A 144,179-nucleotide genomic window follows, 5' to 3' on the forward strand; every position below is an offset into this window, starting at 1 on the left:
GAAATTATGAAATGGTAACATGGCTAGTTACACCACCAATCTGTACCAAAATGGCTACAGGTGTATAATATTGGCTTTGACTTGATGGAATACTACAGAGGTTATTACAGAGTTTATTTGCAGGGGCAGATCCAGGAACTGGCAAGGGGAGAGGCACAAACAGGCTAAGCTGTATTTGGTTGGGAAGAATAGATTATCTTGTTAGTTGCTGTATATTTGAAGCAGCAAATAATCACCTCTTAGTAGTGTTTCACTGTTCATTTTAGCAATTTTAGCCCAAGTTTGCAGATGGTTGTGAACTCTTAAAAGCTGTTTAAAAGTCTATTTTAAGTTATAACGGTAACATACTGTACCTAATGGCTTTCTATTATTAAGACCTATGTATTCGTGCCAATTGTCATTATCATAATCATCATAATAAGTGCTATGGTAATAAAACTTGTGACAGCAAGCTGCAAATTGTAGTTTAGCACTAAAGGTGCAGGATTTGCTTTGTAAAAGTTGACTTACCACGTTTTGTATGAAAAATTGAGATACTCTAATAGAACAGTCACTGTGCAAATAAATACAGGCACTACATATTAATTACAACTTTATATAGCCATGAACAAGCAAGCAAAAAAATTATATCTGTACAAATTAGCTTTAGTATTGGATCGGTAGGTATTTTTCTGTATTGGTAGAGCACTTGTTTGTCATTGATCTTCATTGCATCTGTAGATAAGAAGAATAATTATTGTGTAAGAACAAACCTCAAAGCCAGTTTATAGTTGGCTTCGGGTATTACACATGTATATTTAAAGAGGTGAAATCCACACAACAGAAAACAGCCAAGCTGTCTGTATAAAAAGGGTGTGACCTTCTGGGTGAAAAAGTTGTGTAATCAAAGGTGGCAGCCATGAAATGGTTGCAGTGATGTGGATGATAATAAATTTTAATAATGCATGGATAATATTGACAAATTTTATTTGGTGGTTTGGTGACAAATAAGTCAATTGGTCAAATTTAAAAATTTTATTGTTATACAGTATTTATTTAATTTTCTGTTGTAGATCTCAACAGTGCTCCTCAGTTAAAAGACTTGTGTGCAATAATAACACCTAATTATGCAGCTGACTGGAAAGCAATTGGAGTTTTACTTGTGATACCAGAAGGACGTCTTGCTGCAATAGGGTCAAATTTCCCCAGTGATTCAGTTAAATGTTGTAATGAAATGCTGGCATTCTGGTTAAAGAATAATACCAGTGTCACATGGAAGGACATCATTGCAGTACTGGATTCATCTCTCATATCATCTAGAGTAGTGAAAGATTCACTTGCCACATCAGAACTGATTGCTGGTATGTAGATCTATATACTTGTATGAGGTAATAGTAGTCATCTGGTTCCAGACGAATACATTGCGGCATCATCTGGTTCCACTACACTTACTTTTATGCCTTATAAATGTGAGTCAAGAAGAATCAGTGTAATAGTGCCTTGGCAGTATTGGTTAAGTATAACCCAAAAGTGCCTTTATTATGATGACCTGAAACACTTCCAAAAAGAGTCTATGAAATTTAGTGGAATTTTCTACTGCCCGACTGACTGACTGACTGACTGAATGAATGACTGACTGAATGACTGACTGACTGACTGACTGACTGACTGACTGACTGACTGACTGTGACTGACTGACTGACAGACAGACTGATTTACTGGCTAATACCTTCAGACAAGAATGCCTCAATATCGGCTAAGGATAGCTATGGGATTGATTTTTGTACTGTTTGACATCACTTCATGTCTTTTGGCATACCACAGTACATCATGAAGGTATTGTGAGGCTGGTTTTAGGGTGATATTTTTGGCCAGAAAAGGCCAAACCTTAATATACGTATGAAAGCTGCCTACCGTATCAAATTAGAACCTTCTCTTAAAAAATTCTGATATACAGGTGTATGTAGTAATATACAGATCTGAAGAGAGAATATCATACAGTATGATAGTACTATATAGTAGGGACCACAAGGGTACGGGAATGGCCATGAAAAACATCACCCAAAACCCAGCCTCATTTTTCCCTGATGAGGATGAAGCAGTATTGGATAGGTAAAACCTAACCCAAATAAACCTTCAGATTGACTCAAAATGCTTTCAACAAGTTGCTATGATTTTTTTATTATTAAACTGAATTTTTTTTTATTGACTGACCAACCGACTGACTGACTGATACCTTCAGATAAGTGTAACTCGAAAACAGCTAAGTCTATGGGCTTGACTTTTTCACTGTTCAACATTGCTTCGACCCGAGAGGTGTCTTTTGGCATACCGCAGTACGTACAGTACAATGAATTCTTCGTGGACTTACAAGTGTCCTCCTTTGTGTCCCATTCATCTTTGTTGATTTGGCAGCAGCACGTGATGGCTTCCCGGAAATCATCTGTAGTTTTCATAGTGGCTATTTTGATTTGCAGAGGTGTTTTTTTGGATAGTTATTGATTCGTACTGCTGTGTAACAGGTTGAACATAACTGATAATGAAGCATAGTTGATACTTCATTTTTCAGCAATAATTGATAGCTGGGGTAAGCGGCACCATTTCTTTCTTTTGATGTGGTATGTGTAGTTTCACGTTAACAAACAAGTACACAAAAAATTTAGAATTTTCAACTAGAGTAGGGACCATAGCACATCAATAAAATAATTTAGTATTGTGCACTACTCCAGTTTGTTTCAGTAGTTTTTATCGATGTGCTATATGGTCCCTACTCTAGTTGAAAATTCCAAAAAAATTTGTGTACTTGATGTTATTATTACTAACAGTTATAGTTACTATTCAATCAAGCATAGAAATGTGCATACCATTGAGAAAGGTGCCTACAGAAGAGAACTTCTAAAACTTGCCAGCTAACACATAAATCATTAGCACTGGGTTCTTTGGGGTTTGATGGCTGGTATTGTAAGCAGATGTCACGCTTAGAAACAAATTCCTCAAGGGCATTCCTGGCCAGAAAAAAATGTCCTTGACCCTCTGTTTTTTTTTAACTGTTTCAAGGTGGCTATGTGAATCTTTGTGAGCAGTCTTTTCTTGAAACAATGAGCATTACTATCTTTTCCCCCTTGAGAATAATTCCATTGGCTTCACTCAGCTCCTCTCGAAAATTGGACAAGTTGGCAGGCCATCCAAATCTAAACCAAAACAGCCAAGCTGTAAAAAAAATGTGTGGCCCCCAAAAAGACCATGGTGAAAAAGTTGTGAAATCAAAAGTGGTGGCCAAAAATGGCTGTGATGGTAGGTTAAGGGTGCTCTGTAGAGTCCATGTACGGCTCCCATGAAATTACCATAACTCACAAATGGTTTGGGCAAATATACTGTACTTTCTTACTGGATATAAGCTAACACTAGAGCACACTGTAGTCCAAGCCCAACTGCTAATTTACTGTAGAATGTGAGTTATAAATTTTCCCTTTAAACTAGAGCTAGTCTTACAGTTTACACACTAGAGCCTTGATACTTTCATGATACACTATACAAAACTGTGCAAACAATTGTGCACTTTTATTTTTGTCTTTTAACTTCTCAATCATCAGATACTCAACTTCCGGTTTGACACTGCCACCAATCTTTCTTTTCACTTCCATGCTATTAGTCACCCGAAGTTGCTATCAAAAAACCACAAGCGCTCTTTTTAGCAAAATAACTCATCAAAAATTTTCATGCCTTTTGGGTGAAAATGACAGACTAGTTCTATTGTAAACATAAGGGTGTAGAATAGCAAGGGGCGTGCCTGTTTCCTAATGCACAGGTGCTAAAAATTCAGTAATAAGCCAAAGACTAATTAACGACCATAATTTTCCACCAATGTAAAAGATAACCTGTTTTGCCATGTGACTTGGGAAGCCTCACACAAACTGTACAGAGCACCCTTAATGGTAAAAAATTTAATTATGACAATTTAGGTGAATTTGTCCAAGTTTCACTAGGATTCAGCACAAATTCACCTGAAATGTCATTATTGCCATTCAGTGTTGGGAGTAATGCATTACTTATGTAACATGTTACGTAATATTATTACTTTTGTGGTAATTAAGTAATATAACGAAATACACTATAAAAACAGGTAATATAACTCAAGTTATTCTACTTACAAATGTAACGTGTTATCTAAGTGATATAGTTACTGTAACGAATCTAATATTACGTAATATTATTACTACAAGTAACGAAGTTACTAATCTCGTTAGTAATCCACTGAGTAACGTCTAGCCACAACGAAGTAATGAAGCCTACTGAATGAAGCTTATTCACCAGCTTCTTACTTATAACCAAGATTTGTTGTCCAACAACACAATCATGTCACGTGATAAGGTGGTAGTTTCACACGTGACAACTTAAGGCTGTGGACACAAAGTAATATAATATGTAATATTATTATAGTTAATTTATTTTATGGGTAATATGTAACTGTAACTAAATAGTTCAGTTGCACGTAATATGTAATATGTAACTAGTTACTTTTAAAAAGTAACTTGCCCAACACTGTTGCCATTAACCTAACATGACAGCCATTTCTCGGCTGCCACTTTTGATTTCACGACTTTTTTTCACCCTGGCCTTTTTGGGGGCCATATACTTTTTTTTACAGCTTTGCTGTTTTGGTTTAGATACAGTATCACTTCTTTTTGTATTGCAAGCCACAATTATGGCTGGCTTTGGTGCTTCTGTTAACCCCTTTTTTTTCTTTACCACAGGAAATGTTGAATAAGAGAAGCAATTATAATACTGTGTGCATGGGTATTTGTTTTATTAGATATTTGTATATTTAACACTGGATAAAATGAATGATAATCACATAAGTACATGTAATTTTTTACATACGTACATGTAACTGTACTGTAGCTGAACTCTCATTGTTTATAGTTGAACTGTTTACAAGGTAACATAACTCTCTACAGGGTGACATAACTCTCTACAGGGTGACTTGAAATGTAGTTGAGGGTGAGTGTGGTTGAACTCTTGCTTCTAGCTGATCTCTCGAGAGCGTGACTTGTTTCCTGCTGGTCTCTCTACAGAGCGACTTGTTTCTAGCTGAACTCTCTACGGGGTGACTTAAAATGTACCATATTTACTCGATATGTGCCCCAGTTGTACTATTATTATTTTTTCCCAAAAATAAGGATAAAACCCATTGAATAGTGCTACACTGCAGTATTATTTGAGGGTACGCTACTAATATTTTAAACCTGTTACTACTATAGCTATTTCACATTATAATTTTATAAAACAATCGCAACACGTTGCTACTTACTTCTTCTATACAGGACCTTTACTTCACTCAAGTCCTTGTAGCACAACCATGTTACGCCTCGTGCTACATGGTCAATTTAATAATTAATATCTGGAGTATTGATTATATGACAGCTGTTCAAGTTTTACCAGGATAATGCTTCCCTTAAATAAAGATAGTAAAGGTATGAGAGCACTAGTAAAGAGTTACAAAAGTATATAGTACAGTACTATTCGAAGGTGTGGTATAATTAAAATTAATTTTAGAAACAAGGATAAAGCCCTTCGAATAGTACCACATTCGAAAGTGCAGCACAAATTGAGTAAATATGGTAGTTGAAATCTACAACAATGTGACTTGATAATGCTGATCTCTCTACAGTTTCCAGCTGATCTCTCTACACAGTGACTTGATCAAGCTGATCTCTCTACAGGGTGATTTGTTTGTAATTGATCTCTATGGTTCTAGCGGATATCTCTTCAGGGTGACTGGGTATCTTGATCTCTCACTTGCTACATATGCTGTAACCTGTGGCTTTAAATTTGATTCTTCTCAACTATTGAAGGTCTTTCTAAGGTGATTAATCCATCTGTACACTAAGTCATTCCACTAAGCGGTTTGTCTGGCAAGTATTCATTTACTGTATGTTATTACAGTAGCTAATCGTGGTTGCTTAATTGTTACACACTATTGGTTTTTTTGTTGTATTTTCATGGTTTTAGCTCGTTTGAGGTTAACCTATCCACATACCAGTTTTCAGCTTCTTCCCATAAGTGGTTTACCCTGTAGGTATGACAATATATTGGTGTTATTTTTCATGAATAATTGCTAATAACTCCTTGACTGCTTATTGTATTCCAGCTAAAGTTGGTACCAAGATGCACCTTTATAACCCCCCTCTTCTGTGTGCCAAATTTCAAGGTAATCGGATATTGCATTGACGGTTTATGGCAGTTTTTGTAAGTGTGCATAAAGACAAAGAAAAGTACAGACACGATCTTCACTGAGATCATCTGAACTGGTTCGTTTTCAAGGTAGGCATGTGATAAAGTGTCAGCCAGTATCATCTCTTTGTCTGGCTTGTAGATTAGTATGAAGGTGCATTTCTGCAACCGTAGTAATATTCTCTGCAGTCTTGGTGGTTAGTATTGCTTCATGCGAATGCCTTTTGGCTGGGATCAAGTCTGCCAAAGAAGTCTTCCAAAAGAGATTGAGTGGTGAGAGAATGAGAATGAGAGAATGAATGCTTGGTGATGTGCAAACAAATATTGATGACATTCTGGAGTGGGAGACCAGCCAAGAGGAGCATGATACCAGTACTGAAGAGATGTGAAGAGGTCAATCTTATTTTGTAGGGATAAGTGTTTTTGGAATTCCAGAAGTGTCATACATTGGGCACACTCTCAGGAGTTCAACCTAACCGAAGGTGAGGGCAATCACAAACATGCCCCCACCATATGACAGAAAAGGTGTTGAAAGATTGCTTACATAACTATTTGGTAAACTTCAACCCCAAAATGTCAACTATCACAAAACCAATCCACAAATTGCTGAAGCCAGATGTCATTTAAGCATTTCACATGGTAAAAGATGTTTTGAGAAATAGCCTGTCCTATGCCTTCGCTGTGTCAGCTCTTCTGAGAATTTTCTAGCAATTTTAATAGGGGTATTATACAGTGTAACAATCGTTTTACTTCTGTCTCAATCCAAAAACTTCAACACTACTCTCAGCAATATAATTTTATTAGGAGCTCTTTTTTGATTCTGCATCATTCTGCCCGACAAATAGATATTGCTGTAACATGTAGTAGGCATTGTCTCATAATCTTCCGAGCACATGCCACAAACTGTTCTTTCTCTAATTACACCTGTACTTACCTGTACGTAGCTGAACCCTTAATTCTTTGCAATTCCACAACATGCTGGTCAATAATCTCCTCCATACTTTGTGCTCGCGTATTAAAACGGTATCGTTCTATTGTGGTATTCTGTTTGGGCTTACAGTATACATCAAATTTGAGGAATAGAATGTTGATCTAATCTGTCTCCTCCTTCATCAGGTACATGGTGTTGTACATGTCTTATCCAGCCTGGCTAATTGTGACTGCATGGATCTGCAAAAACCCAACACAATCGCAAAAGTCTAAGTTTACTGTATATAACAATTGGTGGAACACTTACATATTATTGAAAAAATCTGTGAAATTGAATGCTTTGTTTTTTTCTGTGAAGAAAAGGCCTAACAGTAAAAACCTGGATTTCACCTTAATTCGCCTACTCAAGAGAAGCTTGAAACTCTTTGTTTTGTTGCAGCAGACTTAATGATATGAAAGTTATGGGTGTTTGTTTATGTCTCGTCGAAATGATAGTATGCAATTGATCTTTCTTCACTAATTCCATCTTAAAGTTTGTGTGTAGTGAAGAAAGATGATAGGAAAAACTTATCTAGTAATTGATTCTCCTATTCATGGTGAGCATGATGGTGCAAATTTCAACTCTGTGTGTCATTCTACTCATAAGTTACAATCGTTTTAGTAACCACCTGTAATTTATTTTCCCTATATTTGCTGTACAAATCGATTTTTCTGTTTGTATTTCTGTAATTCCTAAAGTTATTAGCATATGAGGCTGAAACTTTGCCAGAACATGTACTTTGCTAAGTGGATTATAAATATTCAAAACAATACCCAGTTTAAATGCATCGTTTGCTTCCACTGCCACCACCTTTCCACAATAGCCATGGGCCCATTGGTACAAAGGTCCAGTTCTCCTAGTGGTATCTATGATTGAAATTGGTGTTTTATCCCTCAACTGATACCATGTGGTATTTTTGTATCATTAAGATACAAATTGACAACATGCTCTTACAATCACTAGATTTACAGCAACTAGTGCGTATGTATGCAAATTGTGCAGTGCAAAATCTAATATAGTACACTGTCCAACTCACTGAAAAATGGCAGTGTCACAAGGCAAATTTACTTCATTACATTTGCAATTATACATAGTAAACTACTGAGAACATACAGTACCTCTGACTTGCAGAAACTTGGGCTTGCAACCTAGTAAAACCATAGATAATAGAGTACATAAAAGGGATAGGAAATGCAATAACGTGACATCACAAAATATGTACATTTCTATTGGAATTCCGTGTATTACGTCACAAACATGCTCGTTACGCTTGCTGCGCTTGTATCAAAGAGAAACAAATTGTTGTAATGACAGAATTTTGTAACCAACGACTGTGAAACTTCGCTACAATGAACTCAAGTAAGTAATCGAGGGAACTAGGATGGTACCAACCCTCAAGGAAGTTATACGCAAAATTAAAGGAGATTGAAAGTGAAAAAAACGGCCCAAAAATTACTTTAAACTGCTTAACTTTCTTCGTAATATATATTCTATCTTTTTAACTGTGATAAACCTATTCCTTACCATTTAACAGAGAGAACCAGAGGAAATATCAGAGCAAAACAGTAACTGTTGCTTGGAGAAACGACTAAGTATCTTCCATTTTTTACCAAAAGTTTAAACCACCTTGCAGTACAACACAAGGGTAAAAGACTGCGTTGGTGACACACCTAGTTTACCACAAGATTTGAAAGTGGAACCGGCTATACAAGAAGTGGTATGGACGAGGCATGAAGGTACTATGAGCGAAAGTATGATGGCGTGTAACAATCACGGTTAATGCAATACCCTGTACGTTTTGTTACTAAATCTACGGTCTGAATTCTCTTGCCAAAATCTCTCACAAAGGCCTAAACACTTGCTGTAGTCTGTTGGATTACTATTTACGCTGCTTAGAACACTAATTCCCATGCTTGAGCACAAAACTGTCTTGTCCTTTTAAGTCACGCGTAACGGAAATCGATTGCGTTTCCTATCCCTTTTACTCTATTATCTATAGTAAAACTGACTCTCAAACTTACTTCAGAACGAATAGTTTACTACACTTTTAAATAGCACACATAAACCATAAATTCCTTGTTTCTAGTCCCTACCATATTTAGAAATTTTAATACACCTGTACGTATATAACTAATAGCTCTTGATTTTTGCTTATGCTTAGTATTATGGCTATTGTATAACTTTATTAAATGTAGCACAAATCATATCGAAACTTTCTGATCATGTTAAAAAGAACTACATAAGCACAAGGTATATTACAAAGGAAGGAATATGGAAGTACCTGTATCCTAAACATTTTGTTAATGTGCTACTAATACATCACATGGAACAAAACAAAGAAAAGGAAATTGTTAATATAGCAAGCTTAATGAGAGATGGTTTGACAAGTGACTGTCATTTACTACACTTTAGTAAAACAAAATGTGATTCAGAAAATTCTGTAACTACACACAGCATTTCAGATATATTCAAGCCATTTAAAAAATGTGATGGTGATATCATAATACCACAAGTAATAATAATTGATGGTGCTCCAGGAATGGGAAAAACAACACTTAGTAAAGAAATTGCCTACCAATGGGCAAAATCGCAATTGCTCAGTGATATTAAACTGGTATTCTTTGTGTACTTGAGAGATCCTGAAATAAAGAAAATCTGTGATATGCAAAGTTTTATTCATTACTTCTATAATTTTGATAAGTCTGCTAATAAAACCGCAGAAAAATGTGCAGATATTCTCATCAACAGAAGCAATGATGATGATGTAACAATTATATTGGATGGGTATGATGAGTATTGTGATGCCTCAGATTATTTATTCATATCCAAGATAATAAACCGTGAAGCATTTCCTCAAAGTAAATTGATAGTCACATCTCGACCTACTGCTACTGATAGACTACAACATATTGGAGATATCAGAGTAGAAGTGATGGGGTTTACTGATGATGGTAAGAAAGAATACATTGAGCAAGAATTGAAAAATTACCCTGATAAAATAGAAAAGCTGTGTTCTTACTTTGATAATAACACAAGAATCAATAGTATTTGCTACATACCTGTGATAATGACAATTCTGGTATATACCTTTAAAGCAATTGAAGAATTACCATCTGATCAAGCTGAACTGTATAAAAGGTTTATTACTTTTGTAATTTCTCGTTATGTAGAAAAACTTGATTTTCCAAAACCTAAAATATTACGCTTAGAGAATTTACCAGAATTATATAAAGATTACATGATAGAATTGTCAAAATTTGCTTTTGAAACTCTGAAAAGGAATATGATAGTTTTTACTCAAGAAGACATAGAAAATTGGTGTCCTAAATTGTCATCAATGAACAATGACTTCCAAGGTTTAGGTTTACTAAAGTCCACGCAATATTTCAGTATGAAGAAGATCGATGATTGTGTTTCATACAATTTTCTTCATTTGTCTATTCAAGAGTTTTTAGCAGCATATTATATCAACTCTTTAAACCCTTGTCAGCAATTTGTATTACTTAAGAGTACCTTGTTTGCAAAGAATTATGTGAACACTTGGGTTATGTTTGCAGGCTTAAGCAAATGTGCAATGTTTAAGGTTTATGATTACTTTATTTACATGGAACTGTTAGATGTCAAATTTAAAAACAAGCTAGATTCTATTGATAACAAGCATGATCCAGTAAGCATCTTTTCTTTGTTGATAGATCATTATACTGTTAACCATTTTACTGACAGGTTGCAGGTATTTTGTTTTGGAGACGGTGAAGTTATAGTTGATGACAAAAACTTACCAAGTGATATGGATGACTTTAATAAACTTACATTTAATAGATTGTACTTGTCAATGCATCATGTGTGTAAAACCCCTGATGAGTTAATGGAAATGTTTGTAGTTGATAAAAACACTCAAGAAGTTCTATATGATAAAGTTGAATCAGTGTTAAAGACAAATAATCAACTGTCAGTAGCTATTGTATCTGTGTCCTCATTCACTGGATATAGAGCAACAAAACAACAGATATGTGATGGGTTTAAAATGAATAATAGAGTGACTGATTCTCTACTGCTTACAAACAGTTCGATAGATAATGAAACAGCACAAGTGATTTCACGTTGTATTAAAAATAGTACCATGACACTTGTATTGTTTGATGGCTGCATCATTAGCTGTGCTGGTGCTAAACTAATACTTGATGCAATGAGCTCTGTTACTAGTTTACAAGTAGTCATATTTATTAATATGCCCTTTAATGAATTAATAGCTGGAGAAATGGAATCTGTTATTGCCAGTACCACCAAATTACAAGTCTTGAAGTTATATAATTGTGACTTTCACACAATAGCAACAAGGATCATTACTGCTCTTACAAACATTTCTAGTCTTACAATGTTAGATCTGGCTAATAACTATTTACCATGTGATGTACATGATGGTCTAAAAACTGTTATTCGTGTCAACAATAAATTGCAAAAGTTATGGCTGGCAAAAACTAACTTGCAACATCATGGAATTTTAGTAACATCTGCCTTATCTGAGATCACAACACTTACAGAGTTGGATTTAACTAATAACTCCATGCCTGGAGAAGTAGCCATTCCTTTAGCAGCTGCAATTAATAGTAACCGTTCCTTGGAAGTACTATTAATATCTAACAATAACCTACAGAGTTATGGAATAATTACCATCGCACATCCACTTAGTAAGCTGTTGACACTGAAAGTGCTCCATATAGGTAACAATAAACTTACTTGTGAAGCTGCAGGTGCGATAGCATCTGTAATACTGAGCAATATCCAGTTGGAAAAGCTTCATCTCCATGACAACTTTCTTGGAACAGGTGTCAGAGAAATAGCAAATGCACTTAAGAATATTTCTGAACTGAAGGAGCTAAATCTTAATAATAACCAAATACCAGAAAGTGTTTCTGATGATTTAGCTGGTGCTATCTTAAGTAATGATTTTTTGCAGATGTTTACTGTTGGTAACAACTATTTAAAGACAAATGGAGTTAAAACAATTGCACAAGCATTGAGCAGAAAGAAAATGTTGAGAACACTCAATCTTCACAATAATCAAGTCACTGAAGAAGCTTCTGATGTCATTGGGCTTGCAATATCAAGTAATTCTGGATTAAAGCAACTATACCTTGGTTGTAACAAACTTGGAACTGGAGTAGTGAAGATACTGGTAGCTTTGAGTAACATATCAACACTTGAAATATTGGATCTTAGTTATAATAACATGTCAGCAGAAATGGCTGCAAAATTAGCCACTGTTCTTTCATGTAATTTCACTCTAAAAGATTTGAGATTAAATGGAAACAGACTAGCAACAAGTGGTATTACAACAGTGGCAAAATCTTTAAGTAACATTGCAACACTTAAGAAACTTAATGTTGCTGATAACTTAATCACTGAGGAGGCGGTAGATGCTATAACATCATTATTAACTAGTAATAAAGGATTAGAAGAATTATATATTGGTTGCAATGAGTTTAAGCTGGGTCTAATGAAGTTGATATTAAATTTAAAAGGTAACACATCACTAAAAACATTGATGCTGAATAATAATAATGATGATGCATCAGGTGTACTACATGTAGTTGAGCATGTATCAGAAATTGCTACTGACAACAGCTATAGTTTAGAAAAACTATCTTTAGCAAACAATAATTTGAGAATATGCGCATTGACGATTCTGAGTTCATTTTGTATGGTCACGACACTATTAAAGTTGGATTTATCTGGCAATTATATGCCAGAAGAAGTAGCAGTTGCTTTATCAGTAGTTATTAGTAATAACTGTTCTTTAGAAGTTCTGAATTTATCGAACAATAATCTACAGACAAGTGGAGCAATCACGATTTCAGAGTCACTAATTAAGCTGTCAACATTAAAAGTACTAACTATTGGTAATAATAAAATTACCCACAAGGCTGCAGACAGTATAGCATCTGTAATACTAAACAATGTCCAGTTGGAAAAACTGTACCTCCAGAACAATTATATTGGAACAGGTGTCAAAGTAATAGCAAATGCACTTAGGAGAATTTCAACCCTCAGAGAGTTAAATATTGATAATAACTGTATACCAGAAAGTGTTGCTGATGATTTAGCGGGAGCAATATTAAGTAACAACTCATTGTGTGTCATTAATTTAATGAGCAATGCTCTTAAAACTAATGGAATTATAAAACTTTCATAGGCACTTTGCAATAGTAAAGCTTTAAAATTGTTAAATTTTGCTGCGAATCAAATCACTGAAGAAGCTGCTAATGCTGTTTCACTTGCAATATCAAGTAATTCAGAATTAGAAGAACTGCACCTTGGTAATAACAATCTAGGAGTTGGAACATTGAAGGTATTAACAGCTTTGAAAAGCCTATCAACTTTAAAAGTGTTAAATCTCAATAACAATGACATGTCAGTAGAGGTGACCACTGAGTTGGCATCAGTTATTGCAAATAATTCCTCCCTAGAAGATCTGCGGTTAAGTGGTAACAGGTTAACATCAAGTGGTGTTATAACAATTGCAAATTCTTTAAGCAACATTTGTACATTGAAAAGGCTCAATATTCAGAATAACTTAATAACTGAAGAAGCTGCAGATGCTATAGCATCACTGCTTACAAATAACACTGGATTGCGAGAGTTATATTTAGGTCATAACAGTCTTAAACTTGGTCTAATAAATAAATTGAAGTTTAGCTCATCTCTTGTAGTCTTAGACATTGACAGTAACAACATATCGGGTACAATAAGAGGTGAACTAATGGCAGTCATTGGTTGCAATAATTTGCAAAAACTGTGGTTAGCAAATAATGATTTGAGATCATGTGGCATTCACATGGTAAATGCTATCAGTTGTACTACGAAACTCACAGAATTGAATTTAACTGGTAATTTTTTGCAAATTGAAGCAGCCATTTCTGTAGCGGCTGTTATTGAGGATAATTGTTCCTTAAGTGTGTTGTACTTATCTAACAACAATCTAAAGACAAGTGGAGTAGTCACAATTGCACAGTCACTGAGTAAACTATCAACACTGAAAGTACTCCATATTGGTGGTAACAAAATAACTGCCAAAGCGGCAGATGCTATAGCATCTGTGATACTAAACAATGTCAAATTAGAACAGTTGTATCTCCATGACAATGTACTTGAAACAGGTGTTAAACAAATAGCAAATGCACTGAAGTATACACCTAACCTAAGAGGCCTAAATCTTAATAATAATCAAATACCAGAAAGTGTTACTGATAATTTAGCAGGTACCATATCAAACTTCAACTCATTACAAATTATTATGTTGAGCAATAACAATTTCAACAGTAGTGGAATTATAAAAATGTCGCATGCATTATCCAGTATCAAAACATTAAAAATCTTAGAGTTTCAAGGCAATGGATGTACAGAAGAAACTGCCGATGCTATTGGATTTGCAATATCAAGTAACTCAGGAATAGAACAACTGTTCCTTGGTAATAACAAACTTAGAACAGGAGTATTAAAGATAGCAGCAGCTTTAAAAAATGTATCAACACTCATAAAACTGGATCTCAGTAATAACGACATGCCAGTAGAAGTGGCTACTGAATTAGCATGTGCTATTTCAATGAATTCCTATTTAATAGATCTGAGGTTAAACGGAAATAGACTTACAACAAGTGGTATCGTGGCAATCACAAAATCTGTGAGTAACATTTCAACACTTAAGAAACTTAATATTAGTGATAACTTGATAACTGAGGAAGCAGCAGATGCTCTAGCATCATTGTTAATAGATAATTGTGAATTAGAAGAGCTATATCTTGGGTACAATGGTCTTAAGCAAGGCTTAATAAAAATATTGGTATCTTTAAAGGGTAATAGATCTCTTAAAACATTGAATGTTAATAGTAATGATGCATTGGGTTCAGCATCAGTGTTTATCAATAGTAGTAGTAATTTACAAACACTTTGGTTAGCAAACAATTATTTGGGGTTATGTGGAAGTTCAATTTTACATTCTTTAAGTAAGATTACAACACTTAAAGAGTTAGATTTATCTATTAACAATATTCCAGAAGAAGCTGCTGATATTTTAGCTACTGTTATTAGTAATAACTGTTCTTTGGAAGTCCTTAATTTACATAGCAATAACCTACAGACAATTGGAGCAATCACAATTTCACAATCACTAAGTAATCTATCATCGTTGAAAGTGCTAAACATTGGTAGTAATAAAATTACCTTGAAAGCTGCTGATGCTATAGCATCTGTAATACTGAACAATATACAGGTGGAAGAGTTGAATCTTAGCAATAACTTTCTTGGAAGTGGTGTCAAAGAAATAGCAATTGCACTTAAGCACACTTCAAAGCTCCGACTATTAAATCTTAGTAACAATGAGATACCTGAAAGTGTTGCAGAAGATTTAGCAGGTGCTGTACTATGTAATAACTCACTACAGTTTATCAGATTAATGAATAATGTTCTTAAAACGAAAGGATCTATAAAAATATTTCAGGCAATAAGCAGGTTAAAAGCAGTGAAAGTACTCAATTTTTATAACAACCAAATCAGTAAAGAAGCTGCTGATGCAATCGCAAAAGCAGTGTCAAGCAATTTGGAACTAGAAGAATATTTCTTGGGAAGAATAGACTTGGAAAAGTAGCATTGAAAATAGTATCAGCTTTGAAAAATATATCAACACTCACAAATTTGGATCTTAGTGACAATGACATGTCAGCAGTGGTGGCTAGTGAATTAGCATGTGCTATTTCAATTAATTCTTACTTGGAAGATCTGAGGTTAAGTGGCAACAGCTTAACAACAGGTGGTGTTGTAACAATTGCTAAATCGTTGTGTAATGTGTCCACACTGAAAGCTCTTGATATCCAGAACAATCTCATAACTAATGAAGCTGCAGATGCGATATCATCAGTAATACTCAACAACGTTCAATTGCAAGTTTTGTACCTAAATGATAACTTTCTTGAAGAAGGTGTCAGAAATATAGCTATTGCACTTAAGAGCATTTCTAATCTAAGAGACTTGAATCTTAACAATAACCAGATTCCAGAAAGTGTTGCTAAGGATTTAGCTGATGCTATATTAAGCAATAAGTCATTACAGTCCTTTAGTTTAAGTGACAACATTTTAAAAACAAATGGATATGTAACAATTTTACAAACTTTAGCAAAAATTAAGTCATTGAAATTCCTTAACTTACAAAACAATGGTATCACTGAAGAAGTGAGTGATTCTATTGGTCTTGCAATATCAAGGAATTGCGGGTTAAAGGAACTATACCTTGGCAGTAATAATCTTGGACCTGGTGTAGTGAAGATAGCAACAGCTTTGAAAAACATATCTACACTGAAGACTTTGGATCTTCATGGCAATGACATGCCAGAGCTGGCAGCTACTGAATTAGCATCTGCTATTACAAGTAATTCCCATCTAGAAGTACTGGGACTAAGTGACAATGGACTAACAGCAAGTGATATGGTAACAATTTCAAAATCGTTAAAGAATGCAAAATTAACAGCTCTTTATCTCGACAATAACATTATAACTGAAGATGCTTCAGATGCAATATCATCAATAGTACTCAACAATGTCCAATTGGAAATTTTTTACCTATGCAATAACTTTCTTGGAACAGGCGTCAAACAAATAGCAGATGCATTAAAGAATATTTCTACTCTAAGACATTTTTTTCTTGATAATAACCAGATACCAGAGAGTGCTGCTGAAGATATAGCATGTGCTATATTGAATAATAAGCCATTGGAAGCTATTGGATTAAGTGGAAATGTTTTTAAAACAAATGGTACTATTAAAATCTTTCAGGCTTTAAGCAAAATTAAAACGGTGACATTCCTTAACTTTCAAAGCAATGATGTTGCTACAGAAGCTGCCGATTCCATTGCACTTGCAATATCAAGCAATTGTAGATTAGAGCAACTATATCTTGGTAATAATAGACTTGGACAAGGAGCATTGATGATAGCAACAGCTTTGAAGAAAACTTCAACACTCAAAGTATTGGATCTTAGTGATAACGACATGTTAGATTTAGTGGCTTCTGAATTAGCATATGCTATTACAAGTAATTGCTCCCTAGAATATTTAAGGTTAAGTGACAACTGTTTAACAACTACTGGTATTGTGACGATTGCAAAATCACTGAGTGGCATTTCAACACTTAAAGTTCTTGACATTTACAAAATTTCATAACTGAAGACGTGACCAATGTATTAACATCAGTAATTTCAAGTAATCCTGATATTGAAATATTTTGAAGAATTGCTGTTGGTTGATACTTTAATTATTGTGAATTTAGATTATTAGTTATGTACATGTGTGCATGTAGATCATATTATACCTTGATAATTTGATTTGTTTAGTTTATTACAAAAGCACAATGATCACACATATACATAGTGTACACTGTTTAGAAATGCTTAGTTGCTTCAGTTGAACCTGTACGTGTAGAAACAGTTGCATAAAATTAACTTTTGTATTGTTTGCAAGCTGGACAAACCACAAATTCTTCATTCATGATGGTTAAATAGAAATAATATATATTTTGCAAACTACTTAGTTCCCTGATAATGAAACATAATATAAGAGCATCACTAGCATCATAATTTTCATATCAAAATTTAAAGAGTATTTTCCTATTTCACAAAGGAAACAAGTACTTAGGCTTTGACATTGTATCATTCATTGATAATGACATATCAAGACACACGGTAGTGTGTCGTACGGCCCAAGAAGCCAGCGCGCCACACCGTGAGTATATTTACTGGAAGAAAGTAAACGCGATTTTCACACCTTTGTAGCTCCGTGATTCCTTATCCGATTGAAACCAAAGTTGCTACAGAAGTGCCGGCTAGGTAGAGAAGTCCACCTTCCAAATTTGAAGAAAATCGCTCTATCCATTTCCGAGATACGATCGGCCAAAGTTAGAGTTTTTTTTCTTCGTTTTTTTCTTCTACTTCTTTTCGTACACTTTGCAAAATCCGCCATAAAACACGAATTCGTGCTCCAATCGGGCTACAATTTGGCACACTTAAAGGGCTCATTAAGGTGAATCTCAGTACCAAGTTTGGTATGAATCCGATGAACATTCACCGAGTTATGACCGATTATTTGCGTAAAATAAGGTCGAAGGTCTGTCACGCCCACAGGGTAAACCACTTGAAGAAATGAGCTGAAAATTGCTATGTAGATGGAGTAACTATCGTAGGAGTGCCTTTTTTTGGTTTGAAAGGAATCCAGTTAAAGGCCATCGAGATATGACACAAAACCCGACCTGTATTACAATTACGCGATCGATTTTTATGAATAAAAAAACTATTAGTTTTCACGCCTACTAGGCAAACCGCTTAGAGCAGTGAGCTGAAAATCGGTGTGTAGCTGGAATAATCACCATAGAAAGTCCTTGCACTAGTACAGAAGAATCGGATTACAAACCACTGAGTTATGATTCCAAAGCCAACTACGTGTAACATATGCGAGATCGAGATACTCTAATAGAACAGTCACCCTAATAGAGCATTCAGCTAATTTATTTCCTCCATTATAGAATTCTATTACATTGCAAGTTATTCTGTAGGGAGTTCAGCTGCAAACAGTTAATCTTATAGACAGTTCAGCAAGAAGCAAGTCATCCTATAGAGAGTTCAGCTACAGATATATCGCTGTAGTGATTCAGAAGAATCAGAACATTACAAGTCACACTGAAGAGAGTTCAGCTATAAACAAGTCACTGTGGAAAGAGTTCAGCTACAAAGAAACTACCCTGTAGAGAGTTCATCTATACAAACAAGTTAACCTATAGAGACCAGCTGCAAACAAGTAGATTTCAGCTACAGACAAGTCACTTTATAGTTTATACAATGTTCAGCTACAAGTAAGTCACTCTGTAGAGAATTCAACTACATACAAGTCACTCTGTAGAGAATTTTGCTACAAACAAGTCACAGTGTAGAGAGTTCAGCAACCAAAAAACCACCTGTAAAGAGTTCAGCTATACAAACAAGTTACTCTGTAGAGAGAACAGCTAGAAACAAGAGAGAGCTCAGTTAGAAGAAGTTGCCCTGTAGAGATCTCAGCTGCAAAGAAACCCTGTAGAGAGTTCAACTACAAACAAATTACCTGCAGAGTGTTCAGCTATAAACAAATTACCCTGTAGAAAGTTCAGGTACATACAAATCACCCTATATAGAGTTCAGCTACAAAAAAAAATCACTCTGTAGAGAGTTCAGCTACAAAGAAACCATCCTGTAGAGAGTTCAGCTACAAACAAGTTACCCTACAGTGAAATCAGTTTGAAATAAGAGATTTCAGCTACAAACAAATCAACCTGTAGAGAGTTCAGCTATGAACAGATCACCCTGTAGAGAGTTCAGCTATACAAGTGACCCTGTAGAAAGATCAGCTAGAAGAAGTCACCGTCTACAGAGATCAGCTAGAAGCAAGTCACCTTGTAGAGAGTTCAGTGACAAAGAAACAATCCTGTAGAGAGTTCAGCTACAAACCAATCACCCTGTAGAGAGTTCAGCTACAAATAAATCAACCTGTAGAGAGATCAGCTAGAAACTAGACACGATATAGGGAATTTGGTTACAAGCAAATCACCCTGTAAAGAGATCAGCTACAAACAAATCACCTTGCAGTGAGTTCAGCTACAAACAAATCACCCACTGTAGAGAGATCAGCTACAACCAAATCACCCTGTAGAGAGATCAGCTACAACCAAATCACCCTGTAGAGAGATCAGCTACAAACAAATCACCCTGTAGAGAGATCAGCTACAAACAAATCACCCTATAGAGAGTTCAGCTACAAACAAATCACCCTGTAGAGACTTCAGCTACAAACAAATCAACCTGTAGAGATTTCAGTTACAAACAAATCACCCACTGTAGAGAGATCAGCTACAACCAAATCACCCTGTAGAGAGATCAATCACCCTGTAGAGAGATCAGCTACAATCCAATCACCCTGTAGAGAGTTCAGCTACAAACAATTCACCCTCTGGAGAGTTCAGCTACAACCAAATCACCCTGTAGAGAGTTCAGCTACAAACAAATCACCTTGTAGAGAGTTAAGCTACAAACACATCACCCTGTAGAGAGATCAGCTACAAACAAATCACCCTGTAGAGAGTTCAGTTACAAACAAATCACCTTGTAGAGAGTTCAGCTACAAACAAATTACCCTGTAGAGAGATCAGCTACAAACAAAACACCGTGTAGAGACTTCAGTTACAAACAAATCAACCTGTAGAGATTTCAGTTACAAACAAATCACCCACTGTAGAGAGATCAGCTACAACCAAATCACCCTGTAGAGAGATCAGCTACAAACAATCACCCTGTAGAGAGATCAGCTATAAACAAATCACGCTGTAGAGAGTTCGGCTTCAAACAAATCACCCTGTAGAGAGTTCAGCTGCAAACAAATCACCCTGTAGAGAGTTCAGCTACAAAAAAATCAATCTGTAGAGAGATCAGTTATATAGGCACTAGACACAATATAGGGAATTCAGTTACAAGCAAATCACCCTGTAGAGACTTCAGTTACAAACACATCACCCTGTAGAGAGATCAGCTACAAACAAATCACCTTGCAGTGAGTTCAGCTACAAACAAACTACCCTGTAGAGAGATCAACTACAAACAAAATACCTTGCAGTGAGCTCAGCTGCAAACAAATCAACCTGTAGAGATTTCAGTTACAAACAAATCACCCACTGTAGAGAGATCAGCTACAAACAAATCACCCTGTAGAGAGTTCAGCTACAAACAAATCAACCTGTAGAGAGATCAGCTATATAGACACTAGACACAATATAGGGAATTCGGTTACAAGCAAATCACCCTGTAGAGAGTTCAGCTACAAACACATCACCCTGTACAGAGATCCACAGCAGGGAACATTTTTCTTTTCATGTATTTAAATAGCACATAAAATACTATATACTCCATCAGTGCCTAGCTGGTGGTTGAAGGAGGCTGCTTGGGAAATCCTGTGGATGATGCTGGAATTGTGGGCTCAATCCCTGGACCAGGAGCAGCCAGCTTCCTCCAATATCCTAACAGTTTTCTTTTGGTAGCTTATGTCACTAAAAAAGCCAATGACCAAGTCTGCGTGTAGGCCATGTGGTGCCCCACCGGCTGTCTTCTGCATCTATGACCAAGCCTGTGTGTAGTTAGGGGGTAATCAGGATTGAAAGTGTAATGGCACCCATTAGTTACATTTTTTTATTTAGCAGGACCTTTAGGTACCAACCTTTTTTTGCCCCAAAAACTTAAACAGCATTTGATAGATTTGCGTGTACCAAATTTGGTAGTGTTGTGGATAAATGTTATTTTATAAAATTGAGTTTGTAATGCTCAAGAGGTTATGATCATGCTATCTTGAGTGAATATGGGTAAGACATCTGATTCTTTCCTTCCTCACTATTTTTACCATGCTGATAGTCCACACCAATAATTATAATTGTTCAGGAAGTATTTAAAATAGTTAAATAATTTCTATCCATGTAGTACCATGCAGAATATTCACCATCATCAGAAAACATTTGTTTTGGTACTTCCTGTGGAACTCACATCCGGATAAGTGTCGTGATATCGTTCTTAATATCCTGCCATGCTTTTTCTGTTTGTTATAACTTCTTATGCTGTTTCATCTGCCTCTTGATGTAAAAATTTATCCATAGTAATTCTTTGGTGGCTCTACACATTGTCTGTGATATATTTTCAAGTGATTGTATCCTATACAGTACTATCATACTGTATGATTTTAAAATTTTCCTTTGTTTGGATTTTGCAATAAGACAATTAAAAAATGTAAATTTATTGATGGTGAACTATTGCATACTGTATACTATGATTAAAGTACCTGGTAAAGGCAGAGCCTGTATACCAGAAGGCCTTATAAAGGCCTAAGATGTTTATATTAACTGCACTAAGTATGTTTGAAAAGTAGGAGAAAGAAGAAAAAATCCATGATTGGACCTGGGCAGCCTCATATACAAGGTAAAATGAAAGAATGGCACCACCATGTCACAAAGTTAACTTCCATGAATGAATACATGCCTCGATGATCATCAATTAATGCTGGAATGCAAAGTGGCTATTCCAGTTTGTTTTCAGCTACATTCCACCCATTCATTATACAGCCTTACAGAACAGTACAAAAAGAGCCTCTGCAATCAATGCAGTCCACTAAATGTACAGAAATTGAAAGCTCTAACTCCGTGCACGTTGCATTACCAATAATCAACACCTACATGATACTAGAGAAAGAAAAAGAGACACAAATGAGGACAAGAGTAAGTCCATCATGTGTGCATTATGGCAGCTGCAGTTTGTGAAAAGACATTTCATGGTGTTAAACAGTGAAAAAATCAAGCCCATTGTTTTCCTTATTATTGAGTTATATTTGGCTGAAGGAATCGGTTTTTTTATTATTAAGACTTTACAGCACAAGTGCTGAAGGTCTGTAGGACTCCTGGTTCTACAGCCTGTTTAAGTTGTTACAGAAAGTATGTTTGAAAAGGTGGAGAAAGGAGAAAAAAATCCATGACTGGACCTGGGCAGCCTCAAACAGTTAGTTAGTTATAAGAAATGCACCATGGTTTGCAGGTGATAAAAAGCCAAAGCAGGCAATTAAGAGCACCATCAGTACTGTAGTGAACAAGTGCAGTCCAGTACCAACTGATATTGATAATAACATGATATGTGAAGGTGGACGAAACACATCATCACATAACTCCTTCCAATGAAATTTGCTATAACTCTAGAATGCAAAGACATAATAATCATGGTAGTATCATGTACATTTTCACTTACATCATTGCTATATTGGCTGTAGATTGTGGTTACATTAACGTTTCGATACAATGAGCATTGCAATATAAAGAAGACAACAGATAAGACCAATGTCAAGAAACCTGCCACATAACCAAGGATAGAAGAAGTATATGGTATATTATTCAATAAGTAGTCCCAACGATGTGTCCATGCTACACCTTCTAGTTCCTGCATGACATGCAATTCCTAGTCAATAATGTAATTATTCAAAAGTACTTACAACAAACTCCACAGAATAAGAATATGTAATGGAGAGGTTTTGTGAGAAAAGGTTCAATCCTTTGCTACTCCTACTGCAAGGATAGACTTCACAACTATTGATACAAAATACTTTTGAATTGTTGTAATACAGTGAGCAAACCTTGCCACCTGTATCTGAACTCTTGTCACGACATCCCTTTCTTCATCTTCTCTGTAATAAGCTATCATAATTTTAACATAGTTGAACAAATATGTAGCACTCCTCTCAGATAATTGCGCCTAAATAGAGTATCTAAATTATATCGCACACACACATGTACACAAACACTTATAAAACAGGCATCATGTGGTTTCCCTTCTTGGGAAACATAACAGCCAATAGGAGATCTTTTACTGCAAAATGGTTGGTCCGAATTGGTTACTGTGTAACATGGCATATCATCCATAAACCTATTGTAATGACACAGTTAACAACAACGGACTTTATGTACATGTATACTTGCACATACAAACACAAACATGCCTTGTATGCTAACAAGGTGTAAATAGGGACTGACGCCAGCTTTTCAGTAGTCATACTCATTATATGTGACCAAGTCTAGGAAAACTGGACTTATAATAATCTATTTAAAAGTATCAAGAAATGCCAGTTTTAAGAATTTGGTATATTGTAGTTTGCAAATGGTTGAAGCAAATTATCACACATTTTACACAAATTCCTTACTTTCCACCGTACAAGAAGCCAACGGCTAAGTTTCCTACCACTTACTGTAAGATAGATTTTAACCAACATTGACTGTATCAAGTGATCTCCAATAGGGATGGGAGGGCAAGAGATTGTTAGCAAAACGAAAAAGGAATAAATTAGGTCAATTTTGGGCCATCCAGGTCTCAAAACCGGCTAAGGAAATTTATAGCACTTTCTTCAACACCACAAAGGCTGTACAGCCACATACAACAGCCACATATAGCCATTCCCAGACTGACCAGAGCTCCAGTAATGCCCCAGACTGCTTATACGGATCGCCACTATAGCCAGCAAAAGTAGACCACTCAAATTTGGATTGCAAAATTGATAGTTTATTCATGTAGCTTTGTGTTCATGGTAGAAAATCAAATCTTCTGGCATGGGAGTTAAGACTGGTTTTTCCAGATTCGATTCAGTCACATATTGTCTTCTCAAGATCTTTATACACAACATGCATTAGAAAATTTACACATAATTCCTTTGATGCCTGGAGAGCCTAATGGGATAGAAACCTGTGGTGAGGTTTATAGAATCTTGTTGGCACATTCTAGTTGTAACTTAGATAAAAAACACAATACATTGGTAAATTACCATTGACGCATGTATCCTTGATGAATAGAATTCTTTAAAAAATGTAACTTTGGATCGTTAGGATCAACATAGTTCTTTTTACATAACATCACATCTGTTACATTTTTCTTATACACAATCTAAATAGAAAAAAATGTAAATAATACAAGTATTTTGTTCCAGACTAGCTACCTTATGGGGCAACAGTGATAGACGATCTCCAGCTAATACTTGCCCAAAATTCTCTGCTAGATGCTGGTAGCCATCCTTAGGTTGACAGAAATCAAAGCTACAAGGGCAGGAATTCTGTTATGAACATTCTACCAACACACATCATAAAACCACCTTGATCGTTCATAGGATTGTAAAGTAAATGGCGATTCCAATTTGTTAGCATAAATGTCCAGATGTGTCTACAAAGGATATCCAATCATTTATCTGCATGCAGTGCATCCTCACTAATTGGTCCTTGAATGTCAAATGACCATTTAGAACCCATTCATATAAAAACACATGAAACTATAACAGTGGCAGATCCAGGGGGTCCAAGGACACCATGGAACCTTGCTTTTGGTGTAAAGATTTTCCAGCAACATTTGGTAGAAACATTTATTCAACCTAAACTGTATTTCACCCAAAACAGCTTCATGTCCTGTATAAAGTGCCTCTAAAAATAATTACAGTTATTTTAACTTTGTTTCTCTTTAACATTCCCAAATATGTAATACAGGGGCGGAGAACAGTACTCAAAAGTGGGGGGGGGGGGGGAAGTCATGTGGGTTGGCTGTAAGTTTACAAAGTGTTTTAAAAATCATTAACTGCATGTACCTTAATTACTGTGCTTTGCATGCAAAGCACACCAATACTAGGGGGGTCTGGGGGCATGCCCCCACAGGAAAATTTTGAGATTTGGATGCTTTGAGATTGAATCTGAGAGCATTTTCAGTGGAACATGTGTACTCAAATAGGATACTCCTATGCAATGACTATCATTGAGGCACTGTACAATTAGATACATCAGTAAATGAAGCATGCTATTGATTATATACAGATATAAGTGTTAGTGAAGACATATTGAATTAATTGCATATAGCAGGGTAAACTTATAATGATCCGCTGAATGTTCTATTAGAGCAGTTAGGTGACTGCTCTATTAGAGTATATTGATCATGTGCACTCCCAGCACTGATTCATGCGGTGTTCCATGCTTGCAGTAAATAGAGGCAAAGTAAGTTGGCTGATGACTAAAATAGTTGCTTTACTTTGGCAACTGGGCATTGGAAAAAGTGAGGGGTGGGGGGCATTAAATTTTGTTGCTTGATCAAGCATTGAGCAAATTGGATATGCTTAATTATCAGTAAGCTCATTGTGATTCATTATTATACATGTGTCATTTATCATCCCCCCCCCCCCCCCCCCCCCCCCCCTATTTCTCCGCCCCTAACGTAATAGGTTAAATAGTATTACAGAGGTGCTTCTTGATCAGTGTCCAGTTTTATCTCTGTCACCGAACACTTGTCAGGTAGCTAACTAGCTAGCATTGCACACAGTATTACAGCCCAAAATGCCTCCAAACAGCATATCAAAATGTGAAATTTTCCTCAGGGAGTATGCCCTCAGACCCAGCTGCCTAAACTAAGTCTTACCATTTCGTCTTTTACTCTGATGGCCCTGAGGGAGAACTTATTGTATAAAATACATGTAAGTCAAGATCAAGACACACACTCCAGCCATGCAATGAGAGGAACCATTTTTCATGCAAGTGATGGCTATGTGAATACAAAGTTATTTGCAAAGAAAACTTCCTTGGGGTGGGACATCTTCTATACCACTGACATCATTGCAGCCATTTCATGGCCATCACCTTTGATTTCACAACTTTTTTCACCCAGGTTTTTGAAGGCTGCACTCTTTTTTACAGCTTGGCTGGTTTTGAGTGAATTCGACTTCTTTTGTATTTTCAAACCAAGGTTTTGAGGCTTACTATTTCTTCTTATCTACAGATCATAGCTAACTGCTACAGGAACAATGATGATCATACAAATGATACAGAAAATTACCTACTCATCCCGGACAGCTACCAACAAAGAGAGAAAACCATCAGTATAATTGATGATAAAAAAACAAACAATTTAGACAAGGGTGTCCTCAGACACATGCTACCACTAACATAATTTGTCATGCATGATGGCCATAATATAAGGTCTACAGTATATGTATTTCTTTCTACTATAGTGATTTATATGAAAGTGAATAGGTATGTTATGATCGTGGAATATTATATTTTTCAGTGACTGTTCTATAAGAGTATCTTGATTTTTCATGCAAATGTGAAAAAATGCAGTTGCTCAACTTTAAACAAATGCACCTTTTTTACTGGGATATGATTTCCAGCCTATTGTATCACAAGTTTTGCTAGCATAGCACTTATTATGATGATGATGATTGGCGTGAGTTGGTCATACAGTACTAGTCTGCTTGCAGACCACCTGGGGGCGAGACTGAGTTAATACTACCAATATACCACTGATCGATACAAAAGTGGTACTAGACTGAACCTCAAAGTGTTAGAACAATCTAGATTTTCTATTGGTACATCAGTTTTACTTATTGAGTACTAGAATTTTCATTTAGCTATAAGGTAGAAATTAAGTGAAGTGATCAGCCAATATAGCAGTGGTGGATGCAGGCGTGAGGTATGGAGGTCCTTGGTTTGAACTCTGGTCAGTTTTTCTCTCTCTTGACATTTTTTATGCATCTTTTTTACCCTACAGTGACTGCTCTATTAAAGTATCTCAATCCTGTGATTTTACACTTGTTTGGTTTTTGCTTTATAACTTTGTCACTGTAACTCTATTGCTATTTAAACTATCAAAAGGCACTGCTACGATGATCAGCCTATAGTATGTACACACAATTTTTCAAGATATTCCTCAACCTGTAGCCATGACAAAAGTTTTTTTTTTTTTTTTTTACGTGAATAAACAAGGTTCATAATCATAACTCCTTGGATATTTATCAGATTCATAGCAAACTTGGTATGTGAATTCACCTTTATATGCTCTTCATTTGTGCTAAATATTGATGCAATTGAGTTACACGTTTGTGTTTTATAGCAATTTTTTGCAAAGCGTGCAAAAAGAAATTGAAGCCCCCGTAGCCCCCTACGGCTTAAGAAAAAAAAGAAGAAAATTAAAACAAAACTTTGAACGCCCGTATCTCACAAATGGTTCTTGCGAATTTAATCAAATTTGCTGTGTGGCCTACCCTACCTGGGGGACAGCTATAACGCAAAAATGGTGTGCTTTGGAGAAGGGGCCATGGAGCTACACACACGTGAAAAAGCTGTTTTCTTCTTCCTGTCAACATACGGTATGGTGCTCTGGCTTACTTGGCTGCACGACACACTACTGTGTATTTTGATATGATTAGTGACCAAACTACTCAACTCTAATTGCCAACATTCTACATAATGGCTTTGACTATGGCCGAATATCATTTTTTTTGTACATACAGAGCAAACTCCATTTCTTAATAACACAGAGCTGCTCAGAGTAAACACACTACCAACAGAATGCTACAGTGTATATAGTGGCATTATTGTCTATGAGAAAAAGTTCAATCCGGTAGGGTAAAAAGTGTGTTTGTGTGTGTGTGAGTTATGTGCGTGTGCATATGGGTGATATATCACTGCTTGACTGTAAGAACCTCTCACATTGTGAAAGAAAAAAAAAACACTGACTTCAATGTATTTTATAAACAGATCCCCTACTTACATACCCAGCTTAATTGGTATGGTCAAGAGTTCATAACATAGAAAGGGAGGCTATATTATGAACTCTTGGTATGAAGTAATTAACCTAAATTGAATCAGTCAAGGTTCAATATAAGCCAAACACAAAAATAACAGTCATAACTTTCTTTGTAACCCTAGTCTCAGGCAGAGTTCCATAAAACCAGAACCTCTCTATTACGGACATTTTGGGACCCAACCATTTTTTTGTTGTAATATAGAGGTTTGAGGCAAGGGGGTGTCACACATATACTCACTGTAGGTTGATCTGCGACCGCAGTCAAAGTCTTGACCTGCACTTTGACTTGTGACTAAGAGCCTTTCCAATCTTTGACCAGTGACTTAGTGACAATATTTGAGTACTTTTTGATTGTGGGTTGGAAATTTTCACCCTTGATTGGCATGAATTTGGTGGCCTTGACCTTTGACTTAGACGTGGTCGCAGATCTGCGCCTATGTGTCACCCCCTTGAGAGGTAAAAAATGTATTAACCAGACCCGTTTGGACCAATATTTTTGGCCTTATTGATGGAGGTTTTTTCTATTGTGTCCTTAATTCGGGAGTTTGTTAAGGGAGGTTCGATCCACTGTAAACCATTTTGCTACGGCGGTTATAGATATGGTACAGCTGTACAGGTACAATACCTGACACTCTCCACCCCAGCCTTTCTTTTCCTCCTCTGTGCAGTATTTTGTCTTCGATGACAATGACACATAAAATCCACTGGCACAAATTATCAAAGCACTCATATAAATCACTTCAGCACTCAATTTTACCATTATTACAGAAGGCGGATATTGAGTTAAACAAACTACACGTTATTGATCAGAGCGGTTTTAAGTTTCCTCATTCATTTTCTCTCACTCCTGAATATTTCTTATTTCTCGAATATTGCTAAATAATTTCTCGAATAGCATAGTGCTAGATAATTTCTCGCTTCCTAGTCTTCGCCTAAAGCCCAAGTTTTTGGCCTGGCAAATTGGGTGGGGTCTATTCTACGGAACGGAACGATGGACTAAACGACGGAACGGAATGCTTTCTCCAATTGAAGCTTACAGCTTACCATTGCTGTACAAGTTATCGGTGACACCTCCAGCAGGTAAGGCCACTCCAAATAAATTCTCTGTTTCCCGTCCTGGACTCAGGCATATTTGCATGCAAGCGGGCGGTCCATTTCCATTATTTCATTATAAGCTTTTCAAGCCATTATTTGCCTGGCACAGCCAAAAAGGCTGCATAAAAACATGCTTAAGAATTGAATTGAATTGAATTTGGTTTTAAACTCCTATATTCGGCATAGCCGTTCTTCCATATAGGAGGAGTATACACAGTACATACATACATATACATAATATACATACGCAGCACTTACGTACATACATACATACATACATACATACATGCATGCATACATACATACATACATACATGCATGCATACATACATACATGTATAGTATAATATGTTACATAATATTTATTACAAAAAAAGAAAGAAAGAAAAAAAAAAAGATGCAAACTTAAGTTATAAAATCAGTAAGTAAATGGTGATGTAAAGTGGAAGTAAATTCTTGATAGTTATTGATATATAAATAGTTAGGTAATTGATTCCACCATTTAATTGTTTGTATTCTAAAATATCTTTGTGTACTTGATAAATGACATCTTTCAGTGTTTGCATAAGTTGTGGGGTGCCGTGTGTTGTGATTATGAAGTGAACCAAATAAAATAGGAGGATCTAGAGGAATAACATTGTCCTGAGAATAGTGATAATGGTGCATAGCACAGAGACAACGATAACGAATATGATTTTTAATTGGTAGCCATGATAAGTTGTTACGATACTTAGATACATGATCATACTTACGTAAAGAATAAACTATATGTATGCCCCAGTTCTGCAGACGTTGTAATCTATCTACTAGGTTCTGTGTGAGTGGTGGTCCCCACACTGGGAGTGCATAATCTAGATGTGATATTACAAGCAAGTTAATAAGCATTTTAATGATGGTAGTTGAAAGTGATTTTCTATTAGAGTTAATCCAGAATAGGTAATAAGACATTTTTTTTTGCATACTTGAGATATCTGATCTCTCCAATTAAGCTTGCTATCAAACACAATTCCTAGATATTTCTGATTGCTAACTTCTTTTAAAACATCATCGTAAATAGAAAACACTGGAGGTGATTCATCATCACTAACAGATTTTGGCTTGAACCACATTACATTACATTTCTTCACATTTAACTTCATCTTGCTTTCTGAAATAAAACATGATATTAACTGCAAATTCTCACACATTTGCCTTTGAACATCTGAATAATTGATACCAGAACAAATTACAGCTGTATCATCAGCAAATTGCAGGAAAATACCATGTTTAACATATAAGGACATTTCATTCATATACACTAAAAACAAAAGAGGCCCTAAGGCACTTCCTTGAGGTATACCACCTTTAACTAAACCCCGATCTTAAGCTCGTTCCTTCCTTTGTAGTTGCAAAAATAACACAAACGTGAAGTTTGTGCTGACTTGATAGCACTGCTGACACTGTTTCAAGATAGCTTTTACTGAATCCATCAGTATGCAATAACTGGAAAATAATGGAAGAATACGGAATAATGGAACATTTAGAAGTATGGTGACAAGCTGAATCAACTCAGTCTAAGCAGAACTTTCTAAAGGAATTTTGTGCAGTGTGTGACACTCAGAAAGCACAACTGAAGGAGGCTATATTGTGTTAATATCAATGATTTATTAACAGTTGACTAATGCCAGATATCTCAGTAGTGGGTTGAATCCAGGATGGGAATGCTTTCTGAATCAGAACTTGCAGCTTGGCTATCATCGCTGGAATTACATTTTATCTGTGGAACCTCCAGGAAAATGGAATTGGATAGTAATAAATATTAATAGCTGTTTCATGCTGTGATTATTCTCCAACCTGATAAATCAAGCAGGTCTCTTCAATTCATTTATTGCATGACCAAGGCAAGTTTTGTTACTACAATACAGAAGCTGATTGGGTATCAATTGTTTCTGCTAATCTTGACAAGATAGAAGACCACTCAATTTCTTCAGTTTCAGAGCCGGCACAAATTAAATAGAAAGTTATGGTGGCATGACTTTACTCAGTCTAATAAACAGAATAATATGGTTGATTGAGGAGGTATCACTTTTGGAATGTTCAGACAACCTGAGATGAAATGCATGGATTCATTGAATTTTGGTTGTAGTTGGAGACATTAAATATCCAAAAGCAAACTAACTATATATCAATTCACTTTCTTTATATATATTTTTTCAATTTTGAGCCTGTATACAAATCATTAAATTTTTCTCAGTCAACTGATAAATCCTAGAATAAGATGGGAGAGAAAATTTATTCTATACTGTACAACTTCAAAGGAAAATGAAGAAAACTTAGAGACAAATCAATAAAATTAGTACAAATACAATAAGGTGAATTAATTTAAATACAGTACTTGATATGAATTAAAGCCTTGATAAATTATTCCAAAGCAAAATCATAGATGGAAAAACAAAGACTGGTGAGGTCTTGATTGATGACAGTGGTTGGAGGGTGGTAATTTCTTGTTCTTGAATATGTTGCAAAGTGGAGGTACAAATCATTATCAAAATGGGATATCAATTTCATTGTGAATAATTTGTATAGTAAATAATCTAGTGTCCCCCACTTAAATATGCTACAACAGTGTTGGTACATTGGCAGTACCAAAACTATTATATACTCTCAGGGGTGGATCCAAGAAACTATTATATACTCTCAGGGGTGGATCCAAGGTTTGGCAAGGGGGGTGCACCAAGGTAGTAGGCATATAGAGCTGGGAGGTGCAGCCCCCTCAGAAGCTAAGATCAAGACTTATATAGGGATAAGTGACAGACATGAGTAGTTGAACTAGCTATAGCTAATAGTTATGGACCTAAAGAATGGCATACACAAGACCAAGTGCATTTCATTTGCAAAATGTACTTAGCTGGCTAAGTGTGCCCATGAATGGAATAGTGCTACAGATGCTAGTTTTTTTTCATATTAAACTCAGCAACTATGAAAGTAGCATTGTGTGGTGACCGTTCTATTAGAGTGTTTGACTGAATACTCTATTAGAGTATCTTGATCTTGTATAATGGTTTCCTTCGATCTTGTATAATGGTTTCCTGGGGGGGGGGGGGGCACACATGCCCCCCCCCTGGATCCGCCACTGACTCTGTATGTAGGTGGTAAACAGTTTACCATTTTGTTGACACTATTGCCACTGCATTTATTTTATTTATTCATACAGTACATCAATTACATTACATCAAGAGTTCATAATTTTTATATTATGAACTCTTGATTACATGCAGTGCTAATAAAATGCATTTCAAATGACAGTCTGTACAATCCAGCCACAAGTTTGCAGTGTTCTGATTATCAGAGGACACACAAAATTGTGATCGTAGCTCTCTTATTGGTAATGTGAACTTGTATAAGATATAGGTGGCAACATTGACGCACTGTGGAGAAAAACACATAGCAGGTAATCAAACATTACTGGTGTGTTTTGTGCTAACAACACATGTGATGGCATTTGACAACAAAGTTGCACATAATATACCACCTAATTTTTCTAATTTTTACCCATAAATATTAGTCTTACCAGGGCATTGTTGCTTTAAACCTACAATGTCATACAATTTAATTACAAAGCCATTGATGGCAAAAGATTGACTGATACCATAAAATGCAGGGCTCGAAATAACGTTCGACAATCAACCAATTTCCGGTCAATATTGTGCAATGACTGGTTAATTTTATTGTTGTCCGGACATTGTGGCTGGACAGAATGGTACACTACTGCTGGAGAGCAGCCTTACAAAGGCAGCAATATTTAATTAAGCTATTTGTTTATGGTTTGTGGCCACAAGCTCTACATGTACCTCAAGCCAAAACAGGGATGTTTGAACACCAGCCTACCTGTACTTGTCAGCTATATATGAATGTGCAAAATGTATTTAAAACCATGTTATCCAGTGTTACCTTTGAGTTGTGGGATGCATAAAGTGCTAAAAGACTGTTGTACTGGACTAGAAACAGTGTGTTACATTAATTTATGACATGGCTATATTACTTTTGGCAAGACTACATCTTTAGTACTGAAAGCTTAACACTGAGTACCAGTACATTTTTATGTTTTGACAGGACAAAATCTGTGTTGTACTGGCAGTTTGACAGTACACTCAAAAAATTACCGGGAGCCCTGAAAATGGGTTATTTTCAGAGTTTCAATTTTTAATTTAAAGAGCAGTGGTTTTAACTCTTCGAAAAAATTGCTAATTGTGCACAATCAATTGTAAACTGGAACTTGCTCGTGCTACAGAAGTGTGTGTAATTGTTGAAACTAACTAGGCTGGAATGTGTCATAGCTTTGCATTGTTATTTCAAGTAGTGGTGTACAATATCAGGATTTTGATGATATCGATCAACAATCAGTAAAATATTGCGATATTGATTCGATTTTGATAATTAAATTGTGTGAACAAATTAATTGCATGGGCAGTCGATATTTAAAAATACGCTTTATGTGTTCTCCTGCACTAGCCATCTTGTGAACGTGTCGGGTGTAGCAGGTATGTCGGGATATAGCTTGACAAGTAAATCAATAAAATTAATAACTTTCTGCACACACTTATATATACAAATAGATTCATTAAAACCATTACATAACACTTAGATTAGAGGTGCAGCGATATGACTTTTAGCCGATATTCTGATAACCGATATAAAATATTAACAAGCCGATATGGTAGCATAGCCTAACAATTAGCACTCTAAATTTAGTTACAGTGTGACAGAATGGGACTGTATTTAACAGCTGACATCACATAAACAGGCATTGCTAGGATATTACTAGAGCACAAGTGCCCATTAATTAGATGTTTATGTATATCTGTATCTGCTGCTTGTTTACACATGTTACTGATCTGATACTGATATGCAAAAACAAGGCCAATAGCTGATCTGATTATCGGTGCACCTCTAATTAGGAAACTGGTAGATAAGCTTTTAAAATGGCTAAATTACACAAAACTGACCATTTCTAGCATGATTACAAAATCACGGTTGATATATTGATAATTATATATTAATTAATGTCTAACACAATATTGAAATCAGCATTTGCAATATAGAAATTTGATATCAAAAAATGATCGCAATATTGATATCTTTCCGATATATCACACATCAACACCACTAATTTCAAGCCAATAGCTATGTAAACAACTGAACCCTAGAAATTTCCCTCCGCATGTGGACTCCATGCTCTTGTCATTTGAGTCTCATCTGCAAAACAAAAATTCCTCTAGCATATTGGTACACATTAATTCTTTGTAGACATAATATCCCTTATCATTTGTACTGCTACACTAGTCTCACATGGCCAAACAACACTTCTTGGCATGGCGCTTATCGATTACAATTACAGTGGTATAAGCACCATTCAAGTACAGGTAGGTGCTTATAATTGTAATTGAAAAGCATCATGCCAAGAAAGAGTGGTCTGGCCACACAAAACTACAGTACATGTGGTCACCATCTCAATAACAATTTACTCTATTAAATGTGCACTACCAAAACTAGTTATCGTTGGTGCTATAGGCATGGCATTTGAGCATAACCATCAAAATTTTACCATCATCCTTGATTTAGTACTGTACATCTGTCATTCTCCACTAATCTGAATATCCACACTAGCTCCAAAGCACCCCAAGCCAGGATCATCTTCAGTGATCACCTAGCATTTTCTTGAGCTAAAAACTGTTTGATGTCTTTAAACTTTTCTCTGACATGAATGTGTATAGTAGTTGGGTGGCAGCAAACAGTGATGCTCTTTTAGCAGCATGTCCATCAAATGATTACATAGAATGGAATTTTCCTTCCACGCACAGTCCTAAAATTGGAAACACAAAAACAGTTTATAAACAACAAGCTGCATATACTGACTTATAAGTTGCTAATAGTGAGCAATGCTACCCAGAAGAAATGACTTGCAAGACTTGCACACACACTGTATTGCAGTTACTTTCTACACTGTATTATGGCAAGTCATGTAGCTCCAATTACATACGTACAAGTAAAAAAATTTAATTAGGAATTTCAAGTTCATTAGGGGATCAAAGAAATAAAAAGTAGTGAAACAAATGCAAGGAATACCTGAACAGTACGGTAGTAGTTTAGTAGAGATCTCCCCGATAAAGAACGGCACCTGCCAAAATGCTACAGTGTACCTTTAACAGGGGCTTCTCTAAATAGTCAGGGATTAATCTAGGAGGGGGGGGGGGGGGGGGTAGCTATTGCCCTTTCTACGTTTATACCTAAACCTTGAGAAATGGAAAGGTTTAATAATCCCAAAGTTTTATAATGGAATGGTCAATATTCAATGGCATCACAGAAAAATTTCACCAAAATTGAGTATATTTACACTTAAATTTTTTGGGGGAGCATGCCCCCAGACCTCTCTAGAATCCGAAGTGGCTTACTTTGCCCCCCCCCCCCCCCAAGCTTAATACTCTGGATTGAGCCCTGAGAGCGGTAGAATGGTGTAACACTACTCTACTTTGCTTTATTTTAATGTGGTAAAAAGAATGTATATAATTAACAAACTGAGGTTGCAAATTCACAGTATTACTGCTCTACTTTATATTGCTGGGGAAAGCTCTATTCTAGAAAAGCTGCAAAAATACAGTTAGAGGAATACTAAAAAAAAATTAAAAACCCACACGGAACAATTCATGGTGTGGACAGAATGTTCAAATGGAACTGAAATCATCAGCATATATTTGTCTGTTTTGTTTTGTAAAGTTATTGTTTGTTTCGTAATGCTGTCTCCATTTAACGTTACTGATGTATGCTTATGTGTGGGGATTACAGGCTTGCCCAATTATACAACCAACAAAATTGATGATAATAATACTAATACTGTAGGAAACTGAACTATATACTATATATAGAATACTTGCACTCGCACATACTTGTAACAGTAGGTATAATTAATAGCACTGCACGAATGTATTAGTGTACCACGTATGATCACGTGACTATTAGTTGTCGCCTTGTGCTGTTCCTGCAAATACGTACCAGGGATTGTGTACCGTTCTCATTGTACTTCAATATTCGGTAATCCATTAGTTATCATGAACATTTACTGTGCAATTGGCTGCTTCCTTACAGGTAAATGTTTAGTAGGCAGAAAAAGAATACTCCAGAACACCTTTCAATAGACTGAATTACCAAGGAATACCTTGGGAAATACAGCATGTAGGTTGTGAAAGTTTATGATCTAACAGAAATACAGCCATCGCTAAGGTAAGTAAGGGAGTTTCCAGACAGCTGGGTATTCTGGACACTTCGTTTTTAATCCGTTACTAAAGGATGGAATATAGTAAACCAATCAGGCTGATTTAAGTACAGTACCTAAGTACCCTACTTGTGTACTATACTAGATGAATTAAAAATTGGAAATTTTAAAATGGGAATAGGGATCGCCACAAAACAAGAAGGGATCGCTGGAGTGGTAATGTAAACCACAAATCCCTATTTGACTCTGTCATAAATCTTTAGTTACATGCTCTGTCATTTTGAAGTGAGTAGGGATTTGTGGTTTACATACCACCGACAGAGAGTCAAAATAGGGATTTGTGGTTTATATTACCACTCCAGCGATCCCTTCTTGTTTTGTGGCTTTTTCAGCGATCCCTTCTTGTTTTGTGGCTTTTTCAGCGATCCCTATTCCCATTTTAAAATTTCCAATTTTTTATTCATCTAGTTTGTGTACTTTTTAATTAATCCAGTAATGGATTATGAGATTTCTTTTATTGATAATAAAGACTGTTGTGAATAGTGTAATTTTGCATTCTGCATAGTAACACTGTCAACATTTCAGTACACACATGAAACTGATCAAATTGCATACAGACTGAGAGTCTCCTAATATGAGCTACAATTTACATTACTGGTGCCTTTAATAGCTGTCAAATTCAGTGCAAGGATTGTAGCTATACACTTGACTGCATTATTAGAGTATTTAAGTGACTACTCTATTAGAGTATTTAATCTGGATAACCCGCCCACGTACAATAATCACGGAGTGAAAAAAACCACCTTGCAACAAAGTCATCAGCCCAGATTAAGCTTCCTGGCCTATACTGAGTTTAATAAAGACGGATTCTATTAGCCACAAGTAGCGCGCGCACCAAAAAACATAATTCTGAGCGTGATCTTGTATGGCTTCTCGAGCGTAACGGCGTTTTGAAAAGAAGAAATGGCCCGGTTTGGGCTGTTTCCATCCGAAAACGAAATCAAAAATAGGTCATGGACACGCACAATGATTCATTCAGCAAGCCTTACTACTTTTTATCCCAGGATTCTCCGTGTAAACTTCGCTATGCCTGTGAAAGAATAATAATAATATTATGAATAATATTATGAATAATAATAATATGAACAAACGGGCATATTTCAGTTTTGTCTGAAATACACATACTGTTTCCTTTTCACTTGATACTTACTAGTGGACCTATACTCATTGCAAAGAACCACCATAGGGTTGTTTTGAGTTGGAGGATACTTTCCAAGGTGGTTTTTAGGCGTGCATTCTATTAGAGTTTTTGCAAAAAACATGGGCGATCCCTATTATGAACCTACTATCGTGGTTCATGATTACAGTTTTGTTTCGATAGCTCCAAGAATTGCCAAGATCCATCAAAATTTGTTTGCGTGTGTAAAAATATTTTTGTGTAAAACAACTTTTGCTACGCATGTTAACAGAAGATTGAAGGCACCATTTGTAAAGTGAACAGATATGATTTACAGATGGTACAACTGAAATCCAAGTCCATTACCTGCGACATGTTAACTATCATGTGCAATCAACACAACCAACAGCCCAGAGAATCCCCCAGCAAGGATCCATGGGATCACACTAGATTTCCGATTCTTAAAAATTGCTGTCACCAACAAAGTAACCAGACAAACAGAATGCCATCATATATAATGTATGCGTTCTTACTGGATTGGAAACGCCTGTTAAATTATTTAGCTACGGTGCACCAATATGTTTGGTTGAAATGTACCAGCGGCTGTTTGGCTTTCTCTCGCTTGTTTGAAGGAGTGGACATTGCTTTTGTTTATTGCATTACAGGTGACAATGGCAGGTACACATTAGCTAATATTTCAGCAGCAGTACTATTAGCCAACTTCTCATCACTGCATTTACACAACCAAAGATATGTGCGAGATTATATGCCACAATACTGCTCAGCTTGAGCTAAACAATTGCACAAAGTAGTGCCTGTTCTCTGACGTTTATCGAAACAGTGGAAATATACAGCGAAGCAGTGAATATCTACATACTATACTCTACATGCTACAAGTGGTGTAAACAACAGCAAAGAAACAGTGCTGCACTTTCTGTTTCTTCAGGAAATTTACACAACCGTTTTGAAACACCATATAGAGCCTTTTCATCTCCTTGACAACCGTTTTCATCGACCATATTGTTCAACAACTTTGTACGCAGTGGGCCTATGGACAAGTTGAAATTAGCCAATCTGCGTAAACCTCTAACAACCAATAGTCCAAGCTGTGGTGGATGGGCTTGGTAATGGGTAAGAATTAACATAAAATGCACGCTAACCTGTAAAGCAGTTGGAAATATCTCCACAGAACACTCGATACTGATGTTCATAAATATGGCCAAAATACGGTGTAATAAATGAAAAATTATGGCACCAATTTTGGATTTTGGTCATCAAGGAGATGGAAAGCTCTATTTCACCTTCAAACCTGAATTTTCTTATGTCATTGTTGTTTTCTACTCACCAGTGTCCCTACCCAGTCCAACCTCCAAGTAGTGTAGGTGGTAACTAACCCAGCTGTAAACAACCAACACTAATTTGCTGGTTACAGGAATCCCCTTTCAGAATTTCACTTTTATACGTGATGCTGGCTAAGCCATTCTTCTGTTGTAAATAGCTCTTTATCATAACAGTGACATTTAATTTACAGGACGTCTTCTTTTTTTTATCTCTGAGGTCAATAGATCAATAATTTTTTTCAGGCGCTTGTTTCTGAGTGAGTTCAAAATGAGAAAACGAAAGAGAAGAGGCCCTGATGAGTATCTTTTTTGATAAAAGAGCAAGTAAGGCTGTCTAAATGGTAGCACAATAGTGTAGCTGCTACATAGCTATACTAATCTCATACTATTAGCTAGATGCACAATGGCTTTATGGAGAAATATAATACACCCTCTTTCAAAAATCCTAGATCCATAGGCTATTGGTGGCATAAAGTGTGGATGGTAAAGTATAGGGTGCTAGGAGAAAGAGCAAAAGCAAAAAGTCTATGTATTTCTGGACACCAGGCCAGTGGCAGTTCATTCGCTACAACTCGGCACCAAGCATTTTAGAATCCATTTTTCTCTCAAGGAGAAATGAACAAATTTCCAATGCGTGTGCAAACTTTGTCCAGAAACGCCCAACCCTACCTTATCCTGTTCACAGAATAAAGTAAGTAAGGGGGTTTCCGGACAGCTGGGTATTCCGGACACTTCGTTTTTAATCCGTTACTGAAGGATGGAATTGAAACCAATCAGGCTGTACTGTAGTTTAAGTACATACTGTAAGTACCCTACTTGTGTACTATAAAATAATAAAGTTTTGTTTCAATAGCTTTAAGGATTGTTGAGATACATCACAATTTGCTCACACGTGTAGAATATTTTTGTGTAAAAACTTTCACTACGCATGTTAACAGGGCACCGTTCATAATTATAAGTGACCATAGGCAGCACAAATTATCAGTTACACTTTTCGGTGAACAGATATATGATTTAGAGATAATACAACTGCAATCCAAGCCCATCACCAGCGATGTGTTAACTGGCACGTACAATCAACACAACCAGCAGCCTGGAGAAGCCCCAAGCAAGGATCCGTAGGGCCACACTACTTAACTATGCTGTTTCAGTGTTAAGGCAAGGATTGATACAGATTTCCAGGCAGTAGATCAAATGTTGCATCTTTGAAAGTGCTGCAAGACACTTGCATGGTCCGAGCAAGGCTGGCAGCAGTTCTGTGTCATAAAAGTTGCTGTCACCAACAAAGTAGCCACATAGACAGAATGCCACCAGTCTCTGCTGGGCCACACTCAATAGAGTGCAGCATTTTCCATAACAATGGCAGGTATGCCTTTTTTAAAGTGGTGTCCGGGAACCCTAGCAACATAAATTTTAGGCATTTTCTCAAACTGCAAATTTAAACTGCTCTTTCTCCTACCACCCTATACTTTACCATCCACAATTTATACTAGCGATAGCCTAGTTCATTAGCTACAATTCAGAGCTAAGTATTTTAGAATCCGTTTTTCTCTCAAGGAGAAATGCACAAATTTCTAATGCGTGTTCAAACTTTGTCCGGAAATGCCCGCCCCTACCTTATCTACTAACATGAACTATTTATTTTGTGGAAGAGTCATTTGGGAAAAGCAGAGGGACCCATATACTCCCACCATATTGGACTTTAAGTCATAAGACTTAGAGAGAACCATCATTATTAAATGAGGAAACATGTAAATACATTACAGTATGAGCCCTCGGTCTTGTGCGACCACAGCCAGACTCTTAAAAGAGATCTGTGTGGGCACGGTAAACAAACAAACAAAAAATCTAAACCTACATACAAAAATAGACTTATTACACATATATGCTGTCCACTCACTGCAATTCCTGGCCAAGAAAATTTTCTGTGAGCAGGATATGCACGCCTTAGCAGCATCGTCAAAAGTCTGTCTTTGACAAAAATTGATAATCTAATCTAATCTAATCTAATCTAATCTAATCTGTCAAATAGAAGACTTGGTGGTGGTGGATGAAATCATAGATTATAATCTATGATGAAATCAACAAAACTCTTGAAATTCTGAGTCACCATATTATACTAGACAACAGCCTATGTACCTTGCACAAGTATTTACTCCGTCTGTGAATATGTATTTTTCTACGACGAGTTGCGTGAGTCTTCTTTCCAAACTATCTATTACTCCAATAAGTGCCTACCACTACGGTTGACAACATTTTACATCAGTCAATGGAATATAAATTAAATGGCCGCTCCTTCGGGGAAGAAAGCGATTAGGTGGACTAGTGCAGGGGAAGACTATGAGAAGGCTTTAATCGGGAGTCAGGATATTAAAATGCAGACTAAAATGGTATTTATGTTTTAAATTGTAAAGTGTTACAATGGAACCCCTCTAAGACGGACACCACTGGGAAAATGAAATATGTCCTTTATATGGAGGTGTTCTTATTTAAGGGGTTTCCAAAAAATAATCAGTTTTAATGGATGGGACTAGACCAAGTGGTGGGCAAGATGGGTTATGGTGGTACCATGTGAACCAGATATGATCAGTTTAATAGCAACAGAAGTGATGTTATTGAGCATTATTATTAATGTTTTACAGTTACCAGCAATGATGGTCTGACAGCAACATGTGCTGAATTACCTAACCTAACAATGATTACAAGGGCTGAAACTTAAATGACTTATAGCTAATAAGGCGAAACAGAAAAGCATGGGTTACCTATGGTGTGTGGCCTCTACTACACTACGCAGACAGTTAGGTACCACAAAAATTTTATACATGCCCCCATAAAGACTTACCTGAATTACATTAGTTATCAAGATGGTTGGTTATACAGATTATGTAGTTTATCGTGTAGTGCAATTTATTCTTAAAGTGCACCAGCTACTATTTTCAAAAGACCTGGGTAAGAAAATTTATAATAGCAGTACTAGTATATGCATTCATATTCATATGGCTTCTCATGACTTCAGCACTTTGTCCAACATATTCTGTGTTAGCTAAATGATGTAGTTCGACTGGCAATGAACCTTTGTTACTTGTGTCCGTGATTAGCGAGGTGTTGTACTGTAGTGTTTGCCATGTCTGGGAATTGTGCAGTGTCCAGTTTACGGAATAGAGAGGTGTCAGCTATTGAGGGGGCATTAATACACACAGGTATTGGAAGTTGCATTCGGGACTTTATTAATTGTCCATTATAAAGAGGCTGTCTGCCATTCAGGGGTTTCCGTTAAGAGGGGTTTCACTGTATATAAACTACTTCTAGTCTCGCGTAACCAGACTGCTTTTTTTGCGTGTGTTTAGAGAAAGGTATTATAGGTCCAGGGGTGGATCTAGGATTTATAGAGGGGGGCTAACTCAAGGTACAGTACTAATCTCTTGGGTGGAGGTGTCACATGCTGGATCTACATGTAGGAGCATGCCCCAGGAAATTTTAAAATAGATGCTGAATTAGAAATACTACAATTTGGAGACATTTCCACATAAGATGCATATTTCTGCCTGTAGATATTTCATATACTGCCTTTAGATTATAGGTATGGCTCTCTGCAGCATTTGCTAATGGAAAGGTTTGAGTATAGGTTCAGACAACCAAGCACATGATGAACCCTCTCACAATTGCGTACATGATAGAATAATAATGTTGAAACTGGAGATTTGAATGATACGAGATTGAATCTGAGAGCATTTTCAATGGAAATTGTGTACCTGAATTAAGTATACCAGTACCGGTAACTACACAAGTAGATGAATCAAGCCTTTTAAATAGGCCAATGCACTTCATTGTATGTATACATTGTAGGTGCAGGCAGATTTGGACAAATTCCATAACAGAACCAACCTTTTTGCTTACACTGAAGGTTCTATTAGAGTAGTTAGATGACTGTTCTATTAGAGTATCTTGATCTTGTGCACCTGCAATACTGATCCGGATCCTTGTTGCATAACCTTTAGTGTAAATCCACTGATAATGCCTTGGAAAGATGTTTATACTGTAAGGTGGGTTTATGAATATTTGTATTATTAGTGATCATATAATTATGCTAAGACAAAATTTTGATTATAGTCCTCAGCATATTGATCAAGTGAAGCCTAAAAGTGAAGGGGGGTTCAACCCCCAAAGATCCCCCCTTGGATTCACTCCTGAGGTCTACCACTGAATGTCCCAAATCTTTAGCCTATTTTACATTGACTGTTCTATTAGAGTAGTTGAAACCTTCGGACCAACCCACCCGGAGAATTCATTAAAACCAGTGAGACTCACAGGAAAACCTTGAGAGTTGGTGGGCCTGCTATACGAGTTCATCTGTAGGACTGGAATTAAAGATATGAATTTGTCCAACAGTCTGGTATCCATATACGTACTGTACAGTGTTTGATGAATTCTTTATCTCTTGAACATTGATGAGGAAAATGTCCTGCACCAGAAATATTCTAATTAACTAGTCATGTGAACTTTGATGAGGAAAATTTTGATGAATGGCAAGCATTTTGTCAATTCTGTCAAAAGTTTCTCCCGTCAAATTGTTTCGCTTAAAGACTGTATGTAGTGTTTCTTACCAGTGAACAGCAGCTTCTTGAAGTGCAAGTTGTGGCATGAGCAACTCGAGCTTCTCAGAGTAATCATTAGCTAGTGCTTAATAAATTGGAATCAGAATGTGCGAGGACAAAAATGTGCAGGGCGAGGTATGGCCATGCCTGTAGCTGAGATATGTAACTATCACTCGATAGTGTTGTCAGAGGGTATCACATATATATGAGGATTTGGAACCCAATAATTAGAGATGTTCTGTTCTGTGAGCAAGAAAGTGGAAAAATGATAACAAATGATTTGCTGTAGCAGTTTGTTTGCTAGAGAGTTCAGACTCGCTGTTTATAGTGGACACATTCCCAGAAATCTTGAGAATTTGTTGATACATTTTAGAAGAAGGTGGAAGCATATTGTGTGAAATTGTGGGAGCCAGGCAATATTCAAGGGACTTAATACAAGGGGGGGGGGGGGGGGGGGGTTGGAAATTCCTTGCCTATCATTTTAGGCTCAACAGCAGGCATATAATACATACATGTAGATTGCGTGTTAGATTGTAACAATGCACATGAACACCATTAGCTTACAATACTTCGTCTTTGTTTAAACTGTACATATTTCTATAATAATAATATCTATTCTGTACACTGTTTGCACTATTTGTTTACACTTTACCATTGTTTACATTTTAGTGGTATTGTACTTATGTACAGTGTATGCTTCTGTATAAGATGGTTCTTCTGAATGACTGGCTGAAGAGTTTTCGTCAGAATGTGACTCATCTACGACAATATTGTTATTCTCTAGCTCATCATCATCTTCATCATAGTCAAGATCATCAAATGGATTACCATCATCTTCTTCGTTGACTTCTGTGAACTTCTTGGTCAGTTCTTTTCTCTTTTTGACTTACAGCTTCGGAAGCAATGCCTGTGTCCTTCAAAGTATGGATGCTTCCATCCTGTGACCCATCTGTGTTAACGGAAATCCCACATGCTTCAAATGGCTTTGTAATAAGTGCTGTAGATAAGCCATTCCAAGACTCCTTTACCCATTGAAGACACAAAATTTTCTCTGTGCATTCCTCTCTGAAGTGATAACGTTCCCCATACTTTTTGATCCATGTTTTTGTTGTTTGGTCATTCATGATTCATCGGGTACTTTAATAGCTTTGGATCTTGCCATATGCCTTTTAACACAACAAATGATTTCAGCTTGGTTCCATCAGCCATTGCTGCTAAACACACAGTAAATCATGCCTTCTAATGCCCAGTAGTTGAAATACTGTAGGCACTGACTTTACTCCAGTCCTAGTGATAGTAGAGGTGTACCGATAATTGGATCGGCTAAAATACAGGCCACCGATATGGCAATTTTTACCAATATCGGTATCGGTACAGTACAGTAGGAGGACTGATATTGCTACCTGTATATTTATAAAGTAGCAATAGTTAATATAGTTTGTACATAAACGGATTATACACTGTACTGTATATTGGTTTTCTACTATATTATCCATGTGGCTGTTTTGGCTTATTGTTCACTCTATAACAAGTGCTATGCTATGAAAATTCATATAAATATACACGATTCTAGTGTTTTTTGCTGGAAAGCTTATCATAGTCTATACAAATGAAGCAGTTATATGTAATAGTTGTATCATGGGTCCAAGTAATTTGCCTGATACAGGGGGTGTATGTACACTCAAGGCCCTCAAGCTTGGGTGTACATATCAGGCAAATCACGAGGGCATGTGATATAACTGATATGTACCATGCCAATGCAGGCTAAGAGCCTGCGGGTGATTAACTAACCAAGCCAATACGAGACCGACCACTGAATTCATATATATATAGACCAATTTGTGAAATTCAATTATGGAACAGCAGTAACTAATGTTGTGACTACATTTGTTATATGCTATAGCACTAGCTCTCACCTTAAACTGATGTTTCTTAACTCATGGGATGGCAAGGGTGTCAAATGGCTTCCGTCTGAGTGCTGTAGGATGCAAAATGGAATATATGGTTTTCATCACATGACGAATAATATAATAAAATTGGCAGTACTGCTCCCAAATCAAGGCCATGGTGCATGTAAATGTACCATAGCCAGCCATGGTATAATTTAAATGTACCATGGCCAGCCAGGGTTTGTAAAGTACCCTGAAATTTGCCTTTGAAGTTAGGTAGCTTCATGGTATATAGTACCTTTGTAATACAAAGATGAGCAGTGTTGGGCAAGTTACTTTGTAAAAGTAACTAGTTACATATTACATATTACTTGCAACTGAACTATTTAGTTACAGTTACATATTACCCATAAAATAAAGTAACTGTAATAATATTACATATTATATTACTTTGTGTCCACAGCCTTAAGCTGTCACGTGTGAAACTACCACCTTATCACGTGACATGATTGCGTTGTTAGGCAATATGCAAATTTTGGTTATAAATAAGAAGCTGGTGAATAAGCTTCATTCAGTAGGCTTCGTTACTTCGTTGTGGCTAGGCGTTACCATAGATAATATATACCTTTCGTAAGGTATATATTATCTATGGCATTACTCAGGGGATAACTAATGAGATTAGTAACTTCGTTACTTGTAGTATTAATATTACGTAATATTAGACTCGTTACAGTAACTATATTACTTAGGTAACGCGTTACATTTGTAAGTAAAGTAGCTTGCGTTATATTATCTGTTTTTATAGCGTATTTTGTTATATTACTTTGTTACCACAAAAGTAATAATATTACGTAACGCGTTACTCCCAACACTGAAGATGAGTCACTGGATAACCAAGGAAATATGCTGCACTGGCTTTCTCACAAGCCATTAAAATGCAGAGTAATGCAGAAATATCCATTTAAGGCTTAATGGGAGTATACATCAAAATGGTTGTGGGCGCCTAATTGTCTGGGTTACACAATAGAAAACCAAGCTACCGCCACAGGCAATGCACATGTTGTAGGTAAATTTACACTTTTGTAAATATTGGATCAACTATTGGTTATCGGCTACTTTTGGTGGCATCAGTATCATATTTCGGTACATGCCAAAAACCCATATCGGTACACATTTAATATGGCCACTTTAAATTCCACATTCAACCTGGGTTAACGTATTCATATGAGCCAGGTTGAACCTCGAAGTCATAAAATGTCATAAGCGAGTTCAACCTTACAAAGCAGTAGGGTTCAGCCTGAGTTTAGGCCTAGGTCTGCAAATTAAAAGCGAGTTGCAGTTTTTGGTGAATACATAAAAGTGCTCAGAAGACGATTATCACTCAATGAATACCATCATCTGATGATTGCTTATGAACAGAAACTGGTGGGTTGAAAGTGGGTTACTCAACCCGAGTTGAACTCACTTTTGAGTGTCCATGTGAACATGTAAAAATAGCGTAAGTAATAGTGGTATCTCCAGGTATATCCATCCATAGTGGTGTTTCATCCTTGTTGCCTATGCCACTGAGAGAATACTTTATTTTTGATACACTGTACATCGCTTTCAGGTGTTCGTAATAAATTGTACAATTTTATCAATGAGGTCAGCTTGTAGTCTTTGCCCCACTGTTTTTTGCCTACGAAATGACAGCTTCCATCTTTTCAGGAATTTGCGCAACCACCCTCTGCTTGCCAGAAAAGACTTGCTACTTCCAGGTCCGCTTGTTTCACTGGCAGTGTAGCTAGCATATAGCTCACAGGCCTTACCTTGCATGTCACTCTCAAATTTTGCACACGCACAGTATCAATAAATGCAACGAGATGTTCCTCAAGGTTACCGATCCTTGGCTTTTCACCTCCTCCAGGTAATCTCTTCTTTGGTTTCTTTATTGTTTTGTACAAATCCATTAGTTTCACCTTTTGTAATTTCCACTGCCGAACATACTTTCCATTGTCAATCTTAAATTTTCGTCCAACCTCTCTATTTGACAACTTCTTGGCATACTAAACTACTTCTAACTTGAATGCTGCTTCATTTTTCCTTTTATTGTAGCAGTTTTCATTGCCAATAGAGGCCAGCAGCTGGTAAAACATATAGTATCATTCGTTTGTCACACCTTTATTTTGTGACTCTTATTCAGTAAGTTCCTTCCGAGTTCCAGCTCCTTCTGCTGTCGTTTACCATGAGTTGTTGTAGTGACAGTACAAACATAAATAGCAGTTAAGGTTGGACATGATATAAGTGATTCTGAAATTTATTACTGTTAATTGCATATTCCTAATATGCGACAAGGAGTTGTGAGGAGTAAGTGATAGAAGAAATGTTTAGCAATATCCACACTTCGTACCTTGTGCTTCTTAATGTGAACGGCAAATTTTTATTGCAAGGCAAGTGTGCGAGTGTCTAATTCTTTGTTCGATTCTCTGTGAGGCCAAGCTAGTGGCGTCTGCTTTTCTTTTTCATATACCCTGGGAGGCTATGTTAGTATGCACATTGCTTTCTTTGACATTTATTGTGCTAAAATACATGTACATAAGGCGTCCCTATAGTATTACACATTGATCACCTTCAAAGGCTTACACACGTGATCCCTGTAGATTTCAAGAGTGATTTACGTGCCTGGAGTAGTGAGGTTGAATGGGGTAGACTGGCTGGATAGACTAAACTTGAAGTGCACTCTTGAATGGTATTTGTGAAAATTTTGGTGAGCGCTTAGTTAAACTTTCAATACAAAATGTATGCACTCACGTGTGCATGTCCAACCTGCTCTGCATAAATAGTATCTTAAATACTGTCAAGTTCAGATAATAGCCACGGGTCTTATCCAGGGGTGGCTCTTATAACAGTGATTGTATAATTCTGTATGGGTTCTATCCGGGGGTGGTTATTACAATAGCTGCGGCTATAAACCGGTCAAATACGGTATCACTGTACGTCAACACTTGTGTAAATAAGATTTCAGCACCAGTCAGTCCGATTTATCTGTAACGACTGCAGTAGAAGTAGTGCTAATGAACTGCTAAATACCAACCCTTGATATAACCGAATCATCGTGATGTCAATAAAATAGTGAGCATACCTGTAGAGCCACCCATATTTATGTTGATCATTATGGACAGAACCAAAGGTTCCTTCAGCTGCAAGTTAGGACTGCTCTATCTTTATCAGAAGTCATTTTTCCAGGTGCTATTAAACTATGGGACAATCTCCCAGTAGCTACTGTATGATAGTTTGTGCACCATAATCAGTAATATTCCATTAAGTTTTTTTGTGACATGGAAGTTTTACCAGTGTTTTGTGTCCATTGTGTGTGTGTGCACTTCTCTAATGGTATTGATAACAGCCATGAAAAAACATTATTGCGATCACAGCAAAATAGCTTTGAAACATCTGGTTAAATACCCTAACAACACCCAGTTCACACTACCCTCTAACCCAGGTAGAGCACAGCACGGCTCGAAACTAGTTGCAGTGTGAATCAGTCGAGTGTGCTGAACCGGGTCCAGCATGGCACGACAAGGAGAGGTGGGCTGGTACAGGTTGGCCCAGGATAGCATACAGTGTGAACACATTCTGAGCTGGCCAACTAAGGTTAACAATATAACTTGCTTCTGTTGGTCACACAGCGAGTATATTCTATGCTCTAAAGCCGTTCTTCAAAATGGCTACAATGTACCATAGTTCTGATAGATTTTGTGACAGTTACACTCTAACAAAGCGTTAGTATTCCTGGCAAAAGGAGTACCCAGTAGCTTAAGCATGGAATCTATAACATTGCATGGCAATTATTATCCCTACTATTGAGCTCATGTCAGATGCAGTAGTGTGTGAACAAGTACCAACCCGAGTTCCGTAACCTGAGCTGAAAACACTCTGGCTAGTATGAACAGGGTGTTATGTCTTGTGAGTTGTGCCTAACTTGTAGTTTTAAAACCCTTTACACCTGTAGTTTTGACCTATGGCCTATGGCACTGTTTTCCCAGTGTTTTGTGGCCTTAACTGTTGACTTGGTGTTTGACTGTGGTAGTAGATCATCCTACAGTAAGGACCTGTGTGATATTCTTATTTTATACTGTAGTGAAAATAAATGTACTTAATTGATCTTCAGAACCATAGATTTGACACAGGTACTATAGTGTACTGTAAGTATAACATTGTATTGACCCAAACTGTACTTACATGTATTGTATAGGCCACAGTCAGCCATATTACTATTGCTAAGAGCATAGATTATCGAAAGAGGGGATAGAAAACTAATTTTTACGGGTGCACTCCTCACCTACAGTTCCATTTACACCTTTTGTAAACTCTCTTATAAACGTTTGTAGAGAAAAGTTGTTTTCTTTGGGGTGTACAATAGCACAAAGTGACTTGGAAACTCGAAGCAGAGCTGCCTAATCTTTGTTATCAAGGAGTAAGCCGTGCCTCAAATTTGCACTTCAAAGGGCATGAATTGTTTTGAAGTTGAACACGTTTTGCCGCTTTCAGTCATAACAACCGAAGGACTTTATCATCAAAGTTTTAATACGTTTTGGGGTGTATGACATTCATCAGTGAAGGGTTACATCTGTCAAGAATTATCCAATTCCATTCCTGTCGCTGGTAAGGTGTGCCACAAGCTTGTGGGCTAGTGTAGGTGAGGAGTGCCCACGGGAATAAAACTCAACCAGGCAGTGGGTAATTGATGGGACGCCTAGATACACAAGTGAGCATTACCAGAGAGTAATGTACTATGAAACCATTTCGTGCCACTAGTTAGTGATAAAGAATCGCGTAAGTCTGATTGTTAGAACAAATTTTAATGAATCACGTGATAGTTTTCAATCCCCTCTCTCGATAATCTATGCTATGAGTATATAATGGGGAGGGAGAGTGTCAAACTGCACTATATGCTGTGAAAAATTATCCCATAAAGTCCTATGACATTGTCAAATGACTCGGTGATTTGTGTTGATTGGTGAGTGTGTTAGGTGCACATGCCTGAATAATGAATGAAAGCATAGTGTACTTGAGAAAAGTATGGCACATCGTTGGAGGAACTTGGTACAAAGAGAAACACACAGGCAGCTAACCTGGAAAGCAAACATTGCCAGGAACATTTACACTCAAATCCAGTTCCATTTCCCACGTGCACAAGTCTTCATGAATATCAACCTTGCACATGGTGTCGTTATTCAAGTTTCATCGAGGTTGCCATCCCCTGCCTCAACAGTTTTATTTGCTAGTGAAACTGACGCATCTAGATGGAGTTTTAACCATTTCAATTCCGTGCAAACTACCCACTTGAACTATTAATGGGTTAAATGTGGCAATCAACATCAGTTATGTTTATGAGTGTAAATGAAGGTATGTAGGTTACAGTCTATAGTGCAGTTTGACACTCTCCCCCCCCCCCCCCCCCCCATTATATACTGACAAGTTTAAGGAATAATTAGAAATTACAAGTTCGATTAGGGATCATATAGGGAAACAAGGGACCTGCAGATATACAGTGTACTAGTGAACATTTAATCCCTAATCTAGTCAATACCCCTTGCGTTAGAATCTGAATGTATCCTTTATCCAGCCAATTCCATGAGGCTCTCCATAATCACCCATGTGTCTAAACTTTTTCAACTACCGTTTTATTTTGGTTAATAATTGGTACTGTATGCTGGCTTTATTGCTTGATCGTGCGCTATTCACTGACCAAACAGTGTGTAGTGCATTGCTGTGCTAATGCAGAGCTTATAACTTTTCTTGTGTAGTCTCAGTGCCCTGGCAAACTGGTAATATGTCATACGTGTTTCTGTTGCTTTTAGTATAGCAGATGGTTGGCAATGGTATGTGTGTGGGGATGTAATGCACCAATAAGAGATTTTGCTGATTAGTTGATATTGAAATTCACAATTAGCCAATACCTGTAGCCATACCTGTATTTTGTACCAGACTACAGTATCAGTAGTTTTCAAGTAACAGTAATGATGCTCTTACAGGACCCATCTGTATTAAATGCCACAAATCACACTACACAGCCATGGTGTCATTTCTTGATGGCAAGTATAACATGAGCGCTTATATAAATAACAAATCACGTATTTGCAGCATTTATTATTTAATAGCACTTGGTACTTACCCTAGTGACTTGTATTCGATCTTTAACACTGATCAGAGAGTACTCAATACTAAAATCTATCAACACTAATATATGTACATGTAAGTACAAGGAAAAATGTAGGAATTTTAGGGATCATAGGCAAAGAAAGTAGAGAAACGAGGGAGGTTGCCTATCTGAATTAGCATATAATGTCCACTAGTACAGTATATATATCTGCAGGTGTGGGGCAACCTCCCTTGTTTCTCTACTTTTTATGACTGCATGTGTGAACCCTAATCGAACTTAAAATTCCTGATCTTCCTTGTACTTGTTTTGTTAACTGATTATGACTGGTGAACCGCTGCATACTAGAGCTGGGCGATATACTGGTATTGTTAGTAATCTGTGATATTTAAGTCATACCGGTTTTGATATTGCCTGTTTTTTTAAATACCGCCATACCGTCTTTGTACCTGAGGTTTGCTGAGCTACCATGGGTATTTGGTGCTTTTATGGCAGTTACTTTAATATCAATGGCTTTTACATTAATACCGTGATACTTTTTATGGAAGGTGTACCATTTGCTATTTTTCAATACCGCCCAGTACTACTGCATACCACATCAAATGAAAGTATGGTACCAGGTTTAATATGTTTGTTTGAACACATACTACAAATGTCAATTACTGTATGTGACAAACTTCATTTTCAGCTATGTTCAGCCCAATGTAGAGAAGCCATCATGTGCTACTGGGGTGTCAGCAAAGATAAATGGGACACAAAGGAGGACACTGGTAAGTCCATACTATGTGTATTTTATGCACTGTGTAGTGTTGGGGCAATTACTATTTAAAAGTAACTCATTATTATGTATTACTTGCAACTGAACTATTTAGTTACAGTTACATATTACCCATATCATACAGTACGATAGTAACTGTATAGTAGGGACCACAAAGGAGTAGGCGTGGCCCACGAAATAATATCACCCAAAAAAACAGCCTCAATTTTCCCTGATGACGATGAGGCAGTATTGGGTAGGTAAAACTAAGCCCAAACAAGCTTTCAGATCGACCCGAAACGCTTTCAACAAGTTGCTACGGAATTTTTAAAAAATCTTATTCAACCGGATTTTCTACTGACTGAGTTATTAGTAACTGACTGATTCCTTCAGACAAACGTAAATTGATAATGGCTAAGGCTACGGGCTTGATTTTTTCACTGTTCGACGTTGCTTCTGCCCGACAGGTGCCTTTTGGCATACCGCAGTATGCTGCAATCAAAATAGCTACTATGAAAAATACGGACGATTTCCGTTACGAAGGAAAACCATCACGTGCTACTGCCAAATTGACACCTTTTGCTGTCAGCAAAGATGAATGGGACACAAAGGAGGACACTGGTAAGTCCATGAAGAATGCATTGTGTGCTTTTCAAACAGTTCTTGATTCGTACTGCTGTGTAATGGGTTGAACATACATGTAGCCTACAGCGAAGCGTAATGGATACTTCACTTTTCAGACGATAATATAATTGGGGCGCACGGCACAATTTCTTTCTTTTGGTATGCATGGATTGCAGAGGTGCTTTTCGAGCAGTTCTTGATTCGAAATGCTGTGTAACGGGTTGAACATACTGTAGCTGACAATGAAACATAATGGTTACTTCACTTTTCAGACAATAATTGATATAGCTGGGGCGCACGGTGCCATTTCAGATGCGGTATGCATAGGTTTGCCAATCATAATAGAATTATTTACAAAAAAAAAATTAACAAACAACTACACGAAAAAATATGGAATTTTCAACTAGAGTAGGGACCATAGCATATCGATAAAAAGTACTGAAACAAGTTGGAGTAGTCCATGATATTAAATCACCGTAAACCGATAAAAAGTGTTATATTCCTACTGTGCATTTTGTTATGGTATCTTGAGCACAGTAGGGATATACACTTCTTATTGTTTTATGGTGATTTTATATCATAGACTACTCCAACTTGTTTCAGTACTTTTTATCGATGTACTATGGTCCCTACTGTAGTTGAAAATTCCAAACTTTTTTGGTGTACTTGTAATTAAGTAACTACAGTATAATAATAATATTACATCTTAGACTCTATTTAGGCTGTTTTGGGTGGGTAATAAATCTCATATACTCCACCTTGTTTTCTAATATACTCCACGCCTTTAAGCACAATATGACATATGCTCAAAATCGGATTTGTCCAATCGCTATGCGTTGTTCACGTGCAGTGATTTAACGAGCGCAATTATTTAGTCATGTGAGGATGCATAGTTGCCATGGCGCTAGTATTATTGTAAGAAAACCAGCCGTTTTTGCCGAGCCTACAGCAGAAACAGCCATGGATGAGGTAAGTGATCTGAGTGTAATGTGAAATAGAGTCTAAAGCAGTTATACGGGCACAATGTGGAGTCTATGAAATTTATAAACCCTCAGGCCCTTAGTAGCGCCCTCGCTTTGCTCGTGCGCTACAGCCCGGGCCTTCGGGTTTATAAATTTCATAGACTCCACATTGTCTATGAAATTTATAAACCCAAAGGCCCGGGCTGTAGCGCACGAGCAAAGCGAGGGCGCTACTAAGGGCCTGAGGGTTTATAAATTTCATAGACTCCACATTGTGCCCGTATAACTATTATTTATATTACTTTGTGTCCACAGCCTTAAGCTGTCACGTGTGAAACTACCACCTTATCACATGACATGATTGCATTGTTGGACAATGTGCAAATCTTGGTTATAAGTAAGAAGCTGGTGAATAAGCTAGGCTTCATTACTTCGTTGGGGCTAGGCATTACTCAGTAGATTACTAATGAGATTACTTCGTTACTTGTAGTAATAATATTATGTAATATTAGACCCGTTAAAGTAACTTCATTACTTACAGTGTAGGTAACCCACTACATTTGTAAGTAAAGTAACTTTAGTTATATTACCAGTTTTTACAGTGTATTTTGTTATACTTTGTTACCACTAATTATTACATAACGTGTTAAGTAACGTGTTATCCCCAATATTGATACTGTTGTATGCCAAAGACACATATTGGCTAAAGTGATGTCTAACAATGAAAAAATTCAAGCTCGTAGCCTTAGCTGTTATCGAGGCATGCTGATCTGAAGGCATCGATCAGTCTGTCAGTCAGCAGAACATTGGAAAAATAACAACCTGTTGGAAGCATTTAGGGTTGTACTGACTTCTAACCAATAGTACCAAGGCACCATGAAGATTTTGTGAGGCTGCTTTTTGGTCAATATATTTTGTAAGAAAATTAATTTGTACATGTGTATATTTGTATTTTTGCAAGCTTATTGTGCCACCAGACTTTCATTCTTCATTGTATTAGTTCAGATGTTAATTTACAGTTTACACTACAGTTGGCCTTGTTATGGTTCCACACCAATTTGCACATTAAGTGATCATTTCTCATAAGTAGTAAACTGCTTACATGGCATAAACAATACTTTTACTGTATTGTGTGTGCTTGTATTTGCTCTCTAAATTTAATTCCTATATTGGGTAGCCTTACTACAGTATATACTGTACCAGGAGCGCATTGAATCCTATGGACAAGGAAGCATGTAACTTCATAAAGAGCAAAATTCAAACATGGCTGGCGTGTATTACATGTATAATAAGTAACTTTTAAAATTTCCTAATTAGGATATTATGCAGAGGTGCATGTTCGAATACGTCACGTTTCCGCTATGACGAAGTGAAGCTATGGCAATGAAGTTCAATGGCACGACGGAGGAATAGTAGCACAGGCTTAGCAGGATAGTCTTTCTGCAGTCACTAATCACGTGAAATCATGCTAAATTACTCCACTCGACTATTCCAAGCTCTACCTTCAACTCGATGATCTTTCTATCGAAGCAGCTTTACATAAGATGATGGCGAAGCAGCCTATTCAGTGTATCCCTGTTGTGCATAAGAATGATGTAACCAATTATATACATAGTAACACAGGATTCCATGTTTGAATTCTGCCCATAGTATTGGTAGTGTATGGAGTTACACGCTCCATTGTCCATAGGATTTGATGAGCTCCTGTATATACACACATACATGTACATCTGTATACACTGACCTACTGTATTTATATGAAGTATATCTACAATAATTGTTTCTTGTTTAGATGAACATCAACTGATCAATACATCAAATCAAGGATGTTTTCATAGTTGTCACAAGAACATGGATATGCCTTTGTTGAGAGTTGATGGTACAATAACTACAAGTTAGTTAGTGACAGTTATGTTAGTAGGAATTTAGCTGTAATCACAGAGATTGTTACAGTATTGATTGATTCTCATGAAATTATTGGAAGTTGTCTAATATAGAATACAAGCTATCTGCATGGAGTCGTGATTCTTTTCTTGGAGTTATTTATTTGAATTGCTATTGGCCTAATGCCATGCTGATAGTAACACTATATCGCAATATTGTGTTACCTTTAATTCTTCATTGTGGCTGCTGTTATTAATATCTAAATATAAGACTTCAAGTTGACATGACAACAATTTTCTAACCCAATAACAATGTCTGGTGTACAGTATGTGTTAAAATTGACTTAACGTTCCAGACATTTGAAGTTGTGAAGTTTACGCTTATGTAAGATGTGTGTTGTATTATGAGTGCTTAACACGTTATATGCATTATTGTACATGTAAGTACCACATGATATAGCCATTACTGTGCATATTTCCATAGGTATTCTTTTTATAACAGAAGTGTAATTCAATAAGATTATATCAGATTGTGTCATATACACCCTGTAGTTATCAAGTTAGTAATCTTTAATAGTTTCTAATTGGTATAGGCGAGCGTATAGTTGTCAACATGTGACTTTGGAGACAGGTTGCTTTTAAATTCTGAGGCATGTCTGCTCCAAGCAGTTTTATATTCTGTTTGTTATATACAACTACACGTGTAAAATAATTTTATTACCACAAATACATGCCAAACCAAAATGACTTCCCCTACATTCTAAAGCTCCGCCAGTTAATAGTAGTATGACACTACAAGTTGGTGTTATCAATTTTTAAAAACTTTATAGCATAAGGTTCGGTCTTTCAGCCTGCTTAAAGATGTTATAATATTAAGTATGTTTGGAAACAGGAGAAAATTCTGAGAGTATATGCTGTATAATCCTGTGTACCAACCTATTGCCTAAGTGTTCCAAGAATTGTAACAGGATTGCAATAGTTTACTTCTAATGGACTACAGGTGTATATTAAAGTTATTATAGTGTGCGTGCGTGCGTGTGTGTGTGTGTGTTTGACACTTTAAGAGTAGTGGTAGGTACTAATTCTTATATGTTGTATTGTACTGTACATGATGTGTGGTAAATGTACATACAGTACCGCTCAAACACAATGTCATCTCGCGAGAGTGTGAGTAATTAAAATGCTTGCTAATTAAAAGGCGTGGCACCCATTTTGCTTGCCAGTATTCATCCCAAACAAAATGGGTTGCATACTCGCGTGCAAAACGAGTGCTACGCCCTTTAATTAGTGAGTTTAAATTGCTCACACTCTCACAAGATGACATTGTGTTTGAGCAGTGCCCTTTAACAGCATATGGACCTTATCCACATTGACGTCATAATTGACAAAATGGCTGTGTTAGTGTGGGGATTTCATCATGTTTTTTTTGTAGTAAATAAAATAAACCCTGTTTGTGGCTTTCACAGCATGGGGACATTGGATAATGAAGGTAAGAGGCTAGTTAATGTGATGTGGCAATGCAAAATAATCCCACCAGGCCTAAGTTTTGATATGGATATAAAACTGTGCACATTTGTCTTGTAAGAAAATATGTATGCCCGGCCCCTTATTGCTGTCAATTAACATTATCATAGCAAAATTCCACCTCTCCCATTACAACCATGTACAAAGTCCCCACACTATCACCGCTTTTTTATGTTGTGATGTCATTGCAGATAAGGTCCATTGTAGACCTTTGAACCCTTACACTGTACATCATATATTATGGTGATTACGTGATCTTTCCTTTCGCAGCTTTGTTGTACTTTGTGTACTTTGGATATGCTGTAATTATTATTTTTATATGTGAATGAAGTCAGTATTAATGGGTGTTACACAGGAGTGATTCCATGAAAGTCGATTTTTATAATAATGCTTCCACGTTGCACCTACATATAGTACACATTATAAAAACCTCCTTGCTCGGCATCTGCCTCAATAATAACATGCTTGATTATTATATGTTCATTGTACTGTACCCAATGACCTTACTATTATCTATCTCAGTATTATGGGGATGCTGTAATTTTTGCATGGTTCCATGTGAACGATTAATCCCATTTGCACACGACAAGCATGTTGAAATCAAAGCAATGATGCCAGGAATTATTTTGTATAAGAAATGTGTGTACATTGTCATGCCTGAGTCCTCTTTTAATATTGAAAGGTTTAAAGAATACAGAATAGTTTGGTTTGAATTAGATGCTTCACCTCGTGTGCAAATGAAGTTACGCACACTTACCTGATACTTAAGTACTGCCTCTGTGCTATAAAGCAGAAAACGGGGCCTGAATAGATACTATTCGTACTGCTAGTTATGATATTATTTATGGAAAGCAAATTCCAAGCTTTTGAATTAAGTACTTGTGTCTGTTATACTGTATGTGGCTAAGAAGTATGAGATATTGGTTTAGGCTATGATGTAGCTAGCACTAGTGCAAAGTGAAACTGTGTGATGATACTTTATGAGAAAGCCAAAGTTAATGTGTATACTACAGGATTGTCATACATGTTGATTTGGCTGTACAATAGCAAGCGTAAGTTGTTGATTGCTAAAAGTTATCATGATTCCATGCCTTGAACATGTTCTTTAGTGGTAGAATAAAATTCAGTGAATGTTTTGCATCTTATTCCCACCACTGAAGCCATTATAGCTTCCCTGTAGCAATCATAGGGAAACCATGCAAGGTCAATGCTTCTGAGATTTGACTAGTTGAAATGATCAACAGTTGCCTTGTTAATAGCTGTAACAGTTTACAGTTTAAGAGTGAGACTAATAACTTAACTAATAACAATTTTTGCTATGCATTGTGTGTTGTCAATAGAAACAACAGTAGGAGTTGTAGCTACTTTGTATAAATCATACAATTGGTATAGCTACTATTTCTATAACAGCAGCTACTTGAATATCACAAGAACATGTCTGTATGGAATAAAGTTGGTTGACTATAATTAAGATTGTGTGTTCAAAGCATTGGTATGTACTGTACATGCATGAGTAACGTATTACAGTGAAACCTGTCAAAAAGCCATTGATATTAGCTAAAATTCTTTATGGAAGTCATACAGTGTAAGTACCAGGTGTTTTTTTTAAAAGACTAAATCATAAATTTCGTTCCAGATATCTTTCACAAAGTAACTAATTGTAGCTTGTGCACATGAAGGTTTTTTTTTTTGTACCTCATCATATATACAGGTATTTCTCATTGCATTCACAGCCTTAATGAATATACTTCTTGTGACATATTTAGACATTAAAAACTATTTGATGTCTGGTTTCTCAAAGAATGGTACAGGTGTGCTATGAAAGGTAGTCACTTCTATACTGCATATTGAAACACTTGTTTTCTTACCACAGTTGTCAAACAAAACAAAATTCTAAAGAACACTTTATAAAGTACATGGCTGGAAATTCACAATATCCACAAGTATGCAATCAACAGCTGTGGTGATTCAAACATTGTGTATCCTAGCAACAAGCTTTTCTCATCAAACTGTTGCTTTTCAATTGTGCACGATATATTTTTTGTGGCACAGCTACAGGTAAATGCATCGCTATAGATTGTAAGCATACACCTGTATATCACAGGTGTACATCACATGTAGGTATTTATGTTGCTTTAGGGTATAAAGAATTGAAAAGTATATGCATGCATGCATTCATGTGTTTGTGTGTGTGTTGTGTTAAGTCTACAAGTATTTTCTTGACTCGATTTTAGACAAAAACTTCAGTTGTGCTGTTTTAACATCTTGTTTATACAGTGTATAGCATTTCCACACACCACCACACCATTCACGTCTGTATTAAGTAACAACCTGTATTCTGTGAATGCTATCCCACTAGGGACCTGTGAAATACAGGGAGTCAGAAACATGTAGCTGAAACATGAAGGACACAGACAAAAATCCCAGACCCAGTGGTGACTTGATCCCCCACAACATGCAGTCTAGGCACACGCCAGAGGATCCACAACAACCGGGACCTGAGATCTTCTCTGCATTCAACCTGTACTTAAACATCGACTTCTCACCAGCAAATGGTTTTATTCTGTTTTATATATCATAACAGTCAACAGGAGGTGCATGCATTGTCTTTCTTGGTTGTATATACAATTACTGGACTAGACTAGTGGACTGTCTTGTCATAAGTACAAACCATACATGTGTATGTAGTGTATGCATCCTAAATACAAGTTAGTCATCAAGTCAGGTGGTGACAGTTAACTGTCTTGCTATTCCATAGCTGCAGCTTGGAAATGTTGACAAGTCTGGCATGATCACACCTTCTTTTGTGTGTGTGTGTGTGTGTATGTGTGGGTTTCTTTATGTGCAAGGGAGTACTCTGTCTACTAGGGTACATGAGACTAGCATACTATTTTTTGCTATGCCAGTTACAATCACCTTTAGATGGTCATTTAACCAAAATTTCTGTAGTTTAAATTTACCCATTTGCATTAGACCATGCATAAGTGGGCAACCATAAACTAGTCTAAAGTCACTTTCTGTGCGTCTTTGTCTTCACTGCCTATCAAAGAAACAATATTTTGTTTCTTTAACAGGTAGTGAAGATGTTTCTTTAACAGGTAGTGAAGACAGAGATGCGGCACAGAAAGTGATTATGGTTGCCCGCTTAAGCATGGTCTGATGCAAATGACTGTTAGTTTTTGGCTGCTGTTGCAATGATAGTTTGATGGGATATTCTAACACTCACAAGTTTATTCAAGCATGTTCATACTAGTAATGATACCTGCCATATTTTGATTGATACTATTGTTTTGCTATAATGTGTTACAGTAATTAGCTTGTGAATTCTGGCTGCTAATGGATCAATCATCACCATCACACATGCTATATACATTGTTGGCAATATATGCACAAGCACTGAGATACATGTGAAACACATTTGGTGTGGAATGTGACAGCATACTATGTTGCCATGTACACCACACATTACCATTTTGTGCATGGCCGGTGATATCAGTAACATTCTTAATCCATGAGACCCAAGTTAGCACGCACAAATTTTTATAGAAACAGTATGTGCTTGGCATTATCTGCACTTTTAAATAAAAACCATTTGTGTGTGCCAGCATTGTATTAGCACTTGTAATGATACACCAACAACAAGGTTATATGCAGTGTTGGGACAGTTACTTTTTAAATGTGACTAGTTACATATTACATATTATTTACAACTGAACTATTTAGTTACAGTTACAATAATAAAGTAACTATAATAATATTACATATTATATTACTTTGTGTCCAGCCTTAAGCTGTCACGTGTGAAACTACCACTTTATCACGTGACATGATTGTCAGTGTTGTTGGGCAATGTGCAAATCTTTGTTATAAACAAGAAGCTGGTGAATAAGCTTCATTCAGTAGGCTTCATTACTTCTTAGTAGCTAGGTGTTACTCAGTGGATTACTAACAAGATTAGTATAACTTCGTTACTTAAAATAATAATATTACGTAATATTAGACTCTTACAATAACTTCATTACTTAGGTAACCAGATACATTTGCAGGTAAAGTAACTTGAGTTATATTACCTGTTTTTACAGCACATTTTGTTTCACAAAAGTAATAACTCTTATGTAACGTGTTACCCCCAATACTGGTTATATGTACTGTAATTAGATGACCTCAGCACCACCTTTTTATCAAAGCCAAAGTTTTTAGTTAAAAGTGCCATTTTCCCTTGCTGGTACAACTATTAAGGAATTTATGAAGTTATAGCGATAGTTAAAAAGTTATATTTGGTCATGTGAGCAGCCAGTGATCTGCCTGCTAAATTGGAGGATGAGAAACTTAGTAGGACTTTATGACGAGCAAAAAAGTATGTGCAGGCTGAACTAACTGTCCATTCCAGAGATACTCTTTCTGTAAATTGAAACTCGCCATGTTCTTACAAAGCTTCTAGCAGTGACTGAGAAGTCTAGTGTTGGCATTGTTTAATCACCTTGATGGAATGTGGCTGGAAGTGACCCGTCACACTGGTCTCAACAGTTGAGACTGTTGAGTAACAATGTAGAGTGTCGAAAATGATCCAGCTTGGTTCACGAGACTAGCTATCCGAACAAAAAAGTACTGAGTGGAAAGATTTGCCTATATGTTTGTGGTTATAGAAAAGTGAAGAGGTATGGAAAGTATGTAATAAAATGGATGGCTTCACGTCTTGTGATGTCATGATAAATTGTTGAAATTCGTATAATGAGCCAGCAGAGACGCATTTCGTAGTTATTCACCTTGTTCAATGGTGACAGTATCTGGTGTTATAGTTGAATGTGAATGTTGTATTGAATTGTAACAATGAACTTGATAGTGATTGCTAGCAGCTTGTTGCTTTTCGAATTTACTGCGGCTGTTCCGATTGATATGTTTTATAATTTTGGTCTCTTCCACGGTGATAAAGCACTGCCTAAAGGGTTTATGGAAAGATCTGAACGAATAAGGCTAAAGGGTGGATTCAATTTTCTGGGAGATCGAATCTACAACATATGGGTGAGTTCATCTTCACGTAATTCACTCAGCAGCTAGCTATCACGTACAGAGTTATTTATGGCTAACTATACGTTTGTGAATGGTGTAACTTTTTTTGTTGTTGCCAAATATTCAATCGCTTCCATAAAGATTAGCCCTGAGTTAGTACTGTATACGTATAGGTGATGCGCGTCTGCATGCCGGTAGCTAGCCGGCTCTGGCTTTTATACGGACTGAACTTGCTGTAGGTGTGCTTATGCTTTAAACAATAGACACACTATTGGGAATTATGTTGTACAATATGCAAACCGCGAACGATTGTTTGGGAGTGGCAGTTTACATAGTGCGGTGTGGTCAATTAACCATCGCACCGACTTTCTCATGGCAGTTTGCGTTGGTGAGTGCGCGCGCGCGCGCCTGAATTGATACTGCAGTGTGCTAATTCTCTGGCTCCGGGCTCCTGTAGCTGAGGGCTTGATTATGAACATGTAGATCTGGTGGGGATGCATGAAGTGAAGTGCAAGCTGCCACCAGTGATCACTAATATATTTGGTGGGGCTTTTAATCTAGCTATGATGATGCTGTAAAAAAAAAAAAATCACACCAATAATGTGCTAACTGCTGTTGTACGTTAGACAACCTTGTCAGCAGTGAAAATTGATATTGCAGCTGTAACTATTGGGAATTCACTGTCACTGCAGTATTGTTTAAGCAAGAGTTGGTCCATTAATTTGCAACAATTTACAAATTATTTTCAAGATGTCAAACATTGAATATTCAGCCCTGAATGACTTGCGAGGTTTAGTTGACACACTGTAGTTTTTGTACAGCAATATTCATACCTTATCTAATGATATTCAGCATGCGCAAACTTATTAGTCAACTAGAGACTGCTTAGTTTTTGCAGAAGGTTATTATAATAGTAATTGACTGGAATTCATTGCTAAATTATATTTATTGTTTGTGCTCCATGCATGTGTGACCTTAAGTCATTGATATTTGTCTCATTTGAAGTATATTAAGTTTAGTTTTTTTGTCTTATCTAAAACAAATTAGTCAAATAGTGCAGTAGTACTTCATAATAGAGACCAAGAAGGTTTGCATTTTTTGTGGAAGACATCTACTGATAACTATAGCTTTACCTATTCTTCACGGTGACTTGACAGGCTAAAATGTGTCTTCACAATGACAATAACACTACGGGCTTGATTTGCTTTACAGTGCTGCTGCATGTGTACAAAAGCATGTGTCTAACAGAAAGCAAGACATACAACACTGTAGTTATGGTCATTATACAGTAAACTGAAGGTCCATCAGTGATGACCTGTTATTTATTTAAAAATTAAGCCCTGCTGAATGTTGTTGGAAGGGTTTGGGATCACTCTGTAGACATTTCTGGGCTTGACTATACCTATCCAGCACTGCCAAGCTGTCATGAAGGAAAATGAGGCTGGCTTTAGCATGGTCAGAAAAGCCAAAACCTTCATAATCCCTACAATAGATGAATAAAAAATTGGAAATTTTAAAATAGGAATAGGGATCGCTGAAAAAAGCCACAAAACAAGAAGGGATCGTCAACAATGCACATACTTACACAGGTGCTCATGGTTGATTTCATTAATAGCTACTAGACAAATGTGATAATTGTTTTTAATAACTAAATTTTAGAAACCCTACTAATGTTGTAGAGCTAGAAGCTTTTAATGTTGTTTAATGATGTGTGAGCATTGCTATATGCAAGTAGCCAATGTGACTAGCATATCAGTAAACACTACCTTCACTGTCCATTGAGTAGCTGCTAGTATTACCAGTAATGTTTTTAAGGACTCAGCCATAGATGTGTATGCCCTTTAAAATAGTTTTGAGCCATATTTGTATAAGTAAGCCATCTTAATGTGTTTTTTGTCGTCGTCTCCCACTCTGTAGTCAAGAAGGTATGGCTATAGTCATTTGATATAAGTGTGTGCACATAGTTTTAGCATTCAATAATGGAAAGTAAAATGTAAGATGTATGGTTGAAGCACCACTATAGCATGAGGTTGATCCAAGTATTAGCATGTACTAGCTTAGTACAAAATTTTCATGATGATATACCTGACACTATTTGCTGCACCATTAATACTTTTTATGTGCATATTACCTTGTTAATTCAACACAATTTTAGCAAGTTGAAGTTTCACTAATTCCTTATTGGCCAAAGTATAGTGTGTGTGGCTCACCATAGATATGGCTTGGGAAGAGCAGTTTTGTAAAAGTAGACTATATAGCTGTGATGGGTTTTGACAGCGAAATTCCATAATTTATTATATTCATGTTGAGTCCTCTGTCATGGTCAATAAAATACCAGCTTTCCCAGCATGTGGTTTTCTACAGACTTTCTCCCTTTTGTAAGTTTGTGGTTATGGAGAATTTATTTTTATGGCTTTATGGTTGCTGTGTTTGCTGTTTGGTATCTTAGCATTTCCCCTTTTAAAAGTGCCTACCCTAAAGTGTTTTTATATGATTACACACATGTACAGTTGTGAAGAAAGTAATTCCTATTTATACCTTTGTCGTTTGAGTTTAGTACAGTGTAGGTTTATAACTTCTCTGAACAGTTGAAAAAGCACTTTATAGTTTTGCATGTCCATTGATTGATAGCATTGATTATTTTGCATGCCCGGCTTACTTTGTAACAGTTGGATGTTGTTTGGAGATTATATGACATACACAGTATAAGTGGATCTACACTTAGATAATTAAGTGATTAGGATCTATAAATTATGCTCACCTATGCGTGTTTACTTACCAATTAATAGTTGTAGCTCGTATAATTACCTTCTCATAATCTGAATTAAGTGTGTTCACTGCAAAAGTACAGTATGTTAGTCTCAGTAAACTACTGTGATTTGTGTAGTCCATAAAGCTTGAAGTTTGTGTACATTCTTAACTATATGGGTGACCCAAATCCTTGATGCTTGAAAGTATACTTTACAAACAATGCTACTGAGATATAAGTTACTTTTTTATCCTTTTGCATGTCGTACAAATGTTGCTATAAGTTGTCATAAAATACAATGTACAAATTATACCTAGTAAATGTTCATTGCCTGTGTTTTCAGTGAATTTTGCGGTGCTGTGTTTACAGGATTATTGAATACAATCAATTTCCAAGGAGTTTACCATTTCAATTGTATAATTAAATTCAGTTGTCAAGACATGGTGAAATCTTGCAAGCTTTATTGATTTTAAAACTGATGAAATCAATGTATTAATGTGAAATCAGTTAAATTTTTTTGAATAGTGATGGATTCCTTGGTAACTTTAGTCTATACTGTCACATTATTTGCATAGGTTACCACTGATGGTTACTTAGCATTGGATCACTTTACTGACCAGTTTGCATCAGAAATTAATCCATTTCCCTCTCCCACTGATGGATCATTAATTGCACCATTTCTAGCAGATGTCGACACTTCCGGAGTAGGAGACATCTACTACAGGCATATCACTGATGTTGATGATCCTACTTTAAAAGCTATTAATCAAGATGTTAGTATTGCAAACTTTGGGAAATTCAACAATGCACCCTTTAAGGCTAATATGGCTGTTATTGCTACATGGGATCAAGTTGGATATTTTCATGGCCATTCAGATAAGGTTATTATTGTTATGTGTGCAAGTGTGCATACTGTCATCTAAAATAAACTCCAGTACTGTATGTAGGTTGACTGTTAAAGGGTATATATATATATATTGGTAGTTGTACACTGTATTTGAATGGAAAGGATAGTACTGTGGAAGATTGAAAGTACTTCTAATAAAGCAATTGGTGATTGTAATGGATTAGCTACGTGTGTTTCACCTATTACTGTACAGCATGCCTAAGTATGAAGGCAATTTAAATGAAGAAATAATAATGATCTTGCTTATGCTTGCTGCACCGTAAACAAACACATGACACTTATACCATTGGGGCTACAGAAATTATATTCAAACTCTCCATGAGCAAGGGAATATAAGTTTAATTGATTCAAGACTTGCTTTTAATTCCCTGACTAATGGCTCAATTAAAAATTGCATTTATCGTGTGTAATTTCTTTTAATGTCATTTCTCCAAAAGGTCTGGTTTTTGCTGATACAGTCACATATATATTAAATAAATATTTTTTTTACAACAAAGACAAAACAGCAGTAAGAAATAAATTAGAACAAGTTGATGTTGTGCTACTTCTAAAAAACCAGGCGCCATGCAGCTAGCTAACTCATCTGGAATTAACTATAGACAGTATATGCTACTATGAATTAACCAACTATATATTACTATTAATATTTTTTACAATAGGGTTAGTTTTGGGTTGTGCAATAACATTATTAGCTAATTCTCGTATTTTGTAATTCATGAAATATTCATAATTCGTTAATTTACATTGCTATGCACTGCTAAGGAAGCGTTTGGTAAACAAACCGCTTTTACCAACATATTATGCACAGAAGTATCTTCTAAACTGTTTTATAGTGTGACTAACATTTTTTTCCCACAAATTCTCTCGACAAAGCCTCAAAGCTACTCTTCATTTTCGTTCGCGAACATAACGGATATGCCCCCTTTTAACTCGAAGCGATAGGCTATTCCTGGTAGTGCACGAGGCCTGCACCATTGTTTTTCAGTTGCTAAATGCCTGAAAACCTCAAGGGGAAGGTAGTCTGAGGAAAGTCATCACACCTGTATTTCAGTCCGCCGAAAAGAAACCACCTCAGAGCAAAGTTCACCTGTGCAGAAGTTTAATATAGACTTCATTTCACTTTTACTTCTTACGTAAAGCTGCTTTTACCATTATTTAACGATTTTGCTCACGTGGGTGCGTACGGACAAACATAGATAGGTAGATAGGTACACACACAAACACTTTTACGAAAACAATTTCAGTAAAGTGGGCGCGCACCTGGTTTAAAAACAAATAAATAAAATGTTAGTAAAATATGCTGAAGTACCAGAGTTTCCTTGGCAATAATCAGATCAGTTATTGGTTAAAATCAAAGACAATCAGGTAATCTAATCCGTTAAATCTTGTACTTATTAGTTTGGCTAGTTTAAGTGGTTTACAATGTCACCCTGAGTAAGTATTTCTTTGTATCACTATCACCTTTCTTCACTTCAGGTGATTAAATCAGTGAAGAAAGATCGAGTTTCTACTATCTTTTCGGCATGACTTTAACAAATGCGAATAACATAATTATGTTCTTGTAGGTTTACTGAAATGAAATAAACTCCTCTTAAGGTGGTAAATAAGATGATAATCAGCCTTTCTTCACAAAGAACAAAGCGTTTATACGTTTTTTTAAATAATAATAATACTCAAGTATTTTACCCATTGTAATGAATGCTTTATACTGTAAAATTATGCTTAAGCAATTATGTCAGATTTTTACGAATCCAGTCACAAATTGATAAATTCTGAGGTTTTTATTACAGAAGATAACTGTTATTGCTTGAAATGTTTACCGCTTGAATTATAACTTAAGTTATAGTATATGTATTTAATAAGTACAAGAGACCATCCAATACTTTGATATTACTGCCTTTTAATAGAACAATACATTTCAAGTTGTACTGGCCACTGATGATGTAAATGCCACTATTGCTATTTTCCATTATTTGGACAATGGATTAAACTGGTACCAGTTTGATGCAGACTTTTATGACTATTCAGATAATGATTTAAGTGATAGTCAAGTCCAAGTAGGTTTCAACAAAGGAGGGACGAGTGGTGGTAGTGTTACGTCTCTGATGAAATATACACTCACTCCAAAAGTGATTGAACTTGATAAAGGTTCAAATGCTGAAATACTAGGACAATGGATATTTTCAATTGGTGATGATATCATTAGTGAACCTGAACTAGGCTCAGTTAAAGGTGCTGGTAATGGTACTTCCATGCCAGGGGGTATGTTACTATGTTTGTAATCATGTTGATTATATCTGTTTCTTAACTGCTATTATGTCTATTTTATACCAGCGCAATTTCATTTTGCTATTCGCACAACTGGCTTATGGTAGTTTCAAAGCTTGCTTACTTTGATACAACAGTCGATCTAATGGTATTTCATAATTCTCCTAGTAAAATTTGTTAGCGTTTACTCTGTGAAGGAATTTTAAGTGTAATGACCGTGATATTAACTACATAAAATCCCTTTCATCATTGTACCGTTGCTCTGTAAAAAGATAATGAGATATCACCTGTACAACATTAGCACTGCTAGTATCTTAACCAGATGGATGGCTAGAGCGTAATGGCATCATAAGCAAAGTACTATGTAACATCAGGGCTCAACCCAGAATATTAAGCTAGGGGGGGAAAAGTAAGCTGCTTCGGATTCTAGGGGGGGTCTGTGAGCATGCTCCCCCGGGAAGTTTTTGAAAATGTAGGTGTAAGTATACTCAATTTTGGTGAAATTTAACTGTGATGCCATTAAATATTAACCATTCGATTATACAACTTAAACCTTTCCATTTCTCAAGGCTTTAGGTATAAACCTAGAGGGGGCAATAGCTAACCCAGGGGGGCCTGTTCCCATCACCCCCCCCCCAGATTAACCCCTGAACATGACTGTTCTATTAGAATGCATCTGATATGCAGTAATTAAGTAAATGCTTTATAAGAGTATTTCAATCGTAGTGAAAAGTCATCAGCAAGAAAGAGCAATATTACTTAATAATAAGCAAACTTATTATTTGCTTTAAAAATGTTGGTGCATGTTTGCTCAATAGTTTTAATAAAATTTATTTTGGTGTGAGCATAATTACAATTTACATTAGTTGACATCAAGATACAGCAGTTACCTACTCAAATAAAACAGTCAGCAGAATCATACAGTATAGAGAGTTACACTTTTTTGACCATAATTTTCTTTCATAATAGCTTGGCAGCAGGCTAGGCATTAAAAAAACATGGTGTTGATTGGTTATAATTTATGGTGGTTTCACCATCGCATAATTGTGACTGACTGAACAAAAAAAACTGGTCATATTGAAAATTTTGTTTTGCTATTAAAATGTACAGGTATAATGTATTTAAATGAATCACATGTGCTACATATAAAATTACACACGTTTTAATCATTTCAGTGCATGCTGATACAAAGCTCAAAGCAATATAATCTATGTACTATCAATTTCATGTTTGTAGAGTGTATAGCAAAGCGAAGATGAATTATGGGCATTTGTTTACGGTGCAGTAAAAACAAACTTTGCCACCGTCATTTCTTTGAAAAAGGTCTCCTTTGCCACACAGAAAAGTACAGGGAAAACACTTTACCTTAATGGATTTGCCAGTTTATGGTAAACAGATTGAGCTATGTCCGTCTTCACAGCTTGTTTCAGTCATGAGTTATGATCAATTAATTAAGCAACTGTAATTTATTTTCCTTTATTGTCGCTGTACAAACAGTACTTGTTATAACTCCAAGACTATTCATCATTAAAGACCATTTTGTAATGCTACATAATGGGTGGAAAACAAAGCTGAAAACAAAGCGGAATGCCTGTAGTAATTGATAGTTGAAGTAAGGAATGGATGAATTTTATACCTTATATTGTTATGCTGATACCTAATTTGAGCCCCTTAGTGACAATATACAGTACCACCCTAATGAAATGTCACAAGCTAAAGGGGTGTGGCAGCCGTTTCATTCATAGTTCTTTAGAGATGGCAGCCATCTCGTTACTCACAAATGAAAAAGCTGCCATTCAGAGTCAGTGGAGACACCTATATTTAGGGGGCTTGGGGCCTAGTTTGGTGATGCCATGGTTTAGTTATAAGTCGAAGACCCAACAAAAAAAAAAGGTCATTAGGCCAAATTATTAGTTTCTCATCCTCCTGTACTCAAAATACCAATGTGGGAGGGTGAATTTTTGTTTTATTTTTACTAACTAGATAGCTAAATTAGTTAGCTAAAATGACTCAGACTGTAGTTTTCTTAGACTGCTCTAGTAAGGTACCAACTTAAACAGGTACTGGATGGCTGCACTAAGCCACCAGTGGTGCAAAAAATCCTTGATGAGGTGAGGAAAATGTAAGTTTATGTGGCCTTACCTTCTGGCAATAGTTATCATCTACCAACTAGACTATATCTCCTTATTTATAACTACATATGTAGCTTGCTACACTGCTCCTTGAAGAATACAGTGACTGCTCTATTAGAGTATCTCGAATGATGTACAGTGATTAAGCCTAGGCTCTTGATCACAGCTACAGATAATTTTTAGGGGGTCTAAGCCCCCCTTTTTTCACAGGGGCTGCAGCCCCCCTTCTCCCACCACCCCTGCCTTTATTAGTGAGTTGTTTTATCGCACGCAGTTAGTGTTCACAACATTGCATTTGGGCAGTACCATAGATGTATTCTGAACTAGCTATGTTGTATTTTATCAAGTACACAAAGTTTTATGACCAAGCTGTTTTTTTACACAGGGTATTTCTTTTGTGGCATATATTAAGCACAACATCTGTTCATATGTATCCCTACTTGTTAACTGCTATCGAATTTTAATAATGTATTATAGTATCATTTTTTTGTTATTAGTTGTTTGTGGAAAATCTGTCCAAAAGTGTTTAAGAAAAGGTAAATGTAAAAAACGTCTAAGACAGTTCAGGGCATCTTGTAGTTATTTACGGGAGGAGGATTCATCAGTGTGCTCATCATCTTGTAAAAGATCTGTCAGAAGGCTTATTAATAATAAGCAAGGAAAAAACCTTTGGTATTGCACATACCATTTTGGATTTTGGAATAAATTAAGGAATGCTTTTAATGACAAGTGTTAACAATTTATATAATTTGATACTGACACTAATATTGTACAACTGTTCGCTTTTCATTTGTAATCAGACATCATGCATGTTTATTTTAATGTTCGTATATTCATCATGTGGTTTATTATTTTATCATGTTGATACATGCAATAAACTATATAAAGATCAGTTAAACCACGTAGGGAGTATCTAGGGATTAATAAAGCACATACCTACCAAATACTAACTATTTACAGTACATACAGTAAGTAGTGGTAGCTACATGTATGATTGTACTTTATACTGTATAATGGTGATGAAAATAAGAAAGAGCATAGGGAATCAAAGGCTGGACTCTTAAAAGTCAATGAAAGTGATTGAATTTTAAATAAGAGCATGACTTATTAAAATCAAAATACTATAATAAAATAATCAACTACTATAATGGAACATCTAACGAGGCACTGTTGCTAAAAGGAAATGTAATGGTTGAGTCTTATAGTCATACCATTCTGATCATCCTGCCATACCAAAGCTGAAAATTTCTATTGGTGCTTCAAACACAATAAGGACTTAGTCACATGTGCTATTTTGAATCCATAATGTTGATATGGCCCTGACTGGCAAAGGCTCTGGCACAGTTATATTCACTTGTCTTGGATGGCAAAATTATATTAGCAGGTTTGATTTGAAGTATGCCTACAACTTAATGGTATTTATACCAACTCTTACTACGTGTACATATTCACAATTAGAAGGGGCCAAAATTGCAATATATAGTCTAGGTAAAGCGTTAAAGCTGAATTATAGTCTTTGCTCTCTGAAAATGTATGAACAATTCTAGAGTAAAATGCACTTTTTGTATTGAACCACTATATATGTACAGTATGTCAAAAACCAAGCTATTGAGTAATAGAAATTAAATTGTGGGATATATGTGCGTAGCTAAATAAAGTCATGTGTTACAATTGTTTACAAAAAAATGAATGCATGGCTACAGATTGAAAACTGGCTGCAGAATATATAAGAAAACAAATATTTAGGGAAAACAGCTACTATAGTGATGGATATAGATCTATATGGATGCAATAAAATGATGATTATGCCTGCAAAGGTCGCACTGTGATTTTATTAACCATAACAGGCTTATGATAAGAACTTTTTAGTGCCAGGACAAATTTCCTGACAAACATGTGGTTGGTCAAACAAACATGTATAATATATGTAGTTGGAAGGGCACAGTAATACACCTGAATATACTGTACAGTATATAGACACAAATTCACTGCACTTTGCCTGTTGTGCTGCCAAGTAGACTGAGTGTTGTTTGCCACAGCCACAAAGCTTTGATTTATAGTTGGGATTTCTCAGTAGAGCAGAGGGTGGTCCCTCCCTTGAGCTGCAGGAATGTAGCATCTCCTAGCAACCAACCAGTAGTCATTGTTAGTATAGACACTTGAAACAGTAAAGCTTCTCCTTATACAGGGGTGTACTTTAAAAGACATGGTTCTTGCCTATTCCAATTATGGTCAGACAATAGGCAATTTGTCAGGAGTTTGTTGGTTTTCTGACAAGCTCTCCCATAGAATAATTTCTGTGGTTGTTACAGATTTCAGTCACTGGCTAGTTTGAAAACAAGTACTATGCGCAAGGGACTGCACTTGTAAGTTTTAGTAGGAAAGGAGGGCCCTTCACTTGAGCATTCATCAGACTACAATACAAATCAAGCCAATGAATGCATTACAATTTTTGGTGCTCTAGCAAATCATCTACAACACTGATTCATCAATGGTATACCTCTACTAGGCAAAGTAAATTATTCATAGTGCATGGCTCTTTACTGTGGATATTTAGTCGATTGAATACTTGACCCATAGCTATAGTTTGTGCTGAACATGTCACTCTCAGTGGTTTAATTTATTACCACTACTGGATATCATTATTCCTTGGGGAGATGCAATCATTTTGTTAGTTGTGCATGCATTATAACTAGCTAGCTGTTGGAATATGGAAACAAACTGACTGTGTCTAGTTTTAGACTCAACTATAGTATGTTCATGTTGAGCTGAATCCTCAAAAACATTTAACAACTCATGGATGCAATTACACATAATCTTGAAATTGGCTCATTTGTAGTACTGCTTGACCCGCTAAAAATATTTCAAAATCTTTTTGTTCAAATGTTTGACATAATATTTACGACCAATCAAAATTTGAATACATTTCCTATGGTGAAGCCGTATAAGTACAGTGTCCATTACAGCCCTTTGCCGAACTTGTAATGGAGCCAAATCGTACATGTCTGCTGTTGACACCTTTGCTGTTACCAACAATCATCTGGTTGGCTGAAATGTTAACTCTGTTGAGAAAAAATCCACTTTTAATTTTTAGCTGTTGTTCAGGATTCAGCTCAACGTGAACGTACTATAGTAGCTTTTCAAACAGTTTCTTGAATAGCCTTCTCGGTCAAGATCAGCTCCATCAACCAGTAACCATGTATGTATCAACTATGAAATAATATACATGTATTATGTATGTATTGTGTAATATATAGTTATACAACGGCCACGAGTGCTCTGCCTGTTATAAACGCACGAGCCTGAGGGCCGTTAGGCCCAAAGGCAAGTGCGTTTATACATGCAGAGCACGAGTGCACGTTGTATAACTGTTAATAGTGTTATGTACCACTCACCTAATAGGTGGGGAGAGTCTCACAAGACAGCTGTAACACTTATAAAGGCCAGGTTTCTAACATCGATTGTGGGTAACCAAGCCGGATGTTGCGATGACGTTCCCCCTGCAGTACTGCAGCCACCTGAGATATTGGGGGAAGTCATCATCAGAAGGCTTTCTTTGATGTTAGAATTTTCAATCCAACTGCTCCCAGTTATCGAAACACAACGGTTTCTTCCTTGTACAGAAGGTTTGAAAGAGATAAACAAAGGATGTATGAACAGAGAATAAGAGATGTTGAAATGGGCTCATTCACTCCATTGGTTTTCTCCACGTTTGGAGGGATGGGTAGTGCGGCTACAGTTGCTTATAAACGTCTAGCTTCTATGCTATCTACTCAACGGGGCCAATCTTACAGCAGTGTTGTGTCATGGATTAGATGTTCCACCAGCTTCTCTTTGCTCAGGTCAGCAGTGACCTGCTTGCGTGGAGCAAGGTCACACCGTGGCAGCCCTGTGACCATTGGAGCACTTGACCTTGCTATTTCGGAAGGCCAAGTGTTGCCATCTCATTGATTTTTTTGAGTTTACAGTCTTTTTGTCCAGCACTTTTACCATCTGGTGCTGGGGGTGGTGGAAAGGGGTGCAGGCACCCCGGGAAAAAATAAATAAATAAAAAAGATATTGAAAGCTAGTACGCTTGTATCACTAACCTGCATTCGCTGTTCGACTCTCATCATGTAGTGCTCAGCATGCCAGCGTGATCACTCAATCGCCATATAGACTAAGTATAGTCTCGTGCCCAGACCGCTTTTTTTCTTTTTGTATGGGGGCGGAGAAAAACCGTTTTTTTTTTCCTTTTTGTGTGGGGGCGGAGAAAAAAAGGTTTTTCTCCGCCCCCACACAAAAAGAAAAAAGCGATCTGGGCACGAGACTAATAGACTAAGCGCCAGACTAATCGCCATAGTGATTCTCTCGAGCAAAAAAAAGTAGCTAAATAGACGTTTTAAGTAAACAAAACCTAACTACTAAACGATGCTAGTCTAATTCTTACTATTCACACTGGCTAAACTCGAATCAGGTGGCATGACAAAACTGGTTACCACAATCGAACGTAAAGGTTAGTATTATTTAGAATATATTTGTTTTATTGAGTCATTGTCGAAATGGGCTACAGTTTAATCTGGGCTAAGATGGCACCAGACTAGTAAGGTGTATAAGTACGTTTATATATATATATATATGTAGACTAGAGTTGTGGCCACCCGTGTTGGATTTTTCGATCGCCATTGGCTGCTTGTAAACATTATACGTATTGGTGACGTTATGGCCCACAATCGACCTTTACATGTCAGGCTATAAAAGAATTCGAGTGATCTGTGAAGTGTCTTTCCACCTATTAGGTGAGATGTCGTAGTGGTCTTCGCCACCGGCACTTGTGCTATGCTGCACAAAACCGCAGCCAGTGCAATATCTGTATATTGCACTGCGGTCGGTGCATTATAACTTATAATGCACTCGTTGTGGTCTAAAAAACCGCAACGAGTGCGTTATAAGTTATAATGCACTCGCTGCGGTCTGCAGCAGTGCAATATACAAATTATGGCACTGGCGGTGCCTTTGAACTGCCCACGCAGAGTGGTACATATATGTATCACCGTGTATGTATGGTCTACCCTGAAGTCTATCTGTAGAGAGTTCAGCAACAAACAAGTCACCTTGAGGTCCTGAGAAGAGTTCAGCTACAAGTCAACCCGTAGACAGTTCAGCTACAAACAGTTCACCTTGTAAAGAGTTCAGCTACAAACTGAGACACCCTGTGGGTAATTTAGCTACATTAGAATTCAATCTGTAGAAAATTCAGCCACAAACAAGTATCTTTATGGAGAATTCAGCTACATTAAGAAGTAGTTCAGTAGAAATAATTCACCCCATGTGATGCAGTATTAGTGAATAATTATTGAATTTCATCAGCAAAATATTCAGTTCTTGATCTCTTCCTCCTTTCTGCTGTAAAGAGAAACAAACAAGTAAAAGAGCTCCAATAGGTTGGCTTTGAAATACAAAAAGAAGTGAAATCTAAACCAAAACAGCCAAGCTGTAAGTAAGTGTGGCCCTTAAAAAGTCAGTGTGAAGAATATTTGAAATCCAAGGTGGCGACCAACACTACAAAGACCATTATTATTATTATTGGGGTACTGGTGAGAAGGAAAAGCCTGATGCGTTTCAATTGTGGTGAGTTCTATGTAGTTGTATTTATATGTAATACTGAGTAGTAACTAACTGGTAGTGTGTGTTGACTGTGGTGTAAGGCTGTCCACAATCTGTAACTGGTAGTAGGTGTTCTAAGGCTGTTCATAATCTGTAAATGATAATTCTACTGTTTCCACCATTCTGCTAAATCTTCTTTCCTGCCAAGACAGTAGTTATTGACAAATTTTAATTACAATTCAGGTGAATTTGTGTTGCCTCCTTCACTTAAACTGTAGTTAGCTATTAATTGTATTTTTTTTGTCTTGCCATTATCCTACCATTTTTTGGCCACCACCTTGGATTTTACATCTTTTTCGCCTCGACTTATTTGTGGGCTGCATCCATTTTAACAGCATATTTTGTTAGTGTGTGGAGAATAAGAATCAGTTCAATGTAAATATAAGTCTATTCAGTTTGGCATGTGGGTGGGTGGCAGCACAATATTCTTATTCATCATAGCCACAGGAATCTCTCAACAATATCTTGCATTCATCTATTACTAAAACTCTAGTATTACTAAAACTCTATATGCGTGCAATCTAGTACACACCTACGGATACAGTATGCATATTATGTACTTGTGTGAAGTGTTGATACAAATGTTTACATAGACATAAATTATACAGCACAGTAAATGATAATGTGCGTAGCTACAAAATGTTAAGCTTTGTAGCTATAAAATTTGTATGAGTGTGTGAGCATGCATGTGCTTGCACATGTGTATGCTTTGTATCTACATTTGTGCAGATCAAAATTAAATATATTATATAAAAACATGGATGTTTGGGTTATCAGAAACCATTGCTTTCACTTGCTCTTTTCCCTGCTCACTAACATCATTTTCACACAAAGCCAACAAGTTAACAATTGTGTTCTCACGTTTAACAACTTTTGCAATTGTTATAACTCCATCTGTTTGTAACTTGTTCCCACCAATCAACAAAACTTGTAATCTAGGATTTCTGGCTAATACAAAACATAATTCACCAATTACTTCATCAATAATGTTATTATTACTAAGTGTTAACACCTGTAGTTTGGATTTGTGTTTTAATGATTCAAACATCTTCACTGCTCCTGTAGTTCCCAACATGTTGTCACTTAGATATAGTTCTTGAAGGGTGCAACATTTAGATATGGTGCAATGGCGGATCCAGGATGGGGCATTTGGGGCAAATGCCCCCCCCCCCCCCCCTTCAAGAAATTGCATACAAGATCGAGATACTCTAATAGAGCAGTCAATTACTCTAATAAAGCAGTCACAATGTTCATGAGGCAGTGTAGCTTACTTATGAAGCTATAAATAGGATTTTATTTTACATAACAGACGTGATATAGTTGGTAAGGATAACTAGCAGGGCCGCCCACAGGGGGGGACAACTGGGGCATTTTGCCCCGGGCCCCAGCCTGAAAGGGGCCCCAGGAGGCCCCATGAAGGGCTCCCTGAATACCTGTTTAAAAGATCGATATACTCTAATAGAGCAGTCAGATCTAAATACTCTAATAGAGCAGTCACAGTATTCTTCAGGGAGCAGTGTAGCAAGCTTATAGATAAGGAGATATGGTTGGTGATGGGTAGTTATTGTCATTTCCAGCAGGTTGTGACCTTTTTTTTTTTTTTTTTTGGTCTTCACCTTACAACTTGGGTCAAGGGCCCCACTTTAACTCTTTGCCCTGGGCCCCTTAATTTCTCTGGGCGGCCCTGGGTCGACCTACCATCATATGGTGGTGGGTTCAGGAAGTCTGGATATTTTATAGTCAGTGCTTTTTTAGCACGTGAGTGGCAATATTATGCAATCAGACTGCGTAAACAATCTCAGCTTTTACCACGAAAGAAAACAGAGTTAGAAATTATGATATTACACAGTATAGCTGGTTGAATGTTGTGTCACAGTGCGTGCATGCAAATGTGTGTGGAATTGGTCAGGGTTCAATGCTTGATTCACATAAATTAGCTAAACCTTTTTTTTTCTCTGTCAGGCGCTTTTTTAGTATCACCTTTTCGCACCGCCCGCCCCTTTGCAATTTAATTTTTTTGCGAAGAGGCGGTTCTACTGACTGACAGTCTTTGCATTATATCTGTGGAGAGTTGCTAGACCAGATTCCTGAAAGCCTTCTTGGTTGGCGGTCTATTTCCGACTTGCAGTATATAGGTATTGCCGTAGGCTTTCCAACTCAAAAAGGAAGATACTTCCTTTCGTTGTTTCTGGTGATTTTCACACAGACTGATCTTTAAGATAAAGCAAGCAAGTGCTAATTTATTGTTGGATTGCTGGTAGCGTTGGGTATCAGCATAAGTTTAACACACAAAAACATACAAAAAGTGGTCACATGACCAAAAATATCATAATAGTTAAATTGTGCAGCTTATTAGAAAATCATTGTATTTTAGGGTGACCGATGTCACAATTAGTGTATTTTGTTACCTTATAATGAAGACTTCTACATCTTGTAGTGCTATACACATCCTTTATAGCTGTAATGGGATTGTTGGCCACATGACCATTTTTTGGGTATCATATCAAGTACGGTATACTGTATATTAGGGATCATGGAGATTTGGGTTTTCCTAGCCAAAATATTTACCCAAAAACCAGCTTCACAACTCCATCCTGGCACCTTGGCAGTAATGGTTAGGTATAACCAAGCCCAAAAGTGCCTTCAGTACGATCCTAAAGGCTTTTAATAGATTGTTACAAAATTTAAAAGATATATATTCTACTGACTAACTGCCTGCCTGCCTGCCTGCCTGCCTGCCTGCCTGCCTGCCTGCCTGCCTGCCTGCCTGCCTGCCTGCCTGCCTGCCTGCCTGCCTGCCTGCCTGCCTTCAGGCAAGTGTAACTCGATAACAGCTAAGGCTATGGACTTGATTTTTTCACTGTTCGACGTCGCTTCGTCCCGAGATGTGCCTTTTGGCACACTGCCGTATGTACAATTCACGTATCATGGACTTACTTTTGTCCTCCTTTGTGTCACATTTCTTTTTGCTGACAGCCAAAAGGTGCCGATTTGTGGTAGAGCAATGCATGGCTTCCCTACGGTATGCTTATAAACAGGAATCATCCATATTTCCATTCGATTAGGGATCATAGAAGAAAAAAAGAAAACAAGGGAGGTTGCCTTCACCTCCCAATATACTAGTGAACATTTAATCCCTAATTCAGTCTTGGTTTTGGGTATAGACTGGATTAGGGATTAAATGTTTCCTAGTATATCTGCAGGTGTAGGCAACCTCCTTGTTTCCCTACTTTTTTCCTATGATCCCTAATCGAACTTAAAATTTCTAATTTTTCCTTTAACTTGTGTACAGTTAAAACTGCACTGATATTGAACAATTTAATGATATATTAGCACTTATTTGTGTTATCTAAAGGTAAGCCTGTATGAAAATCATCAGAAATAATGAAAAAGACTGAGCATCATCTTATTTTATAGTGTAAATCTTATATGAAGGGATTTTTGGTCACATGACCACTTTTTTGGATATTTACATATGTTAAAATTGTGCTGATAGCAGCTGCTGCAAACATTCCAATAACAAATTAGCACTTGTTTGCTTTATCTTAAAGGTAAAGCTGTGTGAAAATCTCCAGAAACAACAAAATCAAGCACCTTCCTAGGAAATCCTAGTATGTCTTGCATGCAGCATTTCTACACTGACAGCAAGTTGAGTCCATAATTCCAAAAGTCTCCACAACCAAAAGGCAGAATAGTCCTCCATGGTAGCTACAACGTTCTAGTGATATTTATCTTTCAGAGCCTTGACTGAGCAGCAGCAAACTGCAGCAGTAACAGCAAGCAGCAAGCAGCAAGTAGCTTTTATAATAAAATACAAGGAATTATATGATAGAAATAGCTATACTCACTGCTTGAAGTTTCTTAGTTTACTACAGTGGTATATCCCCAGTATATGGAACAGTTAATTGTTTGGAATTTTAGTAGCTTTTCAGTAAACTTGCATTCACTGATGTTTACTGAGAGTTCAAAACTTAGTAAAACAATTATGTTCCATATACTTAAAGTTACTGACATTTTACTATCAGTATAACTGGGCACAACTACAGTAAAGCAGCTTAACAAATTAGTAAACTAAGAACCTTCAAGCAGTGACTACACATCTACATATATTGAGAGCTACACTTACGTTCTCTATAATTCTGCATGGTAGAACCAGGCAAAAATCTATGGATGAGTTGCCAATCTAATGCATATGTATTTACATAAGAAGTAAAGCCACACTGTCCTGTATAATATTGATATGCTTGAAGTTCAAACCAATTCTATAATAGCTAAGTATAGTTACTGAACTTTCTGTTTAACTACATCAGCAATCCATGCAAAGAATAGGAGGCATTATCTTGCACGAAGATTGTGGGAGAGGAATTGTTAAACTCCATAATAGTTATCTGTGAACCTGTTTTGAAGTCTGCATAGTGGGCTGCATAAACATTGAATACAAACTTTCCCTCCACCATGCAGGGAGTATAAGGAACAGGAAAATTACAATATACGTAGATGAGATGATTATAACGTTTATCAACTGTCTAAATGTATTGCTCCTACTGCATTCATCAGGAGGTAGGTTGTTGTTTTTCCATTACTTCAATAACTTTATTGCTGATGAGTCAATTTTTGATAGGGTCTCATATAGCGAGCGGTAAGGATGCACGGCCTTTAGTTGTGGTATGGATGGAGGGATTAATCCGTTGATGGATATCTGAAATAGTTAGTTGACAATTTTATAAAAGGTTACAAGTTCCATGTTATCTCTTCCTTGTGATAAAGATGGGAGATTAACTAACTTAACATTGCATGCAGTAACCCTTGCACTGTTTGTAATAAAACGGTCAGCTTAATGTTACACCATATCAAGCTGATGTACATGGCCAGCTTCCATTATAAAATAGCTCAGCACAGTACACTGGTACATAGCTTTAAAAACTGAAGTGCAGACTTTCTTGTGGGAATTACATGCAAAAGGAAAAGAGCAGCCTGCAGGGGTATGAGAGCTAGTTGGGTACAAAAGTGTTTAACATTAGTATGGCAGTCAAGATTTTAGCTTAGTGTTAATAGTATGGTAATTGAAATGATCTTAAAATGAAATTATTTCTAAATAAAAATTTATATATATATTATACACTTGTACATGTAGCTAGCTAGCAATGGGAAAAATATATGTTTCACACAAAGGGAAAAATAGTTTCACATCTACAATTTAGTTTCACATCTATCAGTTTCACACAAAGGGAAAAATATATGTGTCACATCTACAATTTTTCATTTACGAAATGAAACTGATAGCCAACATACATAGCAACAATGGCTAATAAATGGGAAACAACTGCAGCAACTCCACCTGTTCTCTACAATCAAGCACTTATAAAAACACTATAAGGAATAATAAATTACTTACAGAATTTCCAACACTTTGGTACTTTTTAACATTTAGAACAGTGTACGTTGGTTGTGAAGTGGGTGAATTTGAAGCTACAACAGATGCCATCCACAGCATCTGGTTATGAGTATCAACTGGATATTTCTCAGAGAAACATTCAGCATTATTTCTTTCACAAGTTGTAGACAAGGCAACCTCTAACCAAGGTTCATATTTGATTCAATTAACAATCTATACATATAAAGATCTTGTTACCGTAGGGTAAGAAATTTTTGTGGGATACAAATTTTCATGGATTTTGCAGGTGTCTTATCTGCGAAAATTAAACATTAGCTCCTGTACTAGTTGTATGGAGATTGATGTTTAAAGCACGAAAATTTATTCCATAAAAATTACATATTTTAGCAATCCACGAAAATTTAATACCATGAAAATTTCTTGCCCTATACGGTATGCATTTTACTGTGACAAACAATATCTGTTGTGTTTCACTGAATACACTAACCACCACCATTTTATATACGAACATCAATCAGGAACTTGCTAGCAAAACATTCAGGACTGTTTCTATCACAAGATGTAGACAATTGTCCTTGGGATTCAAGGTGATGGCTACACTGATCATTTTTCTAATGGCTAGTTTGGTCTTAGTCACCATCAATACTACAAGAAGGTTACACAGGCCTCATAACATCTTTGTGGCTAATTTGATGATAACTGATATGATATTAGCAGTGCTGTTTTGTGTGATGTCTGCTATTATGACTATTGGCTATGCTATTGGGGTAGGAGATTTTATCAGTTGTAATGTGTACTATTTTCTCTTTCATCCAATAGTTGTGCTTCATTTTACAATGTTGATGATATCAGTTGACAAAGTAATTGCTATCAGATTTCCTTTCAAACACAAAAGAATTATGACCTCTGTCACTCTAAGCATATGTGTCATTTTATGGCCTTTATCAATGGCACTTACAGTTCATCTGCTTTTTAACAGTGATGATTATGTTGAAGTGTCTGAGTATGGTACCTCAATGCTTTCGTTGAAACTATAACAACTTATGCAACACCAGTCTTTATGGAAACAATTATAACAATGTCCCTCAATGTCTACTTAGCCATTAAAACTTATCAAGTTAACAAACAAATCCAAAAGGAAACCAGATTATCAGGTTCTACCAGTCAAGTTGAAGCTTTAAAACGAAAGCAGCACAAACTCAAGCACCACATAAACCTATTGAGACATTACTGGTTATTTTATTTGGGAATTATTCTATTGGTGTGCTCTTCCTGACATTGTATATTCCAGGAGAAGTACTGATAAACTCCACAGCTTATCACAACATTATGGACTACATCATTGTTCCCAATGTCACTTATACGACATTTCTTCTTGACCCATTTGTGTATGGCTTGTATTTCAAACAAGTCCGTGGACCAATGATCAGGGTATCAAAGAGGCTATTGTGCATGTACTGTAGCTAGAGCTTTATGAAATAAAGCCTTTGCAACATACATATAAGCAGATAAAGTATAACAATTAAATACAAAGTTATATTTCAGGCATGTAAAAGTTGTATATATTTTTATGTAATGTAAATGTGTTGTATTAATCTTAAATTAATTACCAGTATTATACTGTACATTATCCTTTTGCACAATGTACCACATGTTGATCCACTTGAATATGGGTTTTAATTATACTATAGCTATGTTTGAGTCGTAGGCCCTTACTTGTCTGAATTCCATCATTTTGTGTTGCGGTAATTGAGTCATTTTAAATGTTGCAAAAATTTGTCAACAGCCATTTTGTAGTAAAAATAAATTCTAGCACTATTATATACATGATGTATAGGTCTCTATCTTTGCAGTTAGAAAGCTAAACTAAGTCATAAAGAGTTGCTTTAGTACTGTTGTAGATATATTATAATCCGGATTACCTCCTTAATCCAGAACTCAGTACCAGTACCTGCAAGGATACTGAAAAAAAGAATCGGAAATTTAACACTAAGAATGCATCCTCAAGTGTTAGATATCTAACAATGCTCTTATGTAACATCACAGATGCATTTGTGTGTGGTGAATAATTATTGACCATAATGTATTACCTTGTGAGATCATCTACATCAATTATCTTGAAACTGGTGACAAGTTGGGGTACTTTCAATTCGAATTGATGACCAGTAATGGAGGTATTGTATGTGAAACAATTGTTTGCTTAGGATGCAGAAGAAAATTGTCAACATCAATGTCACTGCAAGAGATGGTTGTCCCAGTGGATGGTATATAGAGCTACTCACTTAGCTTCAGTTATCAAGGCAATGATTTAAGTATTAGTATTTGTTCCTCTACCTTAAGCTTCTTCTCCATTAATGTAACTATATAGTGTGTGGGATATTAGCTAGCTCAGGCATTTCAAAAATTTTATGCTAATTCATACATGTTTACTACTAACAGGTATAGCTACAACATTACTCAGTAAAATAATCAAGTCAATTTGTAGGTAACTTATTGCACACATTTGAGTGCAGGGAATAATTCTACTCATTACGTACCAGCATTTTGTACTCCAATTAGCAATTGCCTACTAATCACATATAGAGACCACCTTGTAGTGCACATCTATCCACCTGTGTCTGACCATAATAATTGACCACTTTAGTTGATGTATTGTATTAAAAGGCTTCATGTCAACAATTTTGATTAGCTACTCCCAAAATAAACACTTGTTAGTAACACTTAGAGGTTTCTATTGTCAGTTTATTTGATTAGCTTTTTATTATTTCATTTAACTATATCATCACACATATACACACACACATTAAAAATTATAGCTATAGTATTGAGCAGCTCAATAATATGTTTGACCACTTTAGTCACAAAGCCAGTCATTGAAATACTCTTGCTGTAGCCAGTGCTGGTTTATGTACTGCAGCAAATTTTTTATCAGCTTCAGATACATCCTTACAATCATTATCATCAGGTGATGCTGCAGAAGAGCCATCTGTTACTTCCAGTGTATTGGTGGAATTCTTATTCTCAACAGATGAATTAGCTGCAGTGGAAAATTTAGCTGTTGTTTCAAAACAATCATTTTCCAGTTCAGTAGCATCTTCTAGTAGGGGTTTAGTGTTCATTAATGCGCAACTAGCACAAGTTTTTAGTGCACTTTTCTTTGTGCTTGAAGAATCCTTTGACTTTGATGACAAAGTATAATCTGACTGTTACATTGGAAATTCACTGTGATATGGGCTTTTGCTCATCCTGCTCATTCTTTGACCAATTGTATGGATACTGATGGGCTGTATTTCTGAATAACTACTACTTAATGAAGTTTCTGATGGATTTTTCATTACTTTTGTTTTGTTGGCTGATAATAAAACAGCCCTTTGCCACTTTTGTTTTGGACTTAGTGGTTGATCAGAGTTGGCAAGAAGTGATTGTTTTTGGGCTTGCAATACTACATCAGCCATATTTTGAGGTTTCTTACTAATTCGGAAAGAAACATATCTTGAAGCAAGTCGGAGAGCACGTTGCTTGACATTTTGAGAAACTTCTGGCTGTACCAGTTTAATGTTCTGATCTTTAGACACTTCACGAGCTACATTGACACGTTCTAATAATTGTTTTTGTCTAAAGTGCAAATCTGCTGGTGTACTTGGTGTGGATGTAGTGCTAATAGCTGCTGGAGAAACAGTTTCACATTGTTGGCTCCAAGAAGTTGACTTAGGTAAACTAGGATCAATTTTTGGCACTGTAGTAGAAGTACTAAGATTCTTTTGCATTGAATCACTCAGTCTGGCAGTTGTGACATTTGGTGTGTCAGGTTTCCAGATTACATGAAATTCATCATCATTGAGAAACTTACTCTGGAAACGTGATGTACGATGTTGAAGATGCAAATCTTTAGGTTTTCGAGAAAATTGCTGTCTTGTACTTCTTCTTTGTAGTTTATGATGTGTTTTGCTTCCAGCTTCAGTTCTATCTGTAGATGGTTTTCTTCTCACAAGTAGTTCAAGATTAGAAGAATTCCCTGTTTCTGGTAAACTGAATGAGCTGGCTTGTTTCTTGAATAACTCATGATTGGTGTCTTGTCTACCTTGGGATCCAATAGAGTAATCTTGTAACTTCTCAAGTTGCAAGTCTGAGCCATTATTTTATGTAGTGATAGGATATGGTTCTTCTTCTTCAACAGTAGGCAAAGATAGCTTACTATGTTGTTGTTTGGAGAAAATGATGCTAGTTGAGGTATTTGTCTTATTGCCACCATTAAATTATTGACCTTGTGCTACAAGAGGAGCTGTGTTTTCTAATTCCATATCATCAAAGTATATTTCATCATCTTCATCAATGTCACTGCAATATTCATCTTGATCGCTGTTAGTTGCACTACCAATTTCTGTCATTTGAATGTCAGACCCCGCCTGTTCACTCTTATTTTCTGTTTCTGTTGGAGATTCAAGTTTCAACCACTGGTCAAAACTAGATATTCTACTGTAAGACCTGGAAAGAGGCAACAGCATCAATGTATTTATCTTTTGCCTTTTTTATTAATGTGCAATTAAAATTGACACAGCATTATTTAACATATTAATTTACACATTACTCAGAAAAGTTTGCTTTGTATTTTCGGGACCTACAAGGAGGTTGAAAACTTATATAGCAGGGAGTACTGTAACTTAGTGGACACCATTTCTATACAAACTCATTATAGTGACCCACTCAAACATATGTTACTGACATGGCGATATCTTACTTAAAGAATATAGCCTGAAGTCGCCGAAGTGTAGGACCAAAGTCGGCATATCTGATCCACATTGTTATCACTGCTAGTATGAGGTAACCAACTGTCATCAACAGCAAAATCTGATGACAAATTATACAACATCTACTACAGTAGTACATTTACAGCTATAAAACATACTTTATCTACTACAAACGCACATTAATTATACAAACTCATGAATTTATAGTACACTTTATAAGATATACATATTACATGTAAATGTGTATACTAGGGACATGTACAAAGGATCAAAGCCTATATAGTCAGAATCTTGGCAACAAAACTATTAGCAGAAAATTCTACACCAGGACAACTGACATTCTAGGCAAGCACCTAAATGAACCACACAACTTGGGATCTGGAATTGTCTCCGCATTCAACCTAACATGACTTTAATAAAAATAATATTAAACGCAAACAACTACAAAGATGTGATACAATGTGTCAAGGGTGACAAATGTGGGCTGTTCAGTGTTATATGGATTCTCATGTGGGCACTTATAAAAATTAGTTCAACATGCAACCACTCTTAATGAATGTATTTCTACACTATTCCAAGTTCACTTGATTTTTTGTACTTCAACTGCAGACAGATACTAAAACTCAGCAGCTAAGTCATCAGGAAATTACTGAAATTTACAGTGACTGCACTAATGCTTGTTGAGGAAGTTGGAGCAAGAGCAATAATCTGCATCTTGACTATTACTGTTCAGGCATAAGATTGTAAGTGCACAACTACTACAAGCTGCTGTGTTTGTGAGCTTACTATATACTGCACTTCGATCTACTGGCAAAGTTACATAAAAATTTGAACATTGCCTTTTTTATTTTTAAAAATCAATACACCTGGTAGTGAGTAGTGCAGCCAAGAAAGCTGGCACACCATACCATGTTGTGCATAGGCTCCATGGTTCCTTCTCAAAATTACACAATTTTTGTAATTGCCCTCCACTTTTGGTACCCCACACACCAAATCTAAGCAAAATCATCTTATACACAGATAGGCTTAATTTCTTAATTTTTACATTTTTTTGCAGGGGCTTCAGTAAGTTTTTTTTCATTTTTTGCATACTCTACAAAACCAGTATAAACACAAATTTGTACCTCAACTGTTGTAAAATTTGGCATACATTTAGAGGTGAATTCATGGATTGTTTTAATGGTCACAGAGTTGTGGATGATAATTTGCATCAGAAAAGACAGATTTTTTGGTCACGCCTACATGGGAATGATTGATAAACTAATGCATCTACAAAGTTTAACGGCAAAAAATCACACATGCCTACTACACTTCAATATACAATAGCTTGGACCATCTGCGAAATTCAAAAGTGCTGATATGTGTAGCTTTTCCTAAACAGTTACAGTACAGACTATATGCAAGTCTTTAGTTTACTGAACACTCACTGTTACATGCAGAGCGGGGTTGGTTTCATTGAAATTGAACCGTGTCAAGGTGTAGTCCCCAGTGGAGACATAACACTCCAGCTCATTTCCATCACAGTTTGAGTCAAACTCCTTTAACAGTAGATAAGAAGTTGAGGAGAAACCATAGTAGTTAGGATTAACAAAGAACAACCAACGATACCTGTGTACAGATAGGTATGAACAGAACTAAATAAGTTTTCCTTACAAAAAGAATGTATACAAATAGTGCACATATATGTGACCCAGTTTCAAGTATTTGGTGTACTGCAGCTTACCAATGGTTGAAGCTACCTGTACCAAATTTTCAAACATTTTATGTATACTCAGCAATATTTTTGGCATGGTTACATATGTGTTTGTAAGTTAGATATCAATGTTTTCTTAATATTGTGAAATAATGCACAAGCTGTCATTAATTCTAAAATAATCATGATAACCTTCAGATTGAGCTACCTTAATGAATATACCAGAGAGTGGCACTTCAGTCACCCTACAGGTAATAAGGATCTGATTTATATTATACTGTATGTGATCTGCTGAATAAAAACCCAACTAGTTGGCATTTTTCTTGAATTCATATTATGGTTTCTTAGCTACATGTCTAGAAGGATAAATTGATGATCTGTTAAAGTTTCAGCTTTATTATTGAATGCAATTCTATAGCAACTATATTGAAAATAAACTAAAAGCACATCAGAAGTCATGAGTACAACAATCTATGGAATTTGGATTTGTCTCATCTTCACCATGACTCAACAAATTCATGATGGTATAGTGTTACAAGCAAGCAAGAAGGCTATTAAAGCTTAGAAATGGTGAAGCCACATTTTACTCCAATGTAAACAAGCACATGTAACTAGAGTTTTTGTGTAAGCCATACATGTCATTCTAGAGTCTACACTATCAACTCACCAAGGAGGCATGGATTCACGGGGTATAAAGAAGCCACTAGTAAATCCAGCTACTGAACTAATCACTGGTGACAGGCGGAATACTATACTGGGGAATGCACAGAGTACAAATATTAGTAGAGCAATCCATGTCTGGTTGAGAGCCATATTAACAACTAACACTTGTAGATAAACTTCAAAACTGTATGATGATACCATTATTACCTAAAATAGGGAATATCAATAACAATGTTTGTTCATACACGCACATACACATGCACACACACTCGCACACACACTCGCAAGCACGCATGCACACACACAAACACACGCATGCACACACACAAACACACGCATGCACGCACACACGCACGCACACACTCCTCCTCCTCCTCCTCTCCACTACCATAAAGGTCACGTGGTCTTCATACGGTTGTATGAAGAAGCTTAAGATATCTACTCAGCTGGTCGACACTTGTGTACAGTTAGTCCTCCTTTGCTACGAAACCAACGGTGACATAATGAGCACTGAATAGCTCCATGTTGAAGTTCAATTGGCAGTGATCTCTCTGCCAGACATTTGTGTCGCTTCAAATCACTAGACTGGCTAAAAGATCTTTCACATATAGAACATTGTATTCTATTCTCCACTGCTGGAATTGGTGCATGTTCAAATATATTGTGCTTGATGGGATTACAATTATGTACAGCAAGACCACCCTTACTCCTAAACCATCTTTCACAAACAGCACATTGCAGTGCACCCTGTTGTTGATGCACTGGCTTCAGTCTTTCTTCAATACATTTATGCCTTGCCTTATCCTGTTCCCTACGGAAGGTCCTGCTGCACACCGTACACTGCACTGTTGGTAGAGCTGCTCTCGCTAGAAGTTGACTGTTGCTTACTCTTTCATTATACAGGTTGTCCCATTGATCTCTGTGGAGTGCTGAGGTGTACCAAGTATCCAATAGTCCTACTGTCTGAAGGTCTGCCTTCACAACATCTCTCCATCTCTTTCTCGGACCACCAGGTGGTTGTTTCTTGGGTAACCACCCAAATAATGTTCTTTTGGGGGTCCTGCTGTCTCCCATTCTCACTAAATGCCCCAACCACTCTAGCCGACGCTTAATCAGTTTCTCACTGATGGTCTCAGGGTCACCCCACATCTGACGGGTCACTTCAGAAGTGATGTGCTGCTCCCACTGCTTCTTCCTGCTTATCCCAAGAATAGTCCTAATACACCGATGGTGAAAACGATTCAAACGAACAAGGTGTCGATTATATGGTGTCCAACACTCTCCTCCATACAGTAATACATTGAGTACACATGCCTGATACACAAGTCTCTTGGTGAGAACTGACAGGGTTCTGTCTTGGAAATCTGCACGGCGTAGTGCACCAAACGCTCTGGATGCAGTAGATATATGTTTCTCCACCTCTGTGTCCAACTTCCCATCAGATGCCATCTGGGAACCAAGATATACAAATTCGGACACACACTCCACATTCCCTCCAGATGTTACTATTGGCTGCGTATCTTCCTCCGTTATATCATGTCCAGCCACCATGAACTTGGTCTTGATAAAGCTAACTGACAATCCAAGACCAACTGCAGCAGAATGATATCCTCTAATGGCCTCTACAGCTCCAGCACGTGATGTGGCTAATAAAGCCACATCATCAGCAAACTGACACTCATTAATATCAAATTCCTCCGCCCCACTGGTGGACCTTCGGAAAAGCTGTTGGTCTAGTCTATATAATAATCTAGTGCCTACATCCTCTACATTCTGTATTCGGGAAAACCATTGTTCAGTAACAGCACAAGAATACAAATTAAATAGTGTTGGAGCAATAGTACATCCCTGCCTCAAGCCATTGTTCACACCAATTCCCTCTAATAACTCTCCATCCAACCTAATCTGAGCAGTCATGTTCTTTTGAAAGGACTTCACAATGTTAATCAACACTTCTGGTACTCCAAGCTTCCCAAGCACCTTCCAAAGAGCTTCACGGGGCACTGAGTCAAATGCCATTCTTAAATCTACAAATATAAAAAAATTGCTTTGTTCGATGCTCCACAGCTTTCTCCGACATTTGCCGAATAGTGAATATCATATCATTACAACCTCGACCCTTCTTGAAACCACACTGCGATTCAGGGAGTAACTTCTCAGCAAGCTCCTGCAACCGGTTCTGGACAACTCTAGCGACCACCTTACCAACTACTTCCAACAAAGTGATCCCCCTCCAGTTGTCACAGCACTTCAAATTTCCCTTCTTGGGAATGGGTATCAAGATAGCATCAACCCATTCTTGAGGCACCCGCTCTTCCTTCCACACAGCTCTCAGCAAGTTGGTTAGCAAATCACAAAATTCACCGTTATCCATCCCCATCTTAACCATCTCAGGCAAAATCCCCGAGCTACCAGGAGCCTTCCTATTCCTAACTTTTGCAAGAGCAGCAGCAACATCATTTTTAGATGGAATAGCAGCAATCTTCTCAAACACTAGTCTCTTGCTTGTGGACCTTTGGAGTAAAGACCAGTGTTGATGAACACGCACACACGCACACACACACACCAGGAGGTACAATATCCACCACAGAGAATTACTGGTATTAATCCTAGGAACACAAATCTAGCAAAACCCTGAATGACTAGATCAACAGAGTGTCCTATGCCATCACTGTGTTCTAACTGGTACAGCTACATAGAGACAGAGTATATGTATCAATTGAAGTACTATAATTGTCTGGTCATAACTTACAGTGAGAGCCTGTGAGTAGTAGTTGTGCATGATGGGGAACATGAAGAGAGCACTGGCCACTGAGTACACACAAAATCCTGACACTATCAGTAGAGCTGATGTTGTCTGAATATATACTGTACCTGTGAGAGGATAACACATTATATAATCATACAGTAGAGTAGTGCTGCATATTAGTGATCACAGACATTAGCACCTTTTCACAAAATCATATTGACCAGAAATCAGCCTCAAATAGCTCCATTGTGCCTTGGCAGTATTGGTTAGGTAGAATCAAGCCCAAAATTGTCTCCAGAATAGCTAAACATGCCTCAGATGTGTAGGTTGCTTTCGAATTTTAAAATCTTTTTATTCAGTGGAAATTTCTGCCGACAGACCGACTAACTACTGCCTACAGACAAGTGTAACTCGATAACGGCTATGGCAACAAGCTTGATTATTTTCACTATTCAACGTCACTTCAGCCCAACAGGTGCCTTTCGGCATACCGCAGTACATACAGCTTTGTCCTTTTTGAGTCCCATTTCTTTTGCTGACAGCCCAAAGGGTCAATTCGTGGTAGCATGATGGCTTCCCTACTTTGTAAACAGGAATTGTCCATAGATTCCATGGTGACTGGATTGATTGCAGAGGCACTTCTCCTACTGTTCATCATTTGTAGCACTGTGTAATGGGCTGAACATAGCTGAAAGCGAAGTATAATGGCCACTAAATCAGTAATTGATAGTTGGGATGCATGTTAGTTTGAAAAGTGCAAACTTTCATGGCTGTTATACAGTGTTACCGTACTGTATTATAATATGTACCACTCTGCGTGGGCAGTTCAAAGGCACCGCCAGTGCCATAATTTGTATATTGCATTGCTGCAGACCGCAGCGAGTGCATTATAACTTATAACGCACTCGTTGCGGTTTTGTAGACCACAACGAGTGCATTATAAGTTATAATGCACCGACCGCAGTGCAATATACAGATATTGCACTGGCTGCGGTTTTGTGCAGCATAGCACAAGTGCCGGTGGCGAAGACCACTACGACACCTCACCTAATAGGTGGAAAGACACTTCACAGATCACTCAAATTCTTTTATAGCCTGACATGTAAAGGTCAATTGTGGGCCATAACGTCACCAATACGTATAATGTTTACAAGCAGCCAATGGCGATCGAAAAAGCCAACACGTGTGGCCACAACTCTAGTCTACATATATATAAACATACTTATACACCTTACTAGTCTGGTGCCATCTTAGCCCAGATTAAACTGTAGTCCACTTCGACAATGACTCAATAAAACAAATATATTCTAAATAATACTAACCTTTACGTTCGATTGTGGTAACCAGTTTTGTCATGCCACCTGCTGTGTTGTGATAAACAGTGTGAGGGTCGTTGTGTGTGGTACCATTTTGACTGCTTAGGGTTGTCATATCCGGATGCTGTCCGGATAGGAGCATCTCAGGATGATTTTGTCTGTCCACATTGTTCTGGATACAACATGACTAATGGTGAGCAATGTGCTTCAGAGACTACATCAGGCCCAGCACCTGTGTATGCACCCTACACTGATTTCCAGTGGGGCGATGTTCATGGTGAACTAGTCTGCAACTCCATGTTGTCGGCGTATGAAAAAGTTGTCCACTGGAAGCCAAATGTGTTTCTGATACCCCTTTGCAAGGCTGGAAAGCGATTTGTGAAAGAACTTGCAAGATTGTATCAGTGTTTTGCAGAGAATTCTGCCCTTCACTCCATTGCCCTGTTAGCAGTGTCTGTGATGCAACCTTTACTTCTACAAAAACCTTAAAGGAACAGCAAGGCTAAGGATCATTCATCTCATTTGATACGAAGACTGGATTTATGGTGCAAGGGGTCTTTTGATGATCTGCTGTGTGAGGGTCAGTGTATACAGGACTGCCTTAGGCAGAATAATTCACTATGGGGGAAGCTCCATGATCGCTCTCGTCTATTTGATCATTTAATGTCTGAGGGCAAGGTTAGTATGGCTCTTCGTTTACTGTCGGAGGATTCAAAAGGTGGAGTGTTGTCACTAGACTCAATGATTCCTTGTGGTGTGGATCCATTGGGAAATCCTGTATATCGAACTGCTAGAGACATTCTATTAGAGAAACATCCATCAGCAAAGTTTGCTACCCCTGACGTTCTTCTAGATCCTACTGGTGATCCAATCACTCCCCAGTTTGATCCGATAATCTTTGACTCTCTCACAGGCGATCTTATCAAGCGTGCAGCACTTAATACTCATGGTGCTGCCGGTTTGTCTGGTGTGGATGCTTATGGGTGGAAGCGTCTGTGCACCTCTTTTAATGAGGCTTCTGTTGAACTGTGCCAAGCCTTGGCCTCTGTTGCCCGCTGCTTATCCATAACTACAGTTGAACCTGCAATTTTGATGCCTTTTGTAGCTTGCAGGCTGATACCTCTCGACAAACGCCCAGGTGTGAGACCAATAGGTATTGGTGACGTGCCCCGTAGAATTGTTGCTAAGGCGATCCTTTATGTTATAGGTGATGATATTGCACTGGCTGCTGGCCCATTACAGACCTGTGCGGGACAATCAGCTGGCTCTGAGGCTGCTGTACATGCTATGAAGAATATGTTTGATGACAGTGATTGTGAAGCTGCACTCTTAGTGGATGCTACTAATGCATTCAATTGTGTGAATCGCCAAGCTGCCCTACATAATATATCCATCCTTTGTCCTGCATTTTCTACTATCCTGAACAACACTTATGCTCAGCCAGTCCGATTGTAGTTGGAGAGGGTGAAATCCCATCTTGTGAAGGAACAACTCAAGGAGATCCTCTCGCAATGGCAATGTATGCCCTGGCTGTGGTTCCCTTAATTAAAAGACTCCGTGTGGCAGTCCCCAGTGTTGGGCAGGTATGGTTTGCAGATGATGCCACTGCGGTAGGGAAACTTTTGCATAAATGGTGGCAGATACTATCCTCTTTGGGACCTAATTTTGGGTATTTTTCTAATGCATCTAAGACAGTGTTGATTGTAAAGCCTCATTTGTTAACTATTGCAAAATCTATCTTTGTTGACACTGGTATGTAGATTACTGATCAGGGCCAGCGCCATCTTGGGGCTGCATTGGGCTCTCGAGAATTTGCAGAGGGGTTTGTGGCCAAGAAGGTTTGTTCTTGGTCTAGTGAAGTGCTTGCTTTGGCTGAGATTGCTACAAATCGTCCTCATGCGGCTTTTTGTGCTTTCACTCATGGGATGATAGGCCGGTGGGTATACATCATGAGGACCATCCCCAATGTCGGGCCCCTGTTTCAGCCTCTAGAGGATGCCATCCATTTGAAGCTGATCCCTGCCCTCACTGGCCATGGTGCTTGTTCTGCCTTAGAGCGTGATGTGCTCTCTCTACCCTGCCGCCTAGGTGGCTTGGGTACTGTCAATCCTGTAGACATTGCTGATTCTCAGTTTACTGCATCTATCAAAATCACACACTCTCTGAGATCTTTGATTGTTGCTCAGAATCTACTAGCCCCTCTACCCGACGTTAGTTCTATCAAGGTTCAGATTCATCAGGATCATCGCTCTACTTTGAGGGGGAGGGCTTCTACGATCAAATCTAGTCTTTCGTCACAATCCCAAAGAGTTTTAGACCTGAACAGTGAACTGGGTGCTTCTGCTTGGCTGACAGCATTGCCTTTAGCAGAGCAGGGATTCCATCTGATGAAGCAAGAATTTTGGGATGCCTTGCATCTTAGATACGGCTGGAAGCTCCTGAACATACCCAGTCACTGTGTTTGTGGGGTCCCATTTTCTGCGGATCATGCTATGATTTGCAGACATGGAGGCCTCACATTTGTTCGCCACAATGCTTTGCGAAACATCACTGCAGAGTGGCTTTCCAAGACATGTCATGATGTGGCCCTTGAGCCACCTTTACAGCCACTTACTTGGGAGATCATTGCACCTAAGACTGCCAACCGTCAGGATGAGGCTAGGGCAGACATACATGCTAGGGGATTCTGGGGGCAGCGGCAAAGTGCCTTTTTTGACGTAAGGGTGTTTCATCCTAATGCACCGAGCTACTGCAACACCAGTGTCCCCTCTTTGTATCGACGTCACGAGGCACAGAAGAAACGTGAGTATGGTGACCGTGTCAGAGAGGTTGAGCAGGCCTCCTTCACTCCCCTTGTGTTTGCGACCACTGGAGGTATGGGAAAAGGAGGCAATAGTTTTCTACCGTCGTTTGGCTGACCATCTATCTCGCCGCGGCTCTACTAGTTACAGTCAGACTCTGGCTTTTATCCGATGCACATTGTCTTTTTCTCTACTTCGGTCAGCTACAATGTGCATACGTGGAAGTAGGTCCATCTCGCATCGCTCCTCTGATGCCTCTCCTGAGATGGGCCGCATTAATGAGCACAGGGACTTTTAAACTTTTAGCAATCTGGTCCTTTTTATTCAGTTGTCCAGCACGTGCTTTCTTTGTGCTGGGGGTGGTAGGCAAGGGCAGTCCATCCAGCCCGGGGAAAAAAAAAAAAAATAAAGGATTCGAGTTTAGCCAGTGTGAATAGTAAGAATTAGACTAGTATCGTTTTGTAGTTAGGTTTTGTTTACTTAAACCGTCTATTTAGCTGCTTTTTTTCGCTCGAGAGAATCACTATGGCGATTAGTCTGGCGCTTAGTCTATATGGCGATTGAGTGATCACGGCATGCTGAGCACTACATGATGAGAGTCGAACAGCGAATGCAGGTTAGTGATATAACCCATAGCGCACTAGCTTTCAATATCTCGGGTGGCTGCAGTACTGCAGGGGGAACGTCATTGCAATGTCCGGCTTGGTTACCCACAATCGATGTTAGAAACCTGGCCTTTATAAGTGTTACAGCTGTCTTGTGAGACTCTCCCCACCTATTAGGTGAGTGGTACATAACAGTTATACAACGTGCACTCGTGCTATGCCTGTATAAACGCACTTGCCTTCGGGCCTGACGGCCCTCAGGCTCGTGCGTTTATATCAGGCAGAGCACTCGTGGCCGTTGTATAACTATATAATGTATCTGTAAATACAACAAGGAGGTTACGATAAGATTTAGGACTGTAAATAAGTAGCTCCTTATGTAGCAATAAAACAAAAGAGTGACTCAATGCTATGGTATGTAGCAGTCATTGTCTACCCAGTGGCATGATTGTCCTATCAAGTGAAACCCAGGGCTGCAAAGTACAAGTCTAAAACACTTTTTGTGAATATTTAGAAAACAACTTCCCTTTTAATTCAAGGCCACACAACTTGTTTGTACATATTTTTTCTGATATATACAGTTGAAGAATAAAGGCAAGCCAACATCACGATGGAATACCCATCCAGCTTCCATGCACACAAATTCCAAGTTTTTACCTCACCAGGATTGAGGCAATAATAGACTAGCAAAACCAACCTTCAAAACTGGTAAGTCTGGTTTCCGCAGCAGGTTCTCTTGTGAACATTCAATGGCCATGGCTTTGTAAGAATGGTATTTAGTGAGCTTGTAAAGCCATGGAGAGCCAGCTAGTCTTATTCTTCAAGCAATTTGAGTGCAAAGAAGGGAACATAAAGACTCCAAATGTGATCTTGGCCTTCACGCCACCCACCATCCCCACCTACTCCCCTTGTGTCTACCAAATGTAACATTACTACCGCTTCCCACAACAATGCATATTCTGGGCATTGGAAACTCATAGTGATAGCTAATAAACAGACAAATACCTTCTTTACAAATACATAGCTTACATTTAGACACTAGGAAGTTAAATGACTGCAATAGCCATATCTATAAACAATGTTTTGTACAGATTTTGTCACAGAACCATTGTCTCAAATAACTAAACTTAGGCACTACATATCTAACTGCATTTAGGAATTTCCTCACTTTACTAGTTTTGAGAAAAGGTGTCTGGTTTTCTCAGACCTATTCATATAATGTTATTAAGTGCTAAGATACGCAATCACAAAGTTGCATGTGTTTATTGAGAAAAAACAGCTATCCTAACAGGCATACCTACCTCATTCATGACTTGTTCAATTCGTTCAAACTTCTCCCTCATAGAAAACAACAATCTCATTTGGGCAGCTAGTGTCAGGTTCTCCCTCACAGTTAGTTCCTCATAATAAGGTATTGCCAGTTGTAGTACATAACCAGTATTGGCTATATACCTGTCCCTAATATTATCCAGCCCATGTCCATTAATAAATATGTTGCCCTATGGAGCGGAGAAGATGTATAAGCACATGTATGCAAAACATTGTACATTTAAATATGTAACATAACCTTCTGCATAGTAACCACATCTTGTGCTGTTAGCTTTCTTACAAAACAATTTTCAGTTAGAGAAAACCTTAGGCCAACATATTTAAGTTTTATAGTTTTCTTTCTTTTTCCTTTTTAGCTTATCACAATTTAAATACTGTTTTTCAAAATATTAATATAAAAAACTCATGAGTTGATGAATGGGTATTGCATACTTAGTGTAAGGGACCATGAGTCGCACACCACAATACATCGTACAGTTCCCACTTCTATATGTTAAGTGCCATCAAAATATGTAAATTTATAGATGCTGGTTACTGTTTTCTGACCCTGTTTAATGGGCCGTAAGTTGTGCGAAACATGTAATCGCATAATGAAAAATAGCACAGTAAGTATAGAGCTTTAACTAGGCCAGGATAACTGTAGAGAGTTCAGTTACAAAGAAACCACAATGTAGAGAGTTCAGCTGCAAAAAAATCAATCACTCTGTAGAGAGTTCAGCTAGAAAAAGTCACCTTGTAGAGAGTTCAGCTGCAAATAAATCACCCTGTAGAAAGATCAGCTAGAAGAAGTTACCTTGTAGAGAGTTCAGCTACAAAGAAACCACCATGTAGAGAGTTCAGCTGCAAACAAATGACCTGTAGAGAGTTCAGCTAGAAACAAGTCACCCTGTAGAGAGATCAGCTAGAAACAAGTCACCCTGTAGAGAGTTCAGCTAGAAGAAGTCACATTGTAGAGAGTTCAGCTACAAAGAAACTACCATGTAGAGAGTTCAGCTGCAAACAAACACCCTGTAGAGAACTCAGCTACAAACAAATCGCCCTGTAGATAGATCAGCTAGAAGAAGTTACCTTGTAGGGAGTTCAGCTACAAACAAATCACCCTGTAGAGAGTTCAGCTACAATGAAATCATCATGTAGAGAGTTCAGCTGCAAACAAATCATCCTGCAGAGAGTTCAGCTATGAAAAGATCAACCTATAGAGAGTTCAGTTAGAATAAGTCACCTTTTAGAGAGTTCAGCTACAAAGCTACCACCATGTAGAGAGTTCAGCTGCAAAAAAAAATCAATCACTCTGTAGAGAGTTCAGCTAGAAGAAGTCACCTTGTAGAGAGTTCAGCTGCAAATAAATCACCCTGTAGAGAATTCAGCTACAAACAAATCACCCTGTAGAAAGATCAGCTAGAAGAAGTTACCTTGTAGAGAGTTCAGCTACAAAGAAACCAGAGTTCAGCGGCAAACAAATCACCTGTAGAGAGTTCAGCTAGAAACAAGTCACCCTGTAGAGAGATCAGCTAGAAACAAGTCACCCTGTAGAGAGTTCAGCTAGAAGAAGTCACATTTTAGAGAGTTCAGTTACAATGAAACTCCCATGTAGAGAGTTCAGCTGCAAACAAATCACCCTGTAGAGAACTCAGCTACAAACAAATATGCCCTGTAAAAAGATCAGCTAGAAGAAGTTACCTTGTAGAGAGTTCAGCTACAACAAAACCATCATGTAGAGAGTTCAGCTACAAACAAATCACCTGTAGAGAGTTCAGCTAGAAACAAGTCACCCTGTAGAGAGATCAGCTAGAAAACAAGTCACCTTGTAGAGAGTTCAGCTAGAAGAAGTCACATTGTAGAGAATTCAGCTACAAAGAAACTACCATGTAAAGAGTTCAGCTGCAAACAAATCACCCTGTAGAAAGTTCAGCTATGAACAGATCACCCTGCAGAGAGAACAGATCACCCTGCAGAGAGATCAGCTAGAAACAAGTCACCCTGTAGAGAGTTCAGCTAGAAGAAATTACCTTGTAGAGAGTTCAGCTACAAAGAAACCACCATGTAGAGAGTTCAGCTGCAAACAAATCACCTAGTAGAAAGTTCAGCTATGAACAGATCACCCTGTTGAGAGTTCAGTTAGAAACAAGTCATCCTGTAGAGAGATCACCTAGAAGTATCACCTTGTAGAGAGTTCAGCTACAAAGAAATCACCTGTAGAGAGTTCAGCTACAAACAAATCACCCTGTAGAGAGATCAGCTAGAAGAAGTCACCTTGTAGAGAGTTCAGCTATAAAGAAACCACCATGTAGAGAGAATTCAGCTGCAAACAAACACCCTGTAGAGAACTCAGCTACAAACAAATCGCCCTGTAGAAATATCAGCTAGAAGAAGTTACCTTGTAGGGATTTCAGCTACAAACAAATCACCCTGTAGAGAGTTCAGCTACAAAGAAATCATCATGTAGAGAGTTCAGCTGCAAACAAATCATCCTGTAGAGAGTTCAGCTATGAAAAGATCACCCTGTAGAGAGTTCAGCTAGAAGAAGTCACTTTTTAGAGAGTTCAGCTACAAAGCAACCACCGTGTAGAGAGTTTAGCTGCAAACACATCACCCTGTAGAGAATTCAGCTACAAACAAATCGCCCTGTAGAGAGACCAGCTAGAAACAAGTCACCCTGTAGACAGATCAGCTAGAAGAAGTTACCTTGTAGAGAGTTCATCAGCTGCAAACAAATCACCCTGTAGAGAATTCAACTACAAACAGATAACCCTGCAGAGAGTTCAGCTAGAGTCAAGTCACCCTGTAGAGAGAAGTAAAGGTGGACCGATACCGATACCAGTATCGGTATCGATGCCGATACCAGTGGTATCGGTATCGGATCGGTATCGGTAATACAAGGTACAGATACCACAGTAGACACTCACCACTTTATTACACCATCTCTAGCTAAGTTTCCAGTAGCTAATAACTTAGTTGAGCTAATCAGTAACTTAACAAAGTAGCAAAACAAAGCCTTTGTTACTCTTTTCCAAGTATTGCTGCAATTGCTCCGTGTGTATTCTAATATATTAGATAGGGTCCGCAATCCGAAAAATCAACTTATACAAATCAATCCCCCTACCATTGTGGGATGTTCATTGTAGTATCCCATTGCTTGATCCACCATAAAACCGGAGGCACGATTGTTGTCTTTACAGAAATATCATTTTCAGTATCTCACAAGATGCAAGATTTATTTTTAAAATTTCGTGCTCAACACAAAGGACAGGATGAAACTTGCTACTTAGCCAAATCGTATCCAGAGTTGTTGTAGTTGAAAACTACGCACAGAAATAAGTAAATGGTTTGCTGGGTGCCCGGCACAGGGTTGCTTTCTTTGAAAAAACAGACAAAGAAATACGAAGTTTCAAATTCAAACTGCCCTACCACCCAGGGCAAGAGAAGCCAACTCTTCCTCATAGTGTTTCGATACGGTTGGGTGCATAGTCTGTCTATGCTGTTAGTTTGGAAAAGATCTGAGATTTCTCACCATCTGGGTGACGAGCGTAAAAATGTTTTGCAGCATCAAAGAATTGTGTAGCGAATTCTACCCATTTCCAGCGCTTCTTCAGCCACAACAATTATCAATTATAGACTAAAACTATGGCAAAAGATGTCCCTGAACATTTGGTAGCAGCGGTTGTCAATTATTATTCCATCCACAGCTTCCACGCCTCGCTCTAAGCTATGCATCAAGGGAGGCAGCAAAATCGTCCAAATTTGACTTCACCTCTAACGCTCCACAGCAGCTTCAAATCTTCACTAGATCACCCTACATCACCATTATGCTGCAAAACATCCCAAAACAAACCGAAAAATGCACAAAATCTTTCATTTTTTATTCGAGCTGGGTGGAGCTCCTGCGGTGAGCTGCTGGTATACTGCATCATATGAAATCACAGAAACACCAACTGCTACTACTACCAAACGTTTTGAACCATCATTTATCATCATTCTAAACAAAATTAAGTGACCAGTGTGGCATCAGAAGTACCGGAAAGCACTTTGGTACCATTGAGAGAATCCCTTGAAATGACGCACGAAAATTTTGACGTTCTTCACCCAGATGGTGAGAAGTCTCAGATCCTTTCCAAACTAACAGCATAGACAGACTATGCATCCAACCTTAACACATCACTATGAGGAAGAGTTGGCTTTTCTTGTCTTGGCTGGTAGGGAAGTTTGAATTCTAAAATTCGTGTTTCGTTTTCTGCTTTTTGAGAGAAAGCAACCCTGTGCCGGGAACCCAGTGAATCATTTGCTTATTACTGTGCGTACTTTTTAACTACATTAACTCTAGATAATATCTAGCTAAGCAGCAAGTTCTATCCTGTTCTTTGTGTGGAGCCCGAAATTTTAAAAATAATTTTTGCATCTCACGAAATACTAAAATCGATAGTTCTGTGAAGACAACAACCGTGCCTCCGGTTTCATGGTGGATCTAGCAATGGGATACTACAATGAAGATCCCACAATGGTAGGGGGATCGATTTGTGAAAGTTGATTTTTCGGATTGCGGACCCTATATTAGAGCACGTGAATCCTTTGTAATTAAATGGTAGTGCAGTTGTTCCCCAAGAAATAAGTTTATGACTACTTGGCTTGCTTTTTCATGAAAAAGTTTGGTTGAAAAGCTGTAACAGTGTACAATTATCGGCCGCCCACGCAATTAATTGCCTTATCAATAAGCTTACAAGAAAACTACCTCAAATCAAGAAATTAGTAATCCACAATGATGTTTATCATGTTTAGCTGTTATACAATGAATATTTTAAAACTTGATTGAACTGAGATCAATCAATTACTGTGATATTTTAATAGCTAGCTATGTATCACAACAATGAAATTTCTATAATAAACTTGTCTAGGCTTCAATGTATAGTATCAGTATCGGTATCGGCATCGGTATCGGCAAATAATTTCAGTACAAATACTCGTATCGGAAATATCGGTAAAAAGTGGTATCGGTCCATCTCTAGAGAGAATCCTGTAAAGAGTTCATCTACATACAAGCAGATCACCCTGTAGAGAGTTCAGCTACACTTTAAGTCACCCAGTAGAGAGATCAGCTGCAAATTATCCTGTGGGGATTAATTGACATGTAATAAATATATGCCTTCTTTTTATATTATGAACTCTTGATATATGCATTATATATATAATTTGTACATTTACTGATAAAATCAGAGTGAGTTAAAGTATTTATAAAATCTACTTCATCTTTTTCTTTTTCCTGTGGTAAAGAAAAATATATAGGTTAAAAAGCCCCAAAGCCGGCCTATTGGCCATAGGCCGGCTTTGGGGTATACAAATACAAAAAGAAGTGAAATCTAATCAAAAACAGCCAAGCTGTAAAAAAGGAGTGCGGCCCTTGAAAAGGCTATGGTGAAAAAAGATGTGAAATCCAAGGTGCAAGCGGCACCAAATTCACCTGAATTGTCGTTATTAAAATTTTTACCATTAACCTACCATCACAGCCATTTCTTGGCCGCCACCTTGGATTTCACATCTTTTTTCACCATAGCCTTTTCAAGGGCCGCACTCCTTTTTTTACAGCTTGGCTGTTTTTGATTAGATGCTATTTTACTTGAGAAACATCCACTTTTCTATTTAGCTTTTTTCAGGATGCAGCCCAATGATGAAGACCGCATGTATGTTATACACATGTACCTATAAAATCCATAGTCATGAACCACGATAGTGGGTTCATAATAGGGATCGTCCATGTTTTTTTGCAATAACTCTAATAGAAACACACCTAAAAACCACCTTGGAAAGCATCCTCCAACTCAAAACAACCCTCTGGTGGTTCTTTACAATGAGTATAGGTCCACTAGTAAGTATCAAGTGAAAAGGAAACAGTATGTGTACTTTTGAAATTTTCCATTTTGTTCAGACATTCTCCATATTATTATCATTCATATTATTCATAATATTATTTTGTTTCACTCATTTACAGCAAACATTATCCACTTTTTCAGCATAAAAAGCAGCAAGGCTTGCTGAATGGATCATTGTGCGTGTCTATGACCTGTTTTTGATTTCGTTTTTGGATGGAAACAGTCCAAATCAGGCCGTTTCTTCTTGCCATAATGCCATTACGCACGAGTAGCCATACGAAATCACACTCAGAGTTATTGGTGTGTGCTGCTTGTGCCAATACAATCTGTCCTTATTAAACTCAGTATAGGCCAGGAAGCGTAATCTGTGTTGAAGACTTTGTTGCAAGGTGGTTTTTCACTCTGTGATTATTGTACGTGGGCAGGCTATCCAAGATTAAACACTCTAATAGAGCAGTCATGTAAATACTCTAATAATGCATTAAGTGTATAACAACAACCCTTACACTGAATTTGACAGCTAATAAAGGCACCAGTAATGTAAATTGTAGCTTATATTAAGAGACCCTCATGATCATCCTGTATACACATTGCACTTTGATTAGTTTCATGTGTGTACTGAAACGTTGATGGCACTACTATACAGAATGCAAAATTACACTATTCACAACAGTCTTCATTATCGATGAAACTAATCCATAATCCATCACCGGATTAATAAGAAGTACATAAACTAGATGAATAAAAAATTTTAAGAGAGAGAATAGGGATTGCTGTAAAAAGCCACCAAACAAGAAGGGATCGCTGGGATGGCAATGTAAACCACAAATCCCTATTTTGACTTGTAAAATGACAGAGCATGTAACCAAAATTTTATGACAGAAAGTCAAAATAGGGATTTGTGGTTTACATTACCACCCCAGTGATCCCTTCTTGTTTGGTGGCTCTTTTAGCTATCCCTATTCTCTCTTTTAAAATTTTCAATTTTTTATTCATCTTTTATAACACATGCATTGCAAAAAAATTTGGATGTGAGCCCATCATACATATACATTATCCTATAAATAGTTATCTATTTGTACATTTTGTCATCTTTACTGGTTAAGAGAACAAAATCATCAAAAAAGGTTTATTATTAAGTTGAATTGTTTAGCTAGGTATAGTTGCAAATCGCAAAGCTCCCATAGCTGGCTTTGTTATGCGTACTTTGTACTTTTTTAAGCTATAATGGTCTAATAACAACTATTATACAGTATATAGACACCGTACCTCATAATCTACGCTTGGAAAAGCAGTGGTTACTGAGACATGTAAAGAATACTTGTTGCCAAACTGTTCCAACTCTTCCCAGAGTGATGCAACAGGTATACCATAGTATTTTTCTCCCAGACAAAAGAAAAGTAGCTTTCCAGAATTTTCAGTGAATGGCACACGTGGCACATCATTTCTAAGGAGAGGGAACATGGTCATTTTAGCAGGGTCATCACTTTCTCTGAAGTGGAACTAATTGTCTAAATAAACAAAGTTATTAACTGATTTTATCACTGTACAGTAAGTATATTCATAGCCAGTGTGTTCCATGATTTTAAATCCATCTGGAAAGTTGCTATCTAAAGACAAACAATAATAAGCTCTATGGCAATGATATTGCTGGAGAAACATCAGCATTTGTGTTACAACGTGATCTTGAATAGTACCAACATTTCGAAGTGATGAAGGTGGAACTTTAAGAATTGAACAATTTTGTTGCTTGAATTAAGGTGGGTGGAAAACCAATAACATCTGAATGATGACCAGCTTCATTGATAATTACTACATAAAAATATTTGTTCAAACAATTCCAACTCAGTACAGCATCTAGATGTTCTTGTTTCCTACTAAACCTTCCATAATCTAGTATTAGGACGTTTCGTAGATCCTCACATTCCTTAAGAACACACAGATCCTGAAAACATACTGCAGCACTTTCCAGAGACTTTACATCAGCATTATCCATATCACACATGCAGCCTATATAGCAAAAATATTACAATGCTGACAATATTATAAGGATTGGTATGAATTACAAACATTCAAATACACATACAAATCAGTACTAGTTCAATAGAGGATATACCCAGTATGGTCAATTGTATTTTAGAGGTCCAGGTACAAGGTACAGTGATTAACTAACTAATTGCCTATACATTCCTTGCATGACAGCATTTCAAAGCTAAAGTATTAATACAATGATGTCACTTCAGCATTTTTGTATACTAGCAGCAGGATGGGTGGCCGGTGTATATATTGTAAGTGGAAAAGAAACGGGAGAAGATCCTATAGGGGCAATATCTCAGGTAATGACTCATTAAGAGATGCTCTTAGAGCACATTTACTAACCACCCTGCACTAAAATTCAGACAATAGTGAACAGCACATGACAACTGCTGACCAGCCTGGACCTCACCCTGAATTGGCTACGCAAATGTACCAGGTTGTGCAAATGCACCAATCTGGTAGTCTCAACAACTAACAACACGCTGATGCTGAAGTCCCACTGGTCAGTCATACACGCCAGTTGGTAATCCTGTTGTTACAGCTAGGAGAACCAAGCTGAGGATGCAGACAATGATACAGATAGGCATTAATTGGAATCACACCAACAACATGGGCGGCAGCAATTACATGTACTGTAGATGGCAGTGTTCATGTGCAACAAGAGGTCAAAAAATCCACAGAACTTTGACCCCGACATGCTAGATGATAAGAATGACAACACGTCTATCATGCAACAAGTACTTCTGTCATACCCTGAGCAAAGTTAACAGGTCGGCAATGCATAAGGCACATGAGATCCACAGTAGCAAAACGGACAGTAGTTCACCAATTCGTGAAGGACTACCTCAAAACTTGCTTCTCAAAGCAAGGGGACAGCAAAACTAAAGGCTTGTGATCTGACCTCATTAAGTAAAATCTGCTAGAAGATGTTAATGCAACGAAAAATGTTTATGGCATGCTAGACATAGTCCAGTGATCATTAGTACTCCTTGGAAATGCAAATGAGTTACTGTCACAGATGAGAAGGACCAATAAACTGCAGCTTGCAGATAAATCACTGGGAAAGTATGACCCTCTCAAGCTAGCAGGAATTCATCAAACGTCTACAGAACAAGGTAAAATCTGATGCTTCATTAGCCCAATTAGTATCAGTTTCACAATGGTACTATGGTAACATGTCATGCACCCTACCATCTATTGTCCAATTGAAGGAGCCCTGCTAAAAGTTGGGGGCATTGGCAGGGTAACCTTAAAAACTTTACATGAATACAGAGACAGGGGTGTGGCAAGGACGTCGACAAGGCAGACTTACTGACCACCAGTCCCATCAAAGAAATTTTAACTCAATTGTCACCTCCTTTGACAATATTAGCACCATTACATCTGGATTTTTCATATAATGCCACACACAGACTCACTCCAGTTATTAGTAGATTATATACCTTATTTATACACAATTGAGAGATTCTTACGAGGGATCCCTGGGTTCTCACCACAGTAAAGGGATACCACCTGCCTCTATATCAATGGCCTGTTCATAGAATAGGTTCTGTGAACTTCATCCTGGGGGAGGAACACTAACAGAAGAGTTGGAAATAAAAGGAGTGGTAGTTTATTATTGTCGCATTATTTCTTCACTTGTTACGAGGCACATGCAACCAAGCAATCACCGACGGGACAACCTACCAATAGGGCATGTATGCACAGAGCATAGTCATGCAGCACAGTGTGAGTGGGTGGAAATTACACATACACAGTAACACAATTGACTGGCACATAAACATTAGAGTATGCAATTACAACCAGTACAAATTCTGAGTGACTGCTATATTGTACTCCTGTTTACCCTACCATGAAAGCCAATGGTAATCGAAGCTCAAATTTTCAAAACAAACACTTAGGATTTTTATGATGTATCCATGCACAGTTTGTGGTACATGATCCTTCTCATTAGATCCTGGGAGTTTAACAGACATGGTTGGAGTTGTCAATAGCAATCCACTAGGCTTGTAGTTTTCTCATCACTCCCTATAATTTCACCAAAACTGAAATCAATAGGCAGAAACTGACCAAACTATCATTTGGTACTCACAATTACTTACAATGTTAATGGGCCTACCAAGAATAGATGATAATCTTCTACTTAACCCAGACCAGAGACCACACCCTCTCCAGATGTTGACATTGAATTGATATCCTGTTCAGTACACCAGTGATGCCACTTATGCCAGGCTGTGTTTAGGCATTGTTAGTATTTCCACTTTATCATTCAATGATAAACTCTGCAGCTCTTTGAGAAAGCTCTTGCATTTCAAGATGTTACCTGAGATAGGCCAGGCGGTCAGGTACAAGCTCCCTTATAGCTGTGGTGAATCATAATGCTTTTGGTACGTAGACCAGTTTGATACTGATGACTCCAGTACTGTATAACCAATACTTTGTGGTCAGCCATATATCTACCACTTACCATGAAACTGAAGGAACACAAACAGGAAGTCATCCATTGGTTTCTTATATGCTGAGAGGCATGTTTAACTAACGGTAAGCCCCACATTATTCCTATTCTTGGGATATCAGAGCAGTCGTGGAGTTCACATCTAGCCACAAGTCATCTACTTCATCAACATTACAGCTAGCCAAGAAAACAGCCACATTATTGGCCCTGGTTAATGCTGATAGATGTTCTAATCTACCTTACATCATGCTGGACTCCAGATGGTGTAGAATTTATGGTGATACATCTCACCAAGACAACATCTGCTAGCTATAGACATCCCAGGCCACTAAGTAAGGTGTTTTATTCTAGCTTCCAAGGTACATATTGTTTCTTTTCTGCGTCTCTACATCTAAAAGACAAGAAAACAAGTAAGAAATTTGGGCAACCCAAAACCTTTATTCTACACCTTATGAAAGGGAAGTATGCACCAGCTGCTAAAGAATATGAAGCCAAAGCAATGTTTATTAATGAAAATTAATAGCAACACTAAAGTAATTACAGTAGAAGACCTTTAAGTTTGAAACTATAATAGTTTGAAAATATAAAGCATGTATGCATGCATACTAAACAATAACAGTAACAAATAACAATAGTACATAACAATAACTTTATTGTTTGGCTTAATGTACAATTAATAACTAATTTCACTTTTAGACTGTAACTAAAATGATAATGCCTCATAATTACAACACTATTATTAGGGATCATTCAAACAAGGGATATATCAGCACTTGATTATTAATGTATAATCCTATGTAATCCCATACAAACAACAATGCCTTATACTGTACTTGTCATAATATCTCTTTACAGCACAATTACAAACGTATGTATGTAGTTACAGGTACAAAAGTATAATGTACAATTAATGTTGTTCACTCACCTTACTCAACTGTAACAGTGTGCAGCTCTGTATCCACTTTACTACTAGTGCCGGTTGGCCATCTGTTTATCCTTCACATGGTTGTGTTGTTACTGCTGTAGACCTCACACAATCATATGATTGTGGAGGGGTTTGGTAAGTGTACAAGGCCTCGACAGCCATGGGATATTTTGTTTTGTATTACTTTTTTATTGTAATGTGGAGGGAAAAAGAATGTAAGGTGTTAATGATGGATATTTTCCTTTTTGACAGATGCTTGGGATAGCGAGATGTCTGGGGCAAGGCTAGCGATAGTCCCCTCCCAGACTCTTGCTATTATCTTAAGCCACAGAAAGGGAGCAATGGTGACCTTTCACCCAAGGATCTGATGTATCGATGGATGAGTGGGATCTCCTGATTTGATTTCGATTTGCTTTGTGAATTTTTTTTTTATTATTATTTGTGTATTCCTTGTAAGTATATTGTGCAGATGATACAGGATCTTTTAGCGTATCAACACATTTTGTGTTTAAAATTCGTTTATTCATTTATGAATGTAATATATGTGTGTATTTAGTGTGAATTACTACATAGATATTGTCCAAAGATGCAAGCTAGTGAGGTGTATGTACAATATCAGTTATCTTTGAAGCTGTGGGTATTGTATTGTTGGGTATTTACTTGGTGGAGGTCTAAGATGGTGTCTACTTTCTGGCTGAACAATGCTCGGGTGAGGTACGCGTGGTCATTGGTGATAAACTTATTTGTGTGGTTTGTAGTGTGCAGTAGTGGTTAGTGTGGCATCTGTAGTAATGTTGTTATACACATAGTATGTATAGATATACAGAAGCAAAAATAACACTATTGGTGTACATGATAAGTACAATGGTACAATGGGGGGTGACTATCATCAATCAATTGTCACTGAGTTTGAGCAGTTTGCGGAGATTACATCGAAATGATGGGGATGTCCAGTCTGGTTTTCAAGGGGATATTAAACTTTTCAGAGCTGATGGGAGTGGTGTTGGTATGGAGGAAGCCTGTGGGTGTAGCTTAAGAAACTGAGGGATTTGATTCCTAGACAGAGCATCTGCTGAGGAGTTGAGAATTCCTGGGATGTGTGATACTGATATCTCTATGTCAAAAGTAGCTGTGAGAAACCATAAGCAGCGAAGCAGGTGCATTGTCATGGGGTCCTTGGAAGAGCCCTTCTTAGTTACTTCCACCACGCTTAGATTGTCACACCTGAACTCAGTCTTGTGCTTTGACAATGCTTTGTTCCAAACAGCGCAAGATAACACAATGGGAACCAGCTCTTTTGCCATTATGCCAATAGAATCCCAATCAGATTACCAGTGGAGTTGGAACAATCTGCCATTGAAGTACGCTCCGTAACCCCATGAGCCGGAAGCATCGGTTTGTATCTGGTAATCATACTTGCTGGCTGAGGTGGTGTTAGAAAGGAAGCTAATGCTGTTCTATCTGGTGATGAACATGTTCTACCACTGCAGGTCTGAGCGAAAACCTCTGTTAAGTCTGGTATAGAAGGAAAGCCGTTTTACCTTAGCAGCGGTTGCATATATACGGGATACAAAGGTGCGGCCTGATTTTTACCACCTTTGTGGCATGTTAGAGTAGCCCCACCAAGGACAGTATTTCACGCTTGGTAGCCTTTTTTTTTTGAAGCCAAGTCTTTACTCATGTGTGAATGCGATTTAACTTCTCAGCTGGCAGGCGTGCTTCCATTCTCTTTGTATCTAACGTGATACCTAAGAAAGTCAAAGAGTCAGTTGGCCCTTCAACGTTTTCTAATGCTAGGGGTATGCCAAGCAGGGAACATATATGCTGAACTATGAGGAAATTATCTTGGCATTGAGATGACTGTGGAGGGGCCATCAGTAGGAAATCATCTAAGTACTGGAGAAGAGGTGATACTCCCTGCTGCTCCAGGATCCATGATAAGAGATCGGCTAGGATGTTGAAAAGTTTGGGTGCTGATCGCAATCCAATGGGAAGGCAGGTGTCCACAAATATTATGTTCTTCCAACGCATGGCTAGCAGATGGCGATCGACCGGACGTATGGGAAGCAGTCTGAAAGCATGTTTAACGTCGATCTTTGCCAATAAGGTTCCTTGGCCAAGATTAAGGATGTGGCCAATAGCTGAGTCGATTGTAATGTAGGATAGTGAGCATAAGCGATTGGGAATGCCATCATTAACGTTGTGTTTTGCAGGGTGGGATAAGTCTATGATGAGTCTCCACTTATTGGGTTGATGGTGTTTTGGTATGACTCCGAAACGACTTATGTGCATATGTGAGGCCCAGTTGATGTGGTATGAGCCAGCTAGTCTACTGTGAGAGAGTTCTTCTGCCAGGTACTGGTCAACTACCTCAGGATGATCCAGGGCACAAGGAAGATTACGCTTGGCTAATTTCAACTGAGTCTCAGAGTGGTAGCCAATCCTGAAGCTGTAGGTTAGGCCTGATATGAAGAAGGAAGCTAGTCTCTGATTGGGATAGTTGTTGCAGCCATATGTGAGTCTGTAGTGGGGTTATGATGACGGTAGCTGTGGATGGTACCTGAATTACATCTTCGGTCCTGCTCAAGTGTGCCGTCCATCTTGGCAACCATTCCTCATATGAGATGCATGCTGTAGTCATAGTTGCTTCCACTTCTGCAATGTTGACGTCTGTGGGTGGGGAGATATATTAAGTATGGTGTCTGTTACATACGCGTGTGTGCAAACCTAGACTCCCTCCCAGATATTATAAGTCTGTTTAAGAAAGGTGGGCTCCTCATCTATTAACTCTACAATGTAATAGTGTGCGTTATATATATCTAATCAAAAACAGCCAAGCTGTAAAAAAAGGTGCGGCCCCCAAAAAGGCCATGGTGAAAAAAGATGTGAAATCCAAGGTGGCAGCCAAGAAATGGCTGTGATGGTAGGTTAATGGTTAAATTTTAATAACGACAATTCAGGTGAATTTGGTGCCAAGACAAAGTGGCACAAAATTCACCTGAATTGTCGTTATTAAAATGTAACCATTAACCTACCATCACAGCCATTTCTTGGCTGCCACCTTGGACTTCACATCTTTTTTCACCATGGCCTTTTTGGGGGCCGCACCTTTTTTTACAGCTTGGCTGTTTTTGATTAGATATCACTTCTTTTTGTATTTGTGTACTGCAAAGCCGGCCTATGGCTGGCTTTGGGGCTTTTTTAACCCATGTGTTTTTTTTCTTTACCACAGGAAGAAGAAAAGAACTTAAAGAAGAATTTTAGTACTTCAATTATTTTTGATTTATTAGTAATTATACAAATTATATACATATATTTATTACATGCCCATTATGCCCCACAGGATATTTTTTTGCAGCTGATCTCTCTACTGGGTGACTTGAAATGTAGCTGAACTATATACAGAATGGTTTCTTTGTAGCTGAACTCTCTACAAGGTGACCTCTTCTAGCTGGTCTCTCTACAGGGTGATTTGTTTGCAGCTAAACTCTCTACATGGTGGTTTTTTTTGTAGCTGAACTCTCTACATGGTGGTTTCTTTGTAGCTGAACTCTCTATAAGGTGACTTCGTCTAGCTAAACTCTCTACAGGGTGATTTTTTTGTAGCTGAACTCTCTACAGGGTGATTTGTTTGCAGCTGAACTCTCTACATGATGGTTTCTTTGTAGCTGAACTCTCTACAAGGTGACTTCTTCCAGCTGATCTCTCTACGGGGTGATTTGTTTCTAGCTGAACTCTCTACAGGTGATTTGTTTGCAGCTAAACTCTCTACATGGTGGTTTCTTTGTAGCTGAACTCCCTACATGATGGTTTCTTTGTAGCTGAACTCTCTACAAGGTAACTTCTTCTCTACAGGGTGATTTGTTATAGTTGAATTCTCTACAAGGTGGTTTGTTTGAGGCTGAATTCTCTACATGGAGGTTTCTTTGTAGCTGAACTCTCTACAGAGTGATTTGTTTGCAGCTGAACTCTCTACATGATGGTTTCTTTGTAACTTAACACTCTACAAGGTGACTTCTTCTAGCTGATCTTTCTACAGGGTGAATTGTTTGTAGCTGAACTATCTACAAGGTAACTTCTTCTAGCTGATCTCTCTACAGGGTGATTTGTTTGTAACTGAACTCTCTACAAGTTGATTTGTGTGTAGCTGATCTTTCTACAGGTTGATTTGTTTGTAGCCGATCTCTCTACAGGGTAATTTGTTTGTAGCTGAACTCTGTACAAGGTGCTTTTTTGTAGGTGATCTCACTGCAGGTTGATTTGTGTGTAGCTGAACTCACTAAAGGGTAATATGCTTGTAGTTGAACTGCTTACATTGTGTCTAGTTTCTAGCTGATCTCTCTACAGGGTGATTTGTTTGTAGCTAATCTCTCTACAAGTTGATTTGAGTGTAGCTGATCTCTCTGCAGGTTGATTAATTTGTAGCCAATCTCTCTACAGGGTAATTTGTTGTTAGCTGAACTGTCTATAAGGTGATTTGTTTGTAGCTGATCTCTCTGCAGGTTGATTTGTTTTAGCTGAACTCTCTACAGGCTGATTTACTTGTAGCTGAACTCCTTACATTGTGTCTAGTTTCTAGCTGATCTCTCTACAGGTTGATTTGTTTGTAGCCGATCTCTCTACATGGTGGTTTCTTTGTTGCTGAACTCTCTACAGGGTGTTTTGCTTGTAACTGAACTCTCTGCAGGGTTATTTGTTTCTAGCTTATCTCTCTACAGGTTGATTTGTGTGTAACTGGTCTCTCTACAAGCTGAATTTGTTTGTAGCTGAACTCTCTGCAAAGTGTTTTGTTTGTAGCTGACCTCTCTTTGGGGTGTTTGTTTCTCTCTACAGGGTGATTTTTTGTAGCTGACCTCTCTTCAGGGTGATTTGTTTCTAGCTGATTGCTCTACAGGTTGATTTGTTTGTAGATGAACTCTCTACAGGGTAATTTGCTTGTAGCTGAACTCCTTACATTGTGTCTAGTTTCTAGCTGATCTCTCTACAGGGTGATTTGATTGTAGCTAATCTCTCTACAAGTTGATTTGTGTGTAGCTGATCTCTCTGCAGGTTGATTTGTTTGTAGCTGATCTCTCCACAGGGTAATTTGTTTGTAGCTGAACTCTCTATAAGGTGATTTGTTTGTAGCTGATCTCTCTGCAGGTTGATTTGTTTTAGCTGAACTCTCTACAGGGTGATTGATTGTAGCTGAATTCCTTACATTGTGTCTAGTTTCTAGTTGATGTCTCTACAGGGTGATTTTTTGTAGCTGAACTCTCTACAGGGTGATTTGTTTCTAGCTTATCTCTCTACAGGTAGATTTGTGTTGATTTGTTCATTGCTGATCGCTCTAAAGGTTGATTTATTGTAGCTGAACACTTTACAAAGTGTTTTATTTGTAGCTGATCTCTCTACAGGGTAATTTGTTTGTAGCTGAACTCTCTCCACAGTGACTTGTGTGTAGCTGAATTCTGTGTAGCTGAATTCTCTAGAGAGTGACTTAATTGTAGCTGAATTCTCTACAGGGTGCATGACTTGTTTATAGCTGAACTTTCTTCAGTGTGACTTGTAATGTTCTGAATCTCTATAGTGATATATTTGCTTAACTCTCCACATGGTGACTTGCTTCTTGCAGAACTGTCTATAAGATTAACTGTTTGCAGCTGAACTCCCTACAGAATAACTTGTGATGTAATAAAATTCTATAAACGAGTAAATAAATTAGCCGAATGCTCTATTAGGGTGACTGTTCTATTAGAGTATCTCTATCTCGCATTTGCTACACGGAGTTGACTTTAGAATCATAACTCAGTGGTTTGTAATCCGATTCTTCTGTACTACTGCAAGGACTTTCTATGAAGATTATTCCAGCTATACACCGATTTTCAGCTCATTGCTCTAAGCGGTTTGCCTAGGCGTGAAAACTAATACTTCTTATTCGTAAAAATCGATCGCGTAATTGTGACTCAGGTTGGGTTTTGTGTCATATCTCCATGGTCTTTATCTCGATTCCTTTCAAACCACCAAAAGGCACTCCTACGATGGTTACTCCATCTACATAGCAATTTTCAACTCATTCCATGAAGCGGTTTACCCTGTAGGCGTGACAACAAATCGATCTTGTTTTACGCGAATAATCGGTCATAACTCCTGAACCATTCATCGGATTTGTACAAATTTGATGCTAGGATTCGCCGTTGGACTCCCTTTCTTTGTGCCAAATTTCATAGCGATCGGAGTATGCGTTTGCTTGTTATAGCAATTTTTGCAAGTGTGCGAAAAGACGAAGAAGAAAAAAAAAACAAAGAAAAAAAAAAAAAACTTTGGCAGCTCGTATCTTGGAAATGGCTGACGCGATTTCCTTCAAATTTGGAATGTAGACTCCCCTGGCTAGCGGGCAACTGTGTAGCAAAGTTGGTTCCAATCGGATAAGTGATCACTGAGATACAAAGGTGTGAAAATGACGTTTTCGTTCTTCCTGTCAATATACTCACGGGTGTGGCGCGCCGGCTTCTTGGGCCGCACAACACACTACCGTGTGTCTTGATATATATATATATATATATATGTATGTAAATGATCAACTGCATTATATGCAGCAGCAATGAGAATTACCTACAATGACATAAATTGCCTATAACTGCTATAAAGTTAGTAACTTGGCTTGACTTGGCTGCCTAGAAGGTGATCACGGCGCTTTCTTCCTTTATTAGGGCAAAACAAAACTTTGTGTCTGTTGTCTACCACTCTTGTATTAAAGACGCATCTATAACAACGGTGTTCAAATTTGCAGTCGGGATAAGGGAAATTGGGATTGGAACTGTCATTCCAGTCAAGACATATCTTCCTATCCATTGTTTGGGGTTAGTTGGAATAGGGTAATATACATTGTGCTGTGGGCTGTATCGTTCTGTTGGTGAAAGCCATCCGCTATACGTTCATTTCAACGGATGACCAGTCCTTCAATCCTATTGCTGATGCTTTTAGTCGGAAGTGTCGATTGTACACTAGCCAGCGACCTTCACGGCCAGTTTGAGAGGAGTGGATAATCAACTGCTGGTAACCAAGGAGGTCGGCTGTCCGCTTTGGTTCCTTCTGGGAGATAATTGCGATATATACACTAAAACACTGCACCTACTGGATGATATTAGCACCTTCGTGATGTTTTTGCTTTGGACTGGTGGTATTGCCTTCAGTGTAGTATTCAGCAGAGATGAGTTTCTGGGGGAGAAGGTCTGCCATTTCTATAAATAGCCCATCCTGTGCCTTTTTTACCAGTTTGGCCGGCACTGGTGGTAGTCCACTGATCAGTATAGGAGGCAGGGGGGTGGAGCTAGAGCCTGCATTCTCTGATAATTTGGTAGCGTCTGATGGTGCTCGATATGTCTCAAATTCTTCAATGTGGTCAAGGTTGTTGTTACTACGCCGGTCTATAGTTGCATGAAAAGAGAAAGATGGATGGAATAGAGTTGTAAGATTGATTTTTAATTTTTGAATTTTTTTTTTAGTATTGAAGGCAGGGGGGGTTGGCATGCAGAGAGTAAATAATTAATGCTAATAGCAAGTGCTAACAGCAAGTGCGCACGCATGGGGGTGCCATAATACAACACCTAACTACAGTACATGGTCATGCTGCGTGCTTAACAACATACAGCTACAGTACATGGTCATGTTGTGTGCTTAACAACATACAGCTACAGTACATGGTCATGTTGTGTGCTTACAATAGGTGCTTACTGAGGTCACTGAAGGACGAGCTTGGTGGATCGCTGCCCCTAGGAGTAGGTTGTTTGGCTTGATTGTTAACAATAGTTGTCACGATGGCCAAGATGTCCTCTGTTGTCAGGGGACGAGGTGGTTCGTCGTTGGCAGCTCTGGTCGGGGTGAGGTTGCTGCTGCCGGACGCTCCAGCAGTGCTGGAGGCCTTGGGCACGCCGCTCGAGTTGCTTGCCAACAGGGATTTGAGGACCGTCGTTATAATGTTGGCTGAAGTCACAGTCTTGGATGTGTTCTCTTCTTCTGTTGGCCATGGTCACTTCTCTGTTCCTTGTCGTTCTCCTTCATCATTCCTGCATCTCATCCCGCGGGTAACTGGTGGCGATGTCGATCTGTTCTCGGTACTCCTGTTTGTGTCCTTCTCCTTCTGGGTAGGCTTCTTCTTAATGGCCTTACTCTTCGGCATGGCGCTTGGTGAGTAACTTGGGGAGCTTTGAGTAGGGCAAAAGGTGATTGTAAAAAGCGTGTTCGCCATTCATGCGCTATACTTTTTTACAAGTTCAGCTATTATCTATTTGATGCCCGTGGTTGTGTCTTGGTCATTATGTAATAGATTATGCAGCATGCTCGCTGTTCGTTCCAAAATTAATTATGTTATTATACTAATGACCTGATGGTATTTTGGCTGCATGAATTTTCAGAAACAGAGTTGGACACATGATACCACCATTCATACAAGATTTACATTTATCTGTTGATGTGTGTAACTACTGTGCCACTATTTGAGTCCCTTTTTTAGGTAACGACAATAGCATGTTCATGCAGTGTTTGGTGTGGCAAATTAATTTCAATGGTGTCGAAATACCCACAGCATTCCAGATTATACATTCCTATAATTATGTTGCAACCTAGAGCATATATTGTGATCGTCATGTCATCAACTAGAGCATCACTCACAGTTTTATCCTAGTTTGTTATCACATATCTTCTTTGTGAATCATTGTCTCGTTCATGTAATAGTCTGATTAGAGTGTACAATAGAGTTAGGCTATAATCACTACAGGTCTATAAATGGCTTGTCACAAGGAAATTCTTATCAAACAGTACGGTAGTGCAGTTTAAGTACAAGGTGCAGAGGTAACACACTCATGGGAACTCCAAAAGGTACATCCCACTGGTGACTTTGCTATTGTGGAATGGCCTCCAACCTTGCGACTGTAGTCAGGCAGGCTAGCAGTCAGACGAAAATTTGAGTTTCAGTGATTATATTGTAAATTCTATACCCATGCACAGCCGTCTGTAAGTGTTTTCCTGTTTTGATGTCAGATGGACTAATACGATTCCATAAAGGAGATTTTCAAAGATGTTTCTTGGATGATTTTTAAAGGAGCCGCTGCCATTTTAAGCAGCACATGTTATTTTGGGGGTCTTTCTGGCTTTTATCTTCAATCAGGTTAGTCTTCTTCCTTCTCCATGCAATGAAACCAAAATTTTCCTATCACCACTTTCCTTGAGTGGCATATTTAGACACCGCAAACTTATTGAAGTGCTTATGCTAGGTAGATACCTGTAACTTCACGATAGGTTGAATGCCACGCATATTAATACAATCTTGGTTGATTAATAATGATCAAGCACTGAGACGGGCAGTTTCATACAATGGCTGCTTCTAACCCCTTCCTTCGTTGGGATCAGCACCATCAAGAATTGTGGTATGAAAACATGTCCAACCCCAACACTTCACAACGGTGGCCATGCCCTTACTGTGGGGCTAAAAACCACTACCCAGACAACTGCCCTCACTCGCCCTTTCGTGACAGCTTGCAACGCTCTAGACCACCAAATCGCAGAACATCCAGAGCTCCAATATGCGGTGAATTTAACAACGGGCAGTGCACCAGAAATGCATGCATTTTTCAACACATCTGCTTTACATGTAAGGGTCCCCATCCTCGCATCTCCTGTCCTGACAGGAGACCAGCCACCCAAAAACCAGTGAGGCCAACCTCAGGTCATGGCGACCGCTCATTTTTGAGTGTGACCAAGCCCCTTATAGACCATTGCTTACATTCAGGCAGCCAGACGTTCAACCTTTACTCCCTTTAGAGTACACCCATACCTTTGGAAATGAAGCTTCAGAACACCCCTTGTGCACTGAAGCTTTAGCACACCCACACACTAAACTTCTACAACACAACTTGTACAGTAAAGGTTTAGACAACTTACTAACCGCTGCTAATACTAACCTTTTAGAACACACCTCGTGCACTAAAGGGCTAGAACACTCACACACTCCTGACACCACAACTTTGGAGCATACCCCTCAGAGCACTCTTGCACCATTGCCTTCCACACTGAAGCACCACACCCACCACTTAACGTATGCACTAACACTCCAAAGTTATTGCACTCGCATGCAAAGCACCTACCATGGCAATTGCAGTATCTTATCAGTGCACGTCATCTTAACTCAAAGCCCTGCACACCAATCAACCTGCATGTTCTACAAAATGAACTAGTGCTTCACCCTGATCAAACATTTGTGCGCACTTTAATTCACAACCTAGAGCATGGTTGTGACATTGGCTACACTGGACCACAATTTACACATTCCAGCAGCAACCTTCCCTCTTCACTCCAAAACCCTAGCATACTGGATGCCAACATCACTGAAGAACGCAACATGGGTCGCATGCTGGGTCCATTCCAGACTCCACCACTTCCGAACTTCCGCTGCTCAGGACTGGGCTTGGTCCCTAAGCATGATGGTGGCTGGCGTGCAATTTACTATTTGTCTGCCCCATATGGATCCAGCATCAATGACTCCATAAATCCAGAGGATTATGCACTTTCTTACTGCTCAGTTGATGATGCATTTGCAATCGTATCTGCCCTTGGTAAGGGTACTATAATGGCAAATTAACAATCTTACCAGTACTTCTTTCCAACCGCCTTATGGAGCGGGCATGGGGCTGCCCGCATTCCTCCCAACCGCCCTCGAGCAATTATACATTATCAGCCAGCCCCACGCCAACCTTAAGGCGGTTGTACTAGTTGACATGCACCAAATATCGCACACTATGTACGACAAGCTACACACATACATGATTATTAATCACAATGGTATCAATACACAAGAAAGGCTCACCTTACCAGCAAACTATGTACGATTACCTCCGTTATTAAACAAAGAGAGAAAGCAGGATGGCGGCCTGTCCCTTTCCAACCATCCGCCCCCGAGCTATGCATGCAATACAGTCAGGCCACCATCCAATCCTCCCTTTTAAATGTACCTGTAATATTGAATCATGCACATGCGACAATTCACTCTAGTCAAGCCTACCAAGTAGCTAAACAAAGAAGCCAGTTTAGTGGTCTAATTTGGGTAATAACTGGGCAACTGAGGGGGTCACGGGATCGCAGGTCAGCGGGTACCGAGCCGCAGTTGAAGCACATGCATTCACATGTAGAAGTAACAAACCAAACTTGTCTTGAATAACATTAACTGCGGCAATGGTGAAAGTTATGCAGCAGCATGCGTCAGCACTCTCCAGTATGAGCAGCCATGAACATTTATGTAACAGTTAACAATAGCTATCATGCAATAACAGCCACGACACTCATGCAACAGGACCTCAATTCAAAGCAGCAAGTAACATGCACGCGGTGGCATTCTTAGAGCAGCAGATAACAAGCACGCAGTAGCACTCTTGGTACAGCCAGCAAATAACAGGCACGCAGCTGCACTCTCGGTACAGCAAACAGCACGCACGCACGCAGCAGCACTCTCAGTACAGCAAACAACATGCACACAGCAGCACTTTCAGTGCAATCATAACATGTACGCAGCAGCACACTCTGTGCAATAATAACATGTACGCACCAGCACTAATAACATGCACGCAGCAGCACTCTCAGTGCAGTGGGCAGCATGCACCATCCATCTGCAATAAATATTCATGTGATGATACTTAGCATGCTTCGAGTTCTAACAGGCATGCAAGTTAAACCGCTGATACGCAATAAGCAACGGGTAAAAGTTGTTGTCGAAGTCAAGTACACAAAGCTGTGATTATTACACAGGCAAACAGTTCAAGGCTATTTGGTTAAAACTTGCCCAAATTTTCTTTGCCCAAATTAGTTTCAATTTCCTATAAATTTACTTCCCCCAGTTGCCCGAGTATTCGTCCTCTACACGCGGCGCCAAGGTTATATTTTATATTAGTTTATTTATTTATTTTTAATTTTAACATTGGATAAGCAGTGGTTAACAGAATGTACATTTATGTTAACAAATACTAGCATATGGTGTGTCAGTTTAGCTGGTTAATGTGTCGATGCATACAGTCTGGGTCCCATTCTGGTTGGTTGGATGCGTCCGTATGAGCTAATAATCGGTGAATAGCTGGAGTTCTTGATGGTTGGCAGTGAATATAAGACAAGTAAGCGTTGCTTGACCAGCGTCCAAGGCTTTTAATCATCCATGTTGGAAGGCTGGCAGCTGCTGCGGTGGTAGCAGCACCTATTCTAAAGCTATGTGATGCATAGTCCATGTAATTAAGACCAGCCTGTGAAAGGAGCTGTCGAATTACTCTAGTGACTGCTGGACAGGACAATGGAGTAAATCTGCCGGCGTGATATAGAAAGGCATTAGGTGGTGTGCTGGTGACAGAATCCTTATATTGTTTGAGTACCTTAAGTGGGCAGGTAGATGAAGTAGTTTTAAAAATGTGTACAGTGTGGCCTCGTCTGAATGGATCGGTCTTTGATTGGTGTAGAGTAATTGACATTTGTTCTTCATCATAAGTTACATCATCCCAGCGGAGGTTAACATATTCACTTGCTCTGAAGAAGCCATAAAAGGCTATAGTGAATGCTGACCACAGCATAAGCTTTTCTTGGAATGTGTAAGAGGACTGGTGGAGCTGCTCCTTTAAAGTGCGTAGGATGTTGAGGGTAATTGGTAATCTGTTCCGCTGGTTATTGCCCTGATGACGACGAATGCCTCTACAGACTAGTTGCAGGAGGTTATCTCTTGTAGGATCTTGATAACCATTCTCAATATGGTCAAGGCAAATAGCTACCAAGTACACTTTAATAGTCTTATAAGAGATGTGGCGAGCTTCATGTACACTGAAGTATTGTAGCGTTAGAGAAGATGCTGGGTGGGTGTGGAGATTGTACTGGTCACAAAAGGCGTGGAACTTTGTGAGGCCTGCACTGTATGTACGGCGTGTTGATTGGGCAACTCCATGATACCGGCATTGCAGGAGGCTCGCATGAAGGTCTGTGTCGGCCATGCAGGGGTGCTGTCCGGCCTCGGGTTGGCTGTTGGGGCTAGTTTCCAGAACCGGTCCATCTGAAAACGAGATAATGCATCTGCGATATCATTACAAACACCGGGGACATGCACTACACATACATTCAATTGGTGGTGCACTGCATAAAAGTATAACAGTCTTACTAAGACCATAGTGTGTGCAGCACGAGTTGACCCCTTGTCCCAGATGTCCACACCTGATTTGTTGTCGCAGTGAAATAGGATTTTACGACGTAACCAGAATGAGCCCCACGCTTGTACAGCAGATACTATGGCAAACAGTTCCTTCCAGGTGATATCCATCTGTTGCTGGGCAGGCGTCCAACAAGCTTACAGCCATCTGCCCGACCAGTATGCCCCCCAGCCACATGATCCTGAGGCGTCTGTATAGAGGTGCAGTGTTGGTGATGGTGTCCATTCATTTTTCAGGATGAGGCTTTTCCCTGACCATTTGGGTAAGTAGTTAATCCACCATTGGATATCCAGTTGTGCTTTAGTGGTTAAAGGGTAGTGCTCAGGTCGATCATTCTACGGAGAAACATTCTACCCGCAGGGAGAACTTTACAGCAAAATGATAGTTAACCGATGACTGAAAGCAGCTCCTTTTTAGTGCAGCTATCTTTATGGGTCATCCAATGAAGTTCATGAAGGAGATCTAGTTTCTTTTCAGGTGTTATGCTAGCTTCCATAGTAACTGTGTCTAACTGAATTCCTAAAAATGTTAAGGTGGTGGAAGGGCCTTCCACTTTCGACATCTTAATGGGTGCATTGATCTTGTCACACAATGCAAACATAGCTTGCAGGTTCTGCTTACACACTGGAGAGTCGACGGGGCCAGCAGTAAAGAAATCGTCAAGGTAGTGAAGTAAATGTTGAACGCCATATGTATGCTGTAAAATCCAGTAAATAGAAGTTGATAGTTCATTGAAGATGTGAGGGGCTGACCTAGGTCCAAAAGGTAAACATGTGTCTACATAGAATTGGTGACGCCAGCAGATTCCCAAAAGGTTCCAGTCTTTGGGTCTGACAGGGATGAGACGGAATGCATTTTTTAAGTCTATCTTACTCATGAGAGCTCCAGGTCCTAACGTGTTGATAATTCTATATGCATCGTCTATGATGCAGTAAGATAAGGAATATAACGATGGGTCGATGAAATCATTAATACTAAAATTTTGCGGTGCCGATAAGTGATAAATAATTCGCCACCCTCCGTCATGTTTAGGCACAAGGCCTAAGCCAGAAGTGCGAAAGTTCGGGAGGGGTGGGTGTTGGAAAGGTCCAAGAATACGTCCTGCTTTACACTCCTCAGTGAGGGTGGTGTCAATTACTTTAGGCTGCTGAGATGCAGATTGTAGATTGGTAGCAAAGTAGGTAAATTGAGGTCCTTCGTAGCCGATTGTACAGCCATGTTGTAGATTATTGATAAGTCGCCTGACAAAGGCTTTGTTAGGAAGGTTACTTAATTCACGTTCAAGAACAAACGGTCGTAAGGGAGTCCACGGTAGTGGCTTATTGACGCCTGGGCTGCCTGCGGGAGAGGCAGCTCCTGACCAGGTGGTCGCCTCCGCAGTAGTCACATTTATGGAGGTGATTGCAGTATGGGCGGTGGCAGACTGCATTGTTGTAGTCGTGGCAAATTGGCGGCTGCAGCTGGGCCCGTCTCGGGTGAGATGGGTGGCCTGGGGCTCGCCGCCTAGTTCCTGGTCCGGTATCTGAAGTTCCCGCGTTTGAAATTCCAATGCTTGAAGATGACGGACGAAAAGGACATCTGTCAGGGAAATGGTTAGTGGCGCCACAATGGGGGCATGGCCAACGTTGTGATTGCATGGCTTTCGAAGTCATGCATTCCAGCCACAAATCTGTGTCGCGGATATCCCACCTAAGGGATGGGTCATTCGCAGCTTTGGTACGGAACTTTACATCGTAGTTGAGCCATTCTGATATAGGGTGATCGGAGTTGGCTGAAGTAATAATGCACTGGTACCGTATTAATTCTGCCGCGCAAGAAGGATTGAAAGTTGTGCGGACCGATAGGTATACATTCCAAGCCTCCATCCAACTAGTAAAGGAGGATATCCGTTGTGAGGAGGTGCTATGAGGAACGGCTGGCTGGACTGTAAAGGAGTCGTTGTCAGAATTCAATCGAAGTGTGACTGATTGCTGGGACAAGGGGTTATGTGTACTAAACATTGATTTAGATAGCAGACTTGCAAAATCAATGTACTCACCTTTGGCGATTTTATCTCTGACTCTAATTGGGATAACCAGTAGCTGAGTCCTGGTGAGGTTGACTGGTGGCATAGGTGATGGCAGGGTAGGCAGAGCAGGTGTGATTGTCGGTAGTGAGGTTCTAGCAAATGTGGCACTAGGTATAAAGTAGCTGATGCTACTGCAGTAGTGGATGTAGCCATTTGAATTGGAGCTACCATGGTGGTGTGAGTTGGCCCCGATGCAACAGACAAGTTATCATCATCAACAGTGTTACCCTGGTTTCTTGCAGTTGTGGTTTGATGTTGCTGAAGATAGGTGGCCAGCTGTTCGACAAGTTGTTGTGGCAGGGCCAGAGCGCCAGAATGTGTGGATTGTGTGGTGGAATTTGCTGGTTGAGTAACAGAAGTTGTTGATTGAGAGCCCACAGAACCATTAGTATTTGCTACAGAGGTGGTTGTTTGTGAGCCAGCAGCACTCGCAGGATTGGTATTTCCTGGTTGAAGTGAAGACAAATGATTGTGGAGGTGGTCTACTAACGCAGCCTCGTTTCCTGTTGTAGCCAAATGGTAATGCTTAAGGTGTGACCTCAGTGCGTTTACCGTCAACGCTGCCAGTTGAGGCTTGGGAGCGCCTACTAGGGTGTAAGGCTCGGCTACAGGGAGATCCTGAGATTTGCGCCGGGTCGCTGGCATTACAATAATGAAGTTTCTACAGGTGTGAACAACAAATTCAAATGACACAACACAAACAAAACGGACTTACGTACTTGGAGCGTAGACAACGTTGGGTATGTATCCTAGTTGTGATTGCGGCTGAGTTCAGCTGTTATTGGCGGCGGAACTTTCGCGGTCCAACAAAATCCACAATATTATTAGCGACAGGCTTTCTCACAATTTCAGCGACGGGTAGTAGCTATCCCACAGGGTAATACGCCAGCAGCAATTCCGTTCCTGAGAATTTCTAAGCTTGCGATTTTTTCACACTTCGGGCAACGTGGCGGTTCACGAGATACAGCGCATCATGTGAGCTTGGGTTTAGATTTGAATCTCTCTTAGCGCCTGATAATTTCCAGCTACTCTTAGCGCCTGATGCACCGGGTATGTTAACTTCAATTTATTGTTAATAATAAATTACATAATAGACCTTAAGAATGCATTACATCTTGTTCCAGTAAGACCAGAAGACTGGAACCTTCTAGGTATCCAATGACAAGACCAATTCTATATTGACATCTGCCAGCCTTTTGGCCTTCGATCTGCACCTTTTCTATTTAATCAGTTAGCTGATGCCATCCACTGGTCCCTCCAGCACAACCATGGTGTACGCCATGTACTCCATTATCTAGATGATTATCTAGATGATTTCTTCACTGCTGGCTCTCCCGGTACAGAGGAATGCTCAGACAACCTGCAAGCAATGCTCTCCCCATGTAACAATATTAATGCTCCCGTCAAGACTTCTAAGATTGAAGGTACATCAACCTGACTCACGTTCCTGGAGATTGTTATTGACACTGAGAACATGACAGCCAGTATCTCACCAGAGTGAAAAGCTGACCTTATCTTATCAATACAATCACTCATGAAGAAGGATAAATGCACAAAACATCAACTGCTGTCCTTAGTTGGAAAACTATCCTTTGCTTACAAGGTACGTAGTCCCAGCAGGCAGAATATTTCTATGCTGACTCATATACCTTAGCTGCAAAGTGTCATGCATGCACCACCACCTACGCTTATGCACAGATGCATGACTGGTGCCTAGCCTTCCTCCCCACTTGGAATGGCACATCATATATCCTGGAAAGCACTTGGTCCACCTCTCTGTCTATGTCTCTGTTTACAGATGCATCAGGTAGCCTTGGCTGGGGGGCCTATTGGTCTGGATATTGTCTACTACAGAGGCATAGTCTGGAAGGAACTATTTGCTATAGCTTCTGCAGTGAACACCTGGGGCCACCATTGGCCTAGAAAAAGGTCTTGGTTCATTGCAATAATCAGGCTGTAGTAGAGATTTGGAAAAAAGGCACCACTAACTGCCCTGAAGTCATGTCCTTTGTCCGGATGCTCTATTTTTGTGCAGCACAATATAACATACATGTAATTGTTACTCATATAGCTGGCACTGATAACTGCATTGCTGATGCTCTCTCTCGCTTTCAGGTCCACCGTTTCCACTAACTTGCTCCGAGAGCAGCCATCAACCCCAATACCATCCGTGCTTGGCCGATCCAGTTCTTGAGGGATTGCTCAACCATTATCAATCCTTAGGGGTGGACAGATACACAGTGCTGATAGAGCAGTCTAAAACTGATCCTTTTAGACATGGCCATACCATTGCTATTCATGCTAGAGGTAAATCCACATGCCCCATCAGAGCACTTCAACTTTATGTTTCAGCAATTCTACCACTCCAAGATGACTCACCAGCGTTCAAGGGTGGCAGATTTTCCCCATTAGACAGGCAGCACTTGACAAATACCATTCGCCACCTTTTGCTGAAAACTAAGTACAGTCATCATCAATATTCCAGCCACAGCTTCAGAAGTGGCGCAGCAACCACTGCTTCTGCAGCAGGGATACCGGATTGGCTAATCAAGATATTAGGGAGATGGAGTAGCAATGCATACCAAGTATATATACACTGCTCTCCGGCAATGATACATTCCATACCTGCACTCCTAGCTCACGCCAACATCGCTGATACAGACAAGGCGGCCACGGCACAATAATCTCTACTAACATGATATGTTGACTTATGGTACTCATGTGCTGCTTGATATGCTCATTGTATGTGTACTGCTCGATATGCTCATTGTATGTGTACTGCTCGATATGCTCATTGTATGATATGTTCATTGTATGTGTACTGCTCGATATGCTCATTGTATGTGTGCTGCTTGATATGCTCATTGTATGTGTACTGCTCGATTTTCTCATTGTATGTGTACTGCTCGATATGCTCATTGTATGTGTGCTGCTTGATATGCTCATTGTATGTGTACTGCTTGATATGTTCATTGCAGGTGTACTGTTTGAGATGCTTATTGCATCTATGTTGCTCCCATTGTATGGGTGTGTGTGTGCGTGTGCGTGCGTGCGTGCATGTGTGTACCTGCTACTGAATTTTGGGGAAATTGGGCACAGTGAAGCTGCTTGGCCAGGTAGATTGACCATGATGCTCGTTATATAATAGCCACGGTCATGAAATGACAAGTGTAATGCAGAAGCCGTGTACTAACTTGGACAGGCACTTCACTTAGCCATGTTCTGGGCTGCCAATTGTTTCCCAAATTATGCCAATCGTGCACCCAGGTTTGGGTAAGCACGGCCAATATAATAATTTGGTGATTTTGTAACCATTCGCCAAATCGCCAAATTTCTGCCTATACAGTACATACAGTGTAGTCAACCTACAAGAGATATCATACAACAATTGGGGGGGATTACACCAACATACGACTTTATAAATTAAATAGGCTAGTATGGTAAAATATATGATTGTAGTTTAATCAAGTCATACACATACATACACAATTACACAATTTTTTTTTGGAATTTTCAACTAGAGTAGGGACCATACCACATTGATAAAAAGTACTGAAACAATCTGGAGTAGTGTATGATATTAAATCACAGTAAAACAACAAGAAGTGTTATATCCCTACTGTGCTCAATATACCATAACGGAAATGCACAGTAGAGATATAGCACTTCTTACTGTGATTTAATATCATGCACTACTCCAGCTTGTTTCAGTACTTTATATCAATGTGCTATGGTCCCTACTCTAGTTGAAAATTCCATTTTTTTGTGTACTTGTTAGTTATTTTTTTTGTAAATAATATTATTATGACTGGTGAACCCATGCATACTGTGAAAGAATTGGCCAGCTATGTTAATTATCGTCTGAAAAGTGAAGCATCCATTAGGCTTTATTGTCAGCTACGTCACACCTGTTACACAGCATTATGAATCTCAAGAACTGTTCGAAAAGCACCCCTGAAATCCACACATAACACATCAAAGAAAGAAATGAGTGTGTCCCAGTTATATCAAATATTGTATGAAAAGTAAAGTATCCATTATGCTTTGTTGTCAGCTATGTTCAACCTACTACACAGCAGTATGAATCAAGAACTGTTCGATAAGCACCTCTGCAATCAAAGTAGCCACTATGAAAAATACGGATGATTTTCCGTTAAGAAGGGAAGCCATCACAAGCTAGCTACCACCAAATCAACACTCTTCGCCGTCAGCAAAGATGAATGGGACACAAAGAAGGACACTGGTAAGTCCATGAAGAATGCATTGTGCCAAAACGACATCGAACAGTGCAAGCATGTAGCCTTAGCCGTTATAGAGTTACGCTTGTCTGAAGGCATCAGTCAGTTACTCAGTCGGTCAGGGGCGTAGCCAAGGGTGGGCATGGGCAGGCATTTGCCCAACTATCACAGTTTCTTGCCCAACCATCACAAACTTTTTCCCAACCAACACAAGTAGCTTAAGATTCATGTGAGGATTCACAGTAGCACACACAACAACCACTGTAAATCGTAAACGTGTACCTCATTTGTTGAACCATGACTTCGAAGAAGGGATCGAGATAGATGGTGTATCACGTGATCCATCACGCGGAAAATCCCTTGGGAAGTCCCTATAATTACACTTCTTGTAGACGCACGTGCCATGCTCGAGGTCCTTGGCGTGGTTTAAATTCTAAATTTAAAATGGAGTCGAAGTGTGGTACACTATAGTCATGGTACTGTATCTCTAAGTCACAGTGAGTGATAATCATTGGTAGAATTCAGTGTGGATGGTGCTGGCAGCAAAAGATTTTGTTTCAGATAAGGAAAGTACCATATAGCCTAACTAACTGCTGATGAAAGAAAATGGGAAAACGTACTCTTCTAGATAACAATAATGGAATATGGAGCTGGAAATGGAGAAAGGGCAAAGTCATTATGAAGTGTCACATGCACAATTTGTGCAGATTAACCGAGTTGTGGTTTATACCAGATACATGCAAAATGCACATTGGCTGCTATAAGTCTGGGAAGAAGCTTTATTGGCATGCTGATATTTGTGATAGGACTCATAGTTCATAAATCAGCTCCCCTGGCCTTCAATTGGGGCCATGTGGCATTTACTTGAAAAAGCAATACATATCGCTGTGGTGGTTGGTCTGTAAGCTATACTGCCAGTTGATTGTAGTAAATATGTGATGAACTGTTTACATTGTTGGTTCTTGTTGGTTCAGCAGTTTGATGTCACGTGATGCTCGGCTACGACGATCATTGGTGGATGCTTGCTCTACAAGTTTAATAGAATAGCATATAGCTAGTAAATGTTTGCATGCATGCAAGCAGCATTTGTTTTCACTCTAGCATAGGAAGCTGTAGGCCTTGTGTGCATACACTTTTCATTTTTTTTTGGATAATGTCTCACATGAAAGTGAGTGTGTTTCTTGTGTGTGTGTAGTTAAGTTCAAATATTGGCTGGCTACGCCCCTGCAGTCAGTTAATAGAAAATACTGTTTAATATTTTTTTATAAAATTTCGTAGCAACTTGTTGAAAGCGTTTCAGGTCGATCTGAAGACTTAGATTTACTTAACCAATACTGCCTCATTGTCGTCAGGGAAACGTGAGGCTGGTTTTTGGGTGATGTTTTTTCATGGTCCGCACCCACTCCTTTGTGGTCCCTACTATATATGATAGCAGGAGCTTATGAGCCGCTGAAGGCGGCGAAGGAGCATGAAACTTACGTAGCCTGCTGGGTGCCATCAAAATCCAAATTCATTAGCGATTAGTTTCCATATAAGGAAAGTAAAATCTCTACTGTATACTAATTGTGTGCGACACTCGTAGCAATTTATTCAAAAAAAACGTGATGTAATTTGGGTTGTGATGGAACCGAGTTTCATGCTCCTTCGGCAGCTCATAAGCTCCTGATGATAGTCAACTGGTTTAGCTGTTGGAGTGCCACTGCTGGTTATGCTACAGTCAGCAGTTTATGGCTGGAATTACACGAGTTGGCTCTTTTGTATAACTACCTAAAAGTATTTCAAAACCTAAACATTCAAATGTCTGACACCTTAATACAACCAATCAAAGTTTTCACTACTACACATTTCCTATAGGGAACCCATAAAAGTACATAGTCTTTTCCTGGATTTGCAATGAAGCACTAACCACACATTGACACCTTTGCTGTCATCACTAATCATCTGGTTGGCTGAAATGCTATTTTACTAGAGAAAAATCATATTTCCGCTTTTTCAATTTTAGCTTTTTTTAGGACTCAGCTCAATGATGAAGACTGTATGTACTGTGTACATATGTACATAATATGTACATGTAAACTGTGCACAGTAGCTCAGTAAGACATGAGCCCATTGTACATGAAGCCTCAAACATCCCAGCTCATTGTTGTACCTTCACAGCTGCTTGTAACATGACGTTCATTAGTAGAAACTGTCACTCTAATTGATGTGGCACTTGTTTTCCAGTTAAACACCCATGGGTTGCCAATGCTACAGGCATGTAATGTAATTGTTGTGTTTTGCATTGAGGATCTATTGAGACAAAAGCAAGGGATCTAAGTAGCCAATGAAATTCAAGTATTTTATCTCTAAAGCATAGTATTTTCTGCATCACATTGGAGTTGCATTATACCTGGCCATAATGGTCTAAATAAAGTAGACTTCAAACACAGGATTCTATGGAATTTAGAAACACTCAGATCCTGTAGTAGTGCCCTCTCTTTTCTTGGGCGCTGAAACACAGGACCTTTTGGGATACTAAATTCTGTAGAGCCCTGTATCTTGAAGTCTAACTATCACATAGAACCTAATCCACCACCAGAAATAAAACTGCTCTCTTCTCCATCTCAGTAGCCTTTATAGCTAACAGTTACAGAAGAATGATAAAGATACATGTGACCTGGCCCATTTGTGGAATCAATAGTCTAAGAGCATGACAATGAGGTTGCTACACATTATGACCACAGATGTCAGCAATTAATGTGCCATGTACATGTGTTCTTCACTCAATAAATCCAGTCTGTTAAGGTATTAGGTTCACATGAAACAGTGATATGGTAGATGGGCAAGATGGCTGCCAGCTAACATTGCTTATGCTGTCTACCTATACTTCCTTAACCAAGACTCACCTTTGATGTTGTTCAAGTCAATTAGCACAAAACAATTTTACTTTGGCATCTCACCACAATTCAAATATTAATGATCACATGCAATCGCATTCAATGGACTCCATTTAAAAGCCAGAGTAAAAAATATAACAAAGGTGACTAAAGTCTTGGTGCTGGATCAAACTAGGGACTGACAGAATATTTGGATTAAGAGGTCGATGCACAAACACTACAGCTGTGTATCTGCAGTTTTTACAGTGCTCTACTATCTTCAACAGATCATAGATGAAAGGGCAGCACTTAGAAACTTATAAAATATGGGCTATTACTCAAAGATGATGCACATTTCTATTGACACAAAAACTGCTTTGATACATTCAGCAGCTGGTAAGAAAAGTGTGTGAACTCAAATGGAATGCAGACAGTCAGATGGATGGCTTTTCAGCTTCATTTATATAGATCTCACCACATGGTGGATAATATAGCAGACTATAGCTATTTTGCATATATTGTTCCATATAATGCCTACCATGAAGCAGTGGGTGGCCAAGTCCAATACACTACTAAGGTGATTAGAAAGCCATTACTAATTATTTGTTGTTATAAGTACTGATTCATTTCACACCCGTTTTCATAATTTTGTTTGCAGGTGGCAGTTGACTAGTACTCCAAGTCTGGATGCATGGATGGAAAATCAAGAGCAAAGAGCCATTTTTCTAATGTTGGAAGTTGCTCCTATCTCTGATAACTCCTCACATAATTCAATCAACATAATACACTTGACCTGGTTTGAAAAATATGTGATATGGCCAGAGAGGATTATAACTAGTCTTCATTGATCTGACATTATGTCAGATCAAAGTCAAAGTTGATCTGACATGATTTGACATTGTATGGCAATGCTTAGCAGCATGTGTAAGCATGCCAAATTGGGGCATACCCCTGAAAAAAAGGATTATCAAATCTTGGATGTGAGTATTTTGACACCCAAAACTCCTTCAGAAGGTTACATTTGTTAAACCACATACATAATAAATCTGTGATAATAACATTATGATGATCTGATATGAAATTATCCAATGCGATGATTTGTGACATGTACTGTATCTATATCAGTTATGGTTTTAACTGCAGGACATTTAAAACCCCTTTAGAAACCACTAAAACAGTGTATGAGCATGTGGTAGAATGGTGCAGATTGTACTTCATTGAAGGGTGCAGGGTTCAATTCTCCAAATTTTTTCTTCGATTTTTTGAACCTTTTAGGTACACCTTTTTAAAAGCTGTTCGACTGCTCTATTAGAGTCACTGACTGTTCTATTAGAGTATATCAATTTTCGGCAGAAATCAGTCAGCCATCCTTGACCGGTTCAGTAGGTAATTGGGCAGTCTTCGAGCTAATTGGTCAGTAAATGTCCGATGGCCGACCATTATAATCCACTCTGAATATGGCCAAGTAACAGCTACAATGATATAATTATGCAATCACATTGCGATAAGTCATCGCTGCAGCCATTTCTTGGTTGTCACCCTTTAATATAACACCCCGTCTCAAACTAACTTGTGTATTCTGATAGCAGCGTTCTTTTGTCTGTTTTGAATTATACTATTTGTATGTTTTGTTATCTTTACTGGTTAAGAGGACAAAATCATCAAAAAGCATTATTTTTAAGTTGAATCATTATGGTATAGTTGCAAGCCTCAAAACTCCCTAGTTGGCTTTGGAGCATGCATTTTACTTGCTTGTTTCATTTTTCTTTTAAAAGCTAGCTGCAGAGTATGATTGTCTAATAACAAAACTATTATACAGTATATAGACACTGTACCTCATAATCTACATTTGGAAAAGCAGTGGTTACTGAAACATGTAAAGAATACTTGTTGCCAAACTGTTCCAGAGTGATGCAACAGGTATACCATAGTATTTTTCTCCCAGACAAAAGAAAAGTAGCTTTCCAGAATTTTCAGTGAATGGCACACGTGGCACATCATTTCTAAGGAGAGGGAACATGGTCATTTTAGCAGGGTCATCACTTTCTCTGAAGTGGAACTAATTGTCTAAATAAACAAAGTTATTAACTGATTTTATCACTGTACAGTAAGTATATTCATAGCCAGTGTGTTCCATGATTTTGGATCCATCTGGAAAGTTGCTATCTAAAGACAAACAATAATAAGCTCTAAGGCAATGGTATTGCTGGAGAAACATCAGCATTTGTGTTACAACGTGATCTTGATTAGTACCAACATTTCGAAGTGATGAAGGTGGAACTTCAAGAATTGAACAATTTTGTTGCTTGAATTAAGGTGGGTGGAAAACTAATAACATCTGAACAATGACCAGCTCCATTGATAATTACTACATAAAATATTTGTTCAAACAATTGCAACTCAGTACAGCATCTAGATGTTCTTGTTTCCTACTAAACCTTCCATAATTTAGTATTAGGATGTTTCGTAGATTCTCACGTTCCTTAAGAACACACAGATCCTGAAAACATACTGCAGCACTGGCCAGAGACTTTTACATCAGTATTATCCATATCACACGTGCAGCATCATGATTGGTATGTATTACATACATTCAAATACACATACAAATCAGTACTAGTTCAATAGAGGATATACCCAGTATGGTAAATTGTATTTCAGAGGTCCAGGTACAAGGTACAGTGATTAACTAACTGATGGTATTGCCCCTACATTCCTTGCATGTCAGCATTTCAAAGCTACTGTATTAATACGATGATGTCACTTCAGCATTTTTGTATACTAACAGCAAGACACTTGGCCGGTGTATTGTAAGTAGAAAAGAAACGGGAGAAGACCCTAGAGGCAATATCTCAGGTAATGACTCATTAAGAGATGCTCTTAGGGCACATTTACTAACCATCCTGCACCAAGTTGGGCAATAGTAAATAGCACATGACAACTAGTGACCAGCCTGGACCTCACCCTGAATTGGCTATGCAAATATGTACCAAGTTGTGCAAATGCACCAATCTGGTAGTCTCAACATCTAACAACATGCTGATTCTGAAGTCCCACTGGTCAGTCACGTCAGTTGGTAATCCTGTTGTTACAGCTAGGGGAACCAAGCTGAGGATGCAGACTATGATAGATAGGCATTAATTGGAATTACACCAACAACATGGGCAGCAGTATTTACATGTAGATGACAGATCAAAAAATCCACAGAAATTTGACCCCAACATGCTAGATGCTAAGAAAGACAACACGTCTATCTTGCAACAAGTAATTACAAATTATCTAGAAAAGCACTTCTGTCATACCCTGAGCAGAGTTAACAGGTCGGCAATGCATAAGGCACATGAGATCCACAGTAGCAAAACTGCCAGTAGTTGACCAATTCGTGAAGGGCTACCTCAAATCTTGCTTCTCAAAACAAGGGGACAGCAAAACTAAAGGCTTGTGATCTGACCTCATTGAGTAAAATCTGCTAGAAGATGTTAATGCAACAACAAAAATATTTATGGCATGCTAGACATAGTCCAGTGATCATTAGTACTCCTTGGAAATGCAAATGAGTTACTGTCACAAATGAGAAGGACCAATAAACTGCAGCTTGCAGATAAATCGCTGGGAAAGTATGACCCTCTCAAGCTAGCAGGAATTCATCAAACGTCTACAGAACAAGGTAAAATCTGATGCTTCATTAGCCCAATTAGTATCAGTTTCACAATGGTACTATGGTAACATGTCATGCACCCTACCATCTATTGTCCAATTGAAGGAGCCCTGCTAAAAGTTGGGGGCATTGGCAGGGTAACCTTAACAACTTAACATGAATACAGAGGCAGGGGCGTGGCAAGGACAAGGCAGACTTACTGACCACCAGCCCCATCAAAGAAATCTAACTCAAATGTCACCTCCTTTTACACCATTACATCTGGATTTTTCATATAGCGCCACACACAGACTCACTCCAGTTATTAGCAGACTATATACCTACAATTGAGAGATTCTTACAAGGGATCCCACCACAGTGAAGGAATATCACCTGCTTCTATATCAATAGCCTGTTCAGAGAGTAGGTCCTAGCTGTGAACTTCATCCTGGGCACAATGGGAGAGGATTACTAACAGAAGAGATTTCCAACTTGGAAATAAAAGGAGGGGTAGTTTATCATTGTCACATCATTATTTTTTACGTTTTCCAGGGCACATGCAACCAAGCAATCACCAATGGGACAACCTACCAATAGGGCATGTATGCAATGCATAGCCAGCACAGTGTGAGTGGGTGGAAAAGATACACATACACGGTAACACAATTGACTGGCACTTAAACATTAGAATATGCAATTACAACCAGTACGAATTCTGAGTGACCACTATATTTATTTAGATTGACTGTACTCCTGATCAAGACACACGGTAGTGTGTCGTGCGGCCCAAGAAGCCGGCACGCCACACCGTGAGTATATTGACAGGAAGAACGAAAACGTCATTTTCACACCTTTGTATCTCGGTGATCACTTATCTGTTTGGAACCAAATTTGCTACACAGTTGCCCGCCAGCCAAGGGAGTCTACATTCCAAATTTGAAGGAAATCGCTCCAGCCATTTCCGAGATACGAGCTGCCAAAGTTTCGTTTTTTTTCTTCGTTTTTTTTTCTTCTTCGTCTTTTCGCACACTTGCAAAAATTGCTATAACAAGCAAACGCGTACTCCGATCGCCTTGAAATTTGGCACACAGAACGGGAGTCCAAAGGCGAACCCTAGCATCAAATTTGGTACAAATCCAATGAATGGTTCAGGAGTTATGACCGATTATTCGCGTAAAACAAGATCGATTTGTTGTCACGCCTACAGGGTACACCGCTTCATGGAATGAGTTGAAAATCGCTATGTAGATGGAGTAACCATCGTAGGAGTGCCTTTTGGTGGTTTGAAAGGAATCGAGATAAAGACCACGGAGATATGACACAAAATCCAACCTGTGTCACAATTACGTGATCGATTTTTATGAATAAAAAAGTATTTGTTTTCACGCCTACTAGGCAAACCGTTTAGAGCAATGAGCTGAAAATCGGTGTATAGCTGGAATAATCTTCATAGAAAGTCCTTGCAGTAGTACAGAAGAATCGGATTACAAACCACTGAGTTATGATTCGAAAGCCAACTCCGTGTAGCAAATACGAGATCGAGATACTCTAATAGAACAGTCACCCTAATAGAGCATTCGGCTAATTTATTTACTCCATTATAGAATTTTATTACATCACAAGTTATTCTGTAGGGAGTTCAGCTGCAAACAGTTAATCTTATAGACAGTTCAGCAAGAAGACAGTCACCATGTGGAGAGTTAAGCAAATATACCACTATAGAGATTCAGAACATTACAAGTCACACTGAAGAAAGTTCAGCTATAAACAAGTCATGCACTGTGTAGAGAATTCAGCTACAACTAAGTCACTCTCTAGAGAATTCAGTTACACAGAATTCTGCTACACACAAGTCACTGTGGAGAGAGTTCAGCTACAAACAAATTACCCTTTAGAGTGATCAGCTACAAACAAAACACTTTGCAGGGTGTTCAACTGCAACAAATCAATTACCTTTAGAGCGATCAGCAATGAACAAATCAACACAAATCTACCTGTAGAGAGATCAACTAGAAACAAACCACCCTGAAGAGAGTTCAGCTACAAAAAATCACCCTTTAGAGACATCAGCTAGAAACTAGACACAATGTAAGGAGTTCAGCTACAAGCAATCACCCTGTAGAGAGTTCAGCTAAAACAAATCAACCTGCAGAGAGATCAGCTACAAACAAATCACCTTATAGAGAGTTCAGCTACAAACAGATTACCTGTAGAGAGATCGGCTACAAACAAATCAACCTGCAGAGAGATCAGTTATATACACACAAATCAACTTGTAGAGAGATCAGCTACAAACAAATCACCCTGTAGAGAGATCAGCTAGAAACTACACACAATGTAAGGAGTTCAGCTAAAAACAAATCACCCTGTAGAGAGATCAGCTACAAACTAGACACAAAGTAAGGAGTTCAGCTACAAGCAAATTACCCTGTAGAGAGTTCATCTACAAACAAATCAACCTGTAGAGCAATCAGCTAGAAACAAATCACCCTGAAGAGAGGTCAGCTACAAAAAATCACCCTGTAGAGAGATCAGCTAGAAACAAATCACCCTGAAGAGAGGTCAGCTACAAAAAATCACCCTGTAGAGAGATCAGCTAGAAACAAATCAGCCTGTAGAGAGTTCAGCTAAAACAAATCAACCTGCAGAGAGATCAACTACAAACAAATCACCTTATAGAGAGTTCAGCTACAAACAAATTACCCTATAGAGAGATCGGCTACAAACAAATCAACCTGCAGAGAGATCAGCTACACACAAATCAACTTGTAGAGAGATCAATTACAAACAAATCACCCTGTAGAGAGATCAGCTAGAAACTACACACAATGTAAGGAGTTCAGCTACAAATAAATCACCTTATAGAGAGTTCAGCTACAAACAAATCACTCTGTAGAGAGATCAGCTAGAAACTGGACACAATGTAAGGAGTTCAGCTACAAGCAAATCACCCTTTAGTGAGTTCAGCTACAAACACATCAACCTGCAGTGAGATCACCTACAAAAAAGCACCTTGTACAGAGTTCAGCTACAAACAAATTACCCTGTAGAGAGATCGGCTACAAACAAATCAACCAGTAGAAAGATCAGCTACACACAAATCAACTTGTAGAGAGATCAGCTACAAACAAATCACCCTGTAGAGAGATCAGCTAGAAACTAGTCACAATGTAAGGAGTTCAGCTACAAGTAAATCACCCTGTAGAGAGTTCAGCTAAAACAAATCAACCTGCAGAGAGATCAGCTACAAATAAATCACTTTATAGACAGTTCAGCTACAAACAAATTACCTTGTAGAGAGATTGGCTGCAAATTAATCAACCTGCAGAGAGATCAGCTACACACAAATCAACTTGTAGAGAGATCAGCTACAAACAAATCACCCTGTAGAGAGATCAGCTAGAAACTAGATACAATGCAAGGAGTTCAGCTACAAGCAAAATCACCCTTTAGTGAGTTCAGCTACAAACAAATCAACCTGCAGTGAGATCACCCACAAAAACGCACTTGTACAGAGTTCAGTTACAAACAAATCATCCTGTAGAGAGATCAGGTAGAAGAATTCACCTTGTAGAGAGTTCATTTACAAAGAAACCATCATATAGAGAGTTCAGCTACAAAGAAATTACCCCGTAGAGAGTTCAGCTAGAAGAAGTCACCTTGTAAAGAGTTTAGCTACAAAGAAACCATCATGTACAGAGTTCAGCTACAAAGAAACCACCTGTACAGAATTCAACTACAAACAAATCACCCTGTATAGAGATCAGCTAGAAGAAGTTACCTTGTAGATAGTTCAGCTACAACAATTCACCCTGTAGAAAGATCAGCTAGAAGAAGTCACCTTGTAGAGTGTTCAGTTACAAAGAAACCATCATGTAGAGAGTTCAGCTGCAAACAAATCACTCTGTAGAGAGTTCAGCTACAAAGAAACCGTCATGTAGAGAGTTCAGCCTCATACAAAACCACCTAGTAGAGAATTCAACTACAACAAATCACCCTGTAGAGAAGAAGTCACCTTGTAGAGAGTTCAGCTACAAAGAAACCACCATGTAGAGAGTTTAGCTGCAAACAATTCACCTGTAGAGAGTTCAGCTAGAAACAAACCACCCTGTAGAGAGATCAACTGGACGAAGTCACCTTGTAGAGAGTTCAGCTACAAAGAAACCATCATGTAGAGAGTTCAGCTGCAAACAAATCACCCTGCAGAGAGTTCAGCTACAAAAAAATCACCCTGTAGAGAGTTCAGCTAGACGAAGTCACTTTATAGAGAGTTCAGCTACAAAGAAACCATCATGTAGAGAGTTCGGCTATAAAGACACCACCATGTAGAGAGTTTAGCTGCAAACAAATCACCTGTTACAGAGAGTTCAGCTACAAAGAAACCATCCTGTATATAGTTTAGCTACATTTCAAGTCACCCAGTAGAGAGATCAGCTGCAAAAAAAATCCTGTGGGGAATAATGAGCATGTAATAAATATATGTATATAATTTGTATAATTACTAATAAAATCAAAAATAATTGAAGTACTAAAATTCTTCTTTAAGTTCTTTTCTTCTTCCTGTGGTAAAGAAAAAACACATTGGTTAAAAAAGCCCCAAAGCCAGCCATAGGCCGGCTTTGCAGTATACAAATACAAAAAGAAGTGATATCTAATCAAAAACAGCCAAGCTGTAAAAAAAGGTGCGGCCCCCATAAAGGCCATGGTGAAAAAAGATGTGAAATCCAAGGTGGCGGCCAAGAAATGGCTGTGATGGTAGGTTAATGGTTAGATTTTAATAACGGCAATTCAGGTGAATTTTGTGCCGCTTGGTCTTGGCACCAAATTCACCTGAATTGTTGTTATTAAAATGTAACCATTAACCTACCATCACAGCCATTTCTTGGCCGCCACCTTGGATTTCACATCTTTTTTCACCATGGCCTTTATGGGGGCCGCACCTTTTTTTACAGCTTGGCTGTTTTTGATTAGATTACATTATCATGAAAGCCATTGGTAATGAAGCTCAAATTTCTAAAAAAAACACTTAGGATTTTTATGATGTATCCATGCAAAGTTTGTGGCATATGATCCTTCTCATGTGATCCTGGGTGTTTAAAAGAGGAAATGGTGCCGGACTATGACATGGTTGAGTTGTCAATAGCAATCCACTAGGCTTGTAGTTTGCTCATCGCTCCCTATAATTTTACAAAACTGACAAAATCAACAGGCAGAAACTGATCAAACTATCATTTGGTACTCACAATTACTTACAATGTTAATGGGCCTACCAAGTACTCCCAATGGATTACAATCTTCTACTTAACCCAGACCAGTGACCACACCCTCTCCAGATGTTGACATTGAATTGAGGAAGTGGAAATACTAACAATGCCTAAAACACAGCCTGGCATAAGTGGCATCACTGGTGTACTGAACAGGATATGATTCAGTGATAAACTCTGCAGCTCTTTAAGAAACCTTTCGTATTTCAAGATGCTACCTCAGGCGGTCAAGTACATTTGACAAACTTTGTTTTCCACAATGACGTCTTTGAATTAGGGCTGGGACGAATATTGATATTTACCTTCGAATATTTGCTAATAAAATGTTCAAACATTCGAAGCTTCAGTGTTAGCTTTCAAGTTACAGGTTATCTTGTATTTATGCACATCCTTCTTAGGTTTTATCTGTCTAAACCTATTTAATAAGTTTGTAAGAATTTGTAAAGTGCATAGCAGCAATACTGAATGACGTAATCAATCAGTTGCAAATGGGCATGTCTGCTATACTTCAATCATGCACAGGTAAACACCAAATAATGGCTAAAAGTACGCCTTCCATGCATTATCTATCACTTTATAAGGTGTTTTAAGGCTGCAACTATGGTAGTAAGCTGAACTTCGATGGTTTAAAAAATGGGCGTGGCACACAAAGATTGATCACGAACAGACGAACATTGATCACACAAGAGGAATAAGCAGCTGCAATGAAGATAACGATGTTTGTTTGTAATTCTTTAGTAGACCATGAGTGCATTACGAAGCTTCGAAGGACACTTTTATAATTCGAACTTTATTTAACATCGTTAAATAAGTGAGTGGTTCACCAAAGTTGACAAATTGATGCAATTGACAATTTTATATTTCAGTAATAATTATTTATATATGTTCTGACCATATACTAGTAATGTACAAGGAAATCTCCAAGCATTAGTATCATCATTATCTGGTGCTGCCCACCCTTAAAAGTAAGCATCTAGTAAAATTGTGTTTGACAGTGTGTGTATGTCAGATGATTGCCCTGCAAGGCATTGTGTTTCCAAGGCGACTTGTGTTTGACATATAGCTGAACTTCATTGGCACACATTAATTGGCTAGTGTGGAATTTCTGTGCTAGAACTGATATGGGATCTGTATTTTACCAGACCCTTACTTTTAGCAAAGAGGCGGGCGGTGCTAAACAAATTTTTTGCCTCGTTTATTGTTAAACTGTTGATGTGTGTACATAGTATGTTTTAACTTGATACATCAAAAACATAATGGTGAGTGAGCTATAGGTGTTAAAATGTAAACTATACAACAATATGTGCACCGCTGTGAACTCCACGACTGCTCTGATGTCCCAAGAACAGGAATAATGTGGGGCTTACTGTTAGTTAAACATGCCTCTCAGCATACAGGAAACCAATGGGTGACTTCCTGGTTGTGTTCCTTCAGTTTCATGGTAAGTGGTAGATATATGGTTGACCACAAAGTACAAGTTCCCTTCCAGCTGTGGTGAATCACAGTGTTTTTGGTAGACCAGTTTGATACTGATGACTCCAGTACTGTACAACCAATGGGTCTGATCTGTGTGTTGTAAGAGACTGTAGGATGAATTAGCTTCCACCTGTCATACACTTATCCACTAAAGAGAATTCCACATGATTTAGTGACTTGGTACACTAGACAATGTGCTGGTGTAAAAATCTGAGTTTGCAGTCTCAGTGTACCACAAGGCCTACTAGCTGATCAAGCAACAGCTATGTTTTGTGGAAAGGTCCCAGAGAGCTTATTGCAGGACATTATAATTTAAAAGCTATTAGTAGAAACAAGCAGCCAACGATCCTTAGGCTGCAAATAAGTTATGCATCAGTGATACAAGCAGGTCCTATGATGGAGGAATATGTTGGATATGGGCTATTCGCAGCTACAGAAAGGCAGATGGTCCTCCAGCTGAGAATAAGCCTGAAATGCATGGTAAACAAGCAAGTCATATAAAATTAAATGTCCACTAGCTTATCAGCAGGTGTATCTCCCTTGTTTCTCTACTTTTTTTCTATGTTCCCTAATTGAACTTATAATTCTATTTGTTTACTTTTTTGTAATGACTAATGAACCTGCTCATCCCGTATGAAAGAAAGAATAGTGCCAGAGTTAATCTTTTCATCTGAATGTGTGTCCCAGCTATCAATTACTGCCTCGAAGTGAAGTGGCCATAACACTTTACTTTCAGTTTTGTTCAGACCATTGCACAGCATTGCAATGGAGAACAGTAGGAGAAGTGCCTCTGCAATCAATCCAGTCACCACAGAAAATATGGACAATTCCTACAAACATAGGGAAGCCATCTTTTGCTATCATGAATCAACACCTTGGGCTGTCAGCAAAAAGAAATAGGACACAATGGAGCACAAAGGTAAGTCCATGATACATGCGTTGTACATACTGTGGTATGCCAAAAGACACCTGTCAGGCTGAAGTGATGTCGAACAGTGAAAAAATCAAGCCTGTAGCCTTACGCATGTCTGAAGGCATTAGTAAGTAAGTCAGTCAGTCAGCAGAAAATACCACTAAATAATAAAGTTTAGCAACTTATTGGAAGCATTTTGGGTTGCACTAAGGCACTTTTGGGCTTGGTTATACCTAACCAATATTGTACTACCAAGGTTACAGGAAAGAAGTATGAAGCTGATTCTTGTATGATACTATTGACAGTCAATATAGTTCCTTTGATCTTTTCAGCCAAAATTCAGCCATGCATACACATGAATTGTTTTTATTTATTTATTGTTGATTTTGTCCATAGCTAGAAGTTTAGCTTATTTTTTATTAGTTATTCTTCTTAGTCTATATATCCTCAGTAAGTTACGGTATTGTGTTGTGTGACTGTACCATGAAGGCTGGTGCACCACACTGTGGGAAGAATATTGCAGGAACAAAGAATATGCAAATTTCACGTAGTACCGTAGGCGCGGTACATTTGATGGTGATTTTAATTTGGCGGTTTGGCGAATTCTGCCTAAATCGCCAAATCAAAGTCACCGCCAACACAAAATCATTATCTTCATGATCACGTGATTGAAACTTGTGACCATATGGCGTTGTACAAATACTTCCGCAGGGTGAATAAAGAAGATGAGGACGATAACAAGAAGCTACTACCCGTGCCTAAAGAAATTAAAATGGCAGACGAAGGCGTTGCGAAAATGATGGAGTCGTCCAAGTCCAAGGACAGAGGAAAATACAACACGTACTCGGACCGACAAAGAGCTCAAATCGGCAAATACGCTGCGGATCACGGCCCAACAAAAGCTGGAGCCCATTTCAGTTCACTGTGGAAAATACATATCAATGAATCTACAGCAAGGCGATTGAAGTCAGCATATTTGGATGCACTCAGCGAAGCTTGCGAAGAAGCGTCTAAAAATGCGTCTAAAGATCAGAAAAAGCTAAAGAAGCGGTGACGGTAGAAACCCTTCCAACGAAAGAGAAGAAAAGACCTTTGATTCTTGGTGAGGAAATGGATGCTGCTGTCCAACAGTATATTGAGTCTCTTAGGTTGACAGGCACAGTAGTCAATGCAACTGTGGTGATGGGAGCAGCAGAAGGAATTGTTGCAGCAAGAGACGTGACCAAGCTTAGGCAGCATGATGGGCATTTTTATGGTGGTCATATTAATATCACCAAAAGTTTGGCAAGGTCTATTCTGAATCGTATGGGATATGTGAAGAGAAAATGTTCGACAGCAGGGAAAATTACAATTTCTGAGTTTGAAGAAGTCAAAGAGGTTTTTTTGGCTGATGTTGCTGCAGTAGCTGTAATGAGGAGCATACCAACTGATCTGATTTTTAACTGGGACCAAACTGGGCTTTCAATTATTCCCACTGGAAACTGGATGATGCACAAAGCAGGAGCAAAGGTCGTACCAATTGCACACTCAGATGATAAGCAGCAAATTACAGCAGTATTGGTTGCAAATGCTAAGGGTGAGTATCTACCGCCTCAGTTGATCTATAAGGGAAAAACA

The 144,179-nt window shown here is 38.3% G+C and overlaps 5 protein-coding genes, 1 long non-coding RNA gene and 1 pseudogene across 11 annotated transcripts; 4 read left to right on the forward strand and 3 right to left on the reverse strand.

Annotated features, from left to right (window-relative positions):
• Positions 1 to 10,092: 10,092 nt before the first annotated feature.
• Positions 10,093 to 13,512, forward strand: LOC136246822 (ribonuclease inhibitor-like). 2 transcript variants are annotated; one of them, XM_066038393.1, is made up of 2 exons: positions 10,789 to 10,850; positions 10,907 to 13,512. In XM_066038393.1, exons 1-2 carry the CDS (start codon positions 10,843 to 10,845, stop codon positions 13,374 to 13,376), a joined length of 2,478 nt encoding a protein of 825 aa, XP_065894465.1. In that variant the 5' UTR covers positions 10,789 to 10,842; the 3' UTR covers positions 13,377 to 13,512. The 2 variants fall into 2 exon arrangements, with proteins under 2 accessions (XP_065894464.1, XP_065894465.1); XM_066038392.1 differs by having other exon boundaries at positions 10,093 to 13,512.
• Positions 13,466 to 17,715, forward strand: LOC136246826 (protein NLRC5-like; annotated as a pseudogene).
• A 3,399-nt stretch (positions 17,716 to 21,114) lies between these two features.
• On the reverse strand, positions 21,115 to 29,360 carry LOC136247917 (transmembrane 9 superfamily member 2-like). Its single transcript, XM_066039736.1, has 9 exons — positions 29,003 to 29,360; positions 24,911 to 24,978; positions 24,758 to 24,854; positions 24,587 to 24,705; positions 23,574 to 23,697; positions 23,408 to 23,526; positions 23,267 to 23,360; positions 23,026 to 23,214; positions 21,115 to 22,972 (listed from the first exon to the last, which is right to left on the reverse strand). The coding sequence occupies exons 1-9, from the start codon at positions 29,135 to 29,137 to the stop codon at positions 22,784 to 22,786; spliced, it is 1,134 nt and encodes a 377-aa protein (XP_065895808.1). The 5' UTR covers positions 29,138 to 29,360; the 3' UTR covers positions 21,115 to 22,783.
• A 3,272-nt stretch (positions 29,361 to 32,632) lies between these two features.
• Positions 32,633 to 41,250, reverse strand: LOC136246828 (uncharacterized). The gene is made up of 3 exons (XR_010696854.1): positions 41,139 to 41,250; positions 35,057 to 35,314; positions 32,633 to 32,879 (listed from the first exon to the last, which is right to left on the reverse strand). It is a non-coding gene; the product is annotated as an uncharacterized lncRNA (long non-coding RNA).
• A 195-nt stretch (positions 41,251 to 41,445) lies between these two features.
• LOC136246827 (uncharacterized) lies at positions 41,446 to 60,245 on the forward strand. Of its 5 annotated transcripts, XR_010696850.1 has the most exons (6): positions 41,446 to 41,628; positions 52,553 to 52,634; positions 56,000 to 56,101; positions 56,149 to 56,475; positions 59,488 to 59,593; positions 59,849 to 60,245. XR_010696850.1 is itself a non-coding variant. In XM_066038398.1 (4 exons), the coding sequence occupies exons 1-4, from the start codon at positions 41,524 to 41,526 to the stop codon at positions 60,006 to 60,008; spliced, it is 324 nt and encodes a 107-aa protein (XP_065894470.1). In that variant the 5' UTR covers positions 41,447 to 41,523; the 3' UTR covers positions 60,009 to 60,245. The 5 variants fall into 5 exon arrangements, 1 of the variants encoding a protein (XP_065894470.1); XR_010696851.1 differs by lacking the exon at positions 59,488 to 59,593 and having other exon boundaries at positions 59,974 to 60,245; XR_010696853.1 differs by lacking the exon at positions 56,149 to 56,475 and having other exon boundaries at positions 41,447 to 41,628; positions 59,488 to 59,672; positions 59,974 to 60,245.
• A 2,080-nt stretch (positions 60,246 to 62,325) lies between these two features.
• LOC136246829 (nidogen-1-like) lies at positions 62,326 to 71,545 on the forward strand. Its single transcript, XM_066038399.1, has 4 exons — positions 62,326 to 62,636; positions 65,949 to 66,254; positions 68,188 to 68,542; positions 71,178 to 71,545. The coding sequence occupies exons 1-4, from the start codon at positions 62,445 to 62,447 to the stop codon at positions 71,414 to 71,416; spliced, it is 1,092 nt and encodes a 363-aa protein (XP_065894471.1). The 5' UTR covers positions 62,326 to 62,444; the 3' UTR covers positions 71,417 to 71,545.
• A 49,366-nt stretch (positions 71,546 to 120,911) lies between these two features.
• LOC136247918 (integrase/recombinase xerD homolog) lies at positions 120,912 to 122,221 on the reverse strand. The gene is made up of 3 exons (XM_066039737.1): positions 122,021 to 122,221; positions 121,858 to 121,957; positions 120,912 to 121,813 (listed from the first exon to the last, which is right to left on the reverse strand). The coding sequence occupies exons 1-3, from the start codon at positions 122,219 to 122,221 to the stop codon at positions 120,912 to 120,914; spliced, it is 1,203 nt and encodes a 400-aa protein (XP_065895809.1).
• Positions 122,222 to 144,179: the final 21,958 nt, after the last annotated feature.

The sequence above is a fragment of the Dysidea avara genome, chromosome 2 (assembly GCF_963678975.1).
Source record: "Dysidea avara chromosome 2, odDysAvar1.4, whole genome shotgun sequence".
Classification (NCBI taxonomy): domain Eukaryota; kingdom Metazoa; phylum Porifera; class Demospongiae; order Dictyoceratida; family Dysideidae; genus Dysidea; species Dysidea avara.

Bases quoted from the DNA above. Each gene is read 5' to 3' on its own strand.
- LOC136246822 (XM_066038392.1), top strand. From the start codon at position 10,116: ATGGGGTTTACTGATGATGGTAAGAAAGAATACATTGAGCAAGAATTG.
- LOC136247917 (XM_066039736.1), bottom strand. From the start codon at position 29,137: ATGGTAAAATTGAGTGCTGAAGTGATTTATATGAGTGCTTTGATAATT. The intron at 24,855-24,910 runs GTGGTTTTATGA...CTGCCCTTGTAG, and splicing joins CAATCCTATGAACGATCAAG to CTTTGATTTCTGTCAACCTA. The intron at 22,973-23,025 runs GTAAGTGAAAAT...TTTGCATTCTAG, and splicing joins ACAGCCAATATAGCAATGAT to AGTTATAGCAAATTTCATTG.
- LOC136246827 (XM_066038398.1), top strand. From the start codon at position 41,524: ATGGCCGCTCCTTCGGGGAAGAAAGCGATTAGGTGGACTAGTGCAGGG. The intron at 41,629-52,552 runs GTATTTATGTTT...CTTCATTTTCAG, and splicing joins TTAAAATGCAGACTAAAATG to CTATGTTCAGCCCAATGTAG. The intron at 56,102-59,973 runs GTTAGTTAGTGA...CTATCCCACTAG, and splicing joins TGATGGTACAATAACTACAA to GGACCTGTGAAATACAGGGA.
- LOC136246829 (XM_066038399.1), top strand. From the start codon at position 62,445: ATGAACTTGATAGTGATTGCTAGCAGCTTGTTGCTTTTCGAATTTACT. The intron at 62,637-65,948 runs GTGAGTTCATCT...TTATTTGCATAG, and splicing joins ATCGAATCTACAACATATGG to GTTACCACTGATGGTTACTT. The intron at 68,543-71,177 runs GTATGTTACTAT...TTTTGTTATTAG, and splicing joins TGGTACTTCCATGCCAGGGG to TTGTTTGTGGAAAATCTGTC.
- LOC136247918 (XM_066039737.1), bottom strand. From the start codon at position 122,221: ATGGATATCACCTGGAAGGAACTGTTTGCCATAGTATCTGCTGTACAA. The intron at 121,958-122,020 runs GTATGTGTAGTG...TCTCGTTTTCAG, and splicing joins CAGTGCACCACCAATTGAAT to ATGGACCGGTTCTGGAAACT. The intron at 121,814-121,857 runs GTATCATGGAGT...CATACAGTGCAG, and splicing joins GCGAGCCTCCTGCAATGCCG to GCCTCACAAAGTTCCACGCC.